Source organism: Colius striatus, chromosome 12, assembly GCF_028858725.1.
Source record: "Colius striatus isolate bColStr4 chromosome 12, bColStr4.1.hap1, whole genome shotgun sequence".
Classification (NCBI taxonomy): Eukaryota; Metazoa; Chordata; class Aves; order Coliiformes; family Coliidae; genus Colius; species Colius striatus.
In genome coordinates this window covers 2,413,107-2,549,276 of record NC_084770.1, presented here as the reverse complement: position 1 = coordinate 2,549,276, position 136,170 = coordinate 2,413,107, and the positions used below count along the sequence as shown (strand labels likewise).

General features: G+C 46.5%; 5 protein-coding genes across 7 annotated transcripts; 1 reads left to right on the top strand and 4 right to left on the bottom strand.

Moving 5' to 3' along the window:
• Window positions 1-7,994: 7,994 nt before the first annotated feature.
• On the bottom strand, window positions 7,995-12,266 carry GPR55 (G protein-coupled receptor 55). Its single transcript, XM_010209256.2, has 2 exons — window positions 12,199-12,266; window positions 7,995-8,928 (listed from the first exon to the last, which is right to left on the bottom strand). The coding sequence occupies exon 2, from the start codon at window positions 8,919-8,921 to the stop codon at window positions 7,995-7,997; it is 927 nt and encodes a 308-aa protein (XP_010207558.2). The 5' UTR covers window positions 8,922-8,928; window positions 12,199-12,266.
• A 16,759-nt stretch (window positions 12,267-29,025) lies between these two features.
• LOC104549435 (G-protein coupled receptor 35) lies at window positions 29,026-32,209 on the bottom strand. Its single transcript, XM_010206551.2, has 2 exons — window positions 32,086-32,209; window positions 29,026-30,715 (listed from the first exon to the last, which is right to left on the bottom strand). Exon 2 carries the CDS (start codon window positions 30,687-30,689, stop codon window positions 29,754-29,756), a length of 936 nt encoding a protein of 311 aa, XP_010204853.2. The 5' UTR covers window positions 30,690-30,715; window positions 32,086-32,209; the 3' UTR covers window positions 29,026-29,753.
• Window positions 32,210-38,711: 6,502 nt separating this feature from the next.
• On the bottom strand, window positions 38,712-42,293 carry LOC133626476 (G-protein coupled receptor 35-like). Its single transcript, XM_062006050.1, has 2 exons — window positions 42,150-42,293; window positions 38,712-40,057 (listed from the first exon to the last, which is right to left on the bottom strand). The coding sequence occupies exon 2, from the start codon at window positions 40,043-40,045 to the stop codon at window positions 39,083-39,085; it is 963 nt and encodes a 320-aa protein (XP_061862034.1). The 5' UTR covers window positions 40,046-40,057; window positions 42,150-42,293; the 3' UTR covers window positions 38,712-39,082.
• Window positions 42,294-61,364: 19,071 nt separating this feature from the next.
• Window positions 61,365-112,964, bottom strand: ST6GAL1 (ST6 beta-galactoside alpha-2,6-sialyltransferase 1). Of its 3 annotated transcripts, XM_062005787.1 has the most exons (8): window positions 112,915-112,964; window positions 111,489-111,586; window positions 78,923-79,043; window positions 77,319-77,999; window positions 73,432-73,529; window positions 68,214-68,315; window positions 64,735-64,909; window positions 61,365-62,831 (listed from the first exon to the last, which is right to left on the bottom strand). In XM_062005787.1, exons 4-8 carry the CDS (start codon window positions 77,947-77,949, stop codon window positions 62,590-62,592), a joined length of 1,248 nt encoding a protein of 415 aa, XP_061861771.1. In that variant the 5' UTR covers window positions 77,950-77,999; window positions 78,923-79,043; window positions 111,489-111,586; window positions 112,915-112,964; the 3' UTR covers window positions 61,365-62,589. The 3 variants fall into 3 exon arrangements, with proteins under 3 accessions (XP_061861771.1, XP_061861770.1, XP_061861769.1); XM_062005786.1 differs by lacking the exons at window positions 111,489-111,586; window positions 112,915-112,964 and adding an exon at window positions 110,254-110,340; XM_062005785.1 differs by lacking the exons at window positions 111,489-111,586; window positions 112,915-112,964 and adding an exon at window positions 82,942-83,069.
• Window positions 112,965-127,545: 14,581 nt separating this feature from the next.
• ADIPOQ (adiponectin, C1Q and collagen domain containing) lies at window positions 127,546-133,919 on the top strand. The gene is made up of 3 exons (XM_010202108.2): window positions 127,546-127,927; window positions 131,247-131,466; window positions 131,875-133,919. The coding sequence occupies exons 2-3, from the start codon at window positions 131,253-131,255 to the stop codon at window positions 132,399-132,401; spliced, it is 741 nt and encodes a 246-aa protein (XP_010200410.2). The 5' UTR covers window positions 127,546-127,927; window positions 131,247-131,252; the 3' UTR covers window positions 132,402-133,919.
• Window positions 133,920-136,170: the final 2,251 nt, after the last annotated feature.

The window sequence follows — 136,170 nt, the reverse complement described above, 5'->3', positions numbered from 1 at the left end:
TGGGGAAACCTGAGGCAGATTCTCTGAAGAGTCCCAACTGTGGCCTTCTAGTGTCAAGCCTGAGGAAAGAGCCCCATGGACAGGCAACTTCCAGAATGGGCAACAAAATGTGGAAGGCAGAGGCTTATGCTTGTGTGTTTCCAGAAAACAGCAGTGAAAGGGACTTTTACAGAGTGTAGCCAGCAGAGAATTTGTTTAACAGAAGCACTTCAATAAAAAACAATCCAATTGAATTCCCTGAGCTGGATTTCCAACACTGGAAATCAAAACAGGAACAAGAAGAGATGATTTTGGTATGTAAATGGAACCAATGTAGTTTAGATTAATTCAGGGAAGTTTGTGACTCAAAATGAATTCTGCTGTCTGCTTTTAAGAAAAAGATTATTTCTCAGGATCTCTTTGTGTTTCTACTACAAAAACCTGAAGAAAAACAGGTTTTGAATGTGATACTGTAATAATTTATACTGTCTTTATTGAGCTTTGTGCTTGATGTTACATAAAAAACCCTCTTGTTTGCCACAGTTTGGATTTTGGTATTTTAACCAGTCAACTGGTTTCCTTTTGTTTCAAGGCAGCTGTCTCACTGCTTTGCACTATGACCTCAGTAAGTTAGAAGGGGAGAGATGGAGATGTGCAGAGTTCTCTGGTGCTGTAACATGCTGAGCTTACCTAAGAAGATAGAGTGGGAAAAAAGGGACAGAGACTTGTAAGATTTTAGTGCTATTATTTTGATGACTTCACACTGTTTCAGCATTTTTTGTTTCAACTGCTGCAGGGAGTGAGTCTTGCTTTCCCTGGGTTGGAGTTACTTGCTTTGGAAAGGACTTGGTGTAGGAGCAGAGAAATTTCTTCTAAAAGACATGGCACATTCCACATGCATTGATATGATTCTAGGAAGCTGAGGAAAAGTCCCCAGCCAATGCAACCTTGAGCAAGGGGAAGATGAATCATATTTACTCAGTGAACAGATAGATCAAAGATTTCAGAAAAACACCAGAATCTTTTTTTCCCCCAGTAGCAGCAGGCAATTAGGAGATAATATAGATACTAATGGGGGGTTGGACTAGATGATCTCTAAAGGTCCCTTCCAACCCCTACCATTCTATGATTCTAATGAATATTTGAACTCTTGTTAACCTACAAGGGTAGTCACACGTGGTCTGCTTTCTACAACCCAGCTTCTAACACAGTTATTTTCCACATCTTTCTCAGTAATGAGTTGATTGGGGTGGCAGAGATGCTTAATAAGCAGCTGTATGGTTTCATCTGCAGGATGGAGATAGGCAAGTATCTAACAGATGGAAAGTACTGGTAGGTGATCTGTGATCCCAGATGTCCTAGCAGCCTTCTGTTCTTGGGTAGAACAAACTGGCTCTTGCTGAGGGAAATCTAGATGTGAAGAAGTTAGATTGCTAGCTAGAGATGCTAGAAGCTCTTCAGTGACTATTGAGGGAGCCTCAATGGGTTCTTTGTTTGCCATGGCAGTGGGGTGCTTTGCTTGAGGTGGGAGCAGCTGCTTCACTTAGGGGACAGTGCAGCATATTTGCAGTGTGGTGAAATGCAGCTAGGAAACAGAGCTATGAGAGGGCCTCTGGGAAACTGAGAAGGGATGCTCAACCCTGGCACTGCTGTGAGGGGCCAAAACACATATCTCATAGGATCAGACAATGTACAGCCTTTCTCTGCCCTCCCTGTTGTACCTGGAATGTCTGACGTGTTCCTTAAAGCTGCACTTTTAAAAAGCAGAACGGTGCTTTTGCTGTGTGAACCTGATGTAGTGGCTGTGTGCATCCATGCTCTGATTTGCAGTTTTGGGAGCTGCAGCAGGATTTTACTCCTGCACTTCACTAGGTAAAATGCAGTCTCAGTTGGAATGAAGATTAAGTGTGGAACAACTCAGTGTAGTTTGTCAGATCCCAGGAAATATGAAAAGGGAAGTGTTAGACTAGGGCCATGAAACTGAAGAAAACAGGCAGATTTCCTCTTATTTTTTTAACATGGGAATCCATCTGTCCTTGAAGCTGTAAATGGGGAGGGAAAAAAGCTGATTTTTCATCCCTCTCACAAGCATAATGTCTCACAAGCAGCAGCTTGCCCTTGGCAGCACTCCTGGGTGCAAGCTTGGTTCCACGGCACAGGCTGCGATGGGGTTGCCATGGGGGCAACGTCTATAAGCTGAGATAGGCTCTGCCGTGCCTGTGGGGTGCTGCTTAGCCCGTGGAAAGTTGGCCACTGCATGTGGGTCCGGGGCTAGGGCCCAAAGTGCTGGCTGATAGAGGCTTTGCAGAACTGGTGAGCTGGGGTGAGGAGAAGATAAATAGCAGGACGTGGTTGTTTTGAAACACCTGTACCTCGGGCAAGCCTTGAGACTTACCTGGAGGTCTGCAAGCGTGCCTTGCCTCCCCACAGCACTGCTGCTTGTGCTTTAAATGAGTAGGCACTGTGACCTTCAGTACAGGCACCGTGTGTCAAAGCAATTGGGCATGCTGAGGAGGATGCTGGGAGAGAGTATTTTTTTGCAGTGAAGCGTGTCAGATGATATAGATCAGACAATGTAGTTGACATCCTGGTGCCACAGAGCACATTGGCTGCACATCTGTTCCACTCAGCTGTATGTTCCAGCAGTGGCTGAGTTCACTCCTGGGAGGATGAGTCCTCACCCTGCAGCAGTGGGTGCTGGGGAAAGCTGTGTCACCCATGCCACACAGTTCCAGCATGAATTTGGCTCTGGGTGATCCCTCTGTCATGCAAGATACTGCAGTGAGTGGTGCCAACCTTTCTTTCATGATATCAATACTTTAAAGTGAAATAAATGAAAGTTAACATTTCCAACAGGACCAAAGGCAATGAACTGTGGCACTGCAGGGACACAGAGTTGCCGTGCAGGACCCGAGCTACACTGACTGCTCGCCTACTGCCTGCTTTATGGGTTTTTTGCTTCCCATGTTTCCAGCACTAGATCAAGATTGGTCTGTGCAGTGGAGGATTGTGTCTCTCAACTTCAGTCATTCTGCTTCCTCGGATGAAAGACACTGTATGACTATTCTTAGTCTGGCGAGGTGTGCTTCAGTGTTGACGCTTGCTTTGGGCTGTGTATTGGTCTGATGTTAGAAAGATAAACAGAAGATTGCTTGTGTGAACTTGACATGTCCATGCTGAAGGGGCAAGTTTTATCTCTCTGGAGCTTTCCAGCTAACACTGAGGTAATAGAACTGCATCACATAGTGATATTTTGTGATATTCCAGTGCAAATAGCAACCCTGTGAACAGAAACTCATTTCAGTTATGTGTTTAGAAGCAGCACAGGATTCCTCACCTAATATTCTCCACAGACTAAAGCTCCCTGACCTTAAAAGAATAGGTGAATTTTAGTTTTGTTTTGATTTTCTTCTCTCTCCCACACAGCTTTATAGGAGGAATAGTTTTAGCTGTAGCTAAAGGAAGCTAGGAGCTGAAGGAAGCCCCAACCTGTGCAAACCCTTCTCAGCATCCATTCCCCATGCTGGTGGCCACCTCTGCTGCATAGCAGGATGGCCATTGCATGGTGTGCCCAGCACTTGGGCTGGCCCTGCCATGTCCTGCCTGAGGACATCTTGCCCTGTGAGAAGAAGCTACTGTCTTTTTTAGTAACTGAGTCCTTGAGCTATTCTCTCCACGCTCCATGTTTTGGGAGTGCTAGGAGGGCAGCCAGAGCAAATTGTGTGTGTGTGTGTGCAGCTCATGTCTGTGTTTCTCTACATGCTTGGCAAGCATGATAATTTGAAATCTAACCAGGCCAGCTTTCCCATTTGTACTGTTGTGTAAATAACAAAGATGGGATAGTTTCTTTTCAATTCACTTAGGGCAAGCACATTTCTGCCTCTCTTTGTAAAGACTGTTCCTCTTGGGAATAATGAAGTTCCTTTTGGTGTGCAGTAGCCAAGGTCTCATTGTCTTCCTGGCTCCATGAAAGGCTTGTCCAAGCTGCTGTGGTGCTGAGCAGGTCCCTGCAGGCTCATGGCAGCTGCCACAGTCATCTCAGGAGGTTTGTACACAGGGCTGGTGAGCTTGCCCTTCTCATTCCCTCCTGTTGGACTTGGCATTTCCTGAAAGGAGACTGCCTCTCCTCAGCTCCTCTCCTCATGTTTGGGTGGAAGGATGGAGAGTGTGCCCAAGACTCATAGGAAGGAATTAGCCTAAAGTGAGGGGGAAAAAAGGTGCAAACCCATTTTGATGAGAGAGGCAGAAGTCTGTCCTTTTGAGTAGCACTGGTTTATCTCTTGTTCCTTGGTGTACATTTTGGACAGATTAAGTTTTGGTGTTGGAGAATAACCTTAGAGTGAAATATTGCTTAGAGCAGCACATAAAGATGTGAGGTTTTGCATGGTGTCTCTGAAGATCAGTTTCAGTCTTCAAACCCATTTCAACCCTGTGCTCTGGAGGCTGCCTTGAGCAGCGAGGTGGCTGCTCTTCTCGCTTTGCACATTTCTGAATACCTGAAATTACTTGATGTGATGAAATGCTGGACTCACATTTATTAGGCTTTCTTTGTAAGTAAGGTGCACAAAGAAGAAATGGTGGCTGATGATTCCCACGTGGAAAAAAATGTCTGGTTTATGTTTTCTAACTAGTGTATTCAGTCATAATGAAAGGAGGTTGGACAGCCTGTACTGGATGCCTGCCTGCCTACAGCCTCTTGCTAAAGGTGGGGAAAAGTCAGTGCTTTGGTTTAGGTTTGGTTTGCAGGGCCACCAAGATGATCAGGGGACTTGAACATCTTTCTTATGAGGAAAGGCTGCAGGAACTGGGGCTGTTTAGTCTAGAAAAGAGGAGACTGAGGGGACATCTCATTCATATTTACAGTTATCTAAATGGTGGGTGTCAGGAGTTTGGGGCATCCCTTTTTGTTATGGTATCTATCAACAGGACAAGGGGTAACGGGATGAAGCTGGAACACAAAAAAGTTCCATTTAAACATAAGGAAAAACTCCTTCACTGTTTCAGGGAGGGAGCCCTGGCCCAGGCTGCCCAGGGAGGGTGTGGAGGCTCCTTCCTTGGAGCTCTTCAAGACCCACCTGGACATGTTCCTGGGTGACCTGATCTAGGTGGACTTGTTTTGGCAGGGGAGTTGGACTAGATGATCTCTAAAGGTCCCTTCCAGCCCCTACCATTCTATGATGGGTCACAGTTTCTGTTGCCTAATAGTTTTTAAGCAGCTAGTGTATTTACTCAGTCTTGTACTGTTCTTGCAGTACAGCTATGGACAACGAGTGTCATAACATCAGCAATCTAATAGGCAGATTTTTGTCTTGGAGGAGAAAAAACCAACCAACCAACCAAACTTGCATTTGCTGAGAGTCAAGGAGCAGTGGAAAGGGACCTCGGGAGCCAGTTTTCTTCTCCAAGAGTGAATCAAAGCAGCCTTGAGTTTGGCTATGTCAGAAACCTCTGTGAGAGGATATCACGAAACTTCCCTTCCAGTGCTGATTTGCCCTCCTAGTTGAGAAGCTTTTGCCAATATTGAACCTGAACCAGGAGCCATTTCTACTTGTTATATTGTTGGGAACTACTGGGCAGTGCTTGGCTCTGTCATCTGCATTGTTATCTTCCAGTATGCTGGACAAAACCAGCCCAGCTTCCTCAAACTCTTCTGTGCTTTAACATCTCTGATCTCTCCCCATGTCTCTTGAAGTGGGAGGCCCAGAGCTGGGCATCCTATTCCCATGAAGCCTCATCAGCTCAAGCAGAGGAGGTTAATAATGTTCTCTGGTTTAGGGGTGGTTTTTTTCCTCCTTTTCTTTGCACTGACACTATTTTTAGTGAGTCCTGGAATCAATTTCGTTACATTTCTACAGAGAGGGCATCATTGGGTTGTGCTGAGCCTCATGGCCCCCACAATGTTTTTGTGGGGACATCTGTATTGGCCCTGCATTCTCAGCTCTACTGGCCCACAGGGTTGTACTACCTCTCAGAGCATTTTGGAGGAAAGATTGTAGGGGATTTAGTAGGGAATTGTCAAGAATTTATGGAGATTTCCACAGAAAAAATACTGAATTATCTTTCCTGTTTGTATTGTTTCTGTTTATTACTGTTTATTCTGTTTATTTATTACTGTTGGTTTATTCAGTTGTTCTTGGTTGCCACAGCCATAAACCTGAAGTAGTTCTTGGGAAGGAAAATCTCCACCCAAGTATTGGAGCTATTTTAAGGAGAAAATGGTAAAAGTTCACAATGAAATAGGTAGATAAGTATCATACACTGCTGTCAGATTGGGGAATCCAAACATTTTTTCAAATCATACACTACATATATACAGCTATTTACTAGAACATATTCTTTCTCACACTTTTCTTATGCAAAGTAATGTAGAAGGTGCAAAAAAGGAAGGTTGACTCATATTGCAAGTTTCTGAATGATCGAGGCAGTAGTGAATAATGATTTTAGAACCTGCTGTTTTGGAAGGTCTTCTTCTTGCCCCTCTGAAGATAATGGTGAAGGTAATACAAAAAGCTTTCTTTCCTCTGAGCTCCTTGCTTGCCTCAGCTGTGGTTTGAAATGCTCCTGCTTTAGGCCCAGTGGTAGCTATGTGCAGCTGCCCACTTGCACAGTCAATCATTTCTATGGACATCAATCGACAGCAAATTGTATTTTCAGAACTGGGCCCCCTCTCTTTTTAATTTGCTCAAGACAGAAGGTAATTTCTTTTCACACTTTGAATAAGGGGAATGTCTGCCTCAGAATGAAGGCTTGATTACAAGCAATCTTAGGTCATTTTTACAGCTGTTTTAAAAGGCACACAAATGGATTCCTTGAGGTGAATGTGTTTCTGGCTAAGAGCATGAACCAAGCCACAAGAAACATGGCTTAAATTGCCACAAAGAAACCTTTGGTTTAGACTCAGAGCCAGGCTTGCAGATGGTGGAACAGTGGTGAGATACCAGAAGGCATGAGGTATGTTCATAGATGTTTTGTAAACTATCAGGTACAGGCTAAAGGACTCCTCTAAGGAATGAGGTGCACAGAGCTGGTCCAGTCTCCTAGCTGGGGGTGAGGACAATATCAGCTAGTCACTCTCTATTTCTCTGTGATGCAAGGCTTGCTTCCCTAATTCCCCTCCTCCAAGAATGAGAAGACAGGCAGAATAATTTACCATCATGTTACATCTTTGATATAGAAATCCAGTTAATCACACACAGTCTTTCAGTAAATGCCCAATCTGAGAGGGTGCTTTTTAGTTTTCATCTGCAAAGCCACTTTTAAAATTGGAGAAGAAAACCACACTGATTCCTCAGGTAAGATAATCAGAAGCATTTGTTACTCAAGAAGTTGCTAGTACCCAAGATACTTCAGTGGGGTTGTATACTGAGCAGCCCACCCTCCACAGAAGAGCAGGGGCTGCTGTCCTATGTAGCAGCCCTGATCAGTGTGTAACACTTACAGGAGGGAGGATTCACTGTTATCCCAGGCTGGCCAAGCTATTCAAAGCAAATGAACTCTTACAGTGACCTTCTGTAAACTATAGAAGGAAAGAGCAGGATCAGACTTTTGGCCAGATACTGCCTTTTAACTCTCAGATATTTTCTAAGTTAAAAAGAAGGTTTTGAATAGTTATTTTTCTGTTTGGCTCTTAGCAATAACTCTGATTGTGCTGGCAAAAGGAAAGCTACTGCAGCAATGGTAAAGGCTGATTTTAAGTGGCATTCCAGTGACCTGAGTAGTTTTCTTCTGGCATGCCTTTCACATTCAGTACATGCCATTAAGGCTAATGCTTCTTTTGGTGTCACTCTGTCACTTTGCTAATGCTGGTTCTTTTTTTCCAACATTTTTCTCCTTTCATCTTTAAAGGGAAGAAAAGTATTGGAATAGGTTCACATTCACTGGAAAAACATTGTCTTTCTCCCTCCTGCACCCAGCCTGCCGTGGCCAAGGTGACCCTGTTGTTATGTCAGGAATAATGCTGCTGGAGTTCCACGAGGCACATGGGAGCCAAGGAAGTTCTGCTGCAGGCAGTTTCATCATGTAGCACAAGGCTTAAAGACGGGACATAGTTCAACAGCTTTTTTCAGGTGTGTTTTCTCACGAAATTCTTTTGCAGCAAAGTAATAAAAGATGGCATCCAGGCAGCAGTTCAGGTTGGCTAATGTCATTGACACCTGAATGAAGAGACTGATGGGTAGTTTCAGACTGCAGTCCACTATCACGTGCTGTCTCACCAGGCACTGTAGGCAGATTGCAAGATGGAAAGGTGTGAAACACACCAAAAACACCACAAGGTTGATAATGACTCGTAAGGAGCTACCACCTTCTACCTTCTCTTTAGCTTGACTTTTGTGATTCAGAAGAATCCAGATGTTTTGGGCAGAACAGAAAACCATCACTGCGAGTGGGATCAGGAATCCAAAGACTTCCAGAGAAACAATGAGGGGAACGCTCCACACCTGTTCTTCTGACATGTTGTAAAAGCATTTAAAAGCATCTTTTTCATGAAACATGTACATTGGGCTGCTGCAAAGCCAGGTCACTACCCAGATGAAGCAGCAAATCAGGATGGCCCATTTGGGAGATTGCTTAGCTCGACCTTCAAATGGATGCCTTATGCAGAGATACCTGTCAACAGTAATGCAGACAATGATGAAGATGCTGCCATATGTGTTGACAAAATAGAAAGTATGTATGAATGAGCACATGAGCCCGGGTGCTTCTCTGACAGAGTAGTACAGCTTGAGTGGGAGTGAGAGAAGCAGCAAGATATCTGCAAGCGCGAGATTGATCATGTAAACGGAGGTTTTAGTCTGCTTCTTCCAAAAGCAGCAGAATATGGAGAGAGCCAGGGCGTTGAGGAGCAGCCCAATAATGAAGGTGGGGATGGAGATCCCCAGCTGCAGGGTCTTTGCTAATCTGTCGATGTCTGTAAAATTGCATTCCACACTGCTGTTGGTCATTGGTCCCCTAAAACGACAGAGAGAACGGGTTGGAAATGTGAAAGGCTCCCAGCTAATGCCATGATATATCACAGCAAGGTACTTTGACACAACTCTGGGCTTGTTTGGTTTTGAGCTATACATTTGGTCAGCCTTTGGCTATTATTGAAAGTGAATCCTCAGGTTTTAGTTTTGAGTGGAACTCGTGAAGTTCCACTTAAATGTAAGAAAAACTTCTTTCCTGGAAGGGTGAGCAAACCCAGGGAGGGTGTGGAGTCTCCTTCTCTGAAGGTTTCAAAACCTGCCTGGACATGTTCCTGGATGACCTGGTCGAGGGGAACCTGCTTTAACAGGGTGTTGATTGGATGATTTCTAGAGGTCCCTTCCAACCCTTACCATTTTATGATTCTATGACTTTCTATTTCCAATTCAAGTGACTTGATCTGTTATAGAGGAGCCTGATTCTCAACAGCAGATAGTCAGCACCCACTGACTACCATGCTCTTTAAGATAGTCCCATTTGGATATTGAAGAGACTGACCCATTCAAGCGAGTGTTTTCAAAACCTCAGAAGTGTGCTGACTACTCATTCTCTGGAGGTTTTCAAAACCTGCCTGGATGTGTTCCTGTGTGACCTGATCTAGGTGGAACTGCTTTAGCATCATGTCATTGGACAAGGTGATCTCCCTTCCAATCCCTACCACCTGTGATTCTGTGAAACTTCCATAACAAGTATGTTCAGTTCCTTTGCTACACAGAAATACTGAAATTCTTGTTCTGTGTGAAGGCAGACCAAAATCAGAGCTGGGATGTTACTTTTATATTCATGATTCCCTATGTGTCAGTAGCTTTTGCTGATATGCTTTGACTACACCCACATTTATATGGGTATTTTCATTTCCTGGAGTGCTTTTGTCCCATGCAGTTTTTTAGAAGGTCAGCTTAATATCAAGTTGAGTAAGCATGTTTCCTTTCAGCATTGGTTGAATTTGGGGCTTGCAAGTACTCTTAAATTTATCTGATTGTCTTAGATAAACTGGCAAAGATTAGCAAATGGAAAACATGAGATCTTAATAATACAGTCCTGTAAAAAAAGTGTACTTTGTGTTGAATAAGTGTTAAAGCCCTTAAAATCATGTGTATGCTTCAACAAGCTATGCCTTAAAAGTGCTTCTTGATAACCTCTTCAAATTAAAATCACAAAAAGTCATAATGAAGGGGAAAAAAGTGGTAGTCAAAGTTTCCAGTCAGGCTCAGGCCACCAAGTAGCTCAAAAGAAATTTTAGGAGTAAGTAAAGAAGCTTTAAGAAGAATTTGATCAAGAGGGGAATCTCCTCTTTGGAGGACAAAAAGTGACAAGTAGCTCGTAAATACTACCAGTACTACTGGAGAACAAATAAATCTGCTAAATATGAACTGAGGAGATGACCTTGCTTGGGTTTTGCCAAATCTTGTACCTCTGCTTTTTATAGGATGCTGATGTTGTATTGGAGTTGGAAGGTGGAATGACTTACAGTTATCAGTGAGTGAAAGTGGGAATAGATGTGTCTGAGCACAGAGTGCACTCAGAGCTTAACGTGCTCACACGAGGGAAAACAGTTTATTTCCAGCTCATGCTGTGGAAAGAGGCAGCATGTAAAGCTGGATGTCCAACCCAGTCATTCTTATGAAGTATGTTATTGGTGTTTCTGGAAAAGGATCAATTTAGTCTATCTGTTGAAGGAAAGAGTGTCAAAGGTGTTAAAAACCATAACTGTCAAAGCTTCATATAGGTTTTTAAGGGAGACTACTAAATAAGGCTTTGACAGATCTTGCCAGACCATTATCTTCTTTGATTAGCTGTCTGCTTTTTCAGATAGGAGAAAGGCTGAAGTGCAATTGCATTTCAGTAAAGTGTACTAGAAACAACTAAATAGCACTAGAAAAACCAGGGAGCAGAACAAAGGCTAAGGCTGTTACGTAGGTGAGGAAATGGTTGCAAGAAAGCTGGGGACTACCAACAGGCTGGATGAAGGTTACTAGGGGGATGCAGAAATCCACTGAGACTACTCCTTGGCAGGGATCCCCCCAGTGACCCCACTGCAGGAGCAAGTGTGACCTGCAGAGAGCTGCTGTTGGTCAGAAGCTGGATCTGACCACCACTTCCAGAGAACTGGACTGAGCTGGGTGAGTGAGACTGTATTTGTGAACTTACAAAGTAGCAAAAGGAAATCTGGTTGTTATCAGTGGATTTATCTGTCAGAAAGGAGAACAAAAAGAAACCTTTGGTTTGCTAGTCAGTCTGAGATTGAGTAAATCCATCTGAGACAGCAGTATGTGATTGTGGTACATGAAAGGTGAGATAATTCCACTGTGGAGATGTATTGGTGCCATGTGTATAAGGGACTATTGTGAGCAGATGCTGCTGTCACCTGAGGGTAGGACAGGTAAGAGAAAAGAGGAGTGGTGTGCTGCTGTGTGAGCATGTGTCCTGTTACCAAGAGCACCCATGTAGCTGGGGAAGAAGTCAGATTATATTAAACATTTTGGGGAAGTGACAACAGCTGTTAACCCAGCACTATGTGCTATATAAATATATCAGAAAACTACTTGTGGTGCCTCTTGAAAGTATGAGTTTGGTTTCTGCTTTTACTGGGTTTCACCAAAGGCTTTTTTCTTGGTGTTCATTAGTACAAAATTACATGTAGCATTATTCCTGAAAATGATTAAGTTCAAGAAAATGGTATCCAGCCTTTCAACTGGTGACTTCAAGTACTCAAATGGACTGCCTGATTCTTAAAACTTGACATTTTCTGACATTTTGCCTCCCCTTAAATTTAGATTTCACGTCTTGAATGCTCCAAGGGGATTGTTTGCAAACAGTTCACGCTGAGTAATATGTTTGCCCCAAATTATTTGAAGACACACTTTCACTGACAAATGACTTTGCAGTCATTTCTTAAGCCTCATCTTTACTGCATTATCCAAATTATTAATTAAAATGCTACTAAAATGATAATGCTAATAAAATGCTAATAAAAATGGTACTGACTCTGAAAGATACTGAGCTGAAGCAAATACATCTTTCCTGTGTGGTAGAGACTGATTAGTATCTCAGTGGGCACTCATTAGTCATATAGAAGTTTATACAGATCATGTTGCCTCCTTTTGCTTATGAGAATTTATTTAGAGATAGTGTTTGAAGCCTGTTTCCCCCTGCTACAACCCATCCCCTGGTGCTGTCAGAGTGTCATGCAAGAAAGTCAAATTAGCTCTATTTCATTCACTCTCAGATGAACCTTTGCAGATAGTTACTTACTGCTGAGTTGGTTTTTGGATGCGTGCAAACAGATTCTTTGGTGGGTGATTCCAGTATTTTCCAAGTACTGAAGCCAGGCTTAGTAACCTACCACTTCCAAACTCCTCCTTTTCCACCTTACTAAGAGACAGGCACCATGTTTGCTCTGTTCCAATCTTCTGAAGAAAATTCTTCTGTCCTCCACAAGATTCCTGAAGGAATCACCTGCAGCTCTAGAGTTGTTTCAGACAAGTTCTGGAAGCCAAAAGATAACATAAAAACCCGTCATTGATGCTACTTGAGAAAGTGTGTTGTAGCTGGTCCAGACCCTGTGCCATCACTGGTCCATTTGTTCTCAATTTCTTCTACTGAGTGAGGATTTTCCACTTCCTATGGATTAGTTAAATGTTAATTGGGTTTAACATAGCAGGAGCAGGATGGCAGGAGCTGGGTAGCAGGAACTAGCAGCAAAGGTGTACTAATCTAGGAAATGGAACAGCAAGATTTTACAGTATTAGCTTCACTAGGTTTTTTCACAGCACAGCAGGATGCATGAATGGTTTCCTGCCTGCAGCACAGATCTGCATTCATCTGGCTGCTCTTGGGATTCACACAAGTCTGTATGTTAGCACAGACTAAGGGTGTTCTTATCCACAAAAGCTGTATTAGCAGCAACAACATCATTGTAAAATCTGTAAGTGTAGGTGTAGCTTTAATAGTAAGGAAATGATGATCAGATAACAGAAATCCAGTAATTTTAAATCTAGTTATTCTACAAAAAGGATTGAGAAAAATTCAGGCCACTGCTCAGGATTTTTAAAGCATTTACCATAATTACCCTCCTAATCAATACAAACCACGTCATGTTACTGCTATGGGGTAACTTTGTTTACATCTATTGTCTAGAACATTATTCACGTTAGAAAATGAATTATTCTCTTGTGGAAGCACAGAAGAGTATGATGGTGTAGTGCAATGAAGAGCAGCAAGTCCCACATCTGCCATATATTTAATCCATAGTTGGATAATTTCTTATGATTTTATTCTAAGTATTTTAATTGTGACAGAATATATTTGTGCTTATTGTTACAGCAGAAATCTTTCTGCCCTAAGCTAAGCAACACTACAAGTTTGATCTTACTCTTTGATCATTACAAGAAATAATCATCCAACTAGCTTCAAAACAGTGCTCTACAATCAACATTACTGTTAAATTATATATTAAAAAGTTATTAATTAAAATATTAATTACTTTACCTGAACCCCAGCAAGCACATCAACAGCATTGCTTCAGTCTAGGTTGTTCTATATAGAATGAGAGTATTTGCTTACAGACCATGCCCTACCAGCATTCTTACTTAATGCATAACCACATCCTCCTCCTTCTTCTTCTTTCTTTTTTTTTCCTGTTTCAAAACACAGTCTGTGGGTTCTGAAGGTAAAAGAGTGTAAAGATGTGAATCCTCAGCTGTTTCCAACCAGTAGCCAATATGCAGTAGGGAGCAGTTTGTCCCTGAATCCAGGATGGGTTTTGGACTGGACTTTACCTGGTGTGAGGCAGCTTGAGAGCTTTGATAGGCTTGTGCTGGCTTCCTCCAAATTTCCAATTATTCCTTGAGCTGGAGGGGAGTGTAAGGAACTGGAGAGAAAATTGGAGTGTGGAAATCATAGGGGAGACTGCTATAGAAATAGAATTGCTTCCCCCAGGTTCTGCTCAATTTGCATACCGAAGATAAGTAGTTCACCTCTCAGAGGCTTCTGAAAGATACAGCTAACATGCACACAGCTGTTAAACTATTTAAAGGACCTGTGCCAGTTTTAGTCAGTTCAGGGTGTTTGCTTCCTAACTGCAGGTTGACAAACAAATGTTTGTTGGTGAGCAGAGTGAGGCACAGGGAGCACTAAATTAGTGTCTTATATGAGTCATGTAGTAAGCAGGACACATTTTTCTTGGAATGAGCTTTCAAGGCTTTCCTATCAATAGGGCTTTCCTAGTGGAGCCTGAGGTCTTCCTGTGCTCTGGGAGGTGTTATGCAATGTATGCCTTTTGGCAAAGTGATTGTGCTTGCAAAGAGTGAACAGCAGGAACGTGGGTGCATTCATTCAGTGCTGTCTTCAGGAGACAGTGGGCAAGGGCAGGACGTAGCCAAGGACCCAAAGCTGCTGGTCTCCTCAGCTCCTGGCCAGCTGGGGCTTGGTTATGACTGGCATCAGATGCATGTTCATGGTTACATACAGTCACATCATTTACTAAAAAAAAGAAAGTAAATTCCTTTCTGCTGTGACATTCTCATACAAAACTGGCAGAAGAGTAAAACCCTAAATAGAGGCTCATCTGTTTATGTCATATGGACACTTCATATGGATGAGTGCAAGTATTCTCTCCCTGGAACACCTCTGTCTCAAGTGTGAAACTCACTAGTGCTGAGAGCCACTCTTCTGACTTGTGGAATGCTCTTTTACCTTATGCACTACAATCCTGCTGCAACAGTATATACAGGGGGGAAAAAAGCTCAAAGTGACATTTTTCAGGTTGCCACCTGGCTTTGGAAGTCATTTGGTCTTTCTAGGGAAGTTCTACTCTTCCTGAAGAAAAAGGAGACAAGCACTACAGAACTTGTAGAAGGAAAATCAGCCATTTCTTAGTGCTTTTCTTTCTCTTACTGTCTCATCTAAAAATGAGATTTGAAGGGGGAAAAAAAAGCAGAACTCAAAGAAAGTTTGGGTAAATCGAGTAAGAAAATCACGTGGCAGAGGAAATGAAGGCAGTGTGGTTCATGTCATTTGGGAAACATTATGGAATTGGGAGGTTTCAAGGGCTTTTCAACTTCTGTCTTCTCAGAGCTGTGGGCTAGCTACGAGTCTCAGCAATGCACTGCACTGAATCTGGAGTCACAAAAGGGCATCTAAGAGTGCAACTCAAACATTAGCAGGAAACAAATGCCCTACAATTATGTGTGATCTTTGAATGAATTATTTTGTGTCACGTTGGAGCTGAAATGGAGTTGTTTCTTTAGTCCTCTCACCACAGGCATAATTCAGTTTAGACTTAGCTTAAAAGGAAAGTTTAATACTTTTTGCTCCTTCACTCCCAACACTAGGTTCATTCTTTGTGGCTCTGTGAAATTGCCGCTTAGTTATCGCTTGGTGCAGCAAAAAAAATCAGCATTTCAGCACAAATTCACCACATGTTTGCTAAACTGGCAATTTGCTTGTGATGTGTGGGTTCATCACTTGTAGGTGAGCATGTAATCTGTTGGTGTGCCTTTGGTTTAAATTAGGACAACTTTTATCTAGAGCGTGTTTAATGAGGGCAAGTAATGAATGACTCACTTCCAGATCTACAGATAGATTACTGGCTGAGAAATTAGAGCTTTTTTGCCCCCTGTCTTTGGTGACTGCTTTTGTAATTTCTCCCACCAGATGTTATACATGAATATGCTCAGCAGGAATTGTTCAGTGGGTCCTTTGTGCCCCAGCACTGCTGCTTGCTAAATGCTGAATCCCAGGGATGCAGGGGGCTGCTTGGCTCTGAGGTTTTCAATGGGAAGGAGAAAAGTCTTTTTCATTTCAGGTTTGTTTCGGGTTGTTTTCTTTATTGAACCACCAAAATGTGCTGGTTGTATGTTGTTTACCCTGCCTAGAGGCAACAATCTTATCAATCTTAGCCTTTTCGTGGTGTTCCGTTCCAGATAGCAAATGAATAGTGGCTGGAAGAATCTAAACCGAAATCCAAGTCGCTAAAAGGAAGTGCATGAGCAAAAACTTGATAACCCTCTGGCAAAGATGAGTCGGGTTTTTGTTGGCTTGGTTTGTTTTTTAGAGGTTAGTGAGTTTTCCCCAACTTTAATCCTCTAATTGCAGCAACTGCTGCTTTTGCTAAGTCAGGCAACAGCAGGCAACACTTGTCATTTACAAGGAACCAAAATCTGTTTCAGAGGAAACCTGTTCCTACAGTCAAAGAACACGTTTATTTGCATTACAGCATCATGAATTTTGCTGTTCTTTTTCAGTGCCCTACAGTTGTGGGGTTTTTGTGCAGCCACTTGTGGGTTTTTTTGCAGCAAGTGCAAGAGACTGCAATGCTGAAAACCAGGGAACCTGGCTACTGCTGTATTTTATGGGGAAGTAGTTACATTACTTCTCTTCAAGATGAGACAGACACCTTCAAAGGCAGCCCAGGACATAACAAAGAGTTCTTGGAGGGGCCAGCTATGAGCCCAAATTTGCTTTTGATTGCATTTGAGAAACTTTCCAAAGGTTTCTTAGGGTTGTATGTTGAGGGGAAAGGAACTGACCAGTCTGGTGAGCAGGCAGTTTTGTGCTAGTATGGTTGAGTGAACAGAACCATGGGAGCAATACTTCAAGGTACAGAATGTATTTATCTCTATCTGAATCAGAAATTCACCAACAGAACACTGAGATTGCAGGTTGGCATCTCCTTCATAACTTCAGAGACTCACAGTTTACAGCTAAGCAGAAATGATCTAGTTCACCATTTTGGTTTTCCAGAGCAAAAAATGCTAGTTAGACATGGCCAGTGTCAGGCAGATGACAGCGAGGACACATGTTTCGTGGCCAGTCCATCCCTCCTCTGAGACAGAAACAGACCAACTGATGTTGTTGCCAAAAGCAATTCTGACTTTGGGTGTAATCATAAGCTGTAACTTCTCTTGGGTACTCCTAGGAAGGAGCAGTCAGTGAAGCTGCTAGCTCAGCTTTAGGATATAAGAATAGGCACAGAGCTTTCTACACAAATGTGCTTTGTGGTCTGCTCTGCGAGATTTGCCAGCACACTCCACTTGTGCCAGCTGGCCAGTCAAGAGGGTTTGTGGTTGCTCAACATGGCTGGGATGGTGCTGGTGAAAAACAGACCACAGCAATGTCATCTGCCAAGATGCATGCAGTTCTTACAGGTGTTTCCATGGGGCACATACAGACTGCATCTTTTGAGGAGCCCCCTGGAAAAGGAAAAATGTGAGGCTGCTGTGTTGATCTCCTAAAGCAGAGAAAAGCTTTTGTTTCTTGAAGATGGCACTGCCAAAGGAAACGGTAGGTGTGCACAAAACTGAAGTTTCAAGCAAAACCACTGGCTAATTTCCCAGTCATCCAGTAAGAGGAATTAATGGTTAGCAGCAGTATGGATACAGGTCCAGTACCTGAGCAGGGAGGCCGTGTGGTTCTTTAGCAGCCCTCTGAGCACTCAGACTCCTGTGGCTTGTAACATCATCATATGGCAGTGAAATAGGGCAGTTCTCTGCTCTGTCTCACCACTCCAGTGGCAGTATGTGGTTATTGCACACTATTCTTTTTAGCACAGGCAATGATGAGATCAGAGAGTCATGTTGTGCTCACCCATACACACCATGTAGCATAATAACCTGATCAATGGTGTATCTAGATTTATTTCTTTCACAGAAAACCATTTTCTCCTTGGCCTTTGCATTGCATTAGGGAACTAACACATAATGGAAGTTATTTCCTTTGTATTTTCATTGTTCCAGGTATCACGTGCACACTGTTGGCCATCACCATCTTCTGTCTGAACTGATGGCAGTCAACAACCATCACTAAGTCTGGCACAGAGGGATGCCAGTGCAGAAAGCAGCAGCAGCCACACTGCATGCTTGTGCTTTGCACAGTCACTCCTATACTTTCATGCAGATGGCCCTGCACAAAGGGGTAAGAGCTGCTTCATCTGTAGGGCTTATGCAATCTCAGTGCTACAACTTTCTGAAAGACACATTTCTGTCTAACAGCTTAGACTGGAAAAGAGCTGACTTGTATAGAAACTGCATTTTTTCCCCATTTCCTTTAACTTCCTTTCCTCATCAGTCTCTTCTCAGTGTAGGGACTGACATTTCTGGAAAGGAGTAACTGCAATGGGTTAGAGTCAAATGAAAACCAGAGATTGACCCCAAGGTGACACTTTCCATACCTGAGATGTGCCCTGTTTCATTCATGTGTGTCAGCTTTGCACTCTGGGTCTTTTCCAATTTAGCTTATGAGTGGCCAAGTTGCTACTACCATTTTATTGGTTTCAGACCAGCGTGTATTCAGTTGTGCTTTAATAAGGCACATCTCAAAGCATGTCTTAAAGGATTGCAGAGAAGCAGGACCAGCTCTGGCCCCTGGCAGTATGGCCAAAATGCATGTTGCTGTCCCAGGAACAAGGCTGTTGAGATATCAATTGGTGATTGTTTCTCGTACTGGTGTTGTCTCAGCTGGACGATGGCAGTTAGCCTGCCCATGGCTCTCATGTTGGCTTAGCTTGATTTTCCTTGAGATCTGTGCAGGCTATAGCATGAATTGCTCCATTAAGCTCAATTGGCAGGGTGAGCTTGTTGGTGCAGACTCTCCAGCCTGTGTCACATCATCCTGGCACTTTGAGGGTACAACAATCATTGTCAGCCTTGCTGCTGCCATACAAGTGTCCTAACAGGTATCAGAGCTTAATCTCTAAGTAACTTAAGGTGAAGATGCAGTGAGGGCTGCTGAGAAATAGAAAGCACCCAGGAAGAGCTAGTCAGGCACACAGAAACGGAAAACAAGTTTACTAAGGTGTGTACCGGGATCCCTGCATTCACTTCAGTGACAGATTTGAGCAGTTGCTGGTGCTGCCAGAGGAAAAACTGCCCCAACAGTGCCATCTGCTGGGTGTGCAGGAGTTGGACAAGCGGCATCAGGGTGGAACCTGACTTTTCCTTTGTGTGATGTTCTCTCTCCCCATATGTCTCTTTGTAAAAACACGGTCCTTGCGAAGTGGAACTGGGCAAATTTCCTTATTTATTCCAGTGCAGAAGGGATCTCAGCCTCCAAGAGTATTGGCTGTTGTTGAATCTGCTATCTGAAGGGAAGAGCGATGGAGGTCAGTTAAATCAGCTCTAGCTTGTTTCTTCTCTGCATGTAGGTTATATGCCTTTGCATGTGGTTAGTATTTAAAATGAAACTCTGGGTTTCTTGGTCTCAGAGTCTTGGATGCTGCAGAAGGAGGAGCAAGGTGGGGATGCTGCAATGTGCTGCCAGCCCCACTGGGAATTCACCCTCCTCTGGGAGCAGAGGGACTGTGGTATTAGAGCCTGATAGTAGGTAGATACTTATTTCCCTTGGATGAGTAATGTTCTACTAGCTCAGGCAATACAGTTGTCATTGTTCTAGTTGCTTGCCATAGCCAATTATCTTTACACACAAGTTGGAGTGAATGAATTACTCTAGAAACTAGACTGCACCTCATTTGAGTGTAATTGTGTAGTCCAGCATGCTGGCAGAGGTGGGTGGTGTGATTGTATGTCTGTCCTGTGGTTGACCAGGATGCTCTGCACTTTAGAAATGGACTTTTTTTTACTTTGCTTCCAGACTGAGGTGTGTTGGCCTCTGCTAGGCATCAAGGCCAGACACCAGTGTGGTAGCTCTGAGGAATGAGGAATAACCAAAGCCTAAGGGCCATCTCCCTGCTTTAAAGAGATCCCTAGAGATGCCTTCAGCTAGTGAGGGACTTGCAGCCCACTGCAGTTGGATCACAGGTCAGGCCTTGCCACTCTGCCAGAATGGGTGCTGGAGATTTTCTCAGGGTCAGCCCCTCTGCTCCCAAGGCGTGAAGCTGCAGCTGCAGCGCTACCAGATGGAGCCTCAGAGCTCAGGGCCTCCTCAGATGCTGAGCAGCAGAGGGCAGTTTTGGGCTGGAGGATGTATTAATCAGTCACTACTTAAAGGGAAAGGCACAACTTGGTTACCACTTCAGCCCTGACAGAATTATCCAGTGGGGTGAGACAGAAGCCTCCCTACAAGCCCCAGGGTGCCCCACCGTGACACTACTCTGCAGTGCATATCTTTCCCCATTTTTTAACAAAAAATCCTTAAATGAAGGTTAATTTAAAACCAAACTCTATTGCCTCTCAGCTTTGGCATTCTGAAGCACAGCAGCAATATTGCTTGTGTTTGCACAGCTCACAGCATGTAGAGGACCTGCCATGTCTGTCCAAGCCCACACAGTGGCAGGCAACACCAACTAAAGCATAACCATAAAACCCCAAAACATAACCAACACAAACCAACACAGAGTGGTACAAAGATGAAGAGCACAACCAGCCCTTTAAGACCACCTCCCCTCTTCCCGGGCTCAGAGCTCTGATCCCGGTGTCTTTATCTCTTCCCTGGCTGAACAGCTCAGGGGGGCAGCGAATGGGGGTTTCAGTCAGTCTGTTCCTGATGGTTTCTGCCATTTGTCTCTCCTCAAGGCAGGCAAGCTCTGCACCAGCCCTCCCTGCATGTCCGTGGGGTACCTCACACAGCGGCAGCCCTGCACAGGCTGCTCTGATGTGCGTTCATCCCAATAGAGTCCTTTCTCCAATAGACATATTTGGATCATTGCATCTTGGCTTTATGTTCAGAATGTCTTGCACCCATGTTTCTTTGTCACAGCAACATAAGGCATAAAGGCAGTTTCCAGCTGCAGCAGGATCTTGGGGCAGGATGGGCATGGGAAGAAGATCTGGGGTAGGGGGTTCCCATGCCAGAGTCTGGAAGAGAAAGAGGAGGTAAATGTGCATTTTTGGGAGCCAAGGGAGGATATTTCTTGCATCACAAATGGGCCTCAAAGATTCCTAGAGTTCCACTGTACATCTCTCCATGGAAGAGAGGGTTGTGAGGTGCTGCCAGTGCAGATCCAGAACCTTGCAACAGGAGAGGGCAGGCCAGGCCCTGCCTTGGGGATGGGGCTTGCAAACCAGCACCATCAGTGCCAAGAAGTGATGGGGCACAGAAGGGCTCTTCTGTTGCAGTGGTGTATCCTGCACCAGGAAGATGCATGTTCCTGTTGCTTTTCTCACACCAACAGAAACCTTTGCAGCATTGGGGCACTCACTAGCGATATAGGGGAGGATTTAAGTGCATGACAAGAGTTCCTGTGATTTCCGTCTTCTGTACACCCCAACTAATGTGCTGTGCCTCTGTGCAGATAGAAACTGAACAAACTTGGCCAAGCACAAAAGTGACACACACTCTTTAGCACCTGGCTTACACAGCCCTGTCTGAAAGCAGAGGAGCAGTTCCTCCTTCAGTCACTCTTACCAAAATAATAAAACTTGTTTAAAGCTGAATGGGGAACTATTTCAAAAGAAACTAGAGTAAGATGTGAGGGATTTGTGGCTTTATGAGGAGGCAGAAAAGGTTGAAATACAACAGTGGAGGCCTTTTCTCTTGTTTTTTAACCCCAGTGGGGGATGCTGCCTGGTGGGATCCCTGTACCAGCCACGTTGTGGGATCCACTTCCCATTCACTAGGGAAAGGCAGTGAGTGTTCAGGGAGGTAGTTGCTGGGATGATTCTGCTCTGGGCAGCCCAGCAAGATGTGGGCAGCTGGATGTGGGGAAGTGCATTGCCTCCATGAGCACTATTTGACAGGGCCTCCATTTCCTAGATTGTGCTTCACCTAGCAGGGAAACCAGTCAGACATCTGCCTCTACTGAGATCTCCCTTCTGGGACTGAAGAAGCTCTGGAGTCCCTGATGTGAGAGATAAGAACAGAAGAATCTCAAAAAACCTCCAAAACAAAACAACCTAAAGATGCCCAACTAGGACAGTGCTATGTGCTTGCTTCCAGAGCTGGGACTGCTGCAGACCACCAACCCTCCAGAACACGGGATGAGATCCCTGCTTGCTGCTCTCTGCCTACTGAATATATCACCTGCGCTTCCCAAAGGGACAAACTCCATCATTTGGGTCCAGCCAGCTGGAAAAAGAGAAGAATTCCAGGTATGTTATTGAAGCCAGGTGTGTCTTTTATCATTGCACAGGTTATGGCATGTTGGGAATTTTTCAGAGTTCCTTTTCTTTAAAAACAAAACCAAACCAAATCCCTCCCCCCTCTCTAAAAGTGCTACAACACTGAATATGGCTGTCTCACTTGAGATGAGAGCATTTGGGTGCAGGGTGGCACTGTGACTGGCTGCCTGGCAGCAGGACTAGGAGCCAGTCCCTAAGGACATATTAATAGCCACTCAAGTCTGATATGGTTGGTGCCCAGAATATAAAAGGAAGCCATCTCAAAGTGATAAAATAAAGGATTTAATTCAGTTGCCATTGGGAAGGCAAGGAAAAAGGAGCATTAAAAGATCTGATTGATCATTCAATTATAGCTTAAACAAGAATCTCTTTCTTCCTGCCATAAGATCACTCCTGACCTCCTTCTGCCTGCACTGCCCTGACCTGCCCACAGTGGTTGGTTGACTATTGCTGCCTCTCTGCTGCAAAACCAGATTAGATCCTGCAGTCCTCTTCCTTCCGCTGCCTAGGGCTCTTCTCAGAAGTAATTACTGAATAACCTTTGTGACAGGCAGATGTGTAAATATGTTAATTGAAGCAGGTCATGAAACATCCGTAGCAGCACAGAGGAGCTGTGACAGCACAATGGGGTGCGTGTGGTGGTATCCTGCTCTTCTCAAATGTAGCTCCTCTGTGGTGTAGACATGACACAGAGTCTCTCTGCTGGGGCACGGGTTAAAGTTCATCCTTTGGTCCTTGGTTAGCACAATGTGACTTTTGTTGGAAACATGATGTTATTGGAGCCCATTTTTAAACAGCAACACAGGGCAAGGTTTAAACAAGTAACTGCTGGCTGTGTGTCACAGGTTTGTGTGAATCTGCTTTTTTACTTGGTAACATGGGGAGGGGGCTGCAGTGCTGGTCCCAGTAAGCAGTTAAAGAATCGCAGCATGGTAGGGGTTGGAAGGGACCTTTAGAGATGATCTAGTCCAACCCCCCTGCAGAAGCAGGGTCACCTAGATCAGGTCACATGAGAACGTGTCCAGGCGGGTCTTGAAGAGCTCCAAGGAAGGAGCCTCCACACCCTCCCTGGGCAGCCTGTGCCAGGGCTCCCTCACTCAAACACTGAAACAGTTTCTTCTTATGTTTAAGTGGAACTTTTTATGTTCCAGCTTCATCCCATCACCCCTTGTCCTGTTGCTAGATACCATAGAAAAAGGGATGTCCCAACCTCCTGACATCCACCATTTAGATATTTGTAAATATGAATGAGATCTCCCCTCAGTCTCCTCTTCTTCAGACTAAACAGCCCCAGTTCCCGCAGCCTTTCTTCGTATGAAAGATGTTCCAGTCCCCTGATCATCTTGGTGGCCCTGTGCTGGCCTCTCTCCAGCAGTTCCCTGTCCCTCTTGAGCTGAGGAGCCCAGAACTGGACACAGGACTCCAGATGAGGCCCCACCAGGGCAGAGTAGATGGGGAGCAGAACCTCCCTTGACCTGCTGCCCACACTCTCCTTGATGCATCCCAGGATGACATTGACCTTCTTGCCCACGAGGGCACATTGCTGGCTCATGGTTAGTTTATTATCAACCAGCACTCCCAGGTCTCTCTCTGCAGAGCTGCTCTCCAGCAGGTCAATCCCCAGCCTGTCCTGGTGCATGGGGTTGTTCCTTCCCAGCTGCAGGACTCTGCACTTGTCCTTGTTGAACCTCATGAGGTTCCTCCCTGACCAGATCCCACTGAATGGCAGCACAGCCTCTGGGTAATCAGCCAGTGCTCCTAGTTTGGTGTCATCAGGGAACTCTGTGCCCTCATCCAGGTGGTTGATGAAGATGTTGAACAAGACTGGCCCCAGAACTCATCCCTGTGGAACTCCAGTGGCCACAGGCCTCCAACTCGACTCTGTGCCATTGATCCCCACCCTCTGAGCTCTGTCATTCAGCAGCTCTCCATCCACCTCACTGTCCACTCATCCCAGCCACACTGCCTGAGCTTTCTGATGAGGATGTTATGGGAGACAGTGCCAAAAGCCTTGCTGAAGTCAAGGTAGATGACTTCCACTGCTATCCCCTCACCCAGCCAGCCAGTTATGCACTCATAGAAGGCATCAGGTTGGTCAAACAGGATTTCCCCTTGGTGAATCCATGTTGACTCCCCGATAACCATCTTTTCCTTCATATGTTTAGTGATAACATTCAGGATGAGATGTTCCATCACTTTTCCAGGGATGGAGGTGAGACTGACCAGCCTGTAGTTCCCTGGGTCGTTCTTCCTGCCCTTTTTGCAGACTGGCATGACATTGGCCTTGCTCCAGTCCTCAGGCACCTTACCTGTCCTCCATGATTGTTCAAAAATGATGGAGAGAGGCTTAGCAATCACATCAGCAGCTCCCTCAGCACTCTAGGGTGCATCTCATCAGGACCTATTGACTTATGAGCCTTAAGCTTGGCCAACAAGTCTTTAACCTTCCACCCAGGGCAAGTCCTCTGCTGTCCTGGCCATCCTGTTATCCTTGCTGGACTGGGCTTTCCGAGGGTCAGCCTTGGCCATAAAGACTGAAGCAAAGAAGCCATTCAGTACTTCAGCCTCAGACACCAGGGCACCCTCAGCGTTTAGCAGCAGGCCCACATTACCCCTCGTCTTCCTTCTGCTGCTGATGTACTTGAAAATACCTGATTGCTGTCCTTAACATCCCTGGCTACATTTAATTCTAGAAGGGCTCTAGCCTTGCTACTTGCACCCCCGCAGGCCCTGGCAATGTTCCTGTACTCTTCCCAAGAAGCCAGCCCCTGTTTCCACCTCTCATAGATGGCTGCTTTCTGCCTGAGTTGTCCCAGCAGATCCTTGTTCCTCCATGGAGGCCTCCTACCTCCTTTTCCTCCTTTCTTGTGCGTTGGGACACACTGATCCTGGGTTTGGAGGAAGTGGTGCTTGAAGACTGACCAGCTCTCTTGGGCACTTCTGTCTTCTAGAATCATATCCCATGAGATCCATCCAAGTAGATCTTTGAAGAGGCCAAAGTCAGCTCACGTGAAATCCAGGGTCATGGTCCTTGCTTTTGTGTCCTGCCTCGTGCACACAGGATCTTGAGCTCTACCATCTCATGGTCACTGCAGCCAAGATGGCCTCCAACCTTCACGTCCCCAACGTGGGACCAGGCGGACCTCACAGTCAGAGAAGAAAGGAAGGAGGAGCGCCAGACTGGAGATCCCTCTGCAACCCATGATGAGAGCACAAGCTGTGCCCTTGCAACCCATGGAGGGCAATGGTAGGACTGAGTCACCTGCAGCTCCAGGTGAGTGTGCCTGGGATGGGCAAGAGACTGTGTGAGGAGGCGGCCATGGCACAGGCCGCGCTGGAGCCTGCGGGCCCCAGAGGCCCACACAGCTGCAGCCCTTGGGATGAACACACGGCAGAGCGGCCTGTGCAGGGCTGCGTGAGGGATCCTCGCTGGAGCTGGGAGCCCACCTGCCCTGAGGAGAGACAACTGCCAGGAGCCATCAGGAAAGGACTGACTGAAACCCCCATTCCCTGCCCCGTGAGCCGTTTGGGAAGAAGGAGGTAAGGACACCAGGATCAGGGCTCTGAGTCCGAGAGGAGGGGACGGGTGGGGAGAAGGTGGTCTTAAAGGGCTGGTTGTGCTCTTCATCATGGTACCACTCTGTGTTTTCTGGTTGTTAGGTTTTGGAGGGTTATGGTTTTGGATGGTGGAGGATTAAATTAACTTCTGTTTTCTTTCCCAAGCTGGGTAGACTTGTCTGTTTTGACTGTAAGAGGCAATTGAGCCCTCCCTGTCCTTAGGGCATTCCCAAGGCCCTTGGTACTTAGGGCTGATTGTGGTTCTTTGTTCCCAAATGGACCTAAACCAAGACAATATGGCACAGACAAGCTCAAGAGACTTGTTCTTGCAGTTTTGATACTGATATTTTGATATCCAACTTGACAAATCTGTGCCAACTGTTTACAGAATCAAAGCAGGGAGCTTGGCTTGAAAGCCAAGATTCAGAAAGGCTGAAGTGTGAAGTGTTCATCTCTGTAGAAAAATGTCCACAGACACAAGTGGAACAGGAGTTTTGAAGTTAGCAAAGCTGCTGTCAGACTGCTACCAGGGTTTCTGATGGACAGAGTTGCAAGCACTGCAGTCTTTTAGCATCTTGTTCATTGAGGTGTCAGACGGTGTCCCTGGCTGGTGCCTGCAGTGCCCATTCAGGACAGCTCATCTTGTTGGAGTGACTTATTATTGTTTCTGAGCCTTAAGAAACTGAGAGACATAGGAATGCTTCTATCTCAAGCTAACAATTATGAGCCACCCCGATTTTCACTTCCCCAGAAGTGCCCTCTTTTTCTGTCTTTGATGAAAGCACCTTTGAAGTATGTCATAGGTTTTGGTGACAGCTTTCACACTTTCCCGCCCTACCTGACATTCAGCTGAACTCTCATTTCTCGGTCAGCTGCTCTGGTTCAGTACTTGGCAGTGGGGTTCATTTAAAATGTGACAGCAACAGCAAACGGAAAACCCCAAGCAAGAAAACTGGTGTCAGACGTTAATAGACCTCTGTGAGCAACAACATGAAAGTTAGAGGAAGGTCTGAATGTGTTCCACCTGCGCAGCCACCTCCAGCATGCTGCAGCAGCTCCACTCCTGCTTTCAAGTGATCTTTCTTTGTAGAAAGTCCATTCAGTGATTGTGAAGGGTATTACATTGGCTGAGTCCAGCTCTGTCATCAGTTCATAGAATTACAATTATTATAATGTAGGTTATGCCAGTGCAAGATATTTGTGTTTCCCTGTATATGGCAGCTGCTGGGAGGGCAGTATGGCCTGATGTGAGCATCCATGGTGTGAGATACCTGCCTCAGCCAGCCTGAGGTATAACCCTCCTCACACCTGTACCCTCATCATGTGGAAAACATGAGGTTTATGTCATCCATATCTGACTCCAGGGAAATCTGGGATGTCTAAGAGCAGGTATTTGAAAGCTCGATAGATGTGATGAGGTTTTTGCAGCAAGATCAAAGCAAGCCAGGCAGAGCCTTCTCCACCTGCATAGTTATAGTCTGTCTGTGCCATGGAGTGGTTGCTGTCTGCCTTCCAGGCAGTGGTGGAAGAATTGGTATCTTTCTGGCAAGTGATAAAATCCCCCTTGTCTCCTGGAGGCTGCTGAGCCCACCAGAAATGTCTGCTACTGTAGATTGCTGCTGCCTCCTCAATGCTTGATTCATCCCTTAGCTCTTCACTATATGTTGATGGAGAGCTTGACCAAATGGGTCCAAGAAGATGTGTCCCAGAGGACATTCCTTCCAATAATCAGTTAAAATGCTCCAAGTGGAAAAGGAAAAGAGTAAACAGAACGGCATAATTCAGTTTTCTAGCTAGGGGGCCACAGGGGCTTTCTTGCTCCTTGTACCACATATTTTAGCCCCAGCATGTCTGAATCCCTAACTGCACTGTAGTTGGGGAAGAATGGAGCTTTTGGCCCTCTTTTCTGAGAGTAAGCCATGCTGTCCTGCCTCTTTGCCCTCATTAACCAGCTGCTCCTGGGCAGTGATTAGGAGTAGTGGTGGTCCTGTTCAGAACTACTGTGGAAGACAGTTTTGGCAGTGAACACCGTCCCTGCACTCCCTGCCATCTTGCACTGACAACAACCCAACCAACACAACCCACAGCCCCTCTGAGGTTCCCTCCTTCTCCAAAACTCATTAAGCACCTGGGCACTCACTGGAGTACAGAGGCTTTCTGTGGTGAGGTAGTTTGGCCATCTTTGGCCAAGTTTCATGGTACGTGTTTCTGGGTGAATGGCCGCTACAGGAAAGGGCGTTACGCAAAGCAAGGTATCTGAGCAGAATCTGCTCGGAAATGCTTTGTTTGCAGACAGCTTTGTATCTCCTCCACCCATTTAATTAGTGGTTACTGAAGGAGTATTTTTTTTCCTGCGCATCTAAAATAGCTGGTTGGTTTGTGCAGAGCTTCTGCCTCTAAAGAGCTTGTACACATGTTGATGAGATTGGAGATTGTAGGAAAAACACGCTGGCAATCATTTAATCTCTCAAATCACTGTACTCCCAGCACATCCTGAGGAAGAAATCTTCAAAGTATGTTTAGCCTTATTGGGGAACAGTCCATCACATTAAGTCACAAAGGCGTTTGTGTTACTGCAACGATGCAGGAGGCCCATCAGCACACGGGGCTGCGTGAGGCAGAGAGCGAGCCCCACTGCTGGGCTTAGCAGCCTGAAATCACTGCCATGGCCATGCTGCAGCTTGGGCTGATCTAGGAGGAGATGCCCATCTCTTCATGCATGGTGCCACTTATTGCTGCTTTGATCTTTTAAAAGAAAATATAGGGGTAGAAAATGGGAGAAGCGAACTTCCATAAAAGGTCTTTTTTTGCAGCTAGATCCTCTCCTACTCCCCCTCCCCATTGTGCAGTGAGTGGAGGCGAGATCTCGCTTTCAGATTTTGGTGATGACAGAGCAGATATCCCCATTGCCACCTGAATGTCTGGCACGTGTGGTGAGAAGTCTACACCTCCTTGGGAAGCTGTCAGGGCTTCGCTGCTGTCCTGGGCAGGTGGTGTGGGCCTTGCTGGGCAGAAGCACAGCATCTGCCTGGGTGGACAGAGGGCTCTACTGAACAATTGTCTGCAGCAGAGCAACATCCCAAGGGGTTTCCTCCTTTTAGCGTGTGCCTTGAGTAGGAGATGTGAAGGCTGAAGTGAGTGTGGGAGCTGTAAGAGGGCTTAGGTGGCAGCAGGGTTTGGCCAGACATGCAGGCAGATGGAAGCCTGTTCTAGGAGGCATGAGTGGAGGTGTGTGCCTGGCATGTCTCAACCAGGGGCATGTGGCCCAGAGCTAGTTAGCAGTTTTACCTACTTGGCTGTTTGTGGGCAAGTGCATTGTAGGGTGGCATGTGCCATTCTGCCTTTGAAGAGCCCACTCTCCGTTGCAGCTCACATCTGCTGCCGCTTGCTTGGACAGCGGGGACATGAGCTGTCCCTCCCTCAGGTCCTGTACCACCCAGTCTCCCACCTTTTCAGTTAAACTCATTAACAGACTCTGTGACAGTAACACCACTTTATTTATGTTGGTTTCCTTGGAATAGTTGCTGCCTCTTTCTTTAGATAGTCCTTTACATTATAAGGTTGAATAGATCTTTAATACAATGCCATTTTGACTCAAACACTTTTGACATATTTTTTTTTCCCCAGTACAAGCAATTGTGATTTCTTCTGGCCTCATTGCAATTGATGATGGTTTTGTAGCTGTTATGTACCACCAATGGTGCTATAAAGCTGTCTAAAGCAGGCTAAATCTGCCTCTGCACCAATGATTGTGTATTATTACCAACTAAAGAGCAAAATGTCTGTAACTTATAAAAATGTCCCTTTTTTCTGCAGCAGTTTCATTTTGACTCTTTTTTTCTTTTTGATATTTGGAATAACCTCTCTTTCTTTGTCACACCTACAGCTGCATGAAAACTGATCCAAAGTGGGGGCAAGGGACAAAAAACCCCCCAGTTTATCACTGGGTGAATTTGTTTTGGTTTTTCTGGGAAAATGAAAGACTGTTTTTGCAGAAGAAACTAACTCTTAACTCAAATTTGCCTAAGACGGAAAATTATCAGTTGCAAACTAGATCATTACATCAGGGTCTGGACTGATGTGGTTATCTGAATCAGGGCTAATTTTCATGTGCCTGAATACTTCCCATCAGCAGAAAGTCCCTCCATCCCACTCACACAAAAAACAAGGGTGACATCGTGCTTTTGAGCCCCAGTTGAACGTAACAAGCATAAGACGTGCTGCGTGTGTTTTGCACTAGTTTGTTCTGCGCGGGAGCTGAATTTCAGCCTCTTCGCTGGCTTCAGATTTGGACTTTGCTAGCTTAGGAGATGCTTCCTTAAATTCCTTGTTGACAAAATAGTAACAAATAGCATCCAGGCAGCAGTTTGTGTTTGCAAGGACTGAGGCGAGGTGAACAAAGTTATTAACCCTCTGTATTGCAGAGCAGTTGGAGCTGATGGAGTCCATTATAAAGCGAACGAGATGCCCGACGTAAAGAGGTAAAAAGCATATGATGAACACAGCCAAGTTTGCAGACACAATGTAGACAGCCTTCCTGATTAACTTTTCCTTGTGACAGTCCTCACTCTTCTTTCTCATGAGTTCTGCAATGACTTGTATGGAGCAGTAGCTCAAGATGATCAACGGTATGAAAAACCCTACGATGATGGCACACAGCGTGATCACCGAGGGCTTAACGGAAGACTTTTCAAAGCAGAATTCATCTTTTCTCCGGTCCTCCAATTTCTTAATGAGGGACATCACACAGATGATGACTATCCAAAGAAATCCAGAGGCAAAAGCTGCCTTTAGTGGTGATCTCAGCACTTTGGCTTTCAAAGGGTACTTGATGGCAAGGTACCTATCAGCTGCTACCACGGTGACAATACTGATACTCATTAAGCGGTTTATGAAGTAGCCGCCTTCCAGAGCCAGGCACCATCTACTTACCTTCAGCTGATGGAACTGGGATAAAGTTTTAAAAGGCAAAGTAAAGAGCAGCAAACAGTCAGCCATGGCCAAGTTGACCATGTATACTCTGGTTTCTGTCCATTTGGGGAGTTTGCAGCAGAACACCCACAGTGCTAACATATTCAGCAAAATGCCCAAAAGCAAAATTGGGATGTAAACACACAGCTGGACAAGTGGAAAGCTTTCATAGGCTGTGATACTGCAGCTGCTGAGGTTCATTTTGGGGATATTAGGAGGCACAGTACCTGTAAAAGCAAATTAAACGTTTTAGAAGCTAGACTCGGTTGAATCGGTGACTAATTCAGATAGTTCAGGGCTTTACCAACAGTGAAAACCAGACCATGGAGATGACTCTGTAGAGCAAAGCTGGCTGTAGGGTACCTAGTGGGAAGAGGAGGGAGAGGGACACAAGCCTGAGAAGTTGTGGAGGAGAGAAAAGCATAAGTTTTCATCTAGCCTCGTGCAGGGAAGTCTGCTTGTTTAGGGCAGTGGGGAAAAATGCTCAGGCCTGTGTTTTGGGCCAGACTCAGATGAAGCAGCAGCAGATATACTGTACCTAGGAGTTATGTGAGCTGTTACAGCCATCTGATAATGAAAAAGAGGTGCCTAAACCCAGTTCTCATCCTTTCCTTTGTAGCAGCGCTCAGAAGAAGCCTGCCAGCGTCTTCACAGCTCAAAATGCCCCAGGAGATGTGCAGCTAACGGAGAGCTGTCCTATCCTGCAGTCCTGAGCTGTCTCTGCATCACTTATCATCAGTGAAAAGAGTAATTATAAGTTCATCTAATTACTTTTAGCTGCCATTGAATCCTGTATGCAGTGGTAGCATTAATGGTCTATTAGAATTGTGGCAGATTGCTCTAATGCTTCAGAGACGAAGACCAACTTTTGTTATCCTTGAAAGGCAGCATGTAGACCCCAGTACTCTTATTCTAAGACAAAAAAGCCCCACCAATGCCATGCCAAGAAATGGAGATCATCTGCCACGTGAAACGGAGACAAAAGCTGTACCTGGTCCAGCCGGTGGTATTATCACCTGGATCTAAGGGCAATATCGCTGTTTGCTTACCTGCTTCGGAGGAGTTAACAGAGGAGCATGTTCCAGGTGCAACTGTTCACAGACAGAAAAGACCTGGGAGGTCTGACATGTCTCTGACTTTCCTTACAAGGGGCACATGGTTCTATGAGTGTGGGTTGACTGCACTCAAAAGCATCCTGAGCGAGCAAACCCTGAGGTACTGCTGCAGCATCTACGTGCTCTCAGCTTGCTTTGAAAACCAAGCTACTGATGAATCATGACAGGAGACCTCTTGGGAAGTGAAGGAATGTGCTACAGTTAATTCCTGCAGCAGCTCTTTGGACATGAGGACTGAGTTATGAGCTCAGAAGATAAAGGTTAGATAACAGACCACGGGGAGCTGTAACAAAAGCTGAGACAGCTCTTAATCATCCAAAATATGTCTGATGTGGCCAGTATCAAAATGAGCCTTTGGAAATACACAGGCTCTGGCCTCCTCTGTTTCTCCACCACCATTTTGGTGTCCCACCATGACTAGGAAAAGGCAGTGCCTTGCAGAGCTCAAGTAACCAGGTTAACAAATAGGCAGGAGGAATTACCTGCTCACTCACTGTCCTTGGAGAATGATCCTCCTGGCCAGCGGTGGGGCGACGTGGAGGCTCCTTTGCACCAGCCAAGTGTCCTGGGATGACCATTTGCCGATGGCTGTGACAGCAGCAACGCTGGTGGAGGAAGCACCCCCGCCCCTCCTCGGTGCATTTCACTGGGGTTGAGCTTCCTCTGTCGCCACTGGCGAGGCTTGTACCACCCCTTGTTGACTGAGAAGCCTGCAACAGCCCTGCAGTGAAGTGAAATGCTTGGTTGCTGTGCAGCCGAGCAGCAGATTCTCCAGCAATGGAATGGGTTTGGGTTGCCTTTGATTTCCTTTCCAGTGCCTGAAGTCTCACTGGGCAATGCTCCTTGACTTTCCTCACCCAACAAGCTGTTCACATTTCTTGGAAGGAGACCCATTTCCTTGGAGGATCCAGAGGTCTTCTCTCTGCCTTCTGGGCTGTCCCACTTCTGAGTCTCAGGTCAGAGCAGCTCTGACAGGCCTCCTGCCCCACTCACAGAGCTGTTGGAGAGGTGCAGGCTGCTGACAGTTTTGTGATTAGTATAACTGTGTTTCACTGTGAATCATGGTAATCCTCTCACCTTCCATAGTTCTCATCAGCCAGCAATCGTGAGCAAATGTGGCACTGTGACCCTGTGACCCACTGGCTTTGTGACTGCTCTGTGATTGCAGACTCCTGCTGGCCTGGGGCTCCACCTGGAGCTATTTACAAGAAGAGCTCAGACAAGTTGGTCAACAAGCTCAAAAGTCCTGTAGTTAGTACCTTGAACTGCTGTCTTGGGCAAACACATTTCTCCTTCCTGCTTTCCAGCTCATGCTCCAGCAGCTTCAGGAGTATTTCTGCATTGTCTGTCCATTACAGATTAGCCTTTGGAATGAAGTCCTTGCCAGCGTGTAGTCAGCATAGAGCTTAGTTCAAATACTTCTGAGTTTCCAGGGACTGCTTTCACTTTTCTTGTGGCTGCTTTTTGGTGGATGATCAAAAGTAGTTACTGACCTATTAGTATGCCCAGCTTGTTGACCCTTAACTACCATCCTTTTCATGTCCTTGTTAGTATTTAGTTTTTTAAATCATCCAGCTCCTGGGTTTCAGCGCTGTACAGAAAGCACTTCACTTTGAATCATCTGCAAGTGTTGTCCTCACTCAAATTGTTTATGTCAAGGCAATCATTGCTGATATTAGCCATGAACAGCCAAAGTCAAGCATGGAAGGAGCTTAACTCATAGCAGCTCTCCAGCATGATGCTTCCCATCCATAGCTTGGTGCTGTCATCACTAGATGAAGGTGATGTCTCCCATTAGCCCAGTGAGGCTTCAAAGGAGGGACAAACCACATCTCCTGGCACAAAGCAACTGGCTGTGATCTGTGGATTCACTAGGATATGTCAGATAAACTCAACATGTGCTTCTAATGGGCAAAGCTAGAAGGAAGTGTAATCTGTGGAGAACTTACATGTCCCCTGATTTGTCTCTTGGATCAGGAACTTCTTGCTTCTTTTTCCACCTTGGCTCTCCATTAGCTACTTGCTGTGTTCTTGCAGCTGGTTATGGTCCCCTTCTTCCACCCAGCTGAAGCCCATTTTTTCACCTCTGTCATGGACCAATGATGCTCAGTTGGAATTATCTCCTGCCTCTGCAGTTCTCAGCCTGTCTCAGCCCCATGAGTGCCGTCACCATACAGTGCAGCACAGGTGACACTCCTGCTGTTTGCTCACTTCCTTGCTGGCAGCTCTCTGGCAGCATAGTCCAGGGGCTGCACTGCTGAGTCCCAAGGCCCATACAAAATGCTCCAAAGGACCTTCTACTGCCAACACTGGCTACCACAGTTTGGCTGGAAAACTGGTTTTCTTAGTGAAGTGCTGCAAAACACCTCTGTAAAGTGAAGAACCACTTGGCTTTTGCCTTTCCATTTATTCCTTCCCATTTCATGTTATTCAGATGTGTTGTGAAACTGCAGATTTTTCAGATCTGAGCATAGTGGAGCTGTTACTGGCTAGAATCTTAACTTCCCCCTTCCTAGAGAAGGGACTGTGTTTGGTGCCCCTGTGGGGGTGGATGGGCTGTATTTGGACTGCCCTCTGAGGCTATTTTGTCTGACTTTTATTTAAAAGCCTTGATGCTGGTGTGAGATTTCATGTGCCAGTTCCTTTAAAATTCTGGACTTGTGAGGTTTTTCATCCTTACTGAAAGCTGTGATGAAGTAATCAGGTGGTTTTCAGGACATATCTGAATAATTTTGTTGTTGTTATCAGTACCAGTACTGGATGATCTCACTTCTTTACTTGTAATTTGTAGGTAGCTTGTCATATCTAAGGGAAGAATTTGCTAAGACTCATTTTATCTTTACACTTCTTGATCTCTTCTGTTTTGCACAATCATTTTTCCTTCCCTTGTAAGCTCTGCCTTATGCCTTCCTTGAAGCTGTTTCCCAGCCCTTCTCGTAAGGTTTTCCTCTGCTCCTGGTACAGGTTGCTAGCAATACAAGACAGGTCAGGTTTGATGGGCTCCTGCCTGTTTTTCCTTCCAGAGAAGATCTCAGTCTCAGATGCAGATACATCACAGTGAGACAAGGTCCCTGGTGAGGTGAGAGGTGCTGGTCCCCTCTCCAAACATACGAGGGGACACGGAACACCACCATCCTCCAGTGCTGGACTCCTGCAGTGCCTCTGCTCCACGTGGCTTTTTTTCTTGGCTTTCTCATGGGAAGATGTGATGTTGCAACAGCAGATCTTGATCAAAGCAGAACTACGAGGTTGGGAGCAGAACGTGTCAGTCTTATTTTTAGTATATGGGAAACCTGTGAAATGACAGTGTCAGGCTAGTTGCATCAACCTCCCACAGTGACCAGCCCTTGCTTTTGAGACTGTTTCCCCTTTCCCCTTCCCTAATGCTACACAGGAACTGAGCCACAGCAGATAACGTACAAGTAACAGCAAAATACTGTCTTATGCCAGCCCCTGCCTTCCCTGCTTAGAAGGGACAACAACGCTGAATCTGATGGCTACTCACTTGGAAGCAAGAATCTGGATAATATCTGTGTTTGTTTTCTCTCAAGCCTACATTTTGGCTGCAATTTGCTCATTTAAAGTTTAAGCAATTCTTAGCATCCTTTCCATTTAGAGGACAGATGATATCTTGCTGAAATGTTAGCAGAACGCAGTCATCCAGCCCCGCTTGTTGGAGCTGCTGATGGACTGTGGCTGCTGCTCCCCACTATTGTTGCCCAGACTCTCGTGCTACGAAATGGGTAAGGTTTGTGGATAACCATGTTGCTGTCCTCATGAACTGCTATTCCTCTGTATGATGGTTGGAAGTTTGTTGTGGCCCAGGTGATAACTCATCTGTTCCATTTACTGAGAGCACTCAGAGAGCTGAGGTTTTGTTCAGGCTGAGGAAAGGTGTCAGTGAACCCATCATAAAAATCATTATGACTGGACAAGTAAAGCTGATAAAGCTGTCCCAAGTGGTATGTACAATTTCAGGCAAGCAGAAAGTTCCTTGCTCATCTTTGGGTTGTACTATAAATAGCCTGTTGTAAGGCAGATCTCACATCATGGTGTCTAAGTCTCCTCTCCATCTCCAGTACAGGTTTAGTGTTAATAATAGCAGACAGTAACAAATAACAGTAACAAATGGATAGTTATTTATTTATTTATGTATTTATTACTATGAGTTGGCTTTAATTTCACTTGCAAAAGAATATTTCCTTTTCTTTTCCACAGCATTAAGTACAAACAGCAACAACAAAATATTAGTTAATGATAACAGGGGTTGTTAAATCAACAAATTTCCACATTACAATGAGAAAAAGGAACACTTAAAATGTTTAACATTTAAGCCATTGCTTCCTACAAGTAGAAAGCACTCACTTCATACAGCTCCATGTGCAGTAAGCGTGGTTATATATAGGAATGCCAAGTGCCAGTTGTTCAGTGCAGCTGTTCTACTGCTTTTGTCAGGAGCTTGGGGCAGCCCTTTCTTCTGTTGTATCTAGCAACAGGACAATGAGTAATGGGATGAAGCTGGAACACAAAAAGTTCCATTTAAGCATAAGAAAAAACTTTTGACTGTTTCAGTGAGGGAGCCCTGGCACAGGCTGCCCAGGGAGGGTGTGGAGGCTCCTTCCTTGGAGGTCTGCAAGACCCGTCTGGACACGTTCCTATGTTCCTGATCTAGGTAAACCTGCTTCTGCAGGGGGTTGGACTAGATGATCTCTAAAGGTCCCTTCCAACCCCTACTATTGTATGAGTCTATGATTTTGATAACAACAGAGGTAAGCAAGTGGCTGTGTGGTGCTGAACTGCTGTCTGAGCTGAGACCACAGCATCTGTTTTAACAGAATGCCCTGTCTGGGATCCTTTCTTGACTTAAAAACCACAGGCTTGGGTAAGAAGAAAGCAGTCTGAAAGTCTTTGGTTGCAAAACAGTAGCAAATGGCACCTCAACAGCAGTTAGGATGTGCTATTATGTGAGGCCATGTGCACAAAAGCATTACTGTTTTATATTTGAGAGCAGACAACCTAATTGGAGCCCACTGTATATTGGACAAGATGCCCTGTGTTTGCAGGAAGAAAGCATGAACATGTTTGGGATTGGAAAACAAAAACCAGTTGTTTGCTTTCTGGATTGACAGTAGGATAACATCTGTTGCCAAAATGATCTGTGTGGAACAGGCATTCACTGTAACTATTGAGACAGAAAATCCCAGGAGCAGATCCCAGAGCCAGAAGTTTCTTTGAAGGAGCCCTGTACCTTTTCTGAAAAAGTAAGTATTTTTCTTTGCTGAACATCACTTGCCTAGACACTTATGTGATGCCTGTCATGAAGATTGATGGTTTACCTTAGAAGAGCATGGGCTAGCAGGGATCTTAAGCCTCTTGCTCTCCAAGATTAGTTAATTGCAGCATAGTTGTTGACAGCTACATGGATAACACTCACACATCTCCTCAAGCAGGAGATGGTTTTTAAGATCAGGCACTACTTTTCTCTTGTATCTTCTCCTGTCTTTGAAAAGAGACTTTAAAAGACAGAATGACAGTGTGCAATGATTAAGTTGGTCACATTATATACACACACCCCTTTTGCTGTGCCTGCAGTGAAATGCTACTAATGCCACAGCATGCAATAATACATCAAAGAAGAAAATTGGCACATAAATGATCAGCTGGATGACCAGAGCAATTTTATCCCTTTTCATCCCACAGTTACTCACTGCAGCTTCCATCATCCTGGCACCTCTGCAAAAGTATTGGCTCAAAGCAGGTAAATCTAACATGGGGATGGGAAATACTTTCTGTGATGGGAATAGTAACGTCTTATGTTTTTTGGCCAATGTGGTTTCAGCCTGTGGTCTGCAAGCACTAGAAGGTGATGAGACACTTGTTGGGGAACTCTTTGTAAACTAAGAAAGTTAATCATCTGTAGGTTTAAATGAGCAGAATATGGATTTGCATTGTCTGGAGGGATTTTTTTTAGAAGTCAGAAGTCACTGAAAGTCAAGGACCATGCAGCCAACTGAAATACAGCTATCACACCTGTTTCAAAAGCACACTGACTTTAAGTTATTGAAGTGATTATGTGGCAATATGTCAGATGAAATTTCTGTGCAAATAAACATGAAGTAGTCATGCCCCAGCAGGGGTTCCACTCTCAGCCCAGATTTCTCTATGGGTAGCTTCTTTCTGATGCCCCAAGACCTGCCTTTGTGGCTTAACTGTTTTGAACTGCTCTGTTGTCACTTCCCTATGAGGTGGGAAGTGATGTGGTGCATAGTCAGCAAGCACAGGTATTATAGAGGAAATTGGTACCTTGAAAGCCAGACATTAAAACTGATGTCTGGTCTGAGATTCTGCTGGGATAGATCAAAGCTCTCTGAACAATGGATGGAAAGAGTTAAATGTCTCAAAATGAGGTTGGGAGGGCTGTTGAACTGTGTACTGGCCAAAGAGCTGAAAGAGATCCAAATCCAAAGCAGTGCTTCATGACACAGGACAATGCCAGAAAGCCCTCAGCCACGGGTCTGCCCTATCTCTGTAAAACCAAACCTGCCCTGAACACTGGACATGGATTGTGAGGGAGGGATCAGAATTGCATCTGCTTCCCGTTGCTCACTTCTGTTTTCTGGACATCAACATTGCTGCAGTGTGAGGCTGTGACAACTTGGGCAGATGCAATCACCTCTCACCTGACAGGATGCTCACTGAAGGTACCATTAAAGTACAAACCTGTCACCAGGGTTTATGGTGTTTAGCTTGGGCGGAATCAGGTGCTTACAGCTTTATACTTGATCTGTGCAATGCTAAGTGTCTGTTCTGTGGTCCTTACTTCTTTGCATGGTTCAGTTTTTCCATGAAGCAATAACTTTCTTTAGTCTGACAAAGGCCAGGGCGTTGCTCCAAGCTAATACAAGTGCTATGTGATAGAATGGAGCTGTAGTCTTAGGCCATGGCCTCCTGCATGGACTCCTGCAGTTTACTCCATGCACAGCAATAGCTGCATCCTGGAGCTGCAAGCTTCAAAATGTTATCAGTTGGCAGGAAACTACCACTGTATGGGCAAATCCTTTGATGTGAGCATCACAAATGTGCACAAGTTTGGCATTATAGTACAGGGGCTTTTCCTTAAGTGACCATATATGTTACAGCAGTAGAAGTGAATTTGTGCACTGCTACATGGGTGCTCAGTTTCCTGCATGTGTGCAAATAAGCATGTGGCAGAAACAGTGGCCTTATCATGTATACTCCATACCACACAGCTCTCCCTCTTGACCCAGAGATGCCTGAAGCTGCAATATAACAATCCAAGTAGTCAGAGCCGGTCCTAAGTCACTGCGGGCAGGACAAAACCCAAGCTCATGTCAGACCCCTTGGAGGGAGTTGTCCCTTTTTGCAGGTACACCTATAACTACAATGGTTGCAAATACTGGCAGTGGCCCCATTCCCTCTGTCTTGAAACTGGAGCAGCACCGTGGCTCTGAGCACCTGTCATGCACTGCACTTTGTTTCTGTCATGACTTGATCTGTGGGTGGCAGCGGCTGTGACTCTTGGCTTCGGTTAATCTTGAACCTCTTTGATATACAATTGGGGAACAGAGAAGGAAATTCATGAAATTCTTTGGCTGCAAAGTAATAGCAAAATGCATCCAAACAGCAGTTAGAATTTGCTAAGCAGGCAGAGATCTGAACAGTGGCTCCAACTTTCGAGATGAGAGAACATGCTCCAGCAACCTCTACTGCAAGCCGGAAGAGCAGCGTGATGTAGAGAGGTGAAAAACATACAACAAACACACACAGATTCACAGAAACAATGTGGATTGCTTTCTGGATTAACTTTGTCTCGTGAGGACTCGTAGCCATCTTCTTTTTGAGACATCTGATGACTTGTACTGAGCAAAAAATCACAACCCCTAAAGGGATAAAATAACCAAAGACAAAGGAGAGTAACACGGAATAATTAGGCTGCAGAGATTTTTTCTGAAGACACAACCGTTTGTCGTTAAATTTTGGACGCAGGAAGGAGGAAGTTAGGAGTGTTACCCAAAGAAATCCACAGACAGAAGCTGATTTCAGTGGGGATCGAAGAACCTTTGCTTTTAGAGGGAACTTGATTGCAATGTACCGATCGATGGCAATCAGCATGATGGTGAGAGTGCTCATGGGCATGTTTGTAAAATAGATGTTCTGAATGGTGAAACACAGGCTGTCCATGGGATGGTCATAGATGGTGAAATAGATCAGGAAAGGCAGGACAACAAGCAGGAAGCTGTCTGCAACCACGAGGTTGATCAGGTACACCCTGGTCTCGCTCCAACTCTTAAGTTTGCAGCAGAAGATCCAGAAGGCAATCATGTTCAGTGGAATCCCCAAGAAGAGCACTGGGATGTAGACGATAAGTTGAAATGTCACGATGCCATTCTGCAGCGTGTTGTTTTCAGTGCAGTTCTCCATGCTGTTCCTTCTCTGCAAGAAAAGAGCGCAAGCATGAGACTGAGCTTGGAGACAGGGTCTCTGTATGGCTCTGCCACTGCTCTCCTGGCTCTGTGTAGGAGCCTCTGGAGAGCCTCAGTGGCTTATCAGCACCATCTGTTCATCAGCCAACAAAGTACAACATGGACATTTGCCACCAACTGGCACAAGCCACAGAGGCAGCTCTCTCTTGCAGCGTGGCTGGCAGGACAAAGGAAATGATTATGCCCATTTACTGGTGAGGCCACACCATGAGTACTTTGTTCAGTTTTGTGCCTCTCACTACAAAAGGGAACTTGAGGTGCAGGAGCATGTCCAGAGGTGGGCAACAAAGCTGGTGAAGGTGCTAGAGAGTAAGTCTTATGAGAAGCAGCTGAGGCAGCTGGGGGTGTTTAGTCTGCTGAAGTGGAGGCTTGATCACTCTCTACAATTACCTGAAAGGGAATTATAGTGAGATGGGAGTAAGTCTCTTCTTCCATGTAATGAATAATAGGACAAGAAGAAATGGCCTAAAGTTGTGCCAGAGATTTTAACTGGAGATTAGGAAGAACTGTTTCACTCGGAGGGTTGTTAGACACTGGCACATACTGCAGAAGGAGGTGGTGGAGTCACCATTCCTGGAGGCATTTAAAAGCCACGTAGATGAGGTGCTTAGAAATGTGGTTTAGTGGTGGGCTTGGCAGTGTTGGGTCAGTGGTTGGACTTGCTGATCTTAGGGGTCTTTTACAACCAAAGTGATTCTATGACTCTATTGTGAGGTTAAGCCTGACTTGCCATCCATCCAATCCTTGTTTGCACAGTTTGGGTAACAGCAAAAAGGGTCTGTAAACCAGAATGATAATTTTTGTGATCCTTTATCTTTGTTGCTTATGTGATTAGCAAGAGTCTCTGGCTTTAGGGCAGCATTCCCCTTTTGTTTTCCAAGGCCCTTGCTTTGCTGCTGAAGCCACCCCATGGGTTTGCTCTGGAATCTTGCCAGGTCTGCAGACCTCCACAGGAGTTGGGCCCTTCCAGCCATAAGATAGCTCAGGTGGCTTTACTCCTGGGGGTGGTGGGAACACTGCTGCTGAAGACAGACTGCCCCAAGGACTAACCCACTCCTCTCACTGTGGGATGCTATGAGGAATAGCTCAGCATAAGCCCTAGCAGGTAACAGGTCTCCAAAGAGTGAAGCGAAAGTGAGCGCCTGTGTCTGATCTCAGCCTTCAAAGGTAAGAAACCAGAATGTGGCTAGACCAGAAAACAGAGGTTCAAGAACCTAGGCTATCTCCTGGTATTCCTTTAAGTATTTCAGGGCATCTGCTACCAGCAAGAAGGCTGTGGAGGATGGATCACTTAGTCTGCAGCTCGCAAAGGAAGTGTTTACAGTGAAGCAGGAAAGGAAAACACCCAGATTCCTACAATCTCTTATAAATACATTGCCTTATAAGTCAGTAGTTTCTAAGCTTCAACATCTAAACTGTAGTGAAAATGGCTGATTGCGTGACCTAAGTAAACTGATTTTAGTGTCTGAAGCTGTGAGACAGAGCTGGTGAGCAGGGAGGAAAGCATAGCACCTGCCCTGCCACCAGAACTGGTAGGCACTACTGAACTACATGGGTTCAGTCATTTTTGGAAGTCATTTTGCAGTCATTTATGGAAGAGCTAACATACAGATGGTGTCTTGGTCTTTCAGTTTCACAGGTCCTTGGCTACACTGTGGTACCACCTACCTGTTCCCTGTCAGCTCACCGTGGGCAGCCTGCAGTGAAGATGACACTCTGCACTCATGGCACTGCCCCAAGCAGCAGATGAGCCCTCTGGGCTGTGCTGGGCACCCCAGCCCCCCTGAATCCCCCCTGTAAGTGCAGAGCCACGACTCAGCACGCCCAGAGCCATCTATCTTCACCCTTTTGAAGAGGCACTGGTGGGAAGCTGCAGCGAGGGATGAAGAGCCCCTGAATGACACACATAGCTGTGAAACAGCAAGGTGTAACAGCCGCAGAAGCAGGAGGAGCCAGCTGGCACGGCAGCCTCCAGGTAAGGAAACACACTCTGAGCACAGCACACAGCCACATACCACGTGGAGAGAATGAAATGACATTACCTGCTTCTTGTGGGGCCATCAGGTGGGTTTAATCCTCAGGACAGCTGCAGTGTAGATGTGGATGTCCTGGCAGGGTAGGCGGTACCCAGGGCTGTGGGTGCCAGTGCAGGCTGTGCTCTCTGTGGGCCCAGCTGCCAGGGAGCCTGCTGCCAGCAGGTCGAGAGAGCTGAAATACAGCAGTGAACTCTTCCCCAAAAGTGCTTATCATCTACTGGGCTGGTCGAGCCTCTGGTGCCCTCTGTTGTTCTACTCACACTAGCTCAATGCTTTGCATCATTTTTTCCACCCAGTCTGTGCTCCCCCCACTCAGCTCACAGTAAGTAGCAATTAAATTTTAATCTTTTCAATTGTGGGAAAAGAAATAATTTCTGAAAGAACCTTAATGGTGGCAAATTGCCCTTCTGTCGGCAGAAGGCACCCCTAGGGAGCAGGACAGCCTGGGCAGCCTCCAGCATGGTTGCAGAGCATGGCCCAGGCATAGAGCGGTGCTGATGGCCTCTCCAAAGGGGAATGTCAGTGCTTGTGCCCCCTTGACAGTGAGCCCAGGGCAAGGGCACCTAGCATGCTCCTCTTTGGTGGCAAGAAAGGTGACAGATGTTATGGGCTTGCTTGTGCTTTGTGAGGCAGCCAGGTGTCTAATGCTGCTCCTCTGTTACACCAGCAAGCCCAAGCTGATAATGATAGTCAACACTGCTTATCAGTTACACCAGCAAGCCCAAGCTGATAGTGACAGTCAACACTGCTTATCAGTTACACCACCAAGCCCAAGCTGATAACAATAGTCACTGCCTGCTGGGCATGGTCCAGAGATACTGATCTGGTAATGTGCACACTAGGGGCGTCAGGACCCCTAGAAACATGTTTAAGAACATGCCCCAGTGTTATTTTCCAGTCACTTTGATGGCTTTTGCTGTCTGTTTTGCAGCAGTTGCAGTCCCATCTATGTAGCCAGCTGATGGGAGGCAGGTTTTGACTCACTCATGTCTCCCAAGCTCGCAATGCCGTCAGCAGACTGAGCAGCAAATGGAGGCAAATGGAGGCCACAGGGGAAACTGTGTAAGTTTTGAAGGCAAATGGAGGTCACAGGGGAAACTGTGTAAGTGGGAAGGGAAGCCTTCTTCACATTATGTCCTGGACACAGTGTCCTGGAGCAAGCTGAGCATTACATGGGCACTGGTGGCTGCTTTGTGTCCTGGAGCAAGCTGAGCATTGCATGGGCATTGGTGGCTATTTTGTGTCCTGGAGTAAGCTGAGCATTGCATGGGCTGTTTGTGGCTGTTTTGTGTCCTGGAGCAAGCTGAGCATTGCATGGGCATTGGTGGCTATTTTGTGTCCTGGAGTAAGCTGAGCATTGCATGGGCATTGGTGGCTGTTTTGTGTCCTGGAGCAAGCTGAGCATTGCATGGGCATTGGTGGCTATTTTGTGTCCTGGAGTAAGCTGAGCATTGCATGGGCATTGGTGGCTATTTTGTGTCCTGGAGTAAGCTGAGCATTGCATGGGCATTGGTGGCTGTTTTGTGTCCTGGAGCAAGCTGAGCATTGCATGGGCTGTTGGTGGCTGTTTTGTGTCCTGGAGCAAGCTGAGCATTGCATAGGCATTGGTGGCTGTTTTGTGTCCTGGAGCAAGCTGAGCATTGCATGGGCATTGGTGGCTATTTTGTGTCCTGGAGCAAGCTGAGCATTGCATGGGCTGTTTGTGGCTGTTTTGTGTCCTGGAGCAAGCTGAGCATTGCATGGGCATTGGTGGCTATTTTGTGTCCTGAAGCAAGCTGAGCATTGCATGGGCATTGGTGACTATTTTGTGTCCTGGAGCAAGCTGAGCATTGCATGGGCTGTTGGTGGCTGTTTTGTGTCCTGGAGCAAGCTGAGCATTGCATAGGCATTGGTGGCTGTTTTGTGTCCTGGAGCAAGCTGAGCATTGCATGGGCATTGGTGGCTATTTTGTGTCCTGGAGTAAGCTGAGCATTGCATGGGCATTGGTGGCTATTTTGTGTCCTGGAGTAAGCTGAGCATTGCATGGGCATTGGTGGCTGTTTTGTGTCCTGGAGCAAGCTGAGCATTGCATGGGCTGTTGGTGGCTGTTTTGTGTCCTGGAGCAAGCTGAGCATTGCATAGGCATTGGTGGCTGTTTTGTGTCCTGGAGCAAGCTGAGCATTGCATGGGCTGTTTGTGGCTGTTTTGTGTCCTGGAGCAAGCTGAGCATTGCATGGGCTGTTTGTGGCTGCTTTGTGTCCTGGAGCAAGCTGAGCATTGCATGGGCATTGGTGGCTATTTTGTGTCCTGGAGTAAGCTGAGCATTGCATGGGCATTGGTGGCTATTTTGTGTCCTGGAGTAAGCTGAGCATTGCATGGGCATTGGTGGCTGTTTTGTGTCCTGGAGCAAGCTGAGCATTGCATGGGCTGTTGGTGGCTGTTTTGTGTCCTGGAGCAAGCTGAGCATTGCATGGGCTGTTGGTGGCTGTTTTGTGTCCTGGAGCAAGCTGAGCATTGCATGGGCATTGGTGGCTATTTTGTGTCCTGGAGCAAGCTGAGCATTGCATGGGCATTGGTGGCTATTTTGTGTCCTGGAGCAAGCTGAGCATTGCATGGGCTATTGATGGCTATTTTGGAGACTTTTCAGTATTTAGAAATAAAAAAGCCCAATCCTAGGAAGCACTTGAGTAGCATGTAGTGGTCAACTGACTATCCATCTCCCCTGATGTTTCTAAGCTGCTGACTGATGGACAAATACATTTCTCACAAGAAAAAGTTAGGGGTGTCAATGAGAGCAGGCTGCAGAAAACCAGACCCAGCTGTGCCCAGCTGCAGGCTCTTACTCTGACCCTGATCTGTGGCCAGGAGGCTGAACCTAGAACCAGTGTGGTGCCACAACATAAACCCAGGGAATGGCAATGCACAGGTGGCAGACAGGTAAAAGGGCTTCCCCTGGATGGCCGCAGCAGCCCCTTGGGGATGGATGCCCTAAGGAAGTGTCCCTATGCCAGGATTTGGCAGTGCAGCAGGAGGGCAGTCAGCATGAGGACTGAGCTCTGAAATCTCCTGGAGTTTGTGCCTTTATGGCACTGGACAAGTCTTGCTTTTATCCTTACAGTGTTCCTTCACATCCATCTGAGCCATTGGTTTGAAGGGGAGGGGCAGTCAGCAGAGTCAGGCTGTTTTGTAAGAGCATGGACTTAGTGATATGTTCATACCACCTGTACCCCAAAGGAATGTAATAAAACCAAACTGGATTATTTTAGCAATGCAAACAACCTGAAATACACCATATGGTCAAACATGACATATCTTCTTGAGTGTGTTAGCAATAAGAATTGATTTGCTTTAGCTGCAAAGTGAACTAAACAGGGAAGATACACCCGGGTCTCTTGTCTTCCTGTAAGGGTACTAAGTCCATGCAGGAGGATACAGTGGAGACAAGCTAATGACCAACAACTACCAACACACTTCTGTGCATCTCTGTGGAACAGTGTGTTTCCTAGAAATACAGAGTGTAAATCACAAGTAACTTAGTAATGCAGAACCTAACTGTGCTGGTTTTGGCTGCAGTTAATTTTCTTCATAGTGGCTGGTACAAGGCTTGGTTTTGGATTGGTGCTGGGAACAGCAATGATAATACAGGAATGTTCTGATTATTGCTGACTCTGCTTGCACAGCATCAAGACCTTTTCTGCTTCACACCCTGTCATGACAGTGAGTAGGTTGGGGCTGCACAAGAAGATGGGAGGGGACACAGCCAGGGCAGATGACCCCAACCAACCAAAGGGATATCCCAGATGATATGGCATCATGCTCAGCCGGTAAAGCTGGGGAAGAAAGATGAGGGGAACATTCAGAGTGATGGCATTTGCCTTCCCAAATAACCATTACACATGGGGGAGCCCAGCTTTCCTGAAGATGGCTGAACACCTGCCTGCCCATGAGAAGTGGTGAATGAACTCCTTGCTTTGCTTTGCTTGTGTGCACAGTTTTGCTTTACCTGTTAAACTCTCTTTATCTCAACCCACCAGGGTTTTTTTCACTTTTACTCTTTTGTGTCTCTCCCTCATCTCATGATGGGGAGGGTGGCCAAGCAGCTGTGTGGGGCTTAGCTGCTGTCTAGTTTAATCCATGACACTAACAAAGATCTCCCTAGAGAGAAAGAGCAAGTAATCCAAATGATATTGAACCTGTATCTTTTCTTGATGTTACAGAGTTGTTATGGGGATTTTTGGGCTTTGGGAATTTTCCTCTTCTCCACTCCCACTTTAACAAATGTCTGTCTGCATGGACTGGCTTTGATCTGGTTTTTGAGTGCTGAGTTTGGGCAGTAGAAGGGCTTCATGGAACTTTTTGGTCACCAAGTAGCATCTTGGCTACTCAGGGAGCAGTTGGTTGTGGCAATACACCTCATCACAGAGTAGAAGTTGTGGATAACCTGATGGAGAGAAATGAAACAATGGAGATGCTCACTACCATGTTGATGAAATATGTTGCCTCTATAAACTGTCAGAATTCATCTTGAGTTCTTATTCTAGAGCAAATAAGCCATGGAAAGCAAGGTGCAAAGACCAAATTGATTACTGGTTTCTATCCACCTCATATCACAGAAGAACACTCAGAGAGCAAGGGCATTAAATAGTGCTCCAACAAGGAAAACGAGATTATACAGAGCAAATTCAATGACACAACCATGGTGATGCTGTTCTGGATTGGTGACCTTGCAGTTGCTGGACACATCCATTGTCCTGATGGGTAGATATTGTACGAAGCTCTGAGACCTGAAATGGGAAAAGACACGGTAAGACTTTCCTTCTACCTCTTAATAGATGCATGACTTCTGTGAAAAAGGGTATGGAAGGAAATATTCATTTTGTTATGACTGTGAATTTGTGTCTACAAAGCTGGCCTTCTCAACCAGTCTGTCACTTGGGTGCATGCTTTGCCAAGCTTTGTTTGTATCTGCTCGGTTTATAACTCAATATCTCAAGGCCCACTTCCAAAAGGACATGGCAGGCAGCTTTCATTAGACAGGAGGATCTTGAATTGGGGTGTGGAATAGCACTTAGAAGAGCCTCCACAGACAATGGAGGCATCCTGGGACAATATGAACTCTAATTCCTTAAGCCAGGCTGTGCAAATGAGGTTAAATTACCCTTAGTTTGGTTCTGAGCTAGGCAGGGATTGCAGCAACCAAAGCTAAGGACCAGCACAACCCATGAGCAAAAGCTCTTCTACCAGTTCTGCTGTCTTGGGAGACTAGGGGATGAAGGGTGGCAAGGGCATAGCTGATGTCTCTTGACAGACATCCTCATGCTCTAACTGGCAGGTTTCTGAGTCTTTGGGCTGCCTTGGAAACCTAGAGCTCCTGCTCCAAGCTGAGGAAGTGGAAGGATTGGCCTGAGATTGGGGGAGTGGAAGGATTGGCCTGATTTTAAACCCATTCATTCCAGGAGATACGAGTCTGCAGGTGTAAAGCAGATACACCTGAAAGAGAAAACACCAGTGTAAAACAAGGAACTTGCCATTACATCAGATGGTTACTGCTCAAGGCAGGCATCCTGCCACTCTGGGAAATCCAGGAGATGTTAAGTGGTATGTAATTGGCTTCTGTCACACTGTCTGCTACATGTTTCTCTAAAGTATTGGTTCTGTGAAGAGTGTGAGTTGGTGGGATGATAAAAATCAGCTTTCATCAGCCCCCATCCTGTGCAGAGTTGTTCTATGTGACGTGCATACAGAACATTTCTCTGAACTGGTGGTTCTGCATGTATGTCAGTGAATTTCTGCCTGCATCTAAGGCACTTTTGAAATAATTTAACCATTTCAATGTTGGGTTTTTACCAGTCTAACAGGAGAGTGAAGTGGTGAGTGACCTGGTGCAATCCTACAGCTTTCAGAAATGCAGGAAAGAACACTCTTGGCTGAATTTGCTGGTTAAGCAGTTGCTTGCCTTGGCAAGTTGTGCAGATCCTGTGGTCTCTTGGTGAGGACACTGCCTTCAAAATGAGACTGAAGCTCTTGCTAAATGTACAAAGAACTCAGTTGCTAGTGGAATAGGTAAGTGTCTTGTGCACTAATAGATGCTAATGTGACACTTGCATAGAGTTCTCTCAGTCCTCTTGTGCTCAGGTCTGAATTTCCCAACAGAGGCTTGCAGCTCACTGCCTGCACCCTAGAAGGAGGCTGACAGCTGTTACCTGAGGGAAACAAGTCTGAACTACAGTCAGTGGCAGCAGGGACCAGGGCTAATGTAAAGCAACTTGAGCATCAGCCAAGGCAGCAAAGACATCTGCCTCGTGCAGCCAGTGAGCATAAGCAGCTTCAGCCCTTGATGAAACACCTTGATGAAACATGAGGCAGATGTCTTTGCTGGCTTGGCTGATGCCCAGGTTGCTTTTGATGCCCTGGTCAATGGCAGCAGCAGCCTCTATGCTGAAGAGTGACCCAGGCAAACCATGCTTGTGTGCTCTGCAGAGCAAAAGTGCTCTGGCCAGTGCCACCTTGGCAGTTGGAGGTGTTCCCCAAATTGCAGTTCCAGCATCAGGGGGCATGAGGCAGACCAGAGTGGGAGGGGGGAGGAAATGAGCTGAAGGTTTCAGAGCAGGCCACGTAGCACAGATAGGGCATGGCTGACCACAAAATGTCTTTAAAGAGAGCAGCTTGATAAGCAAGAATATCCTGTGGCTGCTGGAAATGCTTAAGATGAGATACGTGAGGTGGCTGCAGTATCACAGCAACCTACAGCTGTGAGAGAGGAATGGAGATGGCTGCAAAACAGTGACTTACTGCTGCTGGAGGGCCAAGAACAATCTGGAGCTTGATGGAGAAGGCCACCACTACTGTGGTGTATCCTGCTTTCTGCCATAGACTGGGGAGAGCTGATCAGCAGCTGTCCCCACCTTGGAAGCTGGTGACTGGATGAGGAGGAAAGCCAGGGCTGGTTCCCTTTCCTCCTCCAGCTCCAGCAGGCTTCTTCCAGACCCTTTACAGAGAGTTTGGAGGAAGAGAAGCAAGGCAGAGGCTGAAGGTATAGCGGGTGTTGCAGTAGCCACTGCACTGGAAACATCTAGTGATGCAAGAAGAGAAACCAAAAGGCCCAGAGACTGCCAAAACTGGGCAGCAAAGCCTCCTCTGCTTCCTCCCAGTCAGGATCTTGAGCAGCAGTTCAGAGACAGCAAGAGAGAAAGAACCAAAGAGATGTTACCTGTAGCTGCCCAGCACCCATGGTTCACTGGTACCTGAGGGTTCTATAGCATCTCTTCTTCCTCTACAGGAGGTTTCATGTCAGTTTGGTCTCGAATGTCAACCCACTGACCAAGCAGGTGGTGAAACCTTCCAGTGAGGTCTAGCACCTCCTCACTCAGCACTTTCTAAAACGTTGTGAATGGCTACAGTGGCATTCAGCAACTGTGGTTTTGAAATGCCATGTTGAAACCTAAGCTAAGCAAGGCCAGGAAGATGAAATACCTGGTATTAGATCACCTCTCCAGCTGAGGGCTGAGTTCAGTTAGGCTTGCACAGCTGTGGGTGGGTAGGTGAATACACCAAGCAGCTTGGCACATAGCAATAGGCTTTTTCCAGGCTGGAGAAAGTCTCCTCAACCCTGGATTGTCCCATCAACATTGGATCATTATACACATGGATAAGATCTTTGGAGCCTTCTCTTCTCCAGGCTGAACAGTCTCAGTTTGGCATCTTCATTGTTTGCCCCAGTCTCAGCTTCCAAGAGACTCCACTCAGGACTGGCCTCCAGCTAGTTTTCATGCTACTAGTCGCAGTCCTTGTTGCTTGGCAGTTCAGCATGTTTCAATAGATCTAGCCCATACACCATCAGTCTGCCTCAGTGGGTATTATACTGCACAAGCTATTATTTTTTCGTGCTACAACCGTAGTAATAGCAAATCACCCCTCTCCCAAGTACAGGCTCTAGTAAACGAGGCTATTTTCCAGCAGACACAAAGGCTGGCCTGTCAAGCATTTAAAAGAGGCCCACAACTGAGCGTGCCAGCTCCCTCATAGACACCCATCATGAATGGTGACAATGTCATGCCACCCTTTGACCGCCTGAGTGCAGCCTTGGGTCGTGTTCCAGACATGACCCCTGAAGTCAAGTAGCTAATGCTAAGCCCAGCTGGAAGAGAATCCTGCAGGCTCTACCACGAACTCCTACCTTGGTTGACACGACAGAAGAAAAGGCTGAAGCCACGGCGGTAGCCTTCAAGCCTCTAGTACAACAAAGAAGAGGAGATGAGGGACTGGAGTGTTTTAATTGTGCCAGGACAGGACACTTGAAAAAAACAATGTTGGTCTAAACTCCCTGTACAAAAGGGAAACCAGACTGGAACACCAGGGCTTAATGGCATTTGTAATAGATGTGGCAAGAACAGTCCCAGAGCCACTGCCTGTAGATCTCAGGTGACCAAGGATGGCACACCTTTGGGAAACGGAGCACGACGCCACAACAATGCCCCTCGACATCCAGGCTGCCTGGATCACCTCAGCTCAGCCACTGCAGGGAGTGCAGGAGGGGATGTGGAAACCACACTAGAACCTTCAATGATACATGTTACAATAATTCCATCTAATGCAAATGGACCTTTGGGCCATGGTCTAAATGCTGTGCACTGCATACCTGCACTCCACAGCTGCCCCACACCCACATCAGCACCAACACTGACACTGGCATGTGCAGGAACCAGACCCTGCTGCAGGGCTGGCCTCCCCCAGCCCCTCGAGATGCTCCAGACCTTGCTGATGGCTTCTGTACATGTCAGTGTGACCCAGCTGCATGGCTACAGCACCCTAAGCCACAGCTATAATCAAAGGCAGAAATGAAGCCAAAGACCTCAGTGAGCTCAAAGGATGTCTGATGCTACATCCTAATGGCAGCACATTTGTCATGTCCCATTTGATGCTGCTAAAAATGAAACTCTTCATTGCTTTCAGTGTCATAGCAGCCAGCATTACACATGATAACCATGCTTTCACCAAATAAATCAAAGTCTGGAGTGCTTTTGAAGGTAAAGATGTTGTTGAAAAAAAGCTCCACTGATGAGGGTTCATTCAAGTGTCACATAATCTAAACGCAGTAAAAATGCACTAAGTGCCAGCCACAAACAGTTCTAGTGGCAGTCACTGATCCAAGAAGAAAAACATCCTTTCAAAGGAGACACAGGAGGAATGAACACAGAGGATCCTATTTCACTTGCTCTAAATTATCAGTTGACACAGTTACACAGCCCAAACTGGATGAACAAAGGAGCAAGAATTTCAGTATCTATTAAAAGAAAGATGTAGAATAAAAGACAGAAGATTAAAGTCAAAGTGCACACAATTCCATTGCATTGTAAGAACTGGAAAGAGATTTTTTACAAGCATTATATGACCAATTACCCAGCTTTGCTTGGGGAGCTGCCTGGGTTTGGTAATTCCTTCACATAAAACTGGAGTGACTCTTACAAAGAGATAAAAGATCCTATCTTGCACATCTACATGACACAAATGCAGTTGGTAACTTGAGATATTCCTGCATCAGGCCTCCTACAGAGTCTTTACAGAGACTGCCTGCTTTCTTTGTATTTTTTTCTGCCCATTGATGTTTACTGTCCATGCAGAGGTGTTCACTGCCAGTAAGAAACCTCTGCATGTGCAGTAACAAGCAGAAGAGGTTCTCTTCAGCTCCAATTCCTCAGCTTCAGTCACACTGCAAGTTTTCCAGCAGAACGGAAAGCAGGGAGGAAATAAAAGCCAACTTCTCCAAAATAAGTAGCTCTCCATCTGTGAGGATGCATGTGGCCTCTTAACCTTTTGGGGAAATGCCAGCTGGAGAAGATCTTCCCTCAGGAAATAACCCAGTAGCCCAGTTTTCAAAAGGTACAGATTCTGGGGTACTGGAGTTTCTTGTCACCATTGACCCCAGTCCCACACACAAACGTAGCTTTGCCTAAGGCTTTGAGAGTAAGTTCCTTCAGCATCAGTAAGGTCAGTCTGAGCTAAGAAGCTGCATGAAGTCTGCAGGATCCAGCCTCTTTAGTGAGCTGCATGATTGAGTATAAAAAACCAACAGCTTTGGGTTTCTGGCCAGTCTCCCTGGGTGATGTTCTCAGGCCTGCTCTACCCAAGTCGTCCCTCTGGGCCTGTGAAGAGACAACCAGTCTACAAATAGTCCATGAGAAACATCTTAAAGTTTAAAATTAGCATGCAAGACACTGAGACCCCAAATATCTCAGCAGAGTTTCACAATCTTTTTCTGTGGTAAGATCTAAAATAACCTTTCCACAGCTGCTCCCCACAGAGCCCTCCCATCCACTGAGGATCTCTACAGACACTAACAGCACTCTGGGCTCAAACAAGATGCCCACTCAGCTGCAGATATGATGTGTGAGGGTCCAAGTGACCCCTTTGTGTATGACACTGGGAGTAGTGAGTACTCTCTACCCACATCAGTCCTTCACTGTAAAAACACCCAACATCAATCAAGGTTTTAAACTTGAAAGGGCCACCTTACAACAAACACAAGTGAGGGAGAGGAAAGCAGAAAAGAAAACAGCAACTCCCTTGGAAATCTGGTAAATAACAAAAACATTCCTTTAGAGCCAAAAGCAGAAAATGTCTTGTGACATCAGGTTTATTTGTTAGTAAAAATAAAGATGAGAGTGTTAGGGGTTTTTTCTGAATTGAGGTTTGAGTTGTTCCTCCCAATAGAGTATCCAGTCTTCCAAGAGGCTTTTATTACTTAGTATATAAGCCCATTTGTTCCTAAGCTTGTCAAATCATGCCAAGTACCATTTAACTCTTTTGGGCTGCTGCTAGAGCTCTGTCCAAACACCCCTGGAGGCAGTTACAAAGAAGTTTTATTATACTTTAAACTGCTGCAAACTCTTACAGCAGGATTTTAGACACCTATCAAAAACATATTCCAGGCTCAAAAGTAGAGGGGGAAAGAAAAGTCCTAAAGCATTTCTCCTCACATGATCTTTGACAACAAGAATCTCTCTGTTTGCAACAGCTTCAAATAAGCTGTGCTTAGGGGAAAATGGCTGGAGGAGACTGTCTATGGGCTACCAACAAAAACACTGAAGAAAAAGCATCAGGCAGGTTAGATGTCATCAGTGCTTATTTGGAGCTTGGTTACAATAGAGTGATGTCTGCTGCAGGACTCCATTTTGCCTACCCTCATTAACAATCTCAGCAATAACCTGAATGTAACTAGTGCTCTACTGCTCTGACAGGCTCCCCCTGGATTTTAAACAATATACAAATTTAACCAATATACTTATAACCAATGAATATAAGACAACCAGGACTATTAGCCCATAGAACAAAAGCTGCTGCTTTCCTTCAGCCTGTTAAGAGCCACTCTCTCCAAAATAAATGGAACCACAGTGCTAAAGCAATTACAAGCCAAAGCCACTCTACTTGCCAGCATCAGCTGCAGTATACTCAGATAAAACCTGCTTAATACAAGCATGAGAACAGTTACAAATATCAGAATAAACCCATAAGGTTAATACACTACATAACATCTCAGTGGCAAATACAGCCTCTTCTGATTAACACTGCCTGAAGCAGAAGAAAAGGAGGATTTGTTTGTTAAGGCTTATTCTAAAACGATTTGATTTAGGCTGTGAACATGAAAGGAAGATGCCTACTTGCCACGTTTCTTGAGAGCAGCAAAGCACTCAACAGCACTGCTTTCATCTCAAGCCAGACTTCTCTAACAACTCCAGAAAAGTCAGGAGAAACCCTATGGTGAGGTGTCACCATGTAAGATACCCTTATAGGAAGCTGTTTAATTCCTATTTACCAGGCATTGCTTTTCTTCCTGAAGCAAAAGGGAGTAAAAAGGTTTGGAATGAAATGATTGAAGTCTTAACATAGTCTTGTTATCCACATTACTTTCCATCCTGTCCTTCTTTTAGTGCAACTAATTTTTAGTGTAGAAGTCCTCCTGTTTGCTCAAGATGAAGTCTACAGTCTCAGTGTACTTAACAAAAGTCATGCTTTTCTTACTGCAAAGCATGAAAAAGGAGGGCAATGGTGCCCATGGTAGCCTTCCTAGCATCACATTTGACAGCTGAGTCTGTACAAATGCAGTACAAAACCCACACCTTTTACAATCAGTTGGTAGTTCTACTGAATACATGTAAGATACATGTCAAAAGACACGCAAGGTCTAGGGAAAACATAAGACCATTTGAGAACATGCAGCTAGGAGGACTGACAGACCAGTATCAGAATGATGTAACACAGCACAGTGTGTCACTGCAAAAAAGCAGAGATGATGAATTAAAACCATGGAGAGACTGAATGCAGCACTTGCTTTGATTAATCAACCTTCCTCTGCCCCACAAATATCTGACTTCTACATATTGGTGTTTTAAATACATTTACTTAAATAAATACTATCTATATCTTTTTTAAAAGGGATTTTCCATTAAAAAATCCCCAACACACTAGTAAATCAATGAGAATAAGATTTATAAGACAAGCTTTTCAGTGCCAAAATATCCGTAGCCAAGTCTGTAACTTGAAAGCTGGAGCACTAGCTCCTGGTTTGGTGTCACGAACCAGCTCTGCTCCTGGAGAGGGGCATTTACCCCTCACTTCATCACTGGCCAAGACCTTGCACCACAGCACTGTGCCACACTCAACTGCCTGATGCAGACAAATGTATCAAGGCTGTTCATTACTGTACAAACTTCCCAGACCCTCTCAGTGGGAAATGCCTCCATCTACTGAACATTTCGATACCAAACTATAGGAGAGGTTTACGCTCACACAGCATCAGTTGCTCAACCTGGAAGGTCGCCAGTCTGACAAACAGGGACATGACACAAGTCCTTCAGCTGAAGTGTGAAGATCCCCACTGATTACACCTGCTCACAGCTCAAAGCATGTTCTAATGCCTCCACTACCCAAACTCCAGCCTGTGCTCCATCCTTGTGATGGATGTTGCCAGACTGTTAGAAATGCTGCACCTGCAACACGTGTATCAGGAAAGTACCTGGACATTTCCATTCTCTTCCAAAGTCAAAAAAAAGGAGGCAACACTTGGCAAAAATACAAATTCTTAGGCATTAAGACCACACTGCCATAAAATGTGGAGAATCCTCAGCCCACACACAACAGCCCTCCTCATTGTAGACTCCGAATGTCACACATAGGCATTGATCTGACAGATTAATGACCTTTCCCAGACTTCAAAAGCATAACACAGAAGTGCAATCTGGACACATGTTGTGCTATTATGGGAAAACTTGTGCTGCACAAAGCATATACAACAGCAAAGCCCTTCAGGCCTCTGAAGTTATCCTCAGAGCCAGGAATGCCCCTTGCTGCCATTCTCGCTTAAAACACTACTGCTTCACTCTGCAGCTTTTTGCTTCTTCCCCTTGTGCAAGCCTACGTGTGTATGTACACATACACATCTTATATGGCAATAAAAGCCAGGAGAACCCCAACAACAGTACAAGAACAGACTTCTTCAGTCACACTGAATAGCATAAATGTGGCTGAGAAGTAACCCAGCACATCAGCACAAAACCACTCTGCCAGTCTCCTCGCAGAGCGCTGGGTCCTCACAATTACATGAGGGGAACTGCTCCGGTTTCTGCACCAGATAAGGGCTTATTAGGGCTGCAAATGGAAATCCTTTCTGTACCACTATTTTCCTGTGCATTTGCTTCAATAAAGGACCTTAAAATATTAATAGAGCAGCAAAATTGCACTGACTCGGGACATGCTTAACTGCCAACTGACTGTCAGACTATGAAGCTGTGTGTCAAGCATGTGCTCAGTAGATAGATGGTTGATATGATGCCTTGGGGCTTTTGGGGTTGGCTTTTTGGGGGTTTTGTTTTAAAAACATATGAAGTTTCTTTACACTTATTTCACAGCTATTCCCATTCTCACCAATTCCCTGGTGATCATTAGGGTTTTTTGTTACCTTTGACAAAGGAGCACTGCCCTCAGTGGTGCAGACACCCTCTTACCGCAAAGGAAGAGCTGTATTTAACCGCAGCGTTCTTGGAAACGGCTGTAATCCCTTCTGTCAGATCGCTGTCTTCCTGCATCAAAGCAAAAGGTCCATTAGCAAACAAATATAGAGCCAATTTTTAACTCATGAAGGAAGTCAGGCGAGTAGTGCAGTGCGAGGGGACTCTCCAGAACACACTTTGAGCCAGGAAACTCAGTGACTCCCGATGGGTCTCTCTTTTGCCTGGGGTCAGACTGATTTCACAGACTCTTTGTGCTTTTACAAGCACTGAAATTCTCAGTCTTGTATTGCTGAGTCCCTGCAATCTCAGCCCTCCTTAAAATCCTTCTGATATCTGCTGATCCCTAGCAGAGCTTTGAAATGCTGTTTCACCACAATTGAAAACCTCAAGCAAGATACTCAACAGCTGTGGGAAGTTTGGAGTTCATTCAGCTAATGAACAGCTAGTGATCAGCTAATGATGGAGTATGGGGCTTTTGTAACAAAACACTTGGTATAAACAACTGTATTGTTTGCAAAAACTCTGCCCTCACATAGTTTGCTCATGGCCAAAGCAGCAAGGTGCAAATGCTCCCACATACATTTGTTGTACAGTACTGGTACCTCTTTCCTTGTACTTTAAAATCCATTTACAGTCATATCCCTTTGACAGTCATATCAACTCCCAACCTTTAATGATCTTCTTGCTGCATCACAACCTCAGCTTCATCTGCCTCAGCAAGCCACAAGGATGACCTTTCCTACACCCACATGTAGAACTTTTCTGTATATTTTTTCTCTGAGCAACTCCCAAGTGATCACCTACTCACACTCACAGCTGAGCACAGGAGGGAATTTCAGCCATCAGCTAACAGAGCACTGTGCTGCAAATTACACCTTGCAAAAACAACCCTGACTTCAGGTGATGGTGCCAGCTCAGCTGCTATTAATTTCTGTATCAGCTTTTCCCAAGATGCTTTATTGCTCACGCTGGAAGGTTACCAAATAAGGCTATGAAAATATCAAACACAACTCTACAGCAACCATCTGCTCACAGTATAGAATGGATAGCGAAGGATGACAGGATTAGACCACTACATACATACAGGTGTCATGAAGAAGAAAAGCACTCACAAGCTCAACCATCCCTTTCCAACTCCCCAGAGACTTCTGAGGGCAGGGAAAGGTGCAGCTTGGTGAAGCACAGGCCAGCCACAGGATATGAGTCCTCAGGTGCCTGCAGGGACCATGAAACACAAAACGACCCTTCACATGTTCAGGGTGACAGGGGTCAGTCAGAAAGGGAGCCAGAGGGCAGTATAAGCTTCACTTTAATATTGTAGCTCTGTAAGAGAACTAAACATTAATTAATTTAAAGTCATTTCCTGTATTATTCCTTCTATAGCACACAGTGTGAAACAGCTGGTTTACTGACATACCACTTCCTTGGCCACACATAGCACCAAGGCTATGTGTGTTTTTTCCCACTCTCTGCCACATATGACAATGCTGTATTATAGTACAGTCATTCTATTTCATTACTAAATGAAAGCATAACATTAAAACAGTAACTGAGAATTCCTACAGGGCACCAGTTTGGGTGCCCATAGGCAGGAGGCAAGGAACTGGTTTGCAGAGGTGGATGAAACTTTTACCATGAAACCTGGAGCCCAACACTCTCACCAACACCCAGCTTCCAGCTGCAGGTGTCCTTATGTACCCCAAACCCACCTATATTCAGTCATTCTGCCCTCATTTGCTTTACATATCTTGAGAACTGATCTGCAGAGATCACCTCCTCTTTCCTTGAGTGACACTGCTAGGGAGGACTCAGTTTTATTGGCCTGGCACAGAGGGAACGTCTTTGAGTTTCGGATCTGTGGGAAGACAAACTCAGAGATTGGCATTGTTGTAATGTGGGCTGCACAGGGCATCCACCCAGCCAAACCCAACCAACACCCATGTCCCAGCAGAGCTTGGGCAGGGTCAATGAGAAGCCAATCCAACAATAACTGCATAGGCTTTGTCTATGGACATATACCCATTCTGTGTAGTTTTAGTGGCACTCCTCACCGATCCTTGCGGTCAGATGATGACACGCAAAGCAGCCACTCCTGGTTACAGCTGTGTCACCTCTACTTGGTGGCACAACCTAAACTGTTCAGACCAAGAGCCACTACCCAGCTCAGATCTGGACACAAGCTCAATATGGAAGCTCAGAGGCAATGGCTCACCCAACATGTGAGATGAGCTCAAAGACAGGTCAATCTTTCTCAAAGAGAGCTCAAGCTTCAAGGCTTCTCAATCAAGACTATGAAAGTCTTGAAACAATGGGGCAGAAAAAGCACTCCACATGCCTGATGTCTCTGGAGCCATTGCAGACAGTCCTACTTGCTTAATTTGCTTCTTGTTAAAACTGCCTTGATCATCTTAGTCCTAACAAAGAAGTTTTCTTCATCATTTCCTTCACACTTTTCAGCTTGAGTCCCAATTCACTCAGCCCATACAAATAACCTTGAACTGGCAGCTAGGAAAAGACCTTCTAACTTACTACAAGAAGGGCATTGATATGCTGGAATGTGTCCAGAGATGGGCAATTAAGCTGGTGAAGGGTCTGGAGAACAGGTCTTATGAGAAATGGCTGAGGGAATTGGGGTTTTAGTGTGCAGAAGAGGAGGCTGAAGGGGGACGTGAGCACTCTCTACAGCTGCCTGAAAGGAGGTTGTAGTCAGGTGGGAGTTGGTTTCTTCTCCCAAGTACTGAGGGATAGGAAAAAAGGAAATGGGCTCAAGATGCACCAAGGGAGGTTTACATTGGCAATTAGGAAGAACTAAGGGGGTTGTTAAACACTAAGAGGGTTGTTAAACACTGGCACAGGCTGCCTGAGGAGGTATTTTAAAAGACACATGAGTGAGGTGCTAAGAGACATGTGAAAACAAACATCTACAGAGCTTGGCAAGAGCATCAGACTTCATGGTACACAAAGGAGAAGAATAAGCAATCTTGCTTATACCTGCATCTTCAGTTGGGTGCATGCAAGGAAGACAGGGCTATGTGGCTGGAGTGCCAGCCATCACTGTTGATACACTAGTGCCTTGTCAGATCTAGTTCCCACTTAACCACTCTCTCCTTCCCAGGGAGGTGAGGGAGGGTGTGTTGACTCAGGTGTATACAATTTGAATTTCTGGGACTTTTCTTTTGTGAAAGCAAAACAACAACAAAACACCCCCAGGCAGTTTTGTCAGCCCACAATGAAAGCTCTCCTTCAAAGACAATGAAGCACAGTGTTCCTCTGCCAGTACCACATTGTCATTGCTTTTACATTGCCCAAACATTTCCTTGTCCACCCCTGAGTCCCTGACAGCCATGCTAATATACTCTGGGCTCCCCTCTTACCTGATAACCTCTCCAGACCCCTGCCCCTGGCTCTCCAGGACACCTAAAGAGGGAGAAATGATTTCCATACATTTAAGATTAGACTTTTTTGTAAGATGAGCATAGTGTGGAGAAAACCTTTTTCACTCCCTAATAGCTTCACATCACAAAGAAGTTTCTACTATCTTGTCTATATGCATGATAGTATTTGATTACCACAAGTCTTACCAAAGGTTGGGATCTGAGATTTGCTCCAGAACTGTCTCTGGTTTTGGAACTCCAGGTCTTTAAAGCTATTTTTAAAATCTGGATCAGCCAGGCTTTCAAAATGGCAAACAAGGCCCAGCATGAGCTCCCAAGAGCCCACACTTGGAAGTAAGACATCTGGACAGTGCTCATCAACCCACCCACTGTCACACTAAAATATACTTTTTGCCAGTTAACCATCACAGCCATAGAAATAGGTGGAAGACTGGATAATGCAATGTATAATGCAATGTTTAAACTTGAAACCAAGACAACTCAGGGGTGCTGTCACTCTGAAATTCAGACACAGTCGCTATTGCCTTCCAGGATTTCCCTTTCCCCTTCATTTCAGTCCTTCAAAGACTGTAGCTTCTGAGAGTGCTATAGATTGGTTTATACTGCAGGGGAGTCAAGAAGTTACAGCTAAGAGTGTTTCTAAGCAATATTCAGAAACAGAAATAACACCACAATCAAGAGATCTTTCCTACACACAAACCTGAAATAGCCCATTCACCCTCCACCTCCCCAGACTTGCTGACTTTCCCCCACACCTTTCCCATATCATTATGGAGCATCTTTCCCTGTACTTAGCCCTTTAGTGACCAATTGGAAAGGGCAGTGTTGCCCTCTTCCCACTATCCTCATGTATAGAAAGCTGTTCACACTCTGGAAACAGAGACTGCAGGAGGGATAAGGCTTTTGTTCCAGTCTGGGTATTGCTGCCCACTAATTTCTTTGGCTCTTATAAATACCAGACTTGTCATCACTTGCAATTTATATTAGATTTGAATCTATGCAGACAAAAAGAGACAAAAAAAGAAGGTTAACACTGGCCTATTTTAAGCTCTGCCATAATTCCTGTGAAGCTCTGTTTAGATTGTTAATGAATCACATGTTGGGTGTAGCTAAAACTGTTTGTACAGTTTGCAATTTCATGCCCAGTGCAATGCTATTGCCTGTAAAGTAACAGAGGGCTCTAGGGAGCTTGGGCAGCCTGTGTGATGTTGTGTCCTCTTGCATGAGCACTGCAGAGACCTGCAGGCAGACTGTGGTTGCTTCCTGGGGCTGTGCTTAATTCTCTGCAGTAAGGTACCATCTATCAGTATATGTGGCTATATACTGCCCATGCCTGTCTCCACAACAGGGAGGGTGGGGGAAAATAGCAAATGAGACAGCATAGTGGGGGGGAAATAGGAGAAGCTATTAGAATCTCAACTAGAGACATACTAAGGAAGTAAATCTTTGTGGCAGGCAACTCCTTGATTCAAGGGCCAGGGGTAGGACTACTACTAACAGTGGAGATGGAGAGAGGTTTGCTACAGCTCTCCCAAACAGCAGTATAAGGTAATATAAGGACAAGGCATGTTTTTTACAAATATATATGACAGGACATACAATACACTCCTTGATCCAATCCATCCCAACAGATGGGTGTGCAGAAGGCCAGCTCTGCTCCACAGCAGCCCTCTCAACAAGACGGGGCAAGAGCTGCAGGCTTACTGAGACAAGCAGGTGAGCATCTCCCTCCCACCTCCCCCCTCCCGTGCTGCTGCAAGGCTGGTACAAGTGCCCAGGGCAACAGAGCAATGTTCACATTGGTTTCACCAAGGCAAGAAAGGGACAATGACTTCACAGGATTTATTCAAAACAGGAGAAGAAAAAGCTTTCCTTACAGACATCACCAAACACTTCAGTACGGAAGACCAGGGAGATGTTCTCACTGATACACACACAATGCAGAGCTACTGCTCCCACCATGCTGTCACAGGACAGTCTCCTTGAGAAGAAAAAATACACCCTCCTCAATTCTGCCTGTGTTTCACCACGAGGAGCAGAGAACACTCTCCCTTCCCACCGCTCATGAAGCGACACATCCACTCCCCATCCATCCAGAAAAAGCACACAGCAGCTGAGAGATCATCTCAGTTGGCTCACAGAGAACTTATCTAGCAGCAGCTAGGTGGTATTTCTGCTACTGGGGATGGGCCAGCAAGTAACTGGCCAACAGCTGCAAAGGTAGACCAGCAGAGAGATGGAAAGAGGTACTGATTTACACTGAGTCCTCCCACTTGTGCCCTCAGAACATCTTCCACAAAACGGTTCTGAAATGAGTCTTCTTCTGTACCAAGCACAGCACTGTGCTGGAGAAGCAAACTGTTCACTAAAATTTATTTTAAGCCATTAAAAAAGTTAAAAGATTCAAAAGTCTTGCAAGAATCACTGAATTGTGAACTGCCTCCCTCTTCCTTTGCCAAAAATGCCACTGGAATATTGTCAGAAGTCGTAGGATTTGACAGGAGGTTGTCATGGCTCTTTCATGAATCATTCATAAAATCAAATATTTTGGACTAGTTTAGCTTATCAGAGCACGGCTTTGACAGTGTTTCCACAAATCATCCCTGCTCCAAAGAGCTCCCAAACCCACAGGAACAAGCTTTATATGATTTTTCTTATTTCTCAACAGTTTTTGGCTGCCGTAAGCCCTTTGAAGCAAACCAAACTATCCTTGGCATCTGATCCTGACTTGTGCAACCTCTGCTTAGAAAGCATCACCTGCACCTCCCACACTGCCATTGGATGAGATGAAGACAGAGATATCCACCTTCTGCATGAGCCTGGCTTCATCAGGAGGAAATGTATTGCAGTGGCTCATGTAGATGGGGAGTGGAGGTACCACAGTGTATCAACACCGCCTTGCAGCTGGGAGAAGTTTAGGCAACCAAGTCCTAAGAGCAAGTGTTGCAACGTGGAAGAGCTGTCAAAACACACCAGTGCTTGGACTGAACAAATCTGACAACCCTGATTTTAAAAAAGTGCTTTAACAGTCAAGAAAAATCCTGAAACACACCAAGAAATGATTTGCTAGCAATGCACGTTTCGGAAGCCAGGCAAAGTGACTTTCCCGCGAGTATAGATGTCCTCGTCTGTGCCCTGGTTTATATGCTTCACCAGGTTCTTCTCAAACAGGAGGGGGTGATAAGCTCCCATGGTACAGGCACGGTCGTGAAACTTCTGGTAGTAGTGGCAAATGTCCGTCTGCCGTTTGGAAGGGAGGAATTCATACACGTCCACTTCATCGCAGAGCGTCATCATAATCACGATGCCTAGGGAAGGAAAGAAAGCAGAGCCCCATGTCAAGGCAGAGAAGTGATTAAGCATCCCAGTGAGACAGGCAGTCAGCAAGGAGCTTCCAGCTCCAAGGGAAAGGGCTTTCTTTTTCAGTGTTCAGATGAGAGGGGGGGAAAGACAAGTCTGGCCAGATGGGGCTGCTTTCCAAAGCCCTCTCTTGCAAAGCACATGATTGACTTGATTACAGCAGATTGTTTACAGCAACAGCCATGCCAAAAGGACAATTTGTAAGAGTGCTTCCATTCTCTTTGACCTTCATAGAAACTTGGGTGTCTGCCAACTGTGCACTAAAATCAGGTGATCCAAAGAGCCCATCACAAACCTGCTTGGGTAAGCAGCGACAAGACCTTCACCTCTTCCTCACCTGCCTCTTGTGAACACAGGGGATACGAAAGGGACTGTGCTTAGAAAGGACACCACAGTGAGAAAACTCTGCTCTTCAGGCTCCCCCTCAGCAGAGCAGTGCTGCCCTCCTGCTGCTTCTGACAGGGGCACAAAGCACTTCACATTCACAGCAGTGCTGGGCACACATCTGTCAACTTTCTGGCCATGTCAGAAGTCAGCCATAGCTATTGGCTCCTTTTCTTTCAAGTACAAGAAACAGCAAGAATATACTAGGGAAATGTATTATAAATGGTATCATAGACTAAAACATAGCAGAAAACTCATGTGGTGTCTGAGATGTCAGGGATGATGCACGGGAGAGGAACCCAGTTCACATTACATTAGAGCTCAGCCATGAAGTTAACTAAGGTGCATTTATAGCACATTTTTATCTACCTTTTCAAATGACAATTTTCATTCCTACTTAGGTCTTCCAGGAAACCTAGAGCTGCAAACTGGAACTTGTCTGTGGCGAGGTGACTTGTTTTACAAAGCGAGTAACTTGGGCCACAGTTAAGCCACAGAGGAACGTGCTGTTTGATGTGGCCCAGTGCCTGCCTTCCAGCACTCTGGTTAACAACCCTGCTGCTGAAGTCATGTGCAGAACAGCTATGTAACAGCATGATCAATATGCCAGCAGTGATGGAAAACATGTTGCACAAGAGCAAGGTTGTGGAAGAAAAATCAGACATTTAACTGGGAAAAATAAGAAATGACTCTACACAGAGGCAGAGGGTGCCAGCAGAGATGGGAGCTGTGACATGAGCAGAGGAGGGTCTGAAGCACAGCAGTTGAACATCCACCTAGCAAACACGACCATAGGTCTAGCCTATGATTTCAAATACATGTGAACCCCCAGAAAAGTTCACTTCTTCTTATTCAGCTGGTCATGAAATTTGCTCTCCAATAAGAAGGAAAAGCTTTGCAACAGCACAATGTAGAATGAGCCCCCTTTGCCAAGAGGCTGGGTTTAGCATGCTGGCAAACAAGACATTAGAATGCTGAAATCTTCAGGGCAACTGCTCAGTCTGACCAGCCCTGGCTCCTCAGGAAGTCTTTAGCTAGAGATGGTTTTGCACATATATATTCATTTTCCCCTCATATTTATATATGGAAAGTATAAACAGGCAAGCACTTAGATTTCATCTGCACTAACCAGATTTGTCTGACAAGATCTGAGCCCACAGAAGCCATATCCTTCCTCTCACACCTCATGGAAACTGCTCCGGTGCTAGAACCTAGAAGTTCATAGAGACCTTCTCAATGTTACAATCTGCTCTCATTTTCCAATTGGATCCAGGCCATGTCTGCTGCAAAGCACTTTAACACAGCTGAGCTGCTACTTTAAAGACAGGAAGCTTAAATTTTGGCATAAGATAAACACTGTAACAGCAACTCTGATAAGCACTATAAATCTGTAATTGTCCTTGAAAAATGGCATCCTGGAGAGGTCCTGTCTGCAAAATGAAGAAGTTTAGAGGGCAATTATCTTACCAAGCATTCCTGAAGACGGTGGATTAGGCTGAATGTGCTCCAGGGAATTCTCCTGCAGAATATCCCAGAGCTGCCACTGCATTTTTGGGTTCAGGATATAGAAGGGCTGCTCTGGATGCGCACTGCGGTACAATTTATAGCTTTCAAAAAAGTTGTAGTCTGGTTTTCTGTACCACTGCAGAACAGAAACAAGAAGTTAGACTTTTTCTAGTCCACTCTTTCCTGTAACCAACAGGAAATTTAGCTCTGGATCCTCTACTGTGTAAGCTGGAAAACAGCAAGTGTGGCTACCCACACCGTGATAAGAACATAACACCATGGCTTTTGCAGATGATTTGGTTTTGCTGAGTAGTTCTTGGGATGGAATGGATAGAAATATTAAGATCTTGGAGAGCTTTTGTGATCTTACAGGTCTCAAAATAGAGGGGGAAAAATGTCATGGGTTTTTTTATAAAACCTACTAAAGGCTCCTATACCATCAATGACTAATTCTCGGGTCATTAATAAAACCCCCTTAAAGCCAATTGCACCTGGTGACTCTGAGAAATACTTGGGTCTACAAATCAACCCATGGTCTGGTCTATCTAAACCAGAGCTACTATTGAACATGAACAAATGGTTAGAGCTGATAGACAAGGCACTGTTAAAACCATGCCAAGAAGTCACCATCTAGAAAGGTTACGCCATCCCTGGAGTGATACACCCGGCAGGCCAATCTAATGCAAAAGCCACAAACGTAGAAATGCTTCACTTGGCAACTCCAACTTCTGTCAAGTGTGCTTACATCTCCCCCCCAGCACATGAGTTATGTGCTCCAACCAGGGATGGGGGCTTGGGCACAGCCAGGTTAACTGCATTAACTCCCAGCACACAAGCCAGAAGGTTGCACAGAACAGCGCAGGCTCCCGGTGAAGCCGTAAGGTCTACTGCAAGAAATGCAAATCTCGAGAAAGAGTGCTCCAAATGATGGGTTACAGCTGCAGGGGACAGGGATAAGATTCCATGCATCTGGGAACTGCAGTCACTCTTGGTTATGTCTGAAGAGGGGAGTGATCTAGGTGGCTATACAGAATGGGAAAGACCTGCGTTGAACGGTTATTTTCCTAAACCGTGTAACTGGAGAAAACAAGAGTTTAAAAATGGATCAAACTGCAATCCCAGGGGCAGGGTATTAGTAATTTTGAGGGGGATAATATTGGATTGGAAATAATAGAAGCATTCCTCAAAAGAAAACAGTAAGTGCCCTACAACTCAGGGCAATGTGTATCCCACGAGGGGTAGACAAGACAGCCTCAGTAAAACCTGTAGGCACTGCAGTTCTGAAATTGAATCCACCACCCATATCATTGGCTTCTGCCCATCAGTCCAAGAAGCCAGAATCAAAAGACATCATTTGTGAAGTTCTTATAGAAGCAGCTAAAAAGTGCAATTGGCTTGTTTTCCAAGAGCCACTGATGAGGGACGACAACAATGAATTATTTACACCCGATCTGGTTTTCGTCAAAGATCAGACAGCGCGGGTGGTGGATGTAACAATCAGATTTGAAAGCAAGGCAGCTACTCTTAAAGAGGCAGCTGAGGAAACACCTCAAGTACCAAATTAAAGAACTGACCAATGCCTCAACAGTTAAATTGGCAGGTTTTCCTTTGGGGTCTTGAGGCAAGTGGTTTGAAGGTAACTTTGAACTATGTACTGAATTAGGTCTCTTCGCTTCCCAGCAAGAAAGAGCTGCCAAACATTTGTCCAATAAGACACATGTTTGCAAGTCTGGCCAAAAGGCAGTGTGATCCTTACAACTGAATTGTTTCTATTGTTTTGTAGTTTTATTGTAGTTTTCTGTGGTATTCTTTGTCGTTTGCATTGCCCCTTTGTTTTATGTATGGTAGATTTTAAGTCCCTTTGCTTTTAGTGTACACTGCTTTTATTTCCTTTTAAATCAATCCACCCAGCTGTGAAGGCCAAGTCCCACCCAATGGCTGTGGAAGCAGCACTATGGAATCCCATCCTGATCCATATGATGTGTCGTATCACAAGTAAAACTGGACGTGACACAGTTGGACAGGCCACCTTCACTTAACCTGGAAAAGAGACAGCTAGTCTGTCTTAGTAATCAGCCCACTCTTTCCTGTAACCAACAGCAAATGAGGACAAGTGAACCAAAAGGTCCTGCCTGCCACAGCTAGACACACTCACTTACTGTCCCCACCACCTCATCTGCCCTTTGAGTCACTGTGGTGACTTGACTCAGGGAATAGAGCAGGGAAAACCCAATCTCACTGAAAGACCATAAATTGAGATCAATGATAAGCATCTTGTATCATTTTATTCTGCACCTCCCAATAGCAGACAACATTGAGAACTCTGCCTTAAATGTCACAGACCCTGACACCTCTTCACACTGGAGTACAAACCCTATTACTGTTTCAGTGAGGGAGCCCTGGCACAGGCTGCCCAGGGAGGGTGTGGAGGCTCCTTCCTTGATGGTCTTCAAGACCAGCCTGGACACGATCCTGTGTGACCTGAGCTAGGTGAACCTGCTTTAGCAGGGGGGTTGGACTAGATGATCTTTAGAGGTCCCTTCCAGCCCCTCCCATTCTGTGATACATATACACACACACATGTACCTAAACACAACTAAAATGAATGGATGCTAGCATTAACCCAATCTGTAATATACCTTCTGCAGGTAAGTGGATTTGCATCCTAAAACTTACCCTTTTAGTAAAAACAGTTAGGAAGCATTAATGTTATCCTAAAGTCATTTCAAGATCTTTTTTTTCCATTATAAAAATATCCCATCCTAGCTTTACTAACTCTTAAACACACCATACACATACCCTCATGTCTCCTGGAGGTGTGGGACTAGACATGAAAATAAACATCAGTGAGAAAATATGAATGCTGTCCAGGGGAAGGAATGCAAAGACCTCTCAGTTACAGACATAACATTTAAAAATCGACTATTCACTCCTATCTGCTTCCACCGAACCTCCAAAGCTCATCACTTATCAAATAGCACTCTTTTGTACTCAAAAAGTGCTGGTTGACACAGAGGAGGCATATGCTGAGATCTTCAGAGGGTTTCCCAGTCTGTTTATAATGCATCATCTCATGTCAGACTGGTGCTTGAAATATCCAAACACCAACCGTCTGCAAATCTTAAAGCAACTGGTGGGATGATGACTGCTGCAGTCACTAGTGACCTCCTCCCTGCAGCATCAGCCCATTGCAAAGTGAAGGTGGTGACCCATTATACTTGGCCTGAGGCCCTTCAGAGGGATTAGGAACAGGCAAGTGTTTCCATAGGAGCACCTATGCACAAGATCTTCTTAGAAGTACACACAGATATACCCATGACAACAAAGAGATAAAGGAGAATGGCCTTAAAATGAGTGACTGCTCACAGTAGGAAAAAGTGGGTAAACATGCACTTCAAAGCACATGAATCTGATGTCACTTATAGAAAAGTCAGCCTTACCTCCTGAATTTCTGCATGATACGGTGCTGGATCCCAGACAATCAAGATTCCAGTGTTATATAGTGCTTCCTTCAGGAACTGCTGCTCCTCAACAGTTACAAGCTTGAATAACAAGAGGGAATAGAAGAACATACAGTGTGCTGTCAGAATTAGCAGGCAGCCAAGCAGTAACACACACCTGACTACAGACATAACCACCCTGCATGCCCCACTGCTTGCCAGCAAGGACACAAACCCCAGTGCTGCCCTGGTCCTATCTAGCAGCACAGGACTCAGTGGAGCACCACAAGGAAAACCACCAGGACACTTCACAAGGTTTTCTCTATCCATCTTCAATCATAAAATACAGAAAGGACCTGCAGGGTGAGCAGCTTGCATGATGGATACCATCGCTACAACTACCAGATGCAGGTGGGAACTTCAGGTGCCAGGCCAATCTAGGAAGAGTCTAAATGCAAACACACTGTTGGCTTCAACATGAACCTTCAACTGAAGCAAAAAAAGTCTGCCTGTGGGTGGTTTCTCCTGAGCAGTATGAACTCAGGCAGCCAGGGCTGGGCGCTGAGACCACTGGTGTGAGACAAGAGACTGTGGCACCTCCAGCTGCTGCTGCCCTGCACTGAGCCCACCTTGCCTCTCCAGAGCAGCATGCTGCAACTCAGGGAAGGGAGGTTTCAACCTTGTGAGAGCAGCAATGAGAAAGCAAGCACCCCAAAGCACACGGGCTAGAGGCAGTATGGGTGGCGAGCGACTGCTCCATTAGATGCCTTCCCCAAATGAACAAAACCAGGTGGTCCAAGGCCACCACAGCTTGTCACACTTGAGGGTAACTCAGGTCTGCAGCTAAAAGCAGTCAGAACCAAACAAGACAGTGACTGACCTGTCCTCCCCACCCAAGGGCAAACCTGTAGAAGACACAGCTTGTAAACATCTGCTTAGAAAAGCATCACCATAAAAATCATCTCCCACTTGTCCTGATTTGCTTCGTGGATCTAATTAAGAGCATGCCTATTTATCTTTGAGTATCCTGGCTGTCTGCAATACCAGAGCACAAGGCTGCTCTGGCCAGCCCAGACAGAAGTTATTCCAAAAGCAAAAAGGGTTTCCTTGCATCTGTTCTTAACTCTGCGGGATTGGCTTTGGCCCTGACCACCTGTACTGCCTGGTTTCATTCCCTTGCAGCAGCTAAGATATCCAGGCCACTTGTAGGCTGGAGATGTGAACTTCTGCCTCTAGTCTGTGATGGCCAGAGGCAGGGGCAAGAAGAGGGCACAGAGCTGGCACTGGCCGGCCCCTTGGCCATGCAGGAGCGGTCCAGAGCCCTGCGGCAGGACAGGAGCAGGGCAGCGAACACAGGCCCTTCGCTTTCATTCCATTGTTTCTATTTAAAGGCTAGACTTCAGGAACTTTGCTGATGTGAAACACATGAAAGGAGGATTCAAGAGATACTGAGCAGCACAGAAAGCAAAGGTCAGCAAAGCAAAGCCACGTCAGTTGGCAGAGGCACACAAAGAACCCAGGTGGGGAGCACAGCCTCGGCTGTGTTTGCTGTTTCCTTCGTGACACCAGAGCTGCTTCTTGGCACCACTTGTTACCTAGTGGTCACTTAACCTGGAGGAACCTGGCTCTTCAGATACCTTTAGTGCCTATTTGTTCTGTTTAACAGCAATTCTTTTCCAATTCATTTACACTGCAGCATCTTGCCCAGCTTTTGGATCCTAATTAGTTAGTCCATCTATTGATTGCCCAGTTAATTTGTCCTTTAGCCAATTCATTGTTTAGCAAGTGTCTTACTAATACAGTCCCTACCCTCCTGGTATATTTTTGACCATATCAAAACGAGTTCCTTCTCTCCAGGCACTGCAGTCAATTCTCTGTAATGTAAACATGCTCTCCTCTCCCATCACAATCTTATTCCATTCCACTGACATGCTATCTCCTTCCCCTTCCTCCCTGCAGATTCCTTAATGGCAATAACAGCCAATGCAGCCAAAGCAGAGAACGCTCTCCTTGACAGGGAAAAGTCAGCCAAGAGCTATAAACAAGGGCTGAGAGGAACAAAGTACTCTGCTCCTTGGTCAGCTCTGCAGAAAGGAGATGTGTCCTACACAATAACACTGGCACTCCCCCTGCACACTCTTCAGCCCTCATTTTTGCAAGATGTGACTGCTTTCCCAGGGAAAATTGATGCCTCGTGCAAGGCTGCAGGAAAATAGGCTGTTAAGGGCAGTAGTGATGAACTCATGAAGGTCTAAGAAAATAAGCAGGACAATGTTGAAGAATTTCTTTCTTTAGAACAAGCACCAAGCTTGTGGCCTACAAACCTATTCTCAGGATCACAGAATCACAGAATGGTGGGGTTGGAAGGGACCTTTAGAGATCATCCAGTCCAACCCCCCTGCAGAAGCAGGGTCACCTAGATCAGGTCACACAGGAACGTGTCCAGGTGGGTCTTGAAGCCCTCCAAGGAAGGAGCCTCCGCACCCTCCCTGGGCAGCCTGTGCCAGGGCTCCCTCACTCAAACACTCAAACAGTTTCTTCTTATATTTAAGTGGAACTGTTTGTGTTGCAGCTTCATCCCATCACCCCTTGTCCTGTTACTATCTACTATAGAAAAAAGGGATGTCCCAGCCTCCTGACACCCACCCTTTAGATCTCAAATTTCCCTCTCTCCTGCCAGTACCAGTCTATTAATCTTTCCCTGTTCACACAGATGCACAAGATACCCCACTACTGTTAAAACTATGCCTCTGACAGGTAAGTGCTGGAGACCAGTCAGCAAATTACAGGAAAATATCTTAAAACACGAAGCAACTTAGTGCCACGGGGCTGCCATATGGAGTGTGCCCAGCACCACATGGCACACATGACACTGTGGGTACTACTCAGTGTGCACCAGTTTCTACAGATTTCATTCAAGAAATCCCATTTTCTTCATTTTGGGAGTGGACTGAAGATTGACCACCAGTAAGAGCCAAAAAATAAGATCAGCCAAGACACAATCCCATCTCTACTCTCAGGGATCACTTACAACATAAAACAGCCAAACCCAGAACAAGACCAAATAATAACTTGTCCAGCCAGAGCTCTCAGCAAGGCAAGCTGAAAACAAAACACCACTGGGCAGCCTCATTAACAAGTAAAATTATGTTGCCATGACTAGAACAGCACTGGACCATTAACAGTGAAAACAAAAACACAGAAGAAAACCAGTCTGCCAGCCCAGGGATCCCTGAAGGCAACGGGCTGCAATTAGAGCTGCTCAACTTAGAAACTCCAGAAGAGTGGCTCCTGCACTGTTCACAGGGAGAGCATCTTTTGCCCAGTTCAGCATTTTGAGTAAGCTTTAGCCTCTAAAAACTGCAGCAATTTTTCTCTCCCTGTAATTGAAGTTTCCTAAGCTGCTATCTCTGTTCAGAGGGAATGATGGCAGATGAAAACTGTCACCCACAGCTGCAGCCTGATCTGCATGGAGATGAGAAGCACTATAATGACATAGCCATAACTATACTTAGTTCAAAATAAGAGCATCTACATGGTGAGTTTTTACTACTACATTATAGCTGTACAATCACAGTTACCCTCCTTTCTGTGCAGATAACCACACAGATAATCACACAGGCCACCTACAAGCTTTTGCTGGTAAATGACTTCACAGTGCTCTAAGTTTGGCAATTGCACATTATCCAGAGAATGTTTTCTTAAGTGGAAACACCTATCTGATATCACAAAAACACACATAGAAGAGAAGCCTAACAGTCAGAGGAAGAAAAACATCAGCAGCCAGATATGTCTGCTGGAAACAAATTGGTTCAGAAAGGACAAGCTGTCCAACATCTGAGTGGTGGTTTAACACAAGGGAATCAGGACACAGCAAGCAGCAGAACAGAGCAGAGCAGCAAAGGGAGAAGGTGAGACCCAAGAGCAGAAAGAGGTAGTGACAGCATTTACACAAGAGGCAAGAACATCATTGAAAAGATACACAAAATGAAGCAGGGAAACTGCTTACAAGCTAGCTCCACATCTTGCTTTTGAAGAGGATGGCCAAGATCCTGCTACTGCTTTGAGAAACTTTAAACCTTGTTATATGGCAGCACCCATGGACTCCTCACAAAAGAGGAGAAGAGAAAACACCAGGCCTATAAATCTTAGCTTTGGAGTGCAGAAAGGAAACTGCCTTTCCAATACTGGAGTACAAAAGCTACGCTTCAGTCCCCCATCTCTCTCCCACCCCCTCCTTCAGTCTTCACGTGCCTACAGCCTCCTCTTCTTCCTGGGTGAGATGGTGTTGGCATTCTGTGCTGCAATGCTGCACCAGAACTTTAATTCCATGACTCTTGGCCTGTCCAGTATTTTACTGTCCCACTTCATTCCCTCACCAGCACACAATGCTGTGATTTCTTCTCTCTGCATGTCTACGCTTGAAAACCCCTTCCCACCCAAAACCAGGCCAACACGAAGGGTAGCAGTTGTATGGAAGTGGGGTGCAAATATTCTCTGAGGTGTACCTAGGGCAGTGACAGTCTCTGTTGTGGGTCTCAGTCTGCTCCTGAATGGGTGGCATACTAACTTTGCTAAGATATTGCTAGACATAGTCCTAACCACTGAGACTCTGCTTCAAAGCCTCTGAAGTTCAAAGAAAATCAGCAGAGGGACAGTCTCATACCTAGAAAGAGCTCTCAGAGTCAGGGGAAATTTAACTTGGTAAGCAATGCCTTGCATTAAAGTACTTTCTGACATGCTCTGCAACAACTCAGTCCCAGCTCCTCCCCCGGCACAGCTCAGTTTGCTGAGCGACATCAGCCAGGCTGCGGTGTCATTCCTGCCCCCGCTCCCCAAGTGCAGCAGCGAGCGTGCAGCTGACCTTCCTGTACTAACACACAGGCTGTGAGCCAAGGCAAAAATCACATTACCTTGTGCCAGCTGTAAATCACAAGCAGACCACTGCAGGTTCACTAGCACACGCCAGTCTCACTGCATTTATCCCAGATGTACCAACTGCTCCCCATTACAGGGACAGACGTTCCTATCCTACAGCTATTTGCCAGCAGGAGCAACCAGATGGGAAGCCGTATTTCCCCCGAGTTCAGTTTAAAGACCTCTGAGCAGCAGATGAACCCAGAAGGCCCATGGATGATGGACTGCAGCCTGCTGCAGCCCCAGGGGGAAGCGCACAGCGCTGCCAGGCTTCACCCGTTTGACACACGCTCGGACGTACCTGTGAGTTCACGAGACGAATTGTTGTCTTTTGACCCACATCTTCTTGAAACCCCTTGACAGGAGCCCCGTTGAATCGCAAGACAGCATCGTGGCTGTCTGAAAGCAAAACAGAGTGAAAGCCTGTGAGCTAACAACTAGCTTTTGAGTGACACAAGAGACATGTAATAGGTTATTCACCTGTGTTTCTAATACACTCTGTCTAGTCCCCGGCTTTCCACAGAACTAGTACCAAGACACATTCTGCACAAGTTGTTAGTCAATACACTTTTAATAATCCACTTTGTTTTAAACTACAGTCCACTGACAGAGCAGCCTGAGCACTTGCTCTGCATGGAGGGGCACAGCATCTCTCTCCTTCTCCCTCTTTTTCCTTCCAAACACTTTACCATCAGATAGACTGATTTACAATTAATTTACCACGTGTGTGGTTGCAAACTAAGGACTAGGAGATAATGGTGAACCAGTGTCCTCTTTTGCAGCCTGAAGGCTGACCAGGCTGAGTAACATGTGGAACAACCCTAGTGAAGCTGACTTCATCCTGCCAGCGTACCTCCCATGATACAGAATCAAAACCACTGCTGTGCATTTGCCAGGCATGGCTTGTTACATGCCTTGGGATTCATTACGTTCTCCTCTGCTGACATCATGTCAAGATAGCATAGCATTCCTCCAGCACCCTCCTCTGCCTTAGCACAGCCATCCACACTGCTCTAATGCCAGAGCCAGAGGGTGGCACAGAGGGTGTTTGTGCATGTCAGCCTGGCACCTCGGCTTCTCCCTGCCTACTGGCTGGGGTTGGATAGGAAACCTTCCAGGTGATAACCAGCAGTGTTGAGTTAGAGGAGCAGTACCAGCTTCCCTGCCTTCATGCTGAGGCCACATGGCCACAGCTCACAGCAGCTTCTGTTGGGAACTGCTGAGACCCCAGCCAGGGCAGATGGGTTTGTCTGGCCCAGAACTGCGTCTTTTTGAGATCATTTTCTCAAAAGCAGGGGTGTTCTCATAAGCAATGTAATTGCTGGTACCAAAGACTAGTTTCTCAGCTCCTTTATTTTCATAGACAAGTGGCTCTTATTTAAAGCAACATGCAAAACCCAGAAAGGAGAAAAACCCACATCCTTGCTGAGAAGTAGCTCTGCAGTTACCACTGCAGACCCTCAACTCTACTTCATACCTTGCATCAATGCAGTATAGGGTTATAATGTCTGCACAGATCTTCAGCCAGACAGCAAACACTTTAATGTCCTAAATTGGCATTTTAAAGGGTGTTCAATGATTAAACAGGCAGAGTGGCTGTCTCCCTGAAGCCCTCTTGTCTCCAAGTGGTTGTGTTGCACTCAGTATTTCCTCTATCAGATTTTTCCCTGGCAATTCATAACCTCCAATAAGACCAAAAGCCCAGCAAGAAACGGGCTCCTTGTTTACAAGTGTTTCCCTGTTCTGCTCTGCCAGCCTACCTTCCATTGACTAATTGCTCATTTGATCTCTTAATGTGATTACTCAGGACAAGTACTTCCTGTAATAATAATAATTCAGCAATATGTTGTGTTCATCTACCCAAATGCTTTGGTTTAAGCCTGTTGCATTTAGTACCCTTTTGGCACTTTCCTCTAACAAAAACACAGCTTTTCCTACATGGAAATATGTCAGGTCAAAACTGGGGAAAAAGTCTGTACATCAGTACAAGGAATACTCCAGAATCCTCCAATATTGACCCTGCCCAGCTCAAGGCTGCAAGTGCCCAAAACTCTGCAGAATCCCTAGCAGAGACGACTGCTTGACCTGAAAGGTTAAAATCTGTGTCTCAGGGGTGAGGAATGCAAGCCAGGGAAATCAGCAAGGGTTAATGGCATTCACCCCTTCTGGCATCCATCCCTTGTGATCTGGAATAAACTGGTGCTTCAGTTTTGGGAACAGGCTCAGAGGTGGGCTCTAAGAACAACACAATGGCTTTCCACATCTGATGTCCTTTCAGCTGTGCTGCAGCCAGAGCACAGCCCATCACACTTCTTAGCTGCTCCAAGACTGAATCCAGTACTTGCATGAACTGCATTGCAACACTCCATAAACACCACCCTCAGCTCTTGAGAAGGTCTCCTTCCAGAGGAAGGGAGCAGTTTTGTCGGTGTGCTGGAGCCTAACAAACATATCCTTGGGCACAAGCCAGCTGTGTCAGAGGAGAGTGCTCAACAGAAGGTCACTTACATGCAAACCTTTAGCTGTTGAGCTTCAAGATGCACCTAGAGAAGCCAAGACAGGTAGGTACTCAAAAAAGCCAGAAGTGGCTTCCCAAGTCTTGATGCATCTGGCCTCAAACACTCTCAATAGATGGAAACAATTTCATCAACCAACTCCAATAACCAATTACCAGGAGGCAACACTGCCCTGGTTCACACCACCACTATCCTCTCATTGCATCCTTCATAGCATTTCAACACACTTCAGACTGTTCAACCTCATTCTAGTGCCTGCCCACCTGCCCTGTGCAGTACCAAGGAGTTTAGGGGAGAACTTCTGAGCAAGTACCAGTACAAAACCCTCACCCCCATGTGAGCATCCAGGGACTATGATTCTGAAGGCTTTGCCCAAATTGTCCATGAAGAACATATTAGATGTTACCCATCTGCTTGTTTCAGAGGTTGAAGGCTACTTGCACATCAGTGCAGGCCAAAGGGAGTGATGGAATAGACAGCTAATGAATGCACCAAAGTCTGCAAAGCAGAGAGGAAGCTCCTAGGCTTTAAAACTCCTGCAGTGAAGCAGCAGTTGAGCAAAGTGTGAATCTTAACTGAGCCTCAAACAACAATTAATGAAGAATGCTGAGGGAACTGCAGACACAGGAGAATTTTCTGCCAGGCACAGAATCCCTAGTTGAAGGCTGGTGAGCTGTTTTTACCTGTATGCTGCTTTCTTAGAGACATAAAATGCTTTGGTATGAAAACACACTTCTTTACAATCCATGGTACAAGAAAAATGCTTCAGTGTTTATTAATCAATGCACTAACTTCAGCCAAATATGGCCAGATATAACTTTGAAAAGCACCACCAACCTTTGTCTGAAGAACTGATAAAACAAAGCCCTGAAAAAGTTTTTCCATGGTCTTCTGGGCCACCCAAACTCAGCCACTGCCCTCTGGTTCAGAACGAAGCAGTGTCACTTCTGTAAAGCCATGAGCAAGAATTACAGCATCACTGAGGTTGGAAGGGACCTCTGAAGACTGCCTGTGCCCACCCCTCTGCTCAACACTGGCTCAACTACAGTGGAATGCTCAGGGCTGTGTCCAGTGGGTTCTTCCCCCTTTAGTGTTTGCTTTTAGTTCTTCTCTGAAGAAGTCTTTCTGAATGAAATGACATTCTGACCATTGACTGTGCAATGAGTACATTGGTATTACTCAATCCACACCAAACCCTCTAAAGAAACAAATGCTTGAGGAAGCAAGACCTCTCTGGTATCTGTTATTAGTGGAACCTTCTAGTGATGACAACACATTCATGCAAATTGAAAGGATTAGCTGGAACAGAACTATGTCACATCAGCTCAACCCAGCGCTCCCACTTGGGGCTTGCCTGCTTCAGTCTGCCCAATGAGGCTCACAGGCACTGTTATCTAGGCTGTCATAAAAACCAGCTCACAGCATGTGGTGTGTACACTCACAGAGTATCTCATCATGACTCCTATCTCCTCTTAGGCTGGAATATTCACTAACTTTAGAACAAGTTGAAGGACAATATTTCAACTTATCTTCAACACCTTTGTGACCACAACAGACACTTATTGATAAGAGCATGACAGCAGGTTACTTCTATTCTATTCTACTACTATTCTTTTATACTTCTCCTATAAGACAATGCTATTTGACTTTATGCTAGCAGAAAGATACCAACCTATCTCTTGTCCCAGATGAGATGATTTCAGAGACCCCGCTGAGGACACGACAGCACAGCGGCCCAGGCGGCCCACTGTTTCATTGAGGCTTTTCCCAGGTAGGTATTGCTGCCATTTGGGGCTATTAAAAGGATGATCTGAGCCTTGGATCATGATCACATTCACCCTGTCCCGTAGCTGGCAGAGCAGCCTCTCTGGGCTGACTTTAGCAGCATTCCTCTTCCCGATGTAAGTCACATTGTACTTGTTCATGGACAGGTAGTTTTTTCTGACCTTCTGCAGCCTGGGTATGAGATTTCTGGATGAACTGTCCTTATCCCATACCTTCACAGAGTCTGCTGCTTTTTTTGACTTCTCAGCTGTTCCAGAGGTGTTGTCTTTTACTTTGTCAGAGGCACCAAACCACGTTTTGGGTACCTGACCCAATTCACTGGCTGCTTCGTGGAAAAGGCCCTGTGATTTAAGCAGGTTCCAGTTTTCTGAAGTCCTATGAACGTGCAAATCATTCTTCTCAGTCTTGAAAGGAAGATAGTAGCTTTTTCTTGTCTCTCTCCACAGGCAAACTGTCAGTGCTAGCAGTATCACCACAAGAACACACATGGATTTTTTCAGTACATTGACGTGAACCATAGTGTATGGTGCATCCAAATGGAACACGAACACAGGGCAGGACGGTGCTCCTGGGAGAGAGGAATACATCTCAGTCAGGACTGCAGGCACAGGCATGCATATATATATCTATATCTAGCTTTAAACATCAGTGTGTAGGCAATGAGGGGGGGAGAGGGGTAACACTGGGGTAATTTTAAAATCTCAGGCAGTTTTTGAAGCTCTTATTTCAAAGTCCACCACCTCAAACATCAAATGGTGAGACTTGAGCTGGCTACTAGCTATTGCATGCTATTTAACAGTGATCTGAGGCCACTCAAACCTCTTTTCTATCCCCTTCCACAAGTGACAGGCAAGCTTAACACACCCACTGTCACACTAGTGACAGGGCAGGACTCCTCTTTCCTTCACCTCCCATCTCAGCCAGCCAATATGTCCCCACCAGCGTTTCCAGAACTGAGCTTCTACTTGATCATAGCCATGAACTGTAAAATAAGCACATAATGAGGCATGTAACTGTTGAAATAAAAACTATGTGAGCTCATGAATAGTGGGAGTTTCCTCAGCCTTGTACTGACACAGTGACTTCAGAGGAAACTCCTCAAGCCTGCAGTGGGCTGAGGGCACTCCCAAGGTGCAGCCTCACTAAACTGCTGCTGGGAGCCACAGTACATTTAGGCTCATAAATGCACTTTGATAAACATTACTCAAGGTATGTTAACCCTGAAGAAAGCAAAGCCAGATATTGCTGTACAGTACTGTCTGTCATAAAAAGGATGCAGCAGGAGTGTCCAAAAGGCAGCTCAACCTTGGCAGCACAAGGGGATGGCGTAGGGAACGTATTGCTAAGGTGTAAACACCTGGTGAGCAGCACATTAAACCACAGAAGATAGGAGGGTGGCTGCTCTGGGAGGTGTCCGAGGTCACAGCAGCAGTATAGAGACACCAAGCATCTCAGAGCTCTTCAGGAGACAGACACATGCAGATCCACTACCTGGGGATAAAGCAGCAGGTCTCCACCTCAGGTCATTTTTGGTTGATTTTCTTCTGAGAGTTTAAGCAGAATATCCGAAAACACAACAGTTCTGTGACACACTCATGAGCTCAAGAAACACCTGCAAAAAAAAGAGGAAAAACCCACTGTGTTACAGAAGAATCTCGTGGTTCTGGGGACGAGCAGGTATTTCTTCAGACAAAAGCTGTTACCCAACCATGCAAGGGCCAGCAGCAAACATGTTAACAACACATCAGCCTTTTAAACGCTTAAACACCCACTCAAAATAGGCATCTCACTTTTTGGTCTGAAATCTAGTCTCAGCTAAAGCAGTAACCTGTTTGCAGGCTGCCTGCTCCATACTCCCACCAGACCAACAGCTTCTCTGTGGAGAAGGCTCTGAGCAGTGTATATGCCAACAATACAGTCTAGCAAAAAGCCCAATGCTGATGCTTAACACAACAAACAAGGGAAAGAAACTTTTCCTAGGGAAATATCTTACTGACTGCTCTTGGTTATTTCACAAACTCTCAAATGCAATGGAAGAGAAGACTCCCTGCTTTTTTGGAGTGAGTTGCATGAAATGTTTTACAACATATATCTTGATCCACAGACCTTAAAAAACAGACAAATGTGTTTTAGACTTTATAGCTTCACTCAAGGAAACACAGCAAGAGAAAGGGAGAATCATATAATGGTAGGGCTTGGAAGGGACCTTTAGAGATCATCTAGTCCAACCCCCCTGCAGATGCAGGTTCACCTAGATCAGGTCACACAGGAACACGTCCAGGTGGGTCTTGAAGAGCTCCAAGGAAGGAGCCTCCACACCCTCCCTGTGCAGCCTGTGCCAGGGCTCCCTCACTCAAACACTGAAGGAGTTTTTTCTTATATTTAAATGGAACTTTTTTGTGTTCCAGCTTCATCCCATCACCCCTTGTCCTGTTGCTGGACACCATTGAAAAAAGGGATGTCCCAACCTCCTGACATCCAGCATTTAGATATTGGTAAATATTAATGAGCTCCCTCCTCAGTCTCCTCTTCTCCAGACTAAACAGCCCAGTTCCCGCAGCCTTTCCTTGTATGAAAGATGTTCCATCCCCTGATCATCTGGGTGGCCCTGCACTGGCCTCTCTCCAGCAGTTCCCTGTCCCTCTTGAGCTGAGGAGCCCAGAACTGGACACAGGACTCCAGATGAGGCCTCAGCAGGGCAGAAGAACCTCCCTTGACCTGCTGCCCACACTCTCCTTGCTGCATCCCAGGCTGCCATTGGCTTCTTGGCCACGAGGGCACGTTGCTGGCTCATGGCCAGTTCATTATCAATCAGCACTCCCAGGTCTGTCTCTGCAGAGCTGCTCTCCAGCAGGTCAATCCCCAGCCTGGGGTTGCTCCTTCCTAGGACTCTGCACTTGCCCTTGTTGAACCTCATGAGGTTCCTCTGTGCTCAACTCTCAAGCGATTGAGATCCCACTGACTGGCAGCACAGCCTCTGGGGAATCAGAGACTTCGCAGTGTCAACTCAAGAAGCTTGCTTCTGCAGAAACTCTACAATGCCACATAAGCTAAATTACAAATGCTACTGTTCATAGGAATAAATACTAAATTATTAAGGCATTGTAATGCAGACTACTTGTATTTTCTTTTAACTCTCTTAAGGAACTCATCCTGATTCCTCACCGAGAAGGCTACTTGAAGGGTAAACATTCTGCTATCCCCACTCCATAAACAAAGAAAAATACAATTAAAATTCTAGAAGCACAAGTAATTCCAGTGTTTAATGAAGTGTTTTCCCCTGCCTTGACAGACCATCTCACTTGCCATTTGAGATGCAAATGCTAGTAAGGCATAGTGGAGTCTATTTGGTCACTATGGTTTCAGACACAAAGGTGAGGCAGTCTGGGGAATGGGGGATGTCAGGAGGAGGTGCAGGACCTCACTGCACTTTCTTGTGCCAGGAGTTAACACAGGGTTCTCTGTGCTGTTTACAAAGTCCCTCTTCTGCTGTGGTCTCTGAAAATGCTCACCCTGCCTCTCTCCCGGTGCCCATGCAGCTGGAGGCTGGGGTGGGCAGCACACTCGGGGTGGGCAGCACACTCGGGGTCTGCCTGGTGCCCTCCGGGACAGCAAGAGCCACACGAAGGCAGGAGACTGCAAAAGCCATTTGCTAAAGAGGAAAGCATTGCTGAGTCAAGCTCCACACTGGCAGAGGCTCTGCTGGTAAACCACACCTAGGCAGCAATGTTTTCCAAATCAAGAGATAGACTGAAATAAGAGTTGTCCAGTGGCAGCTTAGTACAAAACTCTGAGACAACTCCCTCTTCATGCAGCTCCCAACCTGACTTTACTCACAATGTATTTCCTTACACAAGCTGAGAGTCTGGCTTCCAGGAAACCCAATCAAGACCTTGTGCATGAGCAGGACAGAGCCTCCACACCACACAACATGCCCCAGGCACCTCGCTGCCCTGCAGAGCAGAGCTCTTGGCTCTGGGCCCTGGAGGGCTCTGCCATGCTTTTGACTTCAAAGCCTCTCTTGATGGGTTTCCAGGTGTGATACCAGGCACATCTCAGTACTGTCACCTTTTGTTTCCCACAGCTAGGATATCTAGAGGAGTGGCAGGTTCATCATGGTGGAACAAAACCTTACAGCCCACTGCACAATCCTGCTGGGACATTCCTCCCAAGGCAGTAAAACAGAGGATACCCAACAAGTCACAACACCTCCTCTCCTCCCCAGGCCATACAAAGGAACCTGCAAAACTCACTTTCAGCACTCAGCTCAACATGATCCCTGCCTTTGATGACTGCTGCAATGTGAACAGTTATTTTGCTTTGATTTCTAAGTCAGCAAAGTAGGTTCTGCAAACAAGCACATTTTAGCAGAGTCACAACATTTCAAGACACCTTTTGTTCACCAGGGGTTCACTGCAGTTCAGTTCAATTATAACTGCTACTTCACATGATTGATTTTAATTTACTTGCACAAGCAGTGTCCTAACGTGAGGTCTCTTCCAAGCATTCTGCTACTGAACATTTCTGCTGAATGGGAAGGCAGTTGCTCTTCCAGGCAAGGCAGGATAGCCCACAGCAGAGCTCTCTTTCCACACCTTTAGCTAAGTCACATGTGTGCAATCCTGTATTGCAGCACTTAGTACAAATGTGTGCTTCTGGAGGTGATGGAAACTTATCACCTACACAAAGTATGAGGTGACAGCTACAAGTACTAAGAAAGGGCCAAAACCCAAATCCCTCAAACCTATAAAAATACTTAAACAAATAGCTGCTGCCTACCTGAAAGCTAGAGCCTGATGTGGCTGTAGGATGCAGTGCTGGCTGGCTGGCAGGCTAAGCCCACACAGAGTCCTCTGGGGTAAATTAACCCCTGTGGGTAGAACAAGCGAGTGATGCAGTAACTTTACTGCAGTCAGGGAATTATATCCTGTCCACACACTCTTATACTTATTTGTCCAAGTACTTCACTGGACTCAGGTCTTAATTATCAAACTACACAAGAGTGTGAACCTCCTGCCTCCTCTTGCATCCCAGACACTGGTGTCCACCCTGGGAGCTGCAGCCAGCAGTGCCCTGGGAAAGAACACAAGGCAATGCCCACTTGTTACCACAGCAGATTTACTCTAAAACTGGTAACAATAGTGGCTTCACTTCATTAAACAACAAGCCTGTCAAGCCCTTACCTGTTTCCAGGAGTGACTGACAGCAGATAAACAGAGAAACCATTTAAGTATAGACAAATAAAAACAAATTCATTTCTCTTCCAGTAAATGTACACAGCTTCCAAAAAGCTGTGTCATCAGCTGTACCAATGCCCATCCTCTGCATATTTGCTTAATTGCTTCTTGAAACCACTCACATTTCCCCAACTGCCCGAGGCAATGAATTGTGCCACTGCAAGGACAAGCCCTCCTCTGCCTCGCTTCACACCAAAACCCCAGCTCAGGGGCAGCAATCCTCTGCCTTCATTTTCTGCATGCCGCTTGTGCTTGCCCCACCTCTCCCAATACCTTCATTTCCCCGTTTGTTGCTTCTCCAGGCTGAATCCTGCTAGTTCAAATCCTCCCTTGCACAGCAGCTTTTCCATATCTCCAGCTCTCTTGCTCCACATCCCCGGTACAGCAGGCAGCCCATGAACATCCCTTGCACACCGGGACGCCCCAGCTGCACACGCTCAGCCCACGTGGCACAGCAGCAACACAACAATGGGGCTGCTTTGTTCTCCTTCCAAAACTTCCTCTACTTCTATTTCCCTTCCTGACTAAGTCCTGAGCTCTAGGCTGGCAGTATTGGCTTCAGGATATTTTGCAAGCGGGCCTGACTCACTCAGAGTTGTCCCCAGCACAAGGCAGAGGATGGGAATAAAATCTGACTGAAGAGCATTATCTCACCCCTGCTAGTTCAGGCTTTCTGACACTCCACTGCTCGGCCACCCAGGACTGCTGGATCCCTCTGCAGCTGCTCAGTGTTTTCTCTAGTCCCTGCAGCTCTCTGAAGACAAAGCCAGCCAAGCCCATAACCTAGCCCTTCCTCCTCTCCTTTGCAGATCCTTTACCACCGCTCAATGGCAGAGATCTTGCAGCAAATCCCTGTGGGACTCCTGTGATGTTGTGAAACCTGACCACTCGGTTTCCTACCCACTAGGCTGTCACTAATCCAGAACAGGAGCTTCCTCATCTCACAACAGCTTAAGGGTTTGGTTTTTTTTACCTGAGGCTTTTGGTGAGCAATCTCACCCAAAGCCTTGAAAAATCAAGCACGCTGCTCTTGCCCTCTCTCTGGTTTCAGTAACTTCTGAAAATGCAAGAAGAGGAAATGTCTGCAAACAGATGACGAGACTTCTCCTTTAATTCTTACACATTCTACAGTTGTTAGTTACTTTTTATTATGTTTACTGGTCTGAAGCAATGGATCCCACCAGAGTCCCTCTGAAATGCAGTTATGTCAAATAACAGCTTGAATTTACTTTCAACAATGAGAGCTGCAGCCCCTGGGGATGAGCACACGTAGGGGTCTCATCTGCCTCTTCTAGGTCCTTCTGCTCATACATCACCACCATTCACATGCAGTTTCCTTGCCTGTGGTATATGTACGAAAGCTTTTTGCTTCAGCAAGTTGTTCCTCAGTCTTTTTTTGGGTAATGTGATAAGAATTTCTTATTTAAACTCATAGCATTCACATCTCTTTCCAGGTTTCCTTCCTTATGCATTTATATCTGTAGTCACAACTGTGCCATGCCTAAACACAAAGCAGAAAAACATTGTCCCAGCTTTTTTCTGGTGCATTTTTAAATGTTTTTATGCTCCTTCATATGTAGATTTTACTCTTTGACCACCTATTTTAATTCTTTTTTGGTACATTCTTGTTAGTAATTCTTTTCTCCACTCAGCACCCTCTGCAAAGCCCCTGTGAAGAGAGCAGTGGCTGGTAGCAGAGACAGAACAAGCTCACATGAAAGGGTGCGAAAAGGGACTATCTAAAGCAGACAGACATGCAGTTGTAGGGCAAGAATCCCTCCATTCAAAATAAAATACATACCCAAGGAAACTGAAGAGAAAGAAACTGGGATTCAAGGACTAACCTTGAATTCATGTCTGCTCTTAAAATTTCCTATTCCTATCCTGAGGAGAAAAAAAGATTAAAATCGAGAGGCTCTATAGTATTCATCAAACTCTGATCATGCCATTTGGCAAATGAAGGAGGTATACTTTTCATCCAGGTGATAATGCATTTGTGCAAGCTAAAGAGCTGTCCCTCTGGAGCTGAGTTCCAGACAATCTCTCTGGTATTTCATTTAGCCTCATTCGTTAATTCAACTGTGTGTATTTCAGTTTTGTAACTATATAAACCAGGAAGGCTCACTTCTAGCAGTTCTTGGGTTGGTTTTCCAAAACATCACTGTGCTGTGAAAATAAAACATCTGTTGAGCCATACATTTAAGTAAGTCCTTCCAATGCCACCAAGAACAACAAAAAAAATGAGGAATTTCTACGTGAAGAATGAGAAAAAGCAGCATTTATGTGAGGAAGATGGTTATATTTCAGATGATGCTTTGAGGAGCTCTGCAAGTCACTTGCTAATGAAATAAATCATCCCATTAGTCCTGCCTGCATTAGAAATCTCTGCATATGCCAGGAAAAACATGCTGCTGTCACAGATGAAAAAAATTCTCCAGGAAAACAAGGAGAGGCAGTTGGGGGAGGCACAGGGGAAAGTTTAAGCATGTGTTTCATTTTGGGTTTACACATCAACAAACACTAGGGTTTAATAAAGGCAGAAGCCTTCATTTCTGGCTGTGCCAGCCTTTTATCCCTCCTCTTTTCTGAGGTCTCCTGTTGTTTTTGGAAGATGGCTCTGCACAGGAGCACACCATCTCCCCTTCTGCCCTAATTAAAATGCAGCACTTTTGCTTTCACTCCCCTCAGATACTCCACCAGGCACCTCCAGATCCCCATGGGCCACTGAGACCCAACCCTTGCTGTTGTGGCTTCCCATCTCTAGCTCCTGCCAGGGCATCTGCACAGCTCTGGATCAGGACCAGCCCATACCAGGGCAGAGACTTAAACAAACTGCATGTTTGGAGCTGTTGGAAGTCAGCTCTAATAAAACCACTTTATGTTAGCAAATATGACATATGTGATGACAAATGCACTCCAAGGCATCTGAACCAGATAATCCATGCAGTTAAAGACAAGCCAACTGTATGACTGCAGCAAGACACGGTATTCTCAGCAGCACTCACAGGACTAAGAAGCAGCCTTGCCAAGAAATGAGCCTGTTTGCTGTTGTGCTCCTGTCCAGACCCGGAGTGGACACAAAGACATAGGTGCAAGGACTGTCTTCAATAGCAGCACACAGAGATATTCACCAAACAGCATGATGCTCTAACAGCTGGTGGTTGTAAAATGGACAGTCCTGGTCCTTTGACTACTTGTTCAGAGACTGGTATCCACAGAGGGACAACCTAGTCTTATGAGCAGTGACTGAGGGAATTGGGGTTGTTTAGTCTGGAGACAAGGAGCGCTCTCTACAACCACCTAAAAGGAGGTTGTAGTCAGGTGGAGGTTGGTTTCCCAAGTAATAAGTGACTGGACAAGAGGAAATGGCCTAAAGTTGCACCAGGAGAGGTTTAGATGGGATATTCAGCAGAACATTTTGACTGAGAGGGTTGTTAGACACTGGTACAGGCTGCCCAGGGAGGTGATGGAGTCATGATCTCTGGAGATATTTAAGAGAAGTGCAGATGAGGTGCTTAGAGACATGGTTTAGTAGGAGCTTGATAGTGTGAGGTTAGTGGTGGGACTTGATCTTAAGGTCTTCTCCAACCAGAGTGATTCTATGAGTAAGTTTCACGTCAAACAAGTCTATCACATTACCACCCTTTGCTCCAACACTGTCAGGAAAGGAGTTAACACCCCGTATCATCTTCTGCAAAGCCACAAGCTCTGTGTCCCTGAACGTGTTGGCTAAGAGAGAAATGGGTTACTTACTGCAGGGTCCTTCACAGGTGCATGAAGATGGAAGGGCAACTGAAATCTTAGGTCAGGAAAAAATGACTAAGCAAGGCATGGCATGATGGAGAATACCACACACATGTCTGTGGTTGGTGAGCTACTCACCCAGAGGGATGGCATGTGTACAGGTTCCAGAACAGGACCAAGCTCTTGAGTGGTGGAACCAGCACCTCGCCATTACAAAAGCCTGCTTCCTACCCCACAGACACTTGCCAAATGCTCTTTGATAATGGTGATGGACAAGAAAGAGACCCTGCCTGCATGGGGTGCTAGCGTGCCCCAGGCAAGTCATGCTCTCCAGCAACGTGTTCCCACTCAGATGCAGTCAGACAGCCACCACAGGAGCTGTCAGAGTGTGGCTCGACACAGAAGCTGGTTCATCATGGGCACATGCCCCATCACCCAGTAAGAAATGTAGAGAGCACTGCTGGTAACAAACCTCTTCTATTTCTAAAATCGCCAGTTTCATGTTTAAATTGAAGAAAGAGAATGAAAGTGCACCATACCATACACAAACAGCACACACTCTCAAAAGCACTGCTGTTCTCTCACGCCCAGACCCCCAGCATCATGACTTTACAAGTGAGATGTTCATTATCCAGTCAGCTTTACCATAACTGTTCCCACACTGAGAACAGTAAAAATCCCCCTCGATTTTAAAGACCAGGAAGAAATGACTCATTTAGGGCTATTTACTTTACAGGGGACATGACACCTCAAGTCAAACACATCATTTATTCATCCCCCCCCCAGTCATGTGGTTCTCTACAATGTTTATCTTTCAAAATGAGAAGGGAGTGCTTCTTTATTTTAAATCCACAGCATGTGGCAGGTCAACACTTAATGCCTCTGCAAATATCACTGCACACCAAGACATGGAATTGGTATTCTATGGCCCAGGACAATAAATACACTTCATGACAGCTGCAGCTATGCTACCATCAGGATACTCCAACAGCAGCCTTTTGCAGGTGAGCACAATGTCTTTGCATCTCCTCAAGGTCAACACAATAACTCTTTACAACTTGCTCAGAGAAGCATCTCATTCAATTTACCCTGAGACAGCGAAATAAACTCACAGATCTATGCACCTACCGTTGCTATTTTTTGGTCTAGAAACACTACTGAGAGTTGGTCTTCCTCTTTATACTCAAGGGCTCATCCCTGTCAGGAGTGGCAAGGCTGGCACCCAACAGCAGCACCAACTTCACTGGAGGACAGAAGTAAAATGGGAGCTCTGGTCATTGGGTTCAGAAAGCAATATTCAAACTTTTCTATATGAAGCAAAATACTTCTTGCATTATTATTTTAAATAAATTAGTTTTCACTAAGAAATCCACAATTTAGAGAGAGAGAGATGTCAAGAATGTTCATCAAAAAGTATCAGGGGCTGAGAAAAAAAGGCATGTCCCGATGGCAATAGAGAATGTTAGACAGGGCATCAATTAGAGCCCATCAAAGCAAGCAACTTTCAGAGAAATTGTAACAAGTAATTAAAGTGCTTGCTAAATAATTGTTTTCTTGCAAAATCAGAATATTTCCTCAAGTATGGAGGACAAATAGAAACATCAAAATCACAGATAACCCCTTTCTCTCTGACAGAAAAGGAGGTGGGAAAAAACCACCCAACCCTCTGTTAAAACAATCAGATGCTTTTCCACAAACAAAAAATACTTTCTTCTGCTCTCCACAGCCAAGGTAAGCTAAACTGATACCACTTCTACTACACATTGTCAGTTCCACTGGTTCAAGTGAGACTGGAATGAGCAGAGGAAAGCTGGGTATGGCAACACAAGCTGTAGAGGAAGCCCTGGTGCGAGTTCAGCGTCAGGCTGCAACCGAGCAGCCAAGGTAGCAGATACACAAGAATCCATATACCCTAAAGTCCCAGGTACCACTTATTGTTGAGGCAGCAGCCACGTTCTCAGAAGTCAAAATATTTGCAGTAGCAGATGTCAAATATGCCTTTTGCCAAAGCATGTCAGCGAGTCACGTCCTCACGCAGTGAGCTCATGGCACGGCTGCACCGCAGACAGCAATAACAGCAAGTGCTGCTCTGCTTTTTAAACCTGAGTTTTTCATCTGGTAACACTATCCCCTTGTTGCATCACTTCAAATGTATCTGTTGTCAATAAGCCCACAAGAACATCACCAGGGAAGTCACCTTGCCTGAACAACATCCAGTTTAATAAATCATCAGGAATATAAAGGTATGGTGCAATTCTGGGTGCTTTGATATATTTAAGGACATATAAAGAGCTTAAGACACTCCTCCCTCCTCAAAGTTTCATGTGTGTATGTATAAATACATCATCACTTTGCTGATACAGCCTTCATTTTAAAACCTCCTGGCTATTTTCTTACCTCCAAGATGCTTAAGAAAGAAAAACAAGTTAAATGGCTCCTCCTATCCAAATCCAAGACTACATCCTCTGGCTAAGGATCCAGCATGGAGGATGCTTTGCAGGAGCAAACAGCTGCCACTCTTTTGTGCACCTGGCACAGCCTAGCATCGCTCCAGCTACAAGCTCCCAAACAGAACATGCCACACATGTGGTAGCTCCATGGTGCAGTTACAACCTATCCAAAGAATTCCCTTTTTCTTCCCCACTTACACACTCAGGCAGCATTCCAGTGATGATCAGTGCAGTTATGGGCATGATAAGAGTGATGTGAAGTGCTACAAATCTACACACTGTTGGAAACACCATGCTTGTGAAACTGAAACACATTTAAATGTACTGAGGTTTGGAGAGGCCAAAAAAGTTGCCAGAAAGACCACTTTAGAGTCTCTCCACTCTGTATAATATCTCCTCCTTCTAGAGTTGTTAAGCTTGCTTTTTCCTCTATCAGAAAGCCAGGTGTAAAGCCTGGAAAGCACTACCCAGAGCTCCTCTCCCCACACACATCCCTTGCTTCTATAGTCAGTAGTTTAGAAATAAGTCTGGCAGCAGAGCTTGCAGACAGCAACGAGATGGATCCCCCACGGACCTGAACCACACACCTCCCCTTGAAGCAGGCTGCTCTCCCCATGATCCTGATTCCATGTGCTCAGGAGTTTGTGCCTCCACTATAAAGGATGCCAACCCATTCTGCCAGCCTCATGGCACTGCCTTCTTGGCACAAGCAGACAGAAATAACTTGGTCACTGTGCACAGCAGCAATGGTTCCTGAAATCTGCAGCGTATTGCTCTCCCAGGGTGTTGCTAACAATGGCTCACCCTCCCTGGGTTTGCATAGAGCCAGGTGAGAGCCTTAGAGAGCTCTTCTATGACATGAAAAAGCTTTCTTGAACCTCCCAGAACAATGAAAGATCCCCATCTCACCCAAGGACAAGCCAGCACTTTGCTGGAAGAAGGAATGAGATAGTGGAGGAGGGATGAGATATGGGAGGAGGATGTTACTGCCAAGAGCTTGATTCCTGCACATAAGCTCTTTCCCATCTGCTCAGTGCCACCTGGCCACAAAGGCACCAGACTTCTTTCTTGAAGGAAACTCCAGATATAGAAGTCAAGCATCTGTCGTGCCTAGGATGGAGGGCTTTGGAAAAGGCCCTTTTCAACCACCACTAATTTCCATTACTAGCTACAATGCTTCACTCTTCACCCCCACCTTGTTTTCTAAACATCACTGCTAAAACTTGAGTCATTTCCTAGCATGTAAGAGCTGGAGGGCCCTGAGATGAGCACACATTAGTTCACAGAGTTCATGCCTCAAGTTTATCTGCACTGCAGTGTTTCTTTTTATAACATCTCAAATCAGTTCTATTGAACTATTGAAGTTATTCTAGCATTTTGTCACCAGTCAGCTCTGTCCTCAGGTCAGCAATTTCTTGGCACTGCAAATCCCAACTTCATCTTCTTTACCAAGTGAGAAATCAGGAAGGTGGGAGGAGGCGTTTCACACGACTTCTGTTGGTGTCCTGCTGCTGGGAAATGCTGTAACTCAAGCAGCTGGTGCAACCACCAGATGTTAGACCATTCTTGGAAAGCTTCTTTTTGTTGGGTTTCATGTGACTCGAATCCTTTTTGATCAGAAACTGCTTACCAGTATGAATGGAAACATTTACATGTAGGGTCAATCATTCGGCTGACCCAACGTACATTACTGAAGTAGATGCCCTCAACTTCAATATTAATCAAATCTACACTGCACTGCTCTCACTCAGGCAGCCTAATCCCCAAACCCACACAATTCTCTCAAGTAACATCTTACCACTCCAGCCACAGAAGGCCAAAGTGCTTTGCTGGGGCTTCCTCCATCCCCAAAGAAGGAAACCCCACCTCAGCATGGGTGAAACACTTGATGCTTGGTTGCAACTAACCTTTACACATCAGTGAGAAGCTGCAGAACACTGCAAAACTTGCCTCCAAGATGAGTCTGTGCAGCAGACACTGGTTACAGCCATCTCTTCCAATAACACACCTTGATGGACTGCACGGGTACAAAGTACAGATGCTGACACCATCCACATCCCAGCAGCAGACACACCTCTGTGCAAAGCATCAACCCAGATACTCCACATGCAGGGCTGTGGCTGGCAGCTGCTGGGCATGACACCAGGTCTAACTGCTTTGAAGCAACAGTGGGTATTTCCACACAGCCCTGGTCTCACACACTGTGCTAAGACCACACGGTGCCCAAGACTACGAGGGCGATATCAAACCACCTCTAGTGGATGCCATACTCATCTGAGAAAAGGCTGTTTGTTCTCACTGATCAACACCTGCCCCAAGCTGAAAGGGCAGAAGCCAAGTGCAGAAGTTCACTGAACTTTAAACGTGGCTGACTTTTGATCTGGCTCAGATCAAACTTTAGGTTAACAGTTAATGATTCATTTTATTTAAACAGATTTGCCTGCTTTAACCCCAGTGTGCCTTTAGGAGATATGTCTACAAGTTTTTTACTTGGGAATGCCACCACAGCCACAGGAGAGCTCATCCTAGGTGGCCCTTCACCTCCCTAGCATCCTCCTCTTGCCAAAGGATTCCTTACCAGCAGCGTACCTTGCTCTCCTTTCCTCCATCTCCTCAGGACAGGAGCTCAGCTGCTACCACACCACATCTGAAGTTTGCACAGGCACCTGATGGCACATAGTCCTGGTCATCTCTTGACAGGAGACTGTACACAGGTTTTTTCCCATTCTCAGGCTCTCATAGCAGTAGCCCCTGAGGCAAAACTGTCAATCCCCAAGTCCTGGGTATGCCACAGCAGTCAAATAGCAAAGCAAAATGACTGAGAAACCTGAGGAAGCCCTCTCATACTATACTGGGATTATTAATTTGTATTTCATTGGTCTTCTTGTTTGGGTTTCTTGGTGGGGTGGGGGGTGTATTTTCAAAAATCAGGCTAGTTCAGCTAAGGTTCCTCTCCTCCACTGCAATGTGTTCTCTCTCTCCAGGATACAGTACCAATACATACACCTATATACTCACACACCTGTCCCCATCTATTTTGGAATTAGAGAGTCATGCACATTGCTGAATTAAATATTGCTGAAATAAAAGATTTTCACAAGCAGTCCAACATACATATAGGCCAGAGCCCGATGCTGCTGAGGGAAAACACTTCTGTAAGTTATGCTCTGGGAATCTCTTTTCCTCCTTCTGAAATATTACAGAAATCACAGTTAAAAATCTGTATCAGTCTGATTAATATTTTCTGAAGTCTGCTAGGAACAACAATTTCCAATTTCTTCCCCCAAAAGCACAATGCTAAAAATTGGAAGCCTGCCTCAGTTTTTAGGTTGCTCTTGCTCTGGGCTGTGTATAAAGCCTTATCTCACCTGCATCTCTGTAAGGCTTTATCTGTAGCTATCTCAAAGAGGACAGCCAGCCAGTGCTTCAGCAGCTAACTTCCTTTCAGGAAGTCTTTAAAAGGGCTCTTAGAGATCTCAGCAGATCACAGCACAACAAAAAAAAAGTGTAAAACTCATTTGTGTGAGAGCAGGGAAGCTGAGTGGAAATTTCCCATACACTTGTCAAGAGGTGCCAGCTCCTCTGAACCCTTTGACTTCACCAGGGCAGCACTGCTGCCAGGAGAGATGAAAGCTCTGAGCTCTGCACAGGCTGATCAGACACTCACATGGCAATACTGCTGGTTAGCTTTTGGCAAAGCCACTCCTCTGACTGCAGCAGTACTTAAGAGTGCAGTTTCTAAGAGCCCAAGGAGGCACAGTACTGCGTGGAGCAGAGGAGGAGGGATGGAGATGGATATACCTATTATCTATGAGGTGCTTTCCTCCTGTGTTTGCATCTCCAGGACTCTCCTCTTCCTCCTGGGAAATCCTCCCTAAGGTCTTTCACATCCATTCCAGCACTGGCACAGCATGAGCCCTAATTTCCTTGGCCTTTCTCCCCAGGGCTGTAGCAGGCAGCTGCTCTCCTGCCTTGACAAGATCTATATGTCCACCTCCAGTCCTCCTTGTTGGAAGTCCTTTCCTTATCTGCATTTTTGGTCAGCTTTTGCCCCACCTCTCCCAAGACCCCCGTGTGCAGTGCCTCCTCTAGGCTTGTGTCCTCTGCTTACCACGATGTCTCAGAGGTGATGCATGAGCCTCATGGGATGCTTCAAGTGCAAAGCAATGGCTGAGATGGATGTCTTCTGCTGTAGCATATCACAGCATGGACCTCGTGTGTGTAAGACAGCAAAAGCCTTGAATATACAGAAACAGACACCAGAGTGGCCACAGATCCACACATATCAACAGACACCTCCTGATAAAGCTGCCCCAAACCAAAAGTGCTGGTGAAATCATCCCTAAAGCACATGCAAAACCACAGCAAAACCAAGCAGATGGGCTGGTACCACGGTTCAGCATCCAGTACACAGAATTAATTACTCTGTTAATCCCATGCAATACAACCACATATGCATCATCCTATTATCATTAAAGGGAGTTAGTGTGTGGTCCGAGGTTTTGCTGACCATGCTCCACTGGTCTGGAGAGACACTTTGGAGAACCATTGCTAAAGCTGGACACAACATATCAAAGCACATCACTGTCCTTCTCCACCTTTGACCATCTAGACCCAACACATTGATGTCCCTTTTTCCCAAAGGGCTGGCTCTCCTCAGACACAAGCCACACAAGAACAGGGGTCATGGAGCACTGCAGGCTGAAAGGGAGTGTGTGTGTGCCTGTTTTGATTTTACTTCCCTATTTCAGATGTGCTCAAAGGAGGAAAGAGAAAAGGCCACTTCAGATATTAACAGCACAACTGCAGACAAGAGAGTTGAACATGAGACACACACATATTAAAGACTGAATACATCACTGCACTGGTTTTCAAACATTCAAGTCCCTCAGCACCCTTTGCTTATTAAAAGCAATGTCTAACTAGACTGTCTAGTCTGAAACCGTGTTTAGTAACAGGGGATTGGGTTTGGCTGTCAACAAGATTTCTGAGCATTTCAAAAGGGGCTAAAGATTGTGGCCTGGCACAAATGGAAGATAACTTTTCAGTTCAGTGTTACCAAAGCACATTAAGAGGAGAATCTCTGCACTAAAAGTGAACCCATATTTGGCCAGTTGACTTGGCCTTAGATTTCATCTGTCCTGAAGACTGGCATCCAATCAAGGCCAAAATAATAATCCATCACTGCTGCACATTTGTACTTTCCATGTGCACACAGAGCTGCCCCACGCTCCCACACCTCCCAAGAGTGGACGGCTTCCATACCCACGAGAGGTTCAGCCCACCCAAGGTCACATCCCAAGACATGCCTTTGTCCTGCAACCTGAGGATTTCCACAGGTGAACAAGGAAGAAAAACAAAAATAGAACTAAAACTCCTCCTTGTTTTAAACAAAAAGTTTTCCAGGGCTGACCTGCTTTTTTAACCCTCTGTTCCACAGCCAAATCCTACCTGACCAGAAGTCAAGCTGTCTCCAGCTTAGCTTTTTCCCTTCCCCTTGAAAAGAGCATCTCTAAAGGTGTCCAAGGCAACATGCCACACTCTTTCTTCTCCATTCACCTGCCTCCAGCAGTGCATTGCCACTTGACATCTCTGCAAATTCTGATTTCTCTGTGTTCTCCTTGGGGGTGGAAATCCAGCAGCCCCCTGACAGGCACACTGACGAAGCTCTACCACCCCAGCCCAAGTGTTTCAGTTTGCAATGCTAAGGGTAATGCAAGACTGGGAAGGAGAAGTGTTCCTTGGCCAGAAAGGATGGGGTATTTTCCATATTAAAGATTCAGGTTTTAAGCAGAGGAGATTAGCATATTTCCAGTGGAGGTGGAAGTGTGGAATAACATCTGGCACTATTGATGCCACTAAGTGAAGGATTTAAAGAAGGTGCCAATGAGGTCCTCCCAAACCTTCTTCACACAGGAAAACAGGCATAAACACAATACTTGTGTTTGAAGTCACCTCAAAAAATGCCCCCTACCAAGTAAGTTTTCTCATGTGCAAGAGAAAAAAGGAGGTTCCCAGCATCACCATGTTGCCCAGCTTAGCCTACCCAAGAGTCCTGCTTTGCATGACTGAAACCTGATGGTGTACACTAATTGTAGCCAAAGAGCAGCAGTATTCATGCAATTATTGGACTAAATAGGCCCAAAGATGGAGCACAGAGCTCTAGCAATATCCAGTACACATCGTGGAGCTGTTGGACTAGCTCGTTATCCCAGGAGGTAGATGTCAAAGGCGTGCAGCACTGTGATAAGGGGCAAGATGCCAGTGAGGAAGAGTGACAGAAAGACAAAGTAGTGACCTCAGTAGAAAGCCCTTCAGGAGTGTTCACCAGAGATCAGCTAACTCTAACCCAGCACCACCAGGAATATTGCCAGAGGGTTTCTAGGGAAAGCCCTAATCAAAAGGAGCTCCAACACATATATTCACTTTATGCAAATCAGAATATTCTCTGGGTCTTAGACAAGTATCTGTACATATGTGTGATATATGATACATAGCTATCACAGAATCTTAAGGGTTGGAAGGGACCTCAAAAGATCATCTAGTCCAACTCCCCTACCAGAGCAGGCACAATCATAGAACCATTATGGTTGGAAAAGACCTTTAAGATCATCGAGTCCAACCATAACCTCACATTGCCAAGCCCATGAGTAAATCACATCCCTCAGCACCTCATCTACATGTCTACAGGCTCCAACAAGAAGCAGAACAAATATTTGATTTTGCTTTAGAAGAAAAAGCTAAGATAGTTGCAAAGGGAATAGCAGAGAACCTGTTTCCCATGCCATCCTCCCAACTCTGCATGCAACACACGAAAGCCCCAGTGCAAGGAGTGCCTCTGAATGTACGTGGCCTTGCCACACCAACAGTAGCCATATTATTGCTGTAGGCATGAGAAGGAAATAGAGAGGCAGAGATGAGAAGGGCAGAATGCCATAGTCATCACCTTCTTCTCCAAGTTCCTTCACCATCCACATTAGTTCTTGCTAAAGTGAGCAGAAGCAGATTACCAGGTAAGCTCTGCAGAGATGCTGCCATGAGGAGCACATCCGTGCTCTACATGCAACTCTTCATGCCCCCATCTCCCTTTTATTTGAGTTCTCTAGCCTAGGAAAGAAATTAAGAGAAACATGTTAGACAGCCACATCAGACTAATCAGAAACCACTGGACATGGGATCACAACGGCCCAGCCAGGACCACGCAGCAAGTCAGCAGTGACACTGAAATGCCCAGAGCCTGCAGACACTGCTGCACCCACATCATGAGCTATGGAGTCCTGGGGAAGACCAGCCCCAAACACCTTTAAACACAGCCTGTGCTCAAATAAATCAGCACATATAGCCTTATTTTGAAAGCAAAAATCTGCTGGTGAAGAACCTGTTGGCTGTAGAACTCCTCAAAGTCTAAGACCAGGAGCCAGGGTCAGGGAGAGTTGGCTGAAGAAATCACCCTCAGCACCAGAGTTGTGTGTCCCTGAGCAATGCAGTCTGTATAAACACGTGTGCAAAGGCCATCTTGCAGATTCCTCTCCTGCTGGACCATTCATAGCAAAACCCACTGCCTGCACTGGCTCAACAGAGCAGCAATGCACTGTACTTATCTGATGACCCTTGCTGGAAAGACAAAAGAGCCTTTACAGAGTTCTTCTAACCTCTCCCCTACTTCTAAAAGAAACTCAGTGTAACCACGGCACGTGTTCTAAAATCCTCTTAAACAAGATATTAATCACAAGACTGTTTAGCAAATGAGAGCACACAATCTGCTCCAAAAACACCCCCTCCCATAATTATCCTGCCCTGGGCAAGTTCCCAGTGTAGGTGCATGGTCTGGCATAGGTTTCATCTCCGAGTTCAATCTCAGCTTTCTGCTCTCAGCAAGGAACCCATGTGCTCACAGCTTAAGAAGAGGTCTTAATATCCTGATATCCCAAATTACTGCCAGCTTGAACCACCCAAGGATTCTAATCCACTGCAGCACACTACAGGTGGGGAGGAAAAGTAGTGGGAGAAAAGGTAAGCTTAGGCTTCACAAGGTTTGTGTGATGAGGAAAGGGAGGAAGACAGGTGAAAAGTGAGAAAAGAAGAGAGAAAAAAAGAAGAGGGGTGCTTGGGGTGACAGGAGACACTGGCATGCAATGCCTTACCTCAAGCACAGAGGGCCCATCAGCACCAGTCAGTGCAAGTTCAGGCAGTGTGAGAAATATTGAAACTAAAACAGCTCTTGAGGCTTAGGTCAGAGGGGAGGAAAACCAAAAGATCTGACAGGTAGACTGAAAAATACTGTTCTTTGCTTCCCCTGGCCAGCAGCAGTACCCTGGCATAGCCACAGCTTCAAGAGTCACCTCACTCAGCAAGAAGCCAGTCATCACAAGAGCAGTTAGAGCAAGCCTCCCTGGGGTGAGGAGATTTGGACAAGCAGGCTACAGACAGCTGTAATGCACTACAGGAAGGCTGGATAAACAGTGGTGAGCCCCAACACCAGCACATGTATGTGGCAGGCTAGGAAATCCCCAGCTAGCAAGCTCAGCAGAGCAGCAGGATCCCCTTTCTGCAGGCTATGCTCACAGCAGGCTTTGTGGTCTGCAGAACAGGCACGTTAAAGAGAGCAAACAGGAGAGAAAAGGAACACACAGGAGCACAGGCAGTCAAGTAAGCATTGCACACTGGTTGTCCAGCCACACAGCACTTCAGGGACATCACTTTTAAAAGCTTAGGACAATCCAGCTCTGTCTCCCCACTCCCTGCCCACATCTGCCTTTATACGTGACTGAAAAGTGAACCCAGAGATGCCATCAGGGGCATACAGCTTCTGCTGCAGCAGAGCCCGGAGCAGCCAGCCTAGGGACAAGGGAGCTGCTCAGCTGTCCACCCACTCCCTGCCATTAGCAGGGCAGAATGCTCAGAAATATCCACCAGCATCTCTTGGAGGATCAAGAGGACACGTGCCCCTCTCACCACAGCAGGACAGTGAGACTGCCTGCTCAGGAGCACCTCTGGCTCCTTCTAGATATGCACAGAGCCTGTGCTGGGTGCTGGGAGCCACCAGCTGCACGATGGCCAGTGTCCATCAGCACAGCTCGAATCCTCAGCACTTGTCCTACAAGCCATAAGCACAACAGTTATCAGTCCTTCTTGCCTTCTGGTCAAGTCTGAGTGACAAATTCATCAAATGCAACATTTCTACAGGGCAAGCATTTGCATCACTAGGAACAGTAGTAGAGAGTTAATGGAATAAAAGATACCTTGGAAGATTAAAAGGTTAGGTTAAGGCTCCAAATTACCTCATTATACACAACAATGTTGTAAAAATTAGCATGAATGTATCATTATTCCTCTTCTCAGACAAAGGATCTGTATGGAAAGACACTGGAGGATGCAGAAAGTCTAGTATCAGCCCAGGTGAGTTCATTTGCCTGACAGGAATTAATTAATACCCTAGTAATATCCAGGCTCCAGTGTGACAGGTACATGCACTAACAGGTAGTAATCACAGATTGTGGAACCAGGAGGCAGCAAGTGCCCGCTGTTGCTCAGCATCCCTCCCACTGCCAGCCAGCAGAGACTTAGGGCTTATCTTCTATGGGGGAGAAATTATTTCTCCTTCCCACCTTACCCAACTGCAGCATAACCAATTGCTTTGGCAGAAGAAAACATCCTAGTGGCTGTGTTCTCATAAGAGAAATGGTATTTGTTTGTTGCTTAATTGTTAATGCTGATAATACTGTTAACTGTTAATCCAACTGTCACTGGTTTGTGTGGAGCCGTTTCTGGTAATGGGGAAGGAGCTGTAAAGGCAGCTCCTGTAATCAACTGCTCAAAACTCTCCCCAGCTCTGAGTCAGACCCACTTCTGGGGTTGAGCCTCTTGGGCACCTCCACGATCACATTTTAAGAAGCAGCAGCTGGAAGAGGAGGCTTCTTCCTTCTTGCTGTGCTTCCTTCTTTTCCAGCTGGTGGTGGTGGAAGGAGCTGGAGGACCGAGACACAACCATGCAGACCTCAAGGTCAGTGAGGGAAGAGAGGACGAGGTGTGGTGGAGCAGAGACCCTCCCCTGCATCCTGTGGAGCAGAGATTCTTTGGCAGTTCTAGAGGACTGACAGCTGTGCCCAGAGGAGGCTGTGAGTTCAAGAAAGGGTAGCATTGCAGCAGAAGGTGCCCAGAATGCTTCTGGCCACAAGGGAGGAGTTTTTGAGCAGAAGCTGTAGCTGCTGGAAAGAACTCACACCAGAAAAGTTCACTAAGGACTGTGTCCTGTGGGAGAGATCCTGTATTTGAGCAGAGGAAGAATGTGAGGAGTCATCCTCATCTGAGAAGAGAGAAGCAGCAGAGCCCATCTGTGAGACACTGACCACATCCCCCATTCCCTGCCCTCCTGAGCTGCTGAGCTGGGCCTGGGAAGAAAGGAGGGATGGGGGAGGGAGATCTTCAAGTGCTGGTTGTATTTTTCTCATCATTCTGCCCTGGTTTTGCTTTTTGTAGATAGTAGAATAACCTTTCCTCCTTTCCTCTCTCAGTCGAGCACTGGAGTCTGTTTTGCCTGGAACCGTAATTGGCAGTGAGCCCTCCCTGCCGTTGTCTTAATCCACAACATCCTTGCTTATCTTTCTCCTCCCATTGTGCTGGGGCCTCTGCCATCCTAACAAGGGTGGCAGTTGATGGGGGTCATTGAGTGAGAGACTGTTGTGGTGCTTCTTCGCTGGCTGGGCCAAAACTATGACACCCAAACTTGCAAACTTTGCCACCACAACTCTTCTACAACACAACCACCAAAACCATCTTTGTCAGGTTAATTATGGCTAAACAGCAAATCAATAAACCACTACAGAGCAGCATAGCATTCAGGACTGCCCCAGGCCAGACAGTGCAACAGCTCCCTCTTGCCGGAGTAGGCACCACAGGCTGGGAGGTCACCAACGCACGTGGCGCAGGGGCACCTGACCAGGAGCAGTGACACAAGCAGACACCACCACTAGCAGAGACAGCTCATGACAGATGAGAAGATGTAAGGAACAAGGAGCCTGGGCAGGACAAGCTGCATTCCCTTGATGCAGAGGAATGGGACATCAAATCCAGACAAGGGCTCTGCCAGGAATGAGATGCTGAGAAGCTTCAGGTCCATGAAGACAATTAGGGCAAGGAGCTGGAAGTGGTCTGGGAACAAGCTTGAGAAAAGGCAATGGCTAGAGCAATTACCTGTCTTGGGACAGTGTCAGAGCCCAGCATTCTCCAGGTCACTAGTCCCAGCCAGTCAACAAATCCTCTCCACACAACCTGTCCTTCACACCAATGATCCACACAGAGGATGTTTCATTACTGAAGCAAGGTTCTACCTGTGTTGTTTGGGGATTGGTATCTTAAAATTGGTTGGGGATTGGTATCTTAAAATAAACTTTTCACATCCTTTATTGCCAGATCCTCTCTTAAGGTCAGATCCATGATCAAAGCCTGCACATGGGCTGAGTTCTCAGCACCAGAAGTGAAGTCCTAGTGATCTCCCAGAGGAGCACCCAGAATTGGCTGGCTACCCTGTGCATGCCTCAGATCCCAGTCTACACAGTGATGCTTTCCAACAACCACATCACAAACTGCAGATGCTCAGACATTTATGAGGAGCACTCCTAAGGAGAGTGCTAGATATTCTATGTTTCTGTCCTTGGGGCAGAGTTGAAGCGCAGAACAAGGTTAAAGCACAGTCTCAGAGCAGCCAAAATTAAAAAGAAAACAAAGCAAAAAAAGCCCAACCACAAATACACACCTGTTTTGAGATGAGCAAGGCAGGATTAAGACAAAAAGCAGCTGTGACACCATACACTCAGAACCTGTAGCACAATCCAACTGCCTCACAATACTGCAGGAGAAAGACTTCAGACACTAAGCACTGTTGACACTAGAGAAGCAGAAGGCAGCAGTTTCCAAGGGAAATATAGAAGTCTTTCTACTTTCATTAAAGACCCACTTTCCTTTATTAAAGAAAAATTCTAGGACAAGCCCAGGGCTACAGCAGACTGCTGCACTTAATTCTCATTACATGCATAAGTCAGGCAGTTTGTGCTTAGGCAGAAGAACGATCATCATCTCAGAGCAACAGGTCTTTGCAAACACTGGACAAAGTCAACAGCATCAAAGAAAGGACAGAAACCAAATGGCATCACTTCTGCACATGGGAGGCTCAGCAGCCAGGAAAGCAGCCAGCAGTGAAGGCACTCAGGTGCTGCCTTCAGTAGGGGTTTGGGGGTGATGCAATCACTGCTGTCAGACCTCAACCTCTGTGACCCAGGAACAGGGTTACCACTCTCAAGGGCAGAACTGAAAATCCAGTCATTGATTCTTATCTAGGCCATACACCCTGGGAAACACACCCCTAAGTTGTGACCTTAGCCGGATATCCCCTGCTACTGCACTGCCTTCCTGGGGAGTGAGCTACAGACTCAGCTGTTGAAAGGCATGCTCAAGTAAGACTTTCCATTTCCCACACTTCCCCAGGGCACAGTGCAGCCAACCTGCACAACAGCCATGGTTCATGCAGGAGCTACAACAAGGTCATTATGCAAGCTATAATTTGTACAGGTAATCTCTCTCACCCAGCAGCAGCCTCAGCCAGGCAATTCCCCAGCAGGATCCTGTTTTCACATCTACCAACTTCATGAGCTTCTCACCACCTTCCCCAGGCAAGGGACTGCAAGCAGAACATTTCCATTTCAAACCCATCTTGCTTGAGATAAACTCCCTTCCTTGATCCTCCTCTCCAAACCACAGCTGAACAGCTACTCTTTTTCCAGCGAACACCACCAAAGTAGCTTTTTCCAGGTGCTTTTTAAGGGGGTAGTTTTTGTAGCTAATCTGCTCTGAAGCAGCACACCTACTTTTTGACACAAACCCACAGCCAATAGTCTCCTGCTAACAGGCTATACAAAATTCCATTAGAACTACTGAGAACACCAATAGTCACATTCAGTTTGGGGAAAAAGAAGCAGCATAACTACAGAAAAAAGAGGCAGAATGTACTCAGACATTTGGAAGTGTATCTGCTTCTTTTGTTGGGTTTTGTTTTGTTGTTTGTTGGGTTTTTTTCATTCCAGAGTTTACTTTCTTGAAACCCAGGAGAAAGAAAACAAAGGATGAAAGGAGGCACAAGGATGTTTGAGGACCAGGGAGACCCAAAGCTCTCTAGGAAAAGGCTTCTTAGGAATCTGGCAGGAGCTGAGAGGGCCTAGACAGAGACACAGTGGAAGGAGGAGAATGTTTCTTGGAGCATATGTTTAGCCAAGACAAGAGGTGTGCAGAATTGATATTCTAGGTGTGCCTGCAAAGTGGTCTTCGGGCTGCCCATCTAAGAAATGCTTTAAAACAATTACAAGATTGTGACACACAGCATTGCCCCACAGGCTATTGCATGTTTTAATCTCAGATGGAGAGAAGCAGGACATGATCACCTTCTTGCCCAGCCTGAGAGTTTTCACTTTAGAAAAGCAGCCAGCAATGGCAAAAGCTAGCCACGAAAACCCCATCATTAGCACAGCCTGTGGCTACCAAAAGCCTGGCAGGTGGCCTTAGGGTAGAAATGGTGGGCCAGGCTCTCCAAAAGTCATTAGCACTGTCTCACAGCCTCTGAGTGCCAGCTGGCCACAAACAGCATGTGTTGGAGCTGCACGCTCGGTGGACACAGGAGGCTGGCAACACGCTCTGCAGCTTCTCCTTCCACTTACTGTGTAGCGTTTAATCACACCCTGGCTTTGTTTTCATCCAGATTAGGGAGTTATGGCAACCAGGGGAGATCCACACAGGTAGAAGCTGGGCAGAAAGACCTCCTGACAGCAGCAATCGGCTCTATCAACTCAGCCACCAATCAGACCACCGCCAAGGTGCTGAGAAGGTCCAACTCTGCCTCGTAAGGGCTCTAAGGGTGATCAAAGACTCGGCTTAAAACCCTGCCAACCTCGCAGTCGAGCAATGATCAGAAGTGGCTGTGACAGAACCATCCAGCCCTTTCCTGCTGCTGCAGCCTGAGGCAGGCATCACACCACCACACTGACCTGCTTCGGTGCATGCGTGGCAGGACAGGGTGCTCAAGCCTGAGAGCACTTCCCAGACGTGAAACACCAGCACCTGCAAGATTCAGGCACAAAATTAAACAACTGAAATATTACCTGCAGGGTTTTACTTGCTGTCCTTATCCAGCATAAAATCTCAGCTTGGAGGTTGCAAAAGGAATCTTGGAGGGAAAAAAAGCATTTCTACAATGCCTCAAAAAGAAGTCAGGCTTCCAGAGTGTTTTCTGCACAGAGACAGATGGCAAAAGTCGAGCCAAATTAATGGCACCCATGGACTTTTAAAGCATGACTAAACATGCATTAACCCTCACATCTGTAGATATAGTAAGCTTAAGTTTCCTTCGTTTCCATTCACTTCCAGCAAGAACTAGGCAAAATTTGTGTCCATGTTGATACTTAACAATGCTTCTGACACCAAATTTTGCAACTAATCCTTAATTAACCTTTCTCAATTTTCCTTTGCTCACATGATCACCTATCCATCTAATTAAAAAAATCCATGAATATCTAATCAAATATTTACCCCACTGCACTCCTCTAATAACTAAGAAAACTTCTCAACCTTAGAACACAATTGTTGAAATGCATCAGTGGTGTTCATCTCACAGAAATGGGGGAAGTTTCCAAAATTGAGAGCGGAAGGGCGGAAGGGAGCTATACAACACTTGAAAATTAACTTGATTTTTACCCCAGGTGCAGACCTGAAATAGTTCCCCTTGAATTTTCACAAACACACTTATAACCACAGAAGTTCTGAGCTGCATCCACAGGACCTCAAATATTCCCAGTCCACACCCACAGTATCTCGTAAAAGAATAAACCAGAAAACAGCGAGTAGTGCCTGCTCTGAAAACCAGCAGATAAATCTAAAGACAATGAGACTCCTTCCAGTTCTCTCATTTCTCTGCACTTTTCAGATCCCTCTGTTAAAAGCTGTCAGCCTTGCTGCTGGCTTGGTGTAGTCAGCACAGCAGCAGCCCATGCACCCAGTGCATGGAGCCCCTGCGTGATGCCAGGTCTCCATCACTTTTTCAGACTCCTGAATCCATGGGTGAGCTGCTAGTTTTGTCAAGATCAAGATGGTTGTTCTTAAAACACACATTAAACTAAACCTGAGGAGCCAGAAAATGCCAATGATCACCCAGTCCCCGCTTTGTATCATGAGCAGAAAAGCCTTAGTAACTCGTCACACAAGTTATTCTTGAATTGAAGCATCCTTCCAGCACTGCTCTTCCTTCCTTTCCAGATGGGCACTCTCACATCTCTCAAAACACATTTTCATGTCATAAGCACAAGCAACATTTATTTCTATCAACCCAAATTTCACCTTTCGGAATTTTCCTGCCTCCAGCACTAAAACAAACACATCCTTGGGACTGTTTCCTTCATCTCTGCTCCCGACTCCTACAGCCTGAAACCAATTTCTGTTCCACTAAAACCTGTCTCTGCAGCATTTGTTGGTGGCAACTCACAACATGTCGTATTTACTGGAGATAACATTCCCCTCCACAATGTGTTTTGTTTGTAAAGGTGTAAAGCAGCTTCCTAAGACAAGTTACAGACTCCATGTGACACAGGCTACCAAGCCATGGAAAGAGCTATGTTAAAGCAATGCTGGTCCCTCTTGTGTGATCTTCCCAGCAAGGCTCCACTCTTTCATGGACATAAGCATTTGTGAAATGTTAACTCCAAGACTGCAAGAACAGCTGTTAATAAGAAACAACCTTCAGATTCACAGATACCATTCTCTGGGTGAAGGCAAAATCCATCTTGCACCTTGCAGGCTCTCATATATAGCAATTCAGAAAGATTTGCCCATGAAAAATCAGCACAGAGGAGCCCAAACACAACGTTTCCACCTCTGATCCATTTCTGCTAACGACTTGACTTAAAGTGCTCATCCTCACCAATGCTTTACACTGTATCTCTGCTGGAGAAATAAAAGCTGGGTGGAGTATTAAGATAAATTTAAATAAAATGTAAGCAAAACAAAAAATGTAGTTTGAGCCCAACAATTATACTCTTGTACATCCAAACATCTAATCCCCTTACGACCCCTTGAGAGCGCAAAGGATGGCAGGATTACAGCCAGGTCATAGGGACAATCAAGAAATAACACAGTAATTATCCTTCCCTGGATCAAAGTAAAATCTTTAAAGATATAAGGAACTATCCCTTGGGGGAAGGAGGAAAAAAACAACCCAACAAACAAAACCCAACCATATAAACAAACATAACATCCCAACTTAGCTAACAGTGTCACACAAACATTCAGTCTTGCTAAGCAATGCAGCTCCTGGCACAAGGTACCTGCTCTGAGCACACATTTTTGATTTATTTATATAAAATGCAAGCTAATTGGTTTCAAGATGCTCTGTGCCTGAACCACTTTAGCTCAGAAGGCACAGGGGGTACTATGCTACCTCTCCACTCACAGCATTTCCTATGGAAAAAAAACCATTCTCTGGTCTTGGGAGTTAAATGTTATTTCAAGATAAAAAGCAGCTCCTTGAGATTAGTCATCTGCAAAGGGAAACCGTGACCCTGGATCTCTCTTAGTCCCCAGGAGATCCAATTTAGAAAGTAGCTATCATTGGTGCAAGACTGCTGTGACAATTTCTATTGTTATCCCACTGAGTGTCAACACACTCTCGCTGGACTCCACTGGCACACACAGGGTATTTGCAGACAATCAGTGAGTGCAGTCAGGCTGATTTGAACCCCTTTGATTTTCCAGTGAATACTATAATGCAAAAATACAAAGGGCAAGTCATAATGCATATTAAAACAGAAATTAATCACTGCAGTCAACAACTTTGCATTTTTAACTGTAAAACGTGGCAAAAAAGAGAAGTGCTTCATCCACTGTAAGCAGGAATGGATACAGCACTTAGCAGGGGAGTGTTAGCTTGCTTCCAGCTTTTCTTACCCTCAGGAATCCCAGGCACAAGTCCAGGTTCCATGACAAACATGACTGCCAGTACCACGGCAGCTGCTGGAGGAAGACCAGTATGCAACATACAGGCATCCTGTGCTGGATGCATTTAAGTTCTCTGATTCTTCCAGCAGCACAGAGGTATGTACACAAGTGGCTTCACTCAGCTAATTTTCAGTAGCTGCCACATCAGGAGCACACAGAAATGATAGCACAGTGTAGCAGAGAGCTCTCTTCTGCCTGTACAGACATACCATTCCCAGGCAAAGGCATGTGGGGCACAGGAAAAAAGCAGAGGCCTGCCTGCCCTTCAGCATCCTGGTGGTGAAAGTGGGGGATGCTCTGTGCAATGTTTCCATTTTAAATACAGATCTTGCAAACAGAGTTTTTTTGAGCTAAGAGAAGCAGCATCAAGATGCTGTGTTGTAGCTTTCTGTGCAACCTTTGTTTGAGAGTAGAGGTTGTTATCACTTGTGAGCAAATATTTAAGATCATCTGATGATCTGCTGGCAGAGCTGTAAATTCAGAGATGCCCTAAGCAAAGCACCCAAGGCAGAAACTCAACAGGCAGCTTCCAAATGCTGCTGAAACACCAACAAACTCCAGACAAGTAAAGACACTGCTTGTGACCCACTGAGACAAAAAATAGAGTTCCACAGAAGTGCTCAGTCACTCAGCTCTCTATTAGTTTCACAGATAAGCTCCTAGTAGCCCACAGGAACAAGCTGGACTTCATATCCAAGGTCTGCAGGTGAACACGCTGCCATATACACATGCCACTTGAAAGGACCTTTACTAAACCTGGCATCAGTGAACAAGAAGCACACGTGCAATCTACTGACACATGCTGGGAGGCACACACACACTTATACATGTACTCTTGCTTCCTAGCATCCTAGCAAACTAAGATATCTATCTTACAACTAGTAGGAACAGGCTTAAGTGTTGCCTTAAAACAGATTAAGTCACTGCTTCACAGACACAATTCTGGAGTCTCCTTTTCACCATCATTCACTTTGTTGCTTCACAAATCAGAAGGAAGACTCGCCTGTGAGTGCAAAAAGACGATGTGCATTTGCATTGTTCATCAGTGAACCTTCCTCTGAAGGAAGCTGGGGGTTCACAGCTCATTAAAAACTGACCTACAGTGCACATTTCAAAAAGGCAACTAACCTTGACTTTTGCCTATAAGCAAGTGGTTCAAATGTGTAAGTTTTCCCAAGGTTTGTAATCACACAAGTGAGGAAAGCATCTGGTAACAGTGATTCCTGCTGGTGGGACATGGAAGGGCACATAAATGAGAAAGCATCTCATTTTATCTCTAGTTTTTTAATCAGCATAATAATAAGTAAAAGAACCATCAAAGGAACCACTTCTATTTCACACTTCATAGACAAGCTACCATTCAAGGAGTGCAAACACCAAGCATATCCGAAGTCATCGGGAATTTTAGTCAATTTCTATGTAATCTCAATGAAAGCGTTCCCCACACACAAAAATCTCCAGCAGTTGGGGAGCAAGCACACCATGTCACTCAGAAACAGAGGCAGTCCTCAGTGAAGCACTTTGAGTGAAAGCTATAGTATGTAGGTCAGCAATCTAAGAAGGGCTCCTGTTAAGACAAAGTATCAGATTGATTCATAATGCTCTTTGATTGCTAATCCTGTGCACAATTGTGATTTACATCACTCTAGGAAAATCCAGTGGCTATGGAAAAGGTCTCTGCATCTTGTGAAACATCATCAAAACGATTTTGTCATATCTTTTGTCATGATCTTTACGAATGTCAAGTCAAGAAAAGGACAAGGACACCTCCAGCTAAGACTTTGTGCACTGCTTAGCCTCTCCTGCACACAGGAAGGCTGTACCCTTGAAAAGCTGACAATGCAATACATCAAACTAATCAGGAGAGGTGCAAGAACATGAGCTGGAACATCTCCACAGCACCAACCAGCCTGAGATCGAAGGGCAGGACAACCTGACATGCATTTTGGCCAGCACCCATTATCATCCTTGGCTTCCTCCAGCCTGGAGCAAGAGAGACATGTGCCTCCCAAGCACCTGTGGTTTGGTGCCACGCACACAGTACCTTTGGCAGAGGGCTGCCCTTCAGGGGCCGTCCATCCTCTGACAGAGGCAAACAAAGAAATTAATCTCTGAATAGACATTAATCTGCTTCTGCAGTCGAGTTCCTCTTACACCACAAAGACAGTTAAATGATATGAAACCTTACCAGCACCTGCATCTCCAGAGTTGGGTTTTAACCAAGTTACAGGATATTTGCTGCTGACAAACAGTTGTCACAAGAGCAAGCAGCCTGCTTATCCCAGCCTCATCAACAAATATTTGTTTGTACAGGAATTAGGTAGAGATGATCACGTATTTCTCCTATTTTCTGAAACTTGAGGTTAAGTTCCCTGTCAGCAAGACACACACATGCCCAGCTGAGCACTGCAGCACTACTGATAAGGTGGCAGCTCACTGCATGGGCTGTCCATCTCTGTTTTCATGCCAGCCACCGCTTTTGCCAGAGGCAGCCATTTAGACAGAGGGATCACACCCCACAGAGCCCACACCAAGTCACTGCTGCTGTGTATGAATGCAGCCCAAAACAGATCTTCTTCAAGAGTATTTTGCCTACTTAAGGGAATCAACTATACAATAAAGGAAAGAAAGCCAGTAGGTAATTTATCTTGAGCCAATCCGAGTCCCACGAGGCTCTCCTGTCCCCAGCAGTGGAGCTGCCTAAGCAGACACTCTTTGGCACCACAGGGCTGCCTGCCTCTGCAACACCATCACCTCCAGCAGCAGGAAAGTGATCTATTAGTTATAGCAGAAGAAACGGGATGATTTGTCTAGACTCAGCATCCACATCACGTCCAAAGCAGCAGCTTACACCAAGGCAAGGAGATCAGCTGCCCAGAGCAGACGAGATCTGGAGGAAGGCTGCCCACCCTCAGAGGTCTCACTCAATGCCTGCCCACTCCAGCACCTCAAGCCATCACTATCCAACAGCAAAAGCTACCACTAACAGGAAAAGTTTGCCTCATTAGATGGTCTTGGCCTCAGTCCCAAGGGCCTTCTGGGGAAGATTTTTCCTGCAAATACTCTTTCTTCCAGGGAACATTCAGCATCACTCAGGTTTATACAAACTGCTCTGTTAAACCTTCCTGACTCAGACAAAAGGGCACTGTTGCAATGTGCAAGGAATGTGTGCTTGCTATATCATCTTGTCCTGGACCCCAGCAGATGAAGACAACTCGTCAAGACGCAGGATCAAGGCCAATAACCAAGAGCCATTCTCTTCCCCCTCAATAGCACACTTTAGGTAAGCCTGCACCACGCTGCTGGGCTCTCCTTTCACCGACTCCCCTCTGAGAGCAAGATGATGGTGCAGGCATGCATCATGGTGCTCCTACACATTCAGGGTTATCCCAGCTCTGCAAGATTATTCCATAATCCGTCACGTAAGGAGGGTTATAAAATCTCACTAGGTTAGCTACAAACCTTTTAGGCAAGTGCAGTTCACCACTAAGGAAGGAGCCACACATTGCAAGTTAGATTCATCCCTCACATCCCTCATGGGCAGCTCTGGTTTCTCACTCCCTCCCAGCCAAGAAGACGCCCTGCTACATCCAGCTGCCCTGCAACGGCACCTTTCCCCTCTCGGATTTTGTGCTGACACTGTCAGTAGATTAAATCCAGTTGCAGCAAGCAGTTAACACAAACAGCACTGAGCAGCAGCAGTTGCCATTCTTTCGCCTTGCTCAGCCCCCTTCTCTTGCAACGTTTTGCAGAGGAACTTGTAAAGACGGCAACTGAGGTTTGCCTCGAAAGAGAACACTAGTGCAGGGAAGGTCTGCGCGGACGGACTCCCGCCAGCACCGAGCGGTTAAATCCCAGTAACAATAAGCACGGGCAGGGGGAGAGGAACGGGCTGGCAGCGCAAGATTCGCTTTCCATTGGCATCATCTGCCTCATCCCCGCCCGACCTCTCTCGCTGCCGGCACTAGGCAGCTCCGCGGCCAGGATCGACTGGGTTCTCTGATGGCAAAGCCCCGCCAGGGCCGAGCCCCCGCCGCCCCCGCCCCGGCCCAGCCACGCGAGCCCCGGGAGCTGCCGGGGGGACGCGCAGCCTCGGCCATAAACGACTACCGCTTAAAACTTTGTATTTGCAGGGTTACGTGGATAAAAGAGGAACGGCTGAAGTTCGGTCGCAGCGCAGCGAGCACTCGCCTACCCGCCGCTCACTCCCGACGGCCCGCAGGCGCCCCCCGCGCCGCCGCCCGGCCGCGCCGCGACCCCCGAGGGCTGAAGCAGTCGCGGCCCTGCCCGCCCTTCCGCGGCACCTGCGCCTCGGCCCCGCCGCTCCGCCAGCCGCCGTGTGGGCCGCTCGGTCACTCACCGCCGCGCCGAGCGCCTTTGTTGCCGCCGCGGATGAGACATTGAAGCGCCGCTCCCCGCGCCGCGGCGGGCGGGGGCCGGGGCCGCTGCTCGGGGGGAGGCGCCGCCGCCGTCCCGGCTGCCTCCGGCGGGGACGGGGCTCAGCGGCCGCCGCGCCGGGTACAGAGCGAGCGGGGGAAGGCAGCGGCGCCACAGCATCCTCACCATCATCCTCCTCCTCCCGCCGCGGCAGAGCCGCGAAGGAAGGAAACGGCAGCCTGCGAGCCTCCCTCCGGGCGCCTCCGGCTCGCACCCATTCCGCCTGCCCCGCGGCCACGGCGATGTCCTCGCCCAGGGCAGGCGTTAACGAGGCTGAATCGCCACCTGTGACACGGCTGTGCCGGAGGGACGCGCCAGGGCAGAGGGGCTTGCTCCGTGTTGTGTTTGCCTGCGGGAAAGTTTCCCCATGTCCTGCAGGAACGCGTGTGCGGGAGCACACAGCGCCCTTCCCTGCCGAGCTGCCCTCCGGCTGTTTTTTCCCCAGAAACACAGAAAAAGCGATTGTACCCTTGTTTATACACAGACTAGCTCCAGGAAAGTTGCCGTCTATCTCGACTGCTGCAGCTTTATTTGAAATACACAATGCAGAGCAATTGGCAAGAGGCAGGCACCTTCCTCCAGCACCTTCCCCTGCTGCTCCCAGGACACCTTCCTGGCCCAGGGCTCATTTGGGCAGCCCCAGCAGCTGTGTGCATACCCAAGGGCTGCCTGCACCAGCGAAAACACTGCTCACAGCTACTTAAACGAGATTTCGGCTTTAACTGCTTTCAGTCTCTTCCATTTCTCTGTCCAACATAACAAGCATGAGCAGGGATTGGTGTGTGCAAATAGATTTTGCCAATCTTTGTATTTGCCAATACCAATTAGGCTCCAGGCAAGCTAACATCATTACTGTTACCATAAAAGCTTGAACTGTGGAACAGGAGAGATTCTGGCCACAGTAGACACTAGTCCTAGGCCACACTAGTCCTGCTTCAAGCTATGCCATTCCCCATTGTGGGGACAACCACAGCTGCAGGACACGGCACAGTGTACCTACTGTCTGCAGTGCTTCCACTGGTCAACTGGAAAGAGTAAGCAAACCATTTCTGGGGTGTATCCTTGTTTTTCCACCTTGAAAGGAGTAAGCTTCTGGTCTAAAGTCACATGCTACAAGTTTGTGTCTGAACTCAGCATCTCACCGTGCTTTACTCCCACCTTGGCAGCAGGTGATGTTCCCCTTCACGTGGACCTCTCCGCTCCCACCAGAGTAAGCTCTTCCCAAGGACTCTCTGATATCAGAGGAGCTGAAGCATCTGCAAGGACACATAAAGTGTTTTGAAAGAAACCCTCAGAAAATAACTAACCTGTAGTTATTCTGGAACACAGGTTCACATCACAACCCTGTGCTCTCCGCAGGTACTCGTGTTCTAGTTGCTACCAGTCTGAGCCAGGTGCGCAGGGGAGAAGAGGAAGAACGTACCTTTCCTGGGAGATGCAGCTGACTGCTGGGGCCTCTCCCAAGCTGCATAGGGGCTGGGTAGGGTGCTGCAAGCAGTTTGATGCACTGCCCAGGAAAATCAGGGAGGCAGAGCCTGCTTGCCTGGGCAAAGCTGGGGCACAAGGCTCAGGTTCTACTAGGCTACTATATGGCACCCTGTGCCCTGAAGGAGCCTTGGCTGAGTGCACTGTTCTTGGAGTTTTAGTGCTGGAGCTGGGGTTTCACAGCAGGCAGACACTTTCCTCCACAGTAAAAATGGTTTAGAGCACTTTCCAGCATTTAAAACCCAGTTAAACCTTACAAATGCGCCCAACCTGCAAGCAGATGAGTTCAGTGGCAATTTTGAGTCGGGAGATAGGTGAGATGGGCAGCAGGCCAGCCCATGTTTACCACATAATTGTGGTATGTTTATGTAGATGTTTGCTCCTAAAGGTCTTGGCCTGGGCCAAGATCCTTCACTTAAGCATCTTTCAGTCCTTTTGCACTTAAGATTGTGTGGAGGTAGGTATCTTGTCGATGCAAGGAGCTGGTCAAAAGCCTCCTGCCCTCCCCCTAGGGGACTCGAGGTTGGTAGCACAACAGGCTCACTTTTGCCTCTCCCTCCACCTATTCCCCTCTTGCAGAAGTCCCCTTCTTGCTCGTCATTGGCTCCATCTCAGAGTGTCCTTGTGCTGGGCTGCTTGCAGGAAGGAGCATAACTTCACAAGTTCATCTGCATGAATGCTACAGAAATCCCCAAACCACTTTAAGCCCACACCCCTCTTGCCTTCTCACACTGTTCATCCTTCCCTTCTTGATGTACTGAGACTGTACATGACAGCATCTGAAGAGAGACCACCTACAGTGAAGGAAAATCTTCCCCTACCTTTGGAAACTCTTACAAAATACCTGCAGGTAACCAAAAGCAATCTTTGCTGGAGCCCTAGAGCCTTGGACAGGTGAACCTTACCTACTTCCCTTGCCATGGCCCCAGGCAGGCAGCAGAGAAGACCACAGAGGGAGAGAGGGAGAGCATCCAAATTCCAGAAGGATATGCTGAGCTGTGCTCTCCCCAGGTACTCATGTTATAGTTGGTACCAGTCTGAGCCAGGTGCCTGAGGGAAATGAGGGAGAAGGTAGCTTCTTCGGGCTCATGACTCCTACCTTCTGGCAGTGCTTCTTCCTGGGGAACAAAGCTGGCACAAGCATCTTCGTCCAAGTCATTTTTTCCTATGCTGCAGGAGAACAAGCAGTTATAGGGTAAGTGCTGGGAGTCATAGTCACTCCTCTCCATTTGTCACTCTAAAGAGATGGGCAGCTTCGAAAGATGAACAACATAAACAGAGTCTTAGCACACTCTTGTCTCCCCTGAGTCACATCTCAGGATAGTTTGGCATCTTTGTACCATCGCCAGCACAAACTGCTGCTGCATGTTCCAACGTTACTGATTCTCCATCAAGTCTGATTTCCAGTGCCCTTGGCAGTTTCAGTGGAAAGCAGCAAGCAGGTCTGTCTGTTGCTGGCTCTCAGGTCTGTCTCTGCAGAGCTGCTCTCCAGCAGGTCACCCCCAGCCTGTCCTGGTGCAGGGGGTTGTTCCTTCCCAGGTGCAGGACTCTGCACTTGTCCTTGTTGAACCTCAGGAGGTTCCTCTCTGCCCAGCTCTCAGCCTGTCTAGATCCCACTGAATGGCAGCACAGCCTCTGGGGAATCAGCCAGTGCTCCCAGTTTGGTGCCATCTGGGAACTTGCTGAGGGTCACCCTGTCCCCTCATCTGGGTCACTGATGAAGATGTTGAACCAGACTGGCCCCAGAACCCATCCCTGTGGAGCTCCACTGGCCACAGGCCTCCAACTCGATTCTGGGGTGTTTGTCACCACCCTCTGATTTCCTGCTTGTTTCCCACCCTGCTTCCTCCTGCAACCACAGAAGCATGTCAGAGGATCTTCTGCTTGTTCTTGAAAGGCTCTCCATCTCACCCACTGCTTTCTGCAGGACTGGCCCAAATTACTTTCACCCTAATTTTTCATGGTGCTAACAACAACCCTACTCCTCTGCCATCATTTGGATATGCTGGATCATATTTTTTCATTCTTGCTCTACCTATTTTGTTTCACCAGGTTTTTGGTACTGCCTGATTGGTCCATGCTGTCTTGATATAATTTGGTTTTAATGTCATGTTGGTGTTTGTCTTCCATGCATTTAACACTTTAATTGTCCTTATAGGTATTACAGCAGCCTTCTCTCTCTTCTATCTTATTTTCCACTGCCCCTAACAAGGGAGGCTTCAGCTCCTGTGCTCACATTGTCTTGCAAGATACTTATCTCTGTGACACTTGCTCTCTTCTTTTACTTGCTCACCATTAGCTGCTTGTGTCTTGATCCTATATCTCCATGTCACATAACCTTTCCACATGTTGTTTTTATGCCTGCCTTCTCATCACCCCGTCAGCTGTGAGCATTGCTTTCAGAAGCATTACTGAAGCTTCAGGCTCCTCAGTGCTGCCTCCCCTGCCTCTTGCCCATGCTCTCACTGCCAGGCTGGCTTCCTTGCTAAATCTTGTCCTGTTTTAATCTCAGAATGGCCCTGTTACCATCTAGGCATGGGCACAATCACTGACATCTGCCTTGCTTGCATGAAGTGGTGACTCTCCAAGCTCAACAGGTACCAGGTGTGAGCACTGTCATGGACAGCTCAGCTCATCCTCTCCTCCTGATTCCCACAGTCATACATCTGATGCAGAGGGATGCATACTTCAAGCCAAATCCTCTCATGGAATCATGGAATCTTAAGGGTTGGAAGGCACCTCGAAAGATCTTCTAGTCCAACCCCCCTGCCAGAGCAGGGCCACCTAGAGTAGGTCACACAGGAACTCATCCAGGTGGGTTTGGAATGTCTCCAGAGAAGGAGCCTCCACAACCCATCTGGGCAGCCTGTTCCAGTGCTCTATCACCCTCACAGTGAAAAAGTTTTTCCTTGTGTTTCTTTGGAACCTCTTCTGTTCCAGCTTATACCCATTGCCCCTTGTCCTACCATTGGCCATCACTGAGCACAGTCTGGCTCCATCCTCCTCACACCCACCCTTTACATATTTGTAAACATTAATGAGGTCACCCCTCAGTCTTCTCCAAGCTGAAGAGCCCCAGCTCCCTCAGCCTTTCATCAGAAGGGAGATGCTCCACTCCATCATCTTTGTGGCTCTGCACTGAACTCTCTCCAGCAGCTCTCTACCCTTCTTGAACTGAGGGGCAGGATGGCAGCAAAGACAGTACACCCTTCCCAAGGCAAGGAAAGAGATCACACTGGTCCTACGTCAGCCATCACCACCTATGCCTGTGACCCCTGTATGGTCTGCACAGCACTTCATCTTGAGTTGGAGTCTGCTATTTGAAGGAAGATCTCCTGCCAGGGAGACATCTTGTGAGTTTAAAAGGAGGAGGGAGGAGAGCAGTGATGTGGATCCAAGTGCTGCAGGACATGTGAGATCATGCAGCACTCCCAGCACTGAGCACACGCTTCCCACCAACCCTACCTGCACAAACATAGGAGACAAGGTTTCCCCTCAAAAGGTACTGCTGTGACTAACTTTCTAATTAAACCAGAGGGGAAGAAGATCTGCCCTTGTAGCCTGCCCATCTCAGAGCACAGGGAATACAGCCCTTCTTTGTGCTACCTCAGCCCACATCTCCTCCATGTCTTCTTTTCTGAGACCCATCTTCTAAACAGGATGCGACCTGAGAGCTGCTTACATAAGGATGTGCAAAGGGGAAGCTACACATGGAGAAAAGATCTCAAGGAAATGAGGTTCAGAGGGGAAGATGATTTCTGCATTACCTACAACAACACAGGAAGCAAAAGACACGCTATTAGATAAGAATAGCAGATAGCTGTTCATTTTCTCAATAGCCAACTGAGCAGTACAAAACAGATGTAGCCTTTGATTGCTTCCTGTTTTCAGGGTGCTGGGTGCATCCACACCTGTCCTCTGGCAGGAGATTCAGCCCCTGGTTTACCACAGCATGTGGTGAAGCCAAAGGGAAGGTGTCTGGTCAGCAGCCTTTGCCACACAGCCGCAGGATGAGCACTGGAGCCCCCTCCACGTGTCCAGTTGGAAAGAGGAATGGTCTTGACACAAAAGTCTTGGTCTTGAAAAAAAAAATCAGTATTTTCTCAAGTTTCTTTGAATGTGTTGGCAAAAGAGCACCTGCAACCATTGGCCCTATGCCCTCATGCCTGTGTATTTGCTCAGAGGAGCCCAACGAAAGGGCCGGGATCAAGGTATATATATGGATTTCTAGAAGGAAGCTGTTGTTTGCAGCCTCATCTGTGAGGGGTTTGGATTGCAAACACCAGAAGGCTCCAGCTGAAAGGTTCTTCAGGCTTAGAGCAGCTGTTATTTCAGTGGGAGCAGCCTGAGAGAAGCATGCACACCTTCCTCAATATTCTATTAATGACTCATTCTAAGCACGTTGTGAAGTCCTTCCTGGCCACCGTGGTGCTGCACGGTACCAAACCTGTGGGTCTACACACAGAAGATGGAAACAGGTGAGAAAAGCAGAGGTGGCAAGTGCAGAATGTGTGGAAGAGAGTAGCTGTAAAACCTAATCTACCACAGCCTCCCCCAAAATGCTTGTGGCAGCTGGAAAAGATTCAAGGCAAAACTTCATCTTTTCAAGAAGGGAGATAGAGCCTGAAAGGGAGGATAATACAAGCCACATTTTTCATTTAACCCACCTAAATCAGAGGCAGGAGGTCTTTTCAAAAATTAAGCAGAGAACAGTAAGCAGGCTCTTGTACTGTGCTGCATGGATTTTAAAGACAGTGCATTCATAGATTAAATTAAACTCTGAAAAACGGTGCATTTAAGAGAAAGAAAAGAGGCAGGAAACTTGTCAAGAAGCTTTTATACACAGCACAGAGCCAAATTAAACATACTCTTCTGGAGGATAAGGGAATCCTTCCCTCAGGTTATAATGGGCACAGAAATGTAAAAGGGGAGGAAGAAATAGTGGGACTATTCCTCCTCAAATACAGAAAATGGCAGCTGGAATGAGGCAACATCCACAAGGTGTGAATGAGAGGGGCTGCAGGGCTGGGCAGGAGAAAAGTGGCACCTCAGCAGAGCAGCACAGAAAGCAGAGGAGCTCTGAGGAAATGCTGCTTGGAAATCCATGCCAAGTGCAAAGGTGGGAAACAGTCAGGAGTACACAGCTGATGGGAACAAAGACAGGCCAGAGCAGAGCCTACCTGTGGGCAGAGCTGCTGTGTATGCAAGGAGCAAGGCTGGTTTCCAGAAGCACAACACTAAATGAAGGCTTTTGCTGTGGAGAAATGAAATCACACATACATAGTGCACAGGGAAGAAGAGTCTGGGAGTGCTCTATATCAGGGGGGATGAATGGGTAGGGGGCTTCACCAGCAGCAAAGATTTCCTTATGAAATTTCCTCAAGTTGTCTCTTTTGACTGGGTCTCTGTCCTGAGCAACACACAGCACAAATATAGCAAGGGGAGTGGAGGCAACACCAAGGTACACTGAACACTACTCAGCCACGCTTACTATATGGAGAGGCAAGAGCTTCTGCAGATGCCTGCTGAGCTGGAGTCAAGGAATGCTCTCAAACAAGGAGTGTGATGCTGAGGAGATGCCACAGCCCTGCTGACATCCCCCCACCGGGTGCAGGCTGCCCAGGACAGTCACTGCAAGTGTCACTTCTCAGGGCTCCTTAGTGACAGGAGGAGGTTGTGAGACCCTAACCTGCCTGATACACACACCCTCTGAGAAACATCTCTCTGGTGCCTAGACATAACCTGAGGGAATAATCAGCTCAATGTGAGAGAGACAACAGAGTAGGTTTCTTTTCTATGAAACATTAAAAAGATGTTGTCCTTTGCCTACGTTCAGGGATAAACATGCAAATGAGACACACTTCCCTATTTAAGAGGTATATTTGTTGATGAGGCAGGTGAAAGATCATTTTCTACACTTGAGGCTTCAGCAGACTTCCTTCAGGGGTAAAAACAACCAACCTCACACCAGCTGAGCTCTCTGCACACGTGGGAAGGCGTTGCTTTAGCCAGCAGGCGTTGGGACTGCACCCTGCGTCTGAGCCAGGTCACTCCAAAGGACACCAAAAGCCTTAAGGTTCACATGAGTAACACACTGAAGTGCTGATAAGCAATGGAAGGACACAAACTTCATAAGATTTATGAAATGCTGCTTCTGGTTTAAAAGCCAACAGCAGCATCTTAACAACCTTCTTAGAGAACAGAGTAACTATGCAGTGACTGCTGGTTAATTCCCATCTATTGCAATAAGCCTCAATCTTGAAAACCAGATTCACTGGCAACAGCAAGCTTTGCCATGAAATGCAACACCCCTAGTCTCTGCTGCAACTGCAAACTCTGGCTTCCCTGCATAAAGAGCAGGAGATGTTACAGGGGACATGCTCCCAGTTCAGGAGCAGGAGAGGCTGCAGAGGGCGGGTGGCTCAGACAGAGAGGGGAGGCACGGGGAGGACAGAGCTGAGCAATACTGAAACTAAACTACCCCAAGGGCTTTCACGCTCTGCTGCTGACTCACCAGCTGACCGTAAAGGTCACTGACATGCCAGGTTTCACAGCCTGCCTCTGCAAAGAGAAAAAGTAGGAGGGTTTCTGTTACCAAGGCCAGGCCAACGTGCAGCAGCCCCCAGATAAGCTGATATAGAGGAGCTGCTGTGGAGACTTGTTGCTACCAATGCTCCTTTACCACCTCTTGCCACCAGTGCTTCCTTACCCACCTGTAATTAAAATCTCATCATACATAAGTTCTCTGCTATAGCCCTGTCCTTAGCTATGAGGGGTTATTTGTGCTGCCCCCCAATACAAGCAGTGGAAAATACAATTCAGATGTTGCTGGGGTTATGTTCTGCCCAGCACCAACTGCAAATAACAGAATCAATATACAAAGCGTGGGGGGAAACCAAACACTACAGCAAACATCAATAAGAGTAATGAACAAATTGAGAGGAACTGGATAAAATAATCAAGACAGAGAAAGAAAAAGATTTCTTAAGGGCAGTGTAACATGGTCAATGCTCTTTATGGATAAGCAGGTACAAAACCTCCCTGCAGATGACAGAGCTGCTATGGGAAGCAGGAGAGCCAAGGCCATGCAGCCAAGGACAACCATGTGTCTGTTGTGAGGTGGAAGGGATCTGCTGAGGAAAGAGTCACTGTGGTTAATTTAATTGTTATTTAATTGTTTATGGTTAATTTAATTTAATTCCATCACAAAAATAAGGCAATCTCAGTCTTGAAGAAATGCTTGGCCAGAGAAATGGCCTCGAGGCTGCTCTCTCTGTTTCAGAATGTCAGAAACATTCTGTATTTTGGAGTCATTACAAGGCAGAGAGAGCACACTGCCTCGAAGAGAAAGGCTGTTGTAATAGTTGCTACCAGGAGAGTAGCAGGGTCTGCTGGGGAAACGTCACTTTTGTAATTGCCCCACACTGCATGAGCAGCAGTCGCCAAGGGACACGTGCAGAGATGTTGCCTTCCTACATTTCAGAAATATGTTAAAAAATGACCTAGATGTGAAGTGTGTCATATTTTCAGAGCTATCAGAAAAGGCCCTGCACACCAATGGGAAGGTGAGAGATGAACAAAGCCCAGAAACAAAAGCGAGAGAGTGAGCGATGACAAAGCTGCCGAGCACAAAAGCGCCCTGATTATCTCCAGCAAGCACACGCTGATGTTTGCAGGCTCATCACAACCCCAGCAAAGCTCTCAGCAATTCTTTGGGGTTCAGCCAGATAAAAATATTTGCAGAAAGCAAGCTGAAAAATAACAAACAAAGAAATTGTCGGCTTTGAGGGCCAGATTCTGCCCTGTGCTGCCATACACACCAGCAGAAACCTGGCAGGGACAGCGATAGCACTTGTGTCACCTGCCCACACTGGTTCCCAAGGGGGTGAGTGAAACCTTTGTTTTTTGAAGACAGGATGACACTGAGCAGCCACATGATGTGGTTGACATCTCAGCAGCTGTAGCCATCAACAGTTCCCTCTGAACCACTACCAGGAAGTTTGCTCAAGGGTTTCCCTGCCAAGAGAGCCAGCGGGCTGGTAAAGAGCCTGGGGTTGGCAGGCACCGGTGCTCTGCCCTGCCTTGGGAAAATGAGACAATGCCACTAGTCTTCATTCCTGCCTCAAGTTAGCACTCTTGATCAGGCACAGGAATGGCTTTTGCCATGACAGAAATTAAATGACACTTCGTAGCTGAACCACTTGTAAGGTCACCATGGGCCCACAGCAGTCCCAGTTGGCAGGTACTTGGGTGTTTCTCATAACAAATACCTATGCTGTACCTCATTTTGATTCTTTGAATTTCCTTTGACTATTTCCTCCATCTCCATCTGTAAGCCAGCAGTGGGCTTCACAGGCACATCCCCCCAGATGGCTTAGACCCTTTCTGTTTTGTCTCTTTGCTATTCAGAGAACCTCTGTCATCTGAGAAGAGATGCGGTGGGGAACTGCTACTTGCTTCGTCAAAGAAATGAGAAGGAATAGCCCCTGTTAAAGACACCAGCCTCACAGGGATTATAAACACAAAAGGAGATTAATTTATCCAGTTGAAACTAATCCACAGAAAACACTGCAGCGTGGAGCAGGGGGAAGGGGAGCGGCTGGCTGCGGGCGACAGGCCAGGCAGGGACGTACAACTCACACTAAAAACATAGCAAGGAGAACAAGAAAATATGTTTTAATAAAGAGCTACTTTCACCCCCACCTGCCTGTCTGGTTGCATGGCTTTTCCTGGTGGAGACTCTAATGGTGCCAGGGCAGCAGGATCTCAGCCCAGAGTGCTGGGGCACCTCGAAGCTCACAGTCAGGGCACCCATCCTGCTCAGGGAGGCAGTCACGGAGGCACAGCTGGAGCAGGAGGGTTTGGGACACCTGGTTTGCCTGTGGGTTTGGTGTCCAGTGGCCCAGTCTCGTAGGATTCCTGTGTGGACACAGATACTCAAGCCCAGGTGAGCAGCACTAAGGGTCTGATGCTGTGCACCTGGAGCAGAGGGTCCCTGGCATCCAGCTGCAACTGAGTGCCAGCTCAGGGGCACTGACACAAACCACCCTGTTTTGCATCTGCATTTGTAAAGGTTTTTAAAACCATCAGGTCTGCAGCAAAAGGAAGTGTTTCCTCTGCCCACTGTTGCATTACAGGTATGTGAGAGAAGCTCTAACCAAGGCTGCTGACCACAGCCCACAGCAGCAAGCACGTGGTGCATACATCACATACAGCCCTCCAAAGTTCCTGTGTGTGTCTGCAGTGCCAGTCAGCTCCCAGATCCATTTCTGCAGCTCTGCTTGGCAGACACGAGGCAAAGTGCTGCAGCACCAGTGCAAACAAAGGCTGTTGGGGCAGGTGGCTGCCCCATGAGCTGCCAGACAGAAAGTTGCTTTCCAAAGCAAGAAACATACAAAATCTTGTGATAGCTTGTGAACCAGCATTGTTTCTCATATGGAAGAGAGGCAAAGTCAGCAGCAGAGGCAAAGTATTTGATTCCAGAAACAAACAAATATTTACTGCTAAAACCAGTTACAGTGTGGTTTTGGCTGTTCAAGTCAGGAAATGGAGCACTTACAAAAATGAATAATTGAAGACACCATAAACTTTTCATCAGGCTTTCAGCAACCAGAAATTCTGCCTTCTGCTAAGCACAATGGAATGCCCCCTCAAAAGCATCACAGATGTATCATTCTCTGTGACTTCCCAAAGAGCACTTGGCCATGATTTATACTGTGAAATGCCCCAACTAAAACCAAGAGTAATAATTTTTTATCAGATTTAGTTGCTGTCTGAAATATGCATCACTCAGAGTCCACGATGGTATTTCATTTTCTAGACAATGTAAGATTCATAATGCCTTTAGTTATTCATGTCCTTGGTTCTAAGTGAATAGCTTTTGGAAATGATGGGAGAAACAAGCAAACTGCTATCCCTTAGCACCTCACTGCTGTTTTGAAGCAAAGATTTTTGAATTTGAGCACAGACCCTACAGAAAGCAGGTAGAGAGTAGTCACCTGGCCCAAGAATCCTGTGACTTGGTCTCATTGGAAGTTAAATGAGAGTCCAGGAGGATCCTGCACTGTGAAATCCAGCAGGCCACTGCCCACCCAGCCTGCCCCACAACCCTGCAGTCACATCTGTCATGCTGCAAAAAGCAGAGGGTCAGCTAATGCACTGCAGAGGTTACTGGAGCCACTGGTTCTGGATCAATATCACAGTGAATGGAAAAATCATTAAGGCCACAAAATGTGCTCATGCATTTGCATCATGCAAAGAAGTGTGTGATGGGAGGCTGTTATCTCAGTCGAGGGCTCCTGCCTTTCTTCCCAGTGGACACAGATGTGGATGGCACCAGGCAGTGCTTTTGCACACAGCAGACAAGGGCTGTGGTTTACAGAGCTACGAGGAGCCCTGCTTGTGCCCTGGTCTTGCCCTGTGTTTTCCCTGCCTGAGCCCTCACTCAGAAAAGCCAGTGTGCTAGTGTGCCAGCACCAACCCACCTGCCTGCAGCGAGACCAACTGTCATGTTGCCAATAGGCAATACAAGAAGGGAAGGGATAGAGAAAGGGAATAAAAATCCCCTTGCAAGGAGTTCTAAATCCAGACCACTGCTGTGGGGGGAGCTGGGGGGTCACCTCAAAGCCCCAGCATTCCATGGCCCTTTGCTGCCTACACTGAGCCCCAGCACAGAGCCACTTGCCCCACACACAGCCTCTGCCAAACTGCTGGGTGTTATGAGGCTCTCAATACTTCCTCCTCTTTCCTATCAGGCCCAGAGCAAATCCACTCTTTTGGTTTGTGCAGCTCCTCCAGACACCCCAGAAATGCTATTACCCCAAGTCCAGAGCAGCAGTGATTTCCAGTGGTGGGGAGTGGTGACTGGGGAGGATGCCATTCCTCTCCCTCAGCACCCCGAAGTGATGAAAAATGAGGGACTGAGGTCAACTCCCAGTAGCTGAGCTGGGATTCTCTCTACCACATTGCACAAAAAAGGAACCTCAAAGTTTTTCTTTTCTGTTCTGTTTTCAGCCCCCCTTACACTACAGCCTCCACACTGGTGTGGGCACAGGGCCTGGCTGGACTCAGCTGACAGGAGCATCTCTGCCAACAGTGTCATCAGGGGCTGGTGGCACACTGGCTGTCTGAGACACTCCAAGGAAACCACCACACACTCTCCTGCTATCCCACACCTCAATAATGGCTCTCTGGGGGATCACTGCAAAGCAGCCTCTAGTCCCCCTGCCTCAGGGGGGCTCAGCCAAGCTGTGGTGCCAGGGCAGTGAGCACCGTCCATTGCCTAAACGTCTCAGCAGAGGGGCCTGGCTGGCTTGGATAACAAGGAAATTCATGTGTGCAAAGACAGTGCTCTTCTCCCTGCCTGAATTATTCAGAAATGCTCTCCTAATAAATAATTTATCTACTGTGTAAAAATGTGGTTTTGATGAATGCAAGCAGGCTTTGGGGGGCTGTGTGACTGTCAGCTGCAAGCTCCCCTTCCTCGGCTTTGCTGAGGTGTTCCTTTTAATGGACAAGCAAGAAACCTCATTAAATACCTCATTAATAGCTCAGACTGTGGAGCAAAGCTGAAGGGGAGAGCCAGGCAGAGGTACATTATCAGATGCCTCCTTGGAAAGATGCAATCACTGCTGGGAGCAAAATCCAGAGAGGATGTTTTGGCAAGGGATGTCCCGGGAGTGCACTGCATACCAAATCACTGAGGTTGTTATTCTGCTCCTAGCCTAGCTGATTTCCAGCCCAGAATGAGCCCCAAACAAGACTAGGTTGTGCTAAAAGAAGCCAGTAGCTGGCTGACCTGTATTTGGCATGCAAGGGGAGAGGAGCTGAACGAAGTCATTCATAACCCCCTACACGGGCCCTTGACTGTGCTTCCTCGGCGCAGCCCTGGGGAAAACAAAAAGCACCCCAAACTTGCAGCCCAGAGATGAGCACCCTGGGAACAGATATAACCAATAAAAAGAGCTTTAAGCAGTATTTACAAGACCTTGTTTCCTGAACAAATGTGTCTCAATGTCCCTGTTGGCATGAGAAGCCCTGCTATGCCAAGATCCCTCACCAAGAGCCAAGTGGGGATCCCCTGAGGCCAGGGAAGTTTATTTACAATCACTAGGAAGAGAAACACACTGTTGCTCAAGCCTGGAGAGGAGCTGTTCTGCTTGAGTTGCCTGTCACAGGGAAGAAAAGACCTCATTTGTCTGTGTGAAATGGGCCAAGAAATTGGTAACCCTGCTACCCAGAAGCAGACCGGATTCACCCAGCAAAGACAGAGTGTGTTCTGAGGGGCCTGTGGTTCTACAGCTAGGGAAGGGCCAGGTCTCCACCAGCCCAGCCAAGCAGGGCACAGCCCCTCCTCACTGCTGGCTCTGGTGGACCCCAAAGGCTGGCTCAAGTATCCCCACTGTGGCACGAACCTGAGGGGCTTCCATCCCTTCCACCACCCAACCTACGCTGCCATCGCCTTGGACGGGCAGTCTGGTAATGCAGAGCCCACACAGGCTTCCACCAAAAAACCCCAAAAGCCAGAGCCTGGCTACAGGGATTTACAGCTGCAGAGAGGGGCCTGAGCCACGTCAGGCTACCAAGATGATGAGAGTACTGGAATATCTTTCTTACGAGGCTGCAGGACGTGGGCTGCCTTAGCCTGGCAAAGGCTGAGAGCAGACCTTATCAAGGCTGATAAATACCTAAAGGCCAGGTGCTGAGAGCACGGGGCTAGGATATTCTTCTGTGATGCCCAGTGACAGGACTGGTGTTCAGGTGAGAGAGCCCTAGCCTAGGCTGCCTAGGGAGGGTGTGGAGTCTCCTTGGGAGGTTTTCAAACTAGCTTATATGTGTTCCTGCACCCCCTGATTGAGGGGAACCTGCTTTAGCAGGGGTGTTGGACTGGATGATCTCTAGAGGTCCCTTCCAACACTCTGGGATTCTGTGGCACCTCTGGAATGAAGGCTGTGGTCTCTCCACTGAGCACAGCCTTGGGCAGCACCAAAATAACGTGTAGCAGCCTGTCAGCCAGCCTGCCAAATGGCATAAACAGATTGTGCCATTTTTAGCTAAGTGGCTGATGTGTGTTGTTTCTGGGACGTGCGGTATCCAGGGCCAGCGGAAAGAGGAGGGGAGGGTCAGGCTTCCCAGGGGGACAGGGAGCTGGAGCAGAGCAGGGGGCAGCTCCCGATGGAAGGGACCCTGCCCCAAGGCTGGGGGGTGCACAGCAGCCTCAGGAAGAGACATCCCTGGAGAAGGGTTCCCATGGGCTGGGCTTTAAGATAGTACTGGCTCAGCCTCACTGGAGGAGGTCAAGGGTGGGCGGCTGGGGGCTCCTTCCCCAGCCTCCATGGCACAGATCTAGCCCACAGGGCCAGGCTGGCCTGGGCAGTCACTGACCTCCTGCTGAGCCATCCTGACCTACCTGCAGCCAAAAGCAGTTTTTCACTCTTCAAATCACACTAGCAGAGACTGTGACTGCTCCAGAGCACAGCTGATAATGAGCCTCCTGGTCCTTCTTATTCCTGTTTATAGATGGCTAAATATAACTTTCTGCTCGGTTTTAATTCTCAGTGGAAGCTGCAATCCACAATCTATCAAGTTGGGTTTGTATTTTTCATATTTGCAAGCTTGCATCAGATCCATGAGAGAAAACAAGGTGAGGCTCAGCACAAGATTTGTAGCTGAGTTAGGTATGGACAGCATGTCCTTCACCAGAGATCCGATGACCACGGTGCAGAGTGAAGGTGTTGCAGGACTTGTGGACAGCAGCCTTCTCTGTGCCAAAAAGAACCTATGAGCACCACAGCAGTGGGTGCTGCTGGTCCAATCTGCATTTAGTGGCACGTTTTGCTTGTTGCCAGGCACAGTAAAGGGCATTTAAAATGTTTTCCTATCACACAGTCAGAAGCAGCTCACAGAATTGTACAATATCTCCCTCTGCAGCAGGAATAGGAGCCAGCACCAACCCGCAAACCAAGTGTGTAAGGCAAAAAACCACAAGGAAGCGCATCAGGGGGCTTGTACCCTTCAAGATAAACTTCCACCCCAATTCTGGGAGGCAAGGATAGCATTTGCAAGGCTGTTTGATGGACCACTGAAGTATTTATCACCGTGTCATTTTCCTGTCATCTGAATTGAAAGCCCGTGAGGTAATTGCAGCACTATTAAACACATCAGGTCCAATTTTTGACAGCTTAATAAATACCCCAATCATGCATTTCAGGGTTCAAGACAAGAGTTGTCAGGGAAGCCAGCCTTGTCTTAGAATCATAGAATGGTAGGGTTGGAAGGGACCTTTAGAGATCATCTAGTCCAACCCCCCTGCAGAAGCAGGGTCACCTAGATCAGGTCACACAGGAACGTGTCCAGGTGGGTCTTGAAGAGCTCCAAGGAAGGAGACTCCACACCCTCCCTGTGCAGCCTGTGCCAGGGCTCCCTCACTCAAACACTGAAGGAGTTTTTCCTTATGTTTAAATGGAACTTTTTGTGTTCCAGCTTCATCCCATCACCCCTTGTCCTGTTGCTAGATACTATAGGAAAAAGGGATGTCCCAACCTCCTGACACCCACCATTTAGATACTTGTAAATATGAATGAGATCTCCCCTCAGTCTCCTCTTTTCTAGACTAAACAGCCCCAGTTCCCGCAGCCTTTCCTCATAAGAAAGATGTTCCAGTCCCCTGATCATCTTGTCTTGCTCACATCCTGGGCAGAGGCAGCTGAAAATCTCTCCTCTCTCCTGAAAAAAATGTTCCCAGAGCCTGCTCCTCCTTTCATTGCTCAGAAGACGAGACTTCAACAGAAACATTGGCATCGTACACACACAGGGCTCTAGCAAGTCACATTTATAAGAAAACAACAGATCCAACTAGGTCTCTGACAAATTTTACCAGAGTTGCATGGGGGATTGTTTTAGATCTCAAAATTGCATGGAAAAAAAACCATCTTCTAAAAAACAATAGAAATAAATCAAACTACTCAAATGCTGGACTAAGGGCTTGACCAAAATAGGGCAGGCAGCAAGCAGCGGTCCTGTGGCTCCTCCCTTCTGCACCCTTCTCCTCAGGACTTCAAAATTCACCCTTGCTGACTCCCAGCTCTGCACATAGGAGATTATTTAGATGATTATACACCCTTTTAGTCCTTCCAGATAGTCAGGTCTTTACAACTCAGTAATTTGGGATACTGTCCTGCTGAGATGCATGAGTTTTCCCTTCCCCAAGGAAATTATATCCCTGACACCATCTCTTCATGCCCAGTTACACCACACACATAACACTGTGTTTTTTCCAGTCTGATTTTCAGAGCCAGGGTTTGCCAGGGTCCTGCCTAGCTAACCTTGAAGTGCCCTGGAATGGTTACAGAGAAAAGCCTCTGAGGTTCAGGCTCCGTTTTAGAAGGAAACACACGAAAAACAGACTTTGTTTCTATCTAAAGCCAAAATGTGTGATAGGTTGAAAAGCCATCCATAGGGCTGAAATTACTCAGATGGTTTATAATAGCACTGGCATGTGTTTGGCTGGCTTAAGAGGAAACTCTTCTTCCGCACTGCCCCTCCTCTCAAGCAGGTTTGCCCTTTTTTGGTACGGCAGCAGCCGCCAGGCAGGAACAGCTCTTGCCATTAAAAGGAGAAGCCAAAACTTCTCACACTATAATTCATATACTATCACATTGGGAAAAAAAAAACCCTTTTAAGTGCATTAATGCAAGGCTTTAGACACACTTTCTCCATCAGCTGCTAACAACATTTCCCACTGTACAGAGAGCAGCAGCTGGTGCTGTACAAGTCCAGCCCTGGACCATGTGTAGGCTTTCAAATAGGCTTCTCCACCAAACCATTGCTCCTTCAGTTCCTATCCAATTCCCAAACCCATCTTTTCCCTGTTAAGGCTATTTTTGCAAGCTCTTTATCCCACTGTGACCAGATTGTATAAGTAGTCCAAAACTTAAGTGATGGCCAGGAAAAATTAATGGGAAAACCCAACCTTTAGGTCAGCATGCGCAACAGCAAATGGAAAACGCAGCGGCTGAGCTGACAGATCCCTGTAGCCTTAGGGGTAGCGACGTCGTAGCTGGACTTCATTTCTAAAGAGACTGCAGCCAGCCAACTAGGACTCAAAGCAGCAGGTAAGCATGATTTTCTTTTTCCTCTTGCTAAGTTCAGGATTTTCTCTTCTTTTGGGTCAAATCAGACAGACAGACTTTGCTGTTTGCAACAAGTTTCCTTTCTTAGAGTTATTCTCAGAATGGCCAGTGAGTATTTTAAACCAAGAATAGCTGTTCACCCTTAGCTTCATACTCCTGTTTTTGGAAACACTATTTAGAGATCAACACTCCTAAATAAAAAGTAGCAACATCAGAGTAAAACCACATGGCTCTAACAGTGAGTACTGCCCAGGCACCTTTTGATTCACCTCTTTCCTTGAAGACTCCCGGGAAGACTGAGTTTACCCTACATCTCCCTGAGTCATAGCAGCTCCTTACCAGAAACCTACACTACCTAGGTTTAAAGAGCCCTCTGGAGCAAGTCCCAACTGAAACATCAGCAAAAGCTATGCTACAAGTAAACACAAAATATCAACATAAGCCCAACTCCTGGCTAATACCTTTGAAGTAAATACTGGTGCTAGAAAGCAGATGGATTTTGCACAGAGGTGTGGGGTTTTTCCTAAAAAATACACATATAAATATTACCTATTTATATAGCATTATGTGAAATTGGAATTCTGAATCATAGCACTTAGGAATGGCATATAGCATCTCATAGACAATATGCTGGTTTCTCCTGATAAATGAGTAAACATCACATCATGCACATGGGCTTTTAATATAGTAGCTGCCAAGGTAAGAACTGAAAGCCTCCAAGAATACTTAGTTCATCTATTGCCTGTCTGAAAGGTACAACTGGCATTCAAATATAGTAGCTTATTTCCTGTTACACTGCTGAGCATCAGATGGAAAGAAGAGATGGGAAAGGTGTAGTAAAGAGATATACCTAAAACAGAGTTTAAACTCAGAGATAGCAGACACAGCTTAAAATTTCCCCTTTGTAAGACAAACTTATATCAGAGATGTACTTCCTTTCTCAGGCAAGCAAACCACCTGTGTTTGAGTGAAACTCTCACTATAAAAGTACTTTTCTGTTTGCTTAACATTTTTCTTATGATGAAGGAGAAAACTAAGCAGTAGAATCTATCTACCAGTAAAGAGCCAAAGCATCACTGGGTGGCTGAACACTGGCATGTTTTCATGCAGTTAGATGTCCTTGGATAGCCTGCGCTGATTTTGGAGGACTGAATGCAGGAAACTGAGTTGGAGGGGATGCATGTGAGGGAAAAGGGTTCCCTCTGTCCAGTGCCATTCATAGAGGCACAGCAAAGTGGCCATGTCACTGTGTGCCCAAGCGTGCACACCCTCTCTTGCCAAACCAAGCCACTTTTAGGATTTATAGACATCTGTTTCAGTTGTCCACCCCAGTTCTCGGACAATCTTTTCACCCCTTGTGGCAAAGAGGCCTTTTGCTTCCCTGAAGCACAGAGATGCAGGACACTGCCTAAGGGTCAGCCTGTGGGGGCTGGAGCCCCTAGCACCCTCAGGCATTCCCGAGACAGGGCCCCAGCCCCATCAAGGGTGCTGTGTGGCTGCTAGATTGCTGGAGCAATCTGGTAGGGCAGGCATGGTTTTAGAAGTTCTCTGATTTCACACGTTAGGTACTGCCCACCAAAGTGATTAAGTAGAGCTTTGAATTTTTGTTCAAGGCCTTCCCAATGTCCTGCAAAAACTAAAATCCTGGTGACCCATCTGTTAGTGTCGTGGTTCAACCCTAGTCAGCAACTAAGGCACACACAGCCGCTTGCTTAGTACCCCTGCAGCAAGGCAGGGGAGAGAACTGGAAGGGTGAAAGTGAGGAAACTTGTGAGTTAAGAACAGTTTAATAATTGAGATAAAATAGTAATACTAACAAATTGCAATGAAAAGGAAAACAACAAAGAGAAAGAAATAAAACCCAAGAAAGACAAGTGATGCAAATGACAGAACTGCTCACCACCACCTAACTGATGCCCAGCCAAGGCCCAAGCAGCAGCCCCTAGACAACCTTCCCCCTGGTTTTATTGCTGAGCATGACATCCTATGGTGTGGGATATCCCTTGGGTCAGGTGGGGTCAGCTGTCCTGACTCTGTCCCCACTCAGTTTCTTGTGCACTCCCAGCCTACTCACCAGCAGGGCTGGGTGAGAAGCAGAAAAGCCCTTGACCCTCTGCAAGCACTGCTCAGCAATAAGCAAAACATCTCTGTATTATCACCACTGTTTCCAGCACAAATCCAAAACATAGCCCCATACCAGCCACTACAAAGAAAATTAACTCTTCCCCAGCCAAAACTCATAGCTTCCTTCAAAGCAATTAGGCGAGAGTTAATCAGATACTATTTAAAATATGACATTTAAATACCTTGCCTGGGAAAATCAGACTTGCAAAGGAATTTCTCTGATATGTTATTTTGCATGGAAATTACAGAGCTAAGGGACCTCAATGGCCACGCTGTTATTCATTTGTTATTGCCTATTATGCCACTCATCATTCTCATAACAGGATACCTTTGCTGTTCCAGGGTATAATCTCTGCCTGGGGAGCAGTACCAGACAGAAGTAGTCATCTAAAATATCTCCTTTTTTCTAAAAGCCTGACCCAAAGCCCACCAAAGTCCCACTGATTTCGGGGAGCATCAGAACAAAGCCCCTGGCTGGCTGTAGGTTGTCACCACCGACCTGCTTCTGGGGAGCCACACTAACTGCTCGGACTAGGCAAAGCAACTAGGAAGAAAAATATGACTCTACAGTGCTTAAACACCATGCACCTTATCTTCCTGTAACCCAGAAATACCAGCAGGTGTAAAAACAAGCCAGTAGCATAGTTTCATGCAGTCTCTCAGAGGAGAGAGCAACCTTTTGCTGTTGCATTAGGTAGATCCAGGCAGTGATACATGACTCGCTCAGCTTAAAGGCTTTTGAGGTTTTTAGATAGGCTCTGCCAGACCTGTAATTTCAATCAGCTGTTTACTCAGCTGGGCAGAAGTTAAAGCAAATTGCTAACTGAGCAGAGCTCTGCTAAGAAATCAGACAGATATCCTGGTATGTGCCCTGCTCAGTCCCAGGCTACACCCGTGTCCCTGCAAGGAGGCATGAATGCCATGGGAGTAACTGACATTTGCTCCTCTCTGTGCTGGGTGTGCTTCCAGGGCCCCGTTCCAGCTTGGCTCACAAAGCTCACGCCAGCACCACGCTGGATGTGGAGGGGCCCTTGTGGCAAGCAGAATTGCTCTCCTTCAGATATGTTGATGCAAACTTTAGTCTTCTGTGCCTCTCCGTTGTTCAGGGGTGGGGACTTTGTTCACTTTTTTCCCCCCCATTAACCTTTAAAGTTAACAAAGTGATTGTCCACATCAGGAACTGATGATGAGAGGCCCAGCAGGCTTCCTGCTTTGCTCACTGCTGCTGGTGGCACCCCGTTGCACAGGGGTGGCTGCTGAAGAGGTGCAGCCCGATCCCAAAATGCCATGTGCCAACTGGATGGGAGGAGCACCCGGCTATCCTGGCCACAACGGGCTCCCCGGCCGGGATGGGAAAGATGGAAAAGACGGACTAAAGGGAGAGAAAGGAGAGGAAGGTTGGTAAGGAATGGGAGGATACGTCGGGGGTGGAGGCCACGGGCAGCCCCAGCCCTGGCAGTTGTCATGTCTGGTGAGTCCTTGCCTGGTCTTTGTCCAGATGGTTTTTGAATATCTCCAGGGATGGGGATGTCACAATCCAAGTCAAAGAGTTTGGTCTGGTGGTTGTTTTTCCAATGAATGATGTTTTTCAGACATGCTGCTCTTGGCAGCACTGCACACAGCTTGGGAGTTAATGGGCTTTCACCTCCTGACTCAGCTTATGGTGAGGGCTGAGGTCCTCCAGCCCTTCCTCTGCTCCGTACCGCTGAGATCAACATGCGACAGCCCCCTCTGTTTTCAGGCTGGTGAGTAGCAGCTGGCAGCACAGCGCAGACACAGCTCTCTGTCCCCACTCTGTCCCCCAGGTGTGCCAGGTCCCAAAGGCGACCGAGGTGAAACGGGAGTCCCGGGGCAGGAAGGGCCGAGGGGATTTCCCGGATACCCAGGGCAGATGGGGAAGAAAGGTGAAAGCGCCTTCGTCTACCGCTCTGCCTTCAGCGTAGGGCTGACAGAGCGAGCCCCTCACCCCAACGTCCCCATCCGCTTCAGCAAGATCTTCTACAACGAGCAGAGTCACTACGATGCCAGCACCGGCAAGTTCATCTGCAACATCCCTGGCGTGTACTACTTCGCCTACCACCTGACAGTCTACCTGACGGATGTCAAGGTCAGCCTCTACAAGAAGGACAAGGCGGTCATCTTCACCTACGACCAGTTCCAGAAGAACAATGTCGACCAAGCGAGCGGCTCTGTCTTGCTGCACCTCAGCTCTGGGGATGAGGTCTGGCTTCAGGTGTACGGGGAGGGGGACAACAACGGCGTCTATGCCGACAACATCAATGATTCCACTTTCATGGGCTTCCTCCTGTACCCAGACCTGGATGACCATTAAAGCAGGGAGCGGTGCATGGGAAAGGGTGAGGTGGCTTTATCACAGATGGCCTTCTAGGGCATTGGCACTATAGCTATACTGTATTTACCAGAAAATTGCCTTTTGCAGGGGCAACGATTGTCAAGGGTGGAACCCTATACCCTGTGAAATCTGGGAGATTATACATGAGTGACTTCCATGGGACAAAGAGTTCACTCCTACCTTTGTTCTTGCTCTCCTTGTGGAAACCTAGGCCCAAAGTCAAACAGCAGTGCTGTTACAACACACAGGAGTCACTCCCAAGATGGCCTCTTTCTTTAAATTTAAAAGTGAGGAAAGAAAAACTGGTTCCATTTAAATGTCACATTCTAAGTTTCCCTTTTTTAGCCACCTAAATTAATTTAAAGCAGCAGTACACATTTTAGCCAGCATTTTAAAATCTGCATAGAAGAGGGAGAAGACTGTTCATGAAAGTCAGCTCTGCTCTTGTTTTCAGCTGGAACAGATGGCTGTATTTTTTCCATCATAACTCCCTGTGTTATTAGGGCCTTTGACTTCCACCCATCGTTCGTTGTCTGCCTTCTTTAGCCCAGACCTTTACATATATTTAGATTATTAACTTTCATTTATTTTCATATTTTTATTTTCTTTTTGGGTTTCTCTCCTTTTAGCCTCTCTAATGTAGACAGCAGGCTTGTTTACAGCAAGGATCTTCTCTTTTGATTTCTCTGAAAACCCTTATGGAGGCTGGTGAGGCCACACAACAAAATTTGACCATTGATCATGTGGCTTTGGGGGTCCTGAGGTAATCACAGATGTGTTGGCCACACACTTGTGGTGCTCAGAAACGTCAGCAGCTCCCTGGCAAACACATTACCTGACTAGGGAGCAGAAGGCTCCTCAAGGCTCCTGGGCAGAGGGAACCTTGTGGAAGTGTCCCTTCTCAAGTCACCTACTGGGTGCTAGAAGTGATGGCACCAGCATGGGGCACATGAGCAACATCTTAAAGTTTTGATCTGCAAGCTGGCAAGATCCTGTCCCAGTTTCCCTCTGAATAGCTCGCAAGTGCAGTGAGAAGTGAGATCTAGCAACCGTGTTCCTACTTTTCCGCACCATAAGTGGGCCATAAGCAATGGTTTCCATACTAGCTGGACAGAGCTTCAGGTAATGGTGCAACCTGCTATATTGAGTGGACTGCTGGGATGAATATCCCCAGGACCTACTCAAGCTGTTGGCAAAGTTACCTTAATGGGAGAAGAGTATTAAGACTGGGATTAGTAGCAATCCCATCAAACTGCTCTCCAAGGAGCTTGCTTGACTTTTAGCTAAAAGAGGATTTGAGGGTTTCTCAGATACATTTGAAGAAGACTCCCATTAAGCTTCAGGGAAAGCTACCACAGATCAGAGCTAATGCATTATTACAAGCACAAAACAGCATTAAGAGCTTCAACTGAAATTACTTCCAACAGCAGCATTTTCTACACTCCATTGAATTACCACATTACAAATAACAACAACAATAAAAAACTCTCTCAATGAGGATGCTCCAACATTTTTGTATGCGCCGCTGGGAAGGATTCAAAGACAGACACGTTCTCCTGGGCTCACCAGGCAGCCTAGGAAAAGAAAAGGAGTACTTTCCAGCAAGGTGAGGACACCCTGGGTTGGCACACACAGGGACATCCCCTTTTTGCCTCCCCAAGAAACTCTCCACCCTCTAGCTTTCCTCATGGCTTCAGCATCTCACCACCTAACACTGTATTGCCTTTTTTTTGGATATGATGAGCAGTGTTTTCCAGACTATTTCACCACAACCACTGTGCCTGAATCCACCCTAACCAGCCTGCCAGAGAGGGCCTCTGCTGGCTCAGGAGGCTTCAAGCATGCTAGATTTAGCAAGGGTCAAACTGATGCTCAATCTGATCATGCTGACTTCAGAACTGAGAAAAAAACAACTGCTCCTCTTGTGTGAATCCATGGGAACACATCCTCCATGATGGGGGAGCTTCCTGCTCAGCAAAGGATGCTCCACACAGAGTATCTGCATCACTCATACACGTCAAAAAACCAAACACTAGCCCTCCCAGTTAGTGCAGTCCAGACAGCAGCCTGTGAACCAGGTGAGCCCCCACTGCATGGAAATAAGGATCAAAGCTTTCTCTTCAGGGATTCGAGCTGTTTTATGAAGTCTTTCATCTCAAATCTCTCCAAGGTTCTCACTCTGTAGAGATCAGCTACAGAGACACACACACCTCCCTAGCAGGCACCAAATCCCACTTTAAGCCATCATCCACCCAGAAAGCAACTTTGCACCTCAGAGGTAGCCATCAGCCCCCTCCCAAGCTCTCCTGTAGGGCAAATGCACCCCACAGAGGCTCACCCCAGCAGCAAAGCAAGCAGAGACACAGAGCAGGACAGGCAGAGATGCAACTCCCTCAGCATACACACTTGAGCCCAGGTACAGCCAAGGTTGTGCCCTGAAGCTACCTTCAGCACCCTCATCACTGTCTCCTGAGGTTGCCCAGCCTTTGCCCATGTCTGCATACCGGGTCTCAACCACCAAAAACTTGCTGACAGTCTTCAGAATGAGCAGCTGAGCGTTGCCAGCAATTATCCCCTGAAGCTGCAAACCTCCAGGGAGTGCCTATAGCCCAGGAAGCACCTAGACCCCTGCATGTGCTATGGATATCAAACCTCCACCTCCCTGTGTTGTCCATGCCTGGGGCACAAAGCCAGGCTTACCACAGGAGCTCAAGGGCAGGGAGATCTAGGGCATCATGCTGGCCTTGTATTGCTTTGAGGGGGTAGCTGTACATAGGGTTTGGGAGGGTAATGAAGCCTTGGGAGATGAGATCAGCATAGCTCTTAATGAATCCAGCCTTTTTCTACTACTGAGCTGCTGTAGTGTTTCTCTTCCTCCACATTTCCTCACCCTGTGGGGATGGGAAAACCTGGCCAAAACAGGCAGATAGCCAAGGCTCTCAAGGATTGTATAATGCTTTGAACATACAATTATCTTGCAACAAAAGAGTGAAAAATGACACTGAGGTGCTGAAGAGGCCTGGAAGCACCTTGCTCTCCCACCATTCTAATGTTTGCCTTTTTGGGGCTTAAAAAAATAAAATCAATCCTGATACTAGATGCTTGGTACAAAGGAAGGTCTCCCTCTTCACTGCCTCACTAGCTGTGGCAGGTTTAAATGGATGATTCTCTCTTTAGAAACTACACCTACAGCTGCAGGCACACAAAGGGGATGCCTCTGGGCATAAACAGCAGCAGCAGCTCCTATTAGATAGCAATGAATATGATAAAGACACCATGAATGACATCTTGTTTGCCACTTTGTAATTAGGGCAGGTTAAAAAGAGAGCGGTCAGCTCCTTTGATCTTGTGTTTGAGCTGTGTTTGACTCTTCCCTCTATGTATGGCTGCTCAGAGAGACTGCAGGAAGACAGCAAGCAGGAACACTTCACAATGAAAGACTTAAGTCACTGCAAGGCTGCCATGTGCTTATGACATTTGTACTAACAGTAGGTATATGATGAAAATGAAAAAACTGAAGTCTGCCATGGGATTTTCAAATCAGCAGACCCATCCCCAGCTCATCCTTAGACTCATCCCAGGAGACCAGCCCAGCCTGTGAGGAGAGTTGTGTGATCTCCTTACAGCCCGGTGCAATTTGTTCCTCTCCAGCTAGTCCAAGAGGAAGGGGAGGTTTATTCCTAATTAAATGGAAGTATTAAGCATCAACATTTCTTCCTGCGTGGCATATCAGAGGATTCCCACCTCC

Bases quoted from the DNA above. Each gene is read 5' to 3' on its own strand.
- ST6GAL1 (XM_062005787.1), bottom strand. From the start codon at position 77,949: ATGGTTCACGTCAATGTACTGAAAAAATCCATGTGTGTTCTTGTGGTG. The intron at 68,316-73,431 runs GTACGTCCGAGC...TTGTTATTCAAG, and splicing joins TTCGTCTCGTGAACTCACAG to CTTGTAACTGTTGAGGAGCA. The intron at 62,832-64,734 runs GTAAGATAATTG...TTCCTTCCCTAG, and splicing joins ACCGTCTTCAGGAATGCTTG to GCATCGTGATTATGATGACG.
- LOC104549435 (XM_010206551.2), bottom strand. From the start codon at position 30,689: ATGAACCTCAGCAGCTGCAGTATCACAGCCTATGAAAGCTTTCCACTT.
- LOC133626476 (XM_062006050.1), bottom strand. From the start codon at position 40,045: ATGGAGAACTGCACTGAAAACAACACGCTGCAGAATGGCATCGTGACA.
- ADIPOQ (XM_010202108.2), top strand. From the start codon at position 131,253: ATGATGAGAGGCCCAGCAGGCTTCCTGCTTTGCTCACTGCTGCTGGTG. The intron at 131,467-131,874 runs GTTGGTAAGGAA...TCTGTCCCCCAG, and splicing joins GGGAGAGAAAGGAGAGGAAG to GTGTGCCAGGTCCCAAAGGC.
- GPR55 (XM_010209256.2), bottom strand. From the start codon at position 8,921: ATGACCAACAGCAGTGTGGAATGCAATTTTACAGACATCGACAGATTA.